The 144,179-nt window shown below is 43.3% G+C and overlaps 1 protein-coding gene across 1 annotated transcript; it reads left to right on the top strand.

Moving 5' to 3' along the window:
* Positions 1-23,204: 23,204 nt before the first annotated feature.
* Positions 23,205-132,123, top strand: CREB3L2 (cAMP responsive element binding protein 3 like 2). Its single transcript, XM_035021184.1, has 12 exons — positions 23,205-23,707; positions 87,778-87,994; positions 100,913-101,088; positions 102,171-102,258; positions 106,135-106,319; positions 108,334-108,480; positions 109,475-109,533; positions 110,802-110,870; positions 123,230-123,329; positions 123,594-123,720; positions 125,100-125,316; positions 126,825-132,123. The coding sequence occupies exons 1-12, from the start codon at positions 23,606-23,608 to the stop codon at positions 126,898-126,900; spliced, it is 1,563 nt and encodes a 520-aa protein (XP_034877075.1). The 5' UTR covers positions 23,205-23,605; the 3' UTR covers positions 126,901-132,123.
* Positions 132,124-144,179: the final 12,056 nt, after the last annotated feature.

The raw sequence follows: 144,179 nt of genomic DNA, 5'->3' as shown, positions 1-144,179 counted from the left end.
TATTGAAGAGACTGTCTTTTTTCCATTGGATATTCTTTCCTTTGTCAAAGATTAGTTGACCATAGAGTTGAGGGTCCATTTCTGGGCTCTCTATTCTGTTCCATTGATCTATTTGTCTCTTTTTGTGCCAATACCATTCTGTCTTGATGATCACAGCTTTAAAATATAGCTTGAAGTCAACCAAGCCATGGCACCAACCATGCCACCAACTTTGATTTTCTTTTTCAACATTTCCCCAGCGATTCAGGGTCTTTTCTGGTTCCAAATAAATTTTAGGATTGTTTGTTCCAGCTCTGTGAAAAATGTCCTGGTATTTTGGTAGGGATTGTATTGAATGTGTAGATTGCTCTGGGTAGCATAGACATTTTAACAATGTTTATTCTTCCAATCCATGAGCATGGAATGTTTTTCCAGCTCTTTGTGTCTTCCTCAATTTCTTTCATAAGTGTTCTGTAGTTTCTAGAGTATAGGTCCTTTACCTCTTTGGTTAGGTTTATTCCTAGGTATCTTATGATTTTTGGTGCTATTGTAAAAAGAATCAATTCCTTAATTTCTCTTTCTTCAGTCACATTGTTAGTGTACAGAAATGCAACTGATTTCTGTGCATTGATTTTTGTATCCTGCCACATTGCTGAATTGTTGTATGACTTCTAGTAATTTGGGGGTGGAGTCTTTTGGATTTTCTGTATCAAGTATCATGTCATCTGTGAAGAGAGAGAGTTTGACTACTTCTTTGCCAATTTGAATGTCTTTTATTTATTTTATTGTCTGATTGCTAAGTCTAGGACTTCTAGTAATATGTTGAACAACAGTGGTGAGAGTGGGCATCCCTGTGGTGTTCCTAACCTTAAAGGAAAAGCTTTCAGTTTTTCCCCATTGAGAATGATATTCACTGTGGGCTTTTCATACATGGCTTTTATGATTTTGAGTTATGTTCCCTCTATCCCTATACTTTGAAGAGTTTTAATCAAGAAAGGATGCTGTATTTTGTCAAATGCTTTTTCTGCATCAATTGAGAGGATCATATGGTTCTTGTCTTTTCTTTTATTAATGCATTCTATCACATTGATTGATCTGCAAATGTTGAACCACCCTTACAGCCCAGGAATAAATCCCACCTGGTCGTGGTGAATAATCCTTTTAATGTATTGTTGGATCCTATCGGCTAGGATCTTGTTGAGTATTTTGGCATCCATGATCCACAGGGATATTGGTCTGTAATTCTCCTTTTGGATGGGGTCTTTGTCTGGTTTGGGGATCAGGGTAATGTTGACCTCAAAGAATGAACTTGGAAGTTTTCCTTCTGTTTCTATTTTTTGAAACAGCTTCAGTAGAATAGGTATAATTTCTTCTTTAAATGTTTGGTAGAATTCCCCTGGGAAGCCATCTGGCCCTGGACTCTTATTTTTGGGGAGGTTTTTGATTAATGCTTCAATTTCATTACTGGTTATTGGTCTATTCAGATTGTCTATTTCTTCCTGTTTTAGTCTTGGTAGTTTATAAGTTTCCAGAAATACATCCATTTCTTCCAGGCTGCCTAATTTGTTGGCATATAGCTGCTGATAATAAGTTCTAACAGTTGTCTCTATTTCCTTGGTATTAGTCATGATCTTTCCCCTTTCATTAATGATTTTATTAATTTGAGTCCTTTCTCTTTTCTTTTGGTTAAGTCTGGCCAGAGGTTTATCGATCTTATTAATTCTTTCAAAGAACCAGCTTCTAGTTTTGTTGATCCATTCTACTGTTCTAGTTTCTATTTCATTTATTTCTGCTCTAATCTTTATTATTTCTCTTCTCCTGCTTGGTTTAGGCTTTATTTTTTGTTCTTTCTCCAGGTCCTTTAGGTGTAAGTTTAGCTTGTGCATTTGAGATTTTTCTAATTTTTTGAGAGAGGCTTGGATGGCTATGTATTTCCGTCTTAGGACTGCCTTTGCAGTGTCCCATAGGTTTTGAACCGATGTGTTTTCATTTTCATTGGTTTTAATGAATTGTTTAAGTTCTTTAATTTCCTGGATGACCCATTCATTCTTTAGCAGGATGCTCTTTAACCTCCAGGTGTTTGAGTTCCTTCCAAATTTCTTCTTGTGACTGAATTCCAGTTTCAAAGCATTGTGGTCTGAAAATATGCAGGGAATAATCTCAATCTTTTGGTATTGATTGAGACCTGATTTATGATCCAGTATGTGATCTATTCTCAAGAAAGTTCCATGTGCACTCAAGAAGAATGAGTATTCTGTTGATTTAGGATGGAATGTTCTGTATCTACTAAGTCCATTTGGTCCAATGTGTCATTCACAGCTCTTGTTGATTTGTTGATCTTCTGCTTAGATGATTTGTCCATTGCTGTGAGTGGAGTGTTGAAGTCTCCTACTATTATTGTATTATTATCAATATGTTTCTTTATTTTGGTTATTAATTGGTTTATATAATTGGCTGCTCCCATGTTGGGGCATAGATATTTACAATTGTTAGATCTTCTTGTTGGATAGACCCTTTAAGTATGATATAATATCCCTCTACATCTCTTACTACAGTCTTTGGTTTAAAATCTAATTTGTCTGCTATGAGAATTGCTACCCTAGCTTTCTTTTGAGGTCCATTTGTGTGGTAAATTATTCTCCATCCCCTCACTTTCAATCTGGAGGTGTCTTTAGGTTCAAAATGAGTCTCTTATAGACAGCATATGGATGGGTCCTGCTTTTTTATCCAATCTGTTACCCTATGTCTTTTGATTGGAGCATTTAGCCCATTTAAATTCAGAGTAACTACTGAAAGATGAATTTAGTGCCATTGTATTGTCTGTAAAGCCCCTGTTTCTGTAGATTGTCTCTGTTACTTTCTAGTCTATATTACTCTTGGGGTCTCTCTTCACTTACAGAATCCTCCTTAATATTTCTTGCAGGGCTGGCTTGGGAGTCACATATTTTTTCAGTTTCTGCCTTTCCTGGAAGCTCTTTATCTCTCCATCCATTCTGAATGACAGCTTTGTTGAATAAAGTATTCTTGGCTGCATGTTCTTCTCATTTAGTACCCTAATATGTCTTGCCAGCACTTTTTGGCTTGGCAGTTTTCTGTGGATAGGTCTGATGTTACTCTGATGTTCCTCCCTTTATATGTAAGGAACCTCCTCTCCCTAGCTGCTCTCAGGATAGTTTCTTTGTCTTCATGATTTGCAAGCTTCACTATTATATGTCAGGGTCTATTTTTATTGATCTTGGGAGGCGTCCTCTCTGCCTCTTGGACATGAATGCTTATTTCCTTCCCCATATTAGGGAAGTTCTCAGCTATGATTTGCTCAAATATCCTTTCTAGCCCTCTCACTCTTTCCACCCCCTCAGGGATCCCAATAATTCTGACATTGGAACGTTTCATGGCATCATTAATCTCTCCAGGCCTTTTTTCATGGGCTATTAGTTGTCTAACTCTGTTTTCCTCAACTTCCTTTCTATCAGCTTATCCTCTAGATCACTTATTCTCTCTTCTGCCTCATTGACCCTAGCTGTTAGAGTATCCAGTTTAGACTGCATCTCATTCATAGCATTTTTAAGATTGGCCTGATTAGATCTCATTTACACCCTTAGAGATTCTATATTGTCACTTACGCTTTTTTCAAGCCTAGCTATTAACTTTATGATTATTATCCTGAATTCTATCTTCGACATCTTATACTCATATCAATTAGCTCTGTGGCAGAGAACACTGCCTCTGGTTCTTTTTTTTGTGTGAGTTCCTTCTTCTAGTCATTCTGCCCAGAGAACATGGGTGGGTGAATGAACAGAGTCCAAAATATCAACCATGACCCAAGCAAGATGCACCCTAGAAAAATCCAGAGTGGTTGGAAGTCACCACAGAAAAACAAACAAAGCCAAAATGAAACACAGGAATAGAATTTTAAAAAGTGCAGGAGGAGGGGAAGAGAAAATATAATTTTTTTTTTAAAGATTTTATTTATTTATTTGAGAGAGAGAGAATGAGAGACAGAGAGCATGAGAGGGAGGAGGGTCAGAGGGAGAAGCAGACTCCCTGCCGAGCAGGGAGCCCGATGCGGGACTCAATCCCAGGACTCCAGGATCATGACCTGAGCCGAAGGCAGTCGCTTAACCAACTGAGCCACCCAGGCGCCCGAGAAAATATAATCTTGCAGTGTGGACAAAGTAGGGTGATCCACTTGTTCCTGGGTAAATTTTGGTCTGTATGTTAGAAGACACTACATCCCAAAATTGCAAGGAAAGTAAAAACTTATATATATATATGTATATGCATGTATATATAAAATTGAATAGAGTGAAAAAAGGATTAAAATGAAGCATATATCTATAAAATGTAGATGTGAAAAAATACAAGTTAAAAAGCGACTATGAAATATAAGTTGGTATAATAAGCACGTAGTTGAAATTGGAAAAAAATAAAAAGGAAAGAAAGAGAAAAAGCATAAGAAAAAGAAAAAAGGGAGAATTTTATCTGAAAATAAATGATTCATGGGGCAACACCTGGAGCTCAATATATTATTTTCCCCTGGCATTGGCGAAGTTGTCCCACCCCCTGTCAGGGAGATGGGCTCAGTGCAAACTGGTCCTCTGTGTGGCTTTTGTTCCCTGGAGGCTTTCCAAACCTCTTCAGAGGATCAGAGCAAAAATGGCCATGCTCAAACCTCTGGCCCAGAGCAGAAAGACTGCAGTCTGTCCTCTTTGATAAACCCTCCGGGACAAACAGTCTCCACTTCTGTATGCATGGAAAACCATAGCCTCCCATGGTGCATGCTCACTACAACTCTCTCAGAGGTAGTCACAGGGGCCCAGGAGTGCCACTGCCATTTGTGACTCTAAAGTTGCAAGCAGCCGCGGGCTCACACATGCACCCGAAGCTCCTGGATCGTGTCTGGGTGCCCCCCTAATGTTCTTTCTGGGCTCTTACCACCCTGTGAGCTTTTGCCCAGTTGTGGGCACAGCTGTCTCACCCCTCCCAGGGGATGCCAAATGGCCCCCAGGTTCCAGTCCTTTTCAGGCTGCTCAGGACAAGAGAGATTACCAACTTGCTCAGCTCTCAGTTTATAGCCACTTGAGCTGAGAGTCCCCTCCTGGACTTGTTGACCATAACCTGCTTCCCAGCTCCACTGCTCAGGCACTCTACCACTTCAGGCACCCCCATTCACTCTCTGACTCCTTGGATCCTGAGACCACAGTGACCCATCTGGAATTCTGCCTTTTCATTTCCAGAGCCTCTTTCAGAGAGCGATGTCCCTCACTAGAGCACATTTCCAAGCGTTCTTATTTTGCACTTGGTTATTATATCACTTTCCAGGAGCCAGCTTATGGAGGCTCCCTCCCCCTTCCACTTATCTTTTGATATTTCCCCACAGATTCACGACTCCGCATGTCTTACCTTGCAAAAAGCAGTCGCTTTTCTGCTTGTAGAGATCCAGATATATATTCTTACATCTCAGGCTGATTTCATGGGTGTTCAAAATGGTTTGATAGATATCCAACTAAATTCAGGGGACCAGTTGAAATGGGGTCCCCCACTCCTCTGCCATCTTGCCTTCTCTTATTTTTTTTAGTGTAATCTCCACCGCCCCAACGTGGGACTCAAACCCATGGCCCCAAGATCAAGAGTTGCACCCCAAGATCAAGAGTTGCACCCTCCCCCAACTGAGCCAGCCAGGTGCCCCGAATCTAATTTGCTGTTATTCTCTAGTTTCCTAAGGTGGAGGCTTAAATTATTGATTTTAGATCTTTCTTCTTTTCTAACATATGTGTTCAATGCTATAAATTTCCCTTGAAATACTGCTCTTGCTACATCTCACAAATTTTGATAAGCTGTACTTTTATTTTCATTTATTTCAAAATATCTAAAAATTTCTCTTGAGATTTCTTTGATCCATGTGCTACTTAGAAATGTATTATTTAATCTCCAAGTATTTGAGAAGTTTTCCAGCTATCTTTCTGTTATTAGTTTCTAGTTTAATTCCATTATAGTCTGAGAGCATACTTTGTGTAATTTCTATTCATTTAAGAATGGGCATTAAGGAAGGCATGTGATGAGCACTGGGTGTTATATGCAAGTGATGAATTGTTGAACACTACATCTGAAACTGATGATGTACTATGTGTTGGCTAGTTGAATTTAAAAAAAGATTGTTATGGTGTGTTTTATGGCCCAGAATGTGATTTCTCTCTCTCTTTTTTTAAAGATTTTATTTATTTATTTAATAGAGAATAGAGAGAGAGAGCATGGGGAGAGGAAGGGGCAGAGGGAGAGGGAGAAGCAGACTCCCCACTGAGCAGGGAGCCCGACATGGGGCTTGATCTGGGGACCCTGGGATCACGACCTGAGCCAAAGGCAGATGCTTAACCAACTGAGCCACCCAGGCACCCCTAGAATGTGATTTCTCTTGGTGAATATTCTGTGTGAGTTTGAAAAGTATGTGCACTCTCCTATTTTTGGATGACATAGTCTATAGACATTAATTAGATCCAGGTGTTTGATGGTGCTGTTCAGCTCAATTATATCCTTACTGATTTTCTACTTTCTTGATCTGTTCATTTCTGATAGAGGGGTGTTGAAGTCTCCAAATACAATAGTGGGTTAGTCTATTTCTCCTCTTAGCTCTATCAGCTTTTGTATCGTGTATTTTGTGGCTTCTTCGTTAAAAACTTTAGTCTAACTGTTGTTAGGTACACACACATCAGGAATTAAATTTTCTTGGAGAATTGACACTTCTACCATTATGAAATGCCTCTCTTTGCTCTGCAGTCCACTTTGTCTGAAATAGAATATTTGTGAGAGTATATACATAATAGGAAAAAAACTCCAGAAACAACCAAATGCTATTGACAGAAGGATAAATGACTTGTGGTGTATTCATACAATGGAACAGTATACCTCAATGAAAATGAGTGAACAACAGCTACAGAGAACAACATGCACAAATCTCAATAGAATACTGAGTGACCAAAAGAGTCCTAGAAGACAACAAATAGTAAGATATCTTTTCTATGAAGTTCAGAAGCCCTCAGAACTAAAATGTATGTTGCTTGGCACAGATATTCTACATTTCATTGATTAGAAGATGCAAGCTGAGGAAAAAGTTTTGAAAGAGAAACACTGGAATGACAAACTAGAAATGAATAAAAATAGTTCCCTCTAGTGGAGATGGCGGTAGTTTGGAGTCCTGGTGAAAGGCTTTGGAATAAAAGCAAATTCATGAGTACATTTTTTCTACATAATTTCCACCTTAAAGATATGTATTTTTCATGTTAAAAAATTAGATCATAAAAGTAAAAAAGGAGGTCTTAAAAATAGAAAAAAATGTAACAAATGAACCTAACTGTACGTCCACTTGATAACATAATTTCAGAGAAAAAAGAATTATTCCAAGTGACCTTTGAACACAGAACTTTGTACATCTTTAGTGAGATATACATTAAGGATAAAAGAAAAAAAAGAATGAATCTGAGAGTGAGGGAACTGCAAATAAACCTTATTCCTCTGTCAATAGTTTTATTTTTAGTAGTAATACTGGTATTATAATTTTGAAAGTATTTTATGTTTAAGATAAAGCAAATAAGTAAATATCTTAAAATTATTAGGAATCAAGATTTTCAGTGTTGGAGAGCTATAAATATAAAATCATGCCATGTCATGTTAAATCTGAGTTAGATATACCAAGATAAATTCACGTAAAAATATATACGTATATTCTGCATACTGAAAGGTCTAAAAGCAATGACATTCTAGCAGTGAGCCTTGCTGGAGCTCAGATTTAGATATTTACATACTTTTCTCCACTCTAGGAAATTAGGGCTCTTCAGAGACCTGGTTGAATATGGACTGGGGCTGGGAAAGGATAAGGTGGGCTTGTCACTTCTGGGTGTGCCAAAGAGAAGGAAGCATCAAAGACTATTGTGGTGACATAAAAAAGACAGAAGTCAGTTTGTTCAAGCTGCCACTGGTAAAATTTGGGGCAATTTGATTGTCAAAAATATTAGTGATTATAAAAACATTAAACAAATACAACTTCACAAGTCCAAAGTTATTAGGAAAGGAAGAAGAGCAGAAAAGATTTACAGATGACCATTGCAGACAATTATTATATAAGATACAATAGAAATTCGTAGTTAAAGAAAAATAAACTTTCATTCTGCCTTTGGCAAGGAACAACAGTTCATCTCCACTTGATGAGAGATGACTCTTCTTGACTGAAGGATGCAGGTGATTCATGTAAGAATTACAATATCACCATGTTGCAACGCCCATTAAATACCAATTTAAGTGAATATCACAGTGATTGGCTCTACTTCCAAGTATACTGGGCAACAAGATAATTGGCACTGTGCCAAAATATCACCCCAGGGAGAAAAACACCTTTATATCAGTGTGCTCTAGGAACTACCATCTTTAAAAAATATATATATTTTTTATTTATTTATTTTAGAGAGATAGGAGAGAGAGAGCACAAGGGGGTGAAGGCTAGAGGGGGAGGGAGAGAGACACATACATGTGTACATGGAACATTCACCAAAATAAACCAAGTATCAAAAAATCTCAAAAGACTGAAAAAGTACACAATATGTTCTCTGACCACAATGGAATTAAACTAAAAATCAACAACTAAGAGATATTCAGAAAATTCCAACATATTTGGAAATGAAGAAATACTTCTAAGTAACCTGTGGGTAAAAGGAAACTTTACAAGGATCTTGGATGGTATTTGAACTAAACAGTGAATACAAAGCATATCAAAATATATAGGATGCAGTTAAAGCAGTATTAAGAGGGGAATGTGTAGCTGTAATACATTTATTAAAATGAAGAAAGATCTCAAATTAATGATGCAAGTTTCTTCTCAAGAAGGAGGGTTTTTCAGTACTAGAGCAATTGGATGTCTGTATGGGAAAAAAATCAACCTTGATCTCTACCTCACATCATACAGAAAATCTATTTTGAGATGGATTATAGACCTAAATGTAGAAGGTAGAATTATAAAGCTTTTAGGAATAATAAGAGAACGACTTCATTACCTAAGAGTAAGCAAACATTTCTTAGGACATGAAAAGCATTAACCCTAAATAAAAAATTTACAAAATGGACTTAATTGAAATGTAAAACTTCCACTCATCACAAGTCATCATTAAGTACATGAAAAGGGAAACCACACACTGGGAGAAAATAGTCACATTACCTGTTAAAATACATGTATTTTTAATATATATATATTTTTTTATTTAAATTAAATTAATTAACATATAGTGTATCATTAGTTTCAGAGGTAGAGTTCAATGATTCACCAATCTTACACACAGTGCCCTCCTTAATGTCCATCACCCAGTTACCCCATTCCCCCACCCCCTTATAATACATGTATTTGACAAAGGATTTATATGCAGAATATAAGAAGGATTCCTATATATCAGTTATAGGAAAGATAAACATCCCAATTAAAAATGGACAAAACCTTGAGAAGGAACTTCATAAAGAAATATATCCAGATGGTTAATAAATGTATAAAAAGGTGAGCAACATTACTAATCATTGGGGAAATACAAATGAAAACCACAGTGCACATCCATCAGAACAAATACAGTTAAAAAGACCATCAATGGTAGGTGTGAAGATGTGGAACATGTGAAACTCTCATATTGCTGATGAGAGTATAAAATGGTAAATCACTTTGGAAAACTGTTTGAAAGTTTCTAATAAAGCTGAACATGCACAGTAATTTCACACCTCCAAGAGAAATGTGTGCATTTTCACAAAATAACTTTTACAAGAATGTTTCTAGAACCTTACTTCATAGTAGCCCTGCATAAGAAACAACCCAAAATTCCATCTATGTGAATGGATAAAATCAATATGGCACTCATGGTCATTCATGGACATGCACAGAGTAGTGAAAACTATGAATTGCTTGGTGTGCAGGTTTCCAGTGAGGATGAATAAAGCTATGCTCTGTCTTTCTGTTTCAGCCCTCATACTGTAAACATGCATTATTTTTGTGGTCTATTTAGTTCTATGTTTTTCATATTTTTATGCTTTTCGATGGTGATTTCACTGTTCAAAATGGCCCAATTGTAGTGCTGAAGTGCTAAGTGCTTCTCAGTGCAAGAAGGCTGTGACATGCTTTACAGAGAAAATGTATGTGTTGGATAAGCTTCTTTCAGGCACATAGCTCATATAATGCTGTTGGCAGTGAGTTCAAAGCTAATGAATCAACAATATATATTACGGCATCTTTAAACAGAAACACACATAAAGTATTTGTTTTGATTTTGCTTGTTTACATGTATTAATCAGTTGACATACATTTATATATATTGGTATGTTTGTTTATATGTATTAATGAAGTGAGTTAAGACTGAGACTCACAGGAACTTACTGCTGTATTTCCCCTAGAAGCAATTTCCCCTAGAAGCAATGACCCAGTATTTACTAATTCAATGTTTGTGGAGAATTTATTCCATTACTGGGAATAACCAAGAATTGACTACATGCAACCACATGGGTGAAACCTAAAGACACTGTGAGCCACACACAAAAGGGTATGTACTATAGGATTCCATTTATATAATACTCAAGAACAGCAAATCTAATGGCAGTTGGAAAAATGATGATGGGGAAGTACTGATTGGAAATAACGTAACGACACTCTTTGGGTTGATGGAAATATTTATACCTTGACCTGGGAGGTACAGATTAAGATAGAACATGAGAACTGATTCTATTTAATAACTAAGCTCTTCCAACCCAAACTTCAGGTTTGCTAGCTGCAATGTTCTACAGCCACATGGTGGCAGTGTTGTAGAAATGACCAAATTTCTCACTGAGCCTTAAGTCCCTGTTCTCTCTAGTTCAGATCTTTAGTTTCAGGTTGTCTTCCATCCTCCTTTAAGTAATTTATGGCCTCTCTTGTGATGCAGTGTGAACAGTATCCTAAAGTGAGGACCCTACATTGGTCAGAGGCAAAATTGTGGAATGGCAAAGAATATCCTTGTAGTCTGTGTCCCTTCCTTGGCCCTTCATGCCACTTCAGCTCCCTACTCCTTCCTAAGTTCCACTCCTGGAACCCCATCTCCACTCCTTGGGCACTTGGGGCTCATAGGCTGTCAAATTCAACAACCTGAGCCTGATCTTCCATTACTGGGAGAAGGTCACTTACAGGGAAATTCAAGAGATAAAAGCATATTATCCCATGTCATCTAATTGATGTTTCCAGAAGTAAAATTTGGAAATGGAGTAAATGCTTGTCAACTGGGGAATAAAAAGTGCTTTATTTTGTTAAAAACAGGAAACAGGCACAAAATGGAGTTGCTTATGCTAAGCCCCACATCACCAAACCAAGTTTTAACTTAATTACAGTTTCAGTGCTCCCAGAAATGGAATCAGTCAATCAAGAGCCTCCTGACCAGCACTTCTTAGTAATTTGTCTGATAGACCCCTGCCATCTCCCAAAGGATAGTAACCTTGAGTAACTAACCTGCTTTTTTGCTTTGTGCAACTTCCTTGCTTCTGCTCCCTTCTGCCTATGAAAGTTTTCATTTTGTACAGCTCCTTGGAGTTCCTTTGTATTTGCTAGACTGGATGCTGACTGATTCAATCAGTTTTTGCTCAAATAAACTCTTAAAATGTTTAATATGTCTCAGTTTATCTTTCAATAGTCCTTTTTCAGTTAGTCATTAACAAGAATGCACTAGATCTATATCAGAGGACTAGGGGGGTTTTTCAAGCCCTATTGTTAAGTGAGAAAAGCAAAATGCAGGGAAGTGTGCATAATACAACAATGATTAAGCTCCTCTGTCTGTATATTAATATAGAATGACACAGACACAAAGAAATGTGTGGAAAGGTACATACTAGGCTATTAACACCGTTTACTTGGGATGAGATGGGAATACCAGGAAAAAGAAGTAAAAAAGAGCTTCTCTTAAAAAGACTCAGGTTATAGGGTGCCTGGGTGGCTCAGTTGGTTAAGCGACTGCCTTCGGCTCAGGTCATGATCCTGGAGTCCCAGGATCGAGTCCCGCATCGGGCTCCCTGCTTGGCAGGGAGTCTGCTTCTCCCTCTGACCCTCCCCGCTCTCATGTGCTCTCTCTCAAATAAATAAATAAAATCTTTAAAAAAAAAAAAGACTCAGGTTAACAAGAGCATGGATACTATTTTAATTACATATTCTGTGTGGAGATACACACACACACACACACATACGTATAACACATCAATCTATGTATAAATAAATCTAGTTTTTCCTATATGTTTTCTGCCTTTTATATTATGTCTAGTCCTTTCTTACACTAAAATTATAAAAGTATTTTATCGCTATTTCCCCTAGTTTTATTTTATATTTTTGTCCTTAGTCCATCTGAAATTTATTTCCATATAAGTTGTAAGGTAAGGATTGAATAAAATTTTATTTTCAAACAGCCAGTTGATTCAGAAAATATTCTCTAACATTCTAAAAGGAGCTGTAGTGTATTGGCAGGCTCAGTCTCAGCAGCAAAACAGCATGAATATGGATTAAGAACGTGATTGTGAAGCTGCCTTGTGGCACTGGGAGGGCGGGGATCAAGACCTCTGGGGACAGCAATGGTAGAGCAGGGCCAAGGACATGTGGCTGTAGCTGCTCACACCTGTGCAACCCCTATTGTTCACGGTGGCTCCTGCCATCTCTGATCTTGCTAAGATGGGGAGAGGTTACAGATTTATTAGATTTTCTTTTTTAAAAAAGATTTTATTTATTTATTTGACAGAGAGAGACATATTGAGAGAGGGAACACAAGCAGGGGGAGAGGGAGAGGGAGAGGCAGGCTCCCGTTGAGCAGAGAGCCCAATGTGGGGCTCGATCCCAGGACTCTGAGATCATGCCCTGAGCCAAAGGCAGACGCTTAACCAACTGAGCCCTTTCATAGTCCCCTTTCTCAGAAATTGAGGGACAGAGACATGTTTCCTTGGCTTCAGGCAGAGTGGCCCCATCTAGGACCCACCTCAGTGGCTATTCTCTATCAGCAAGCAATCCTATCTGTAGCCAAGGCCCCTGTGACTTCTAGCCCCTTCCAGATCACTGTCTGCCCACGGCATACTTCTCGGAGGTTGGAAGCAGTAACCCTCACCTAATCCTTTTGTTTGGTTCTTCATCTCAGTGCTCAGAGTTCTCATTACCACTTATTTCAGATCCCTCAGCGTTAACAGGACTCCCAAGCCTACCTTATAACCCTGGATCTCCTAGGGAGTGACTGTAGCTTCTCCCAGTATCTTCTCTCCTCCCTGCTCTACATGCAAGAAAGAAAAACCACTGTGAGGGGCACCTGGGTGGCTCGGTCGTTAAGCATCTGCCTTCAGCTTGGGTCATGATCCCAGGGTCCTGGGATCGAGCCCCTCATTGGCTCCCTGCTCAGTGGGAAGCCTGCGTCTCCCTCTCCCACTCCCCCTGCTTGTGTTCTGTCTCTCTCTATGTCAAATAAATAATGTTGCTGTCTCTCTCTATGTCAAATAAATATTGAAATCTTAAAAAAAAAAAAAAAAAGAAAAACCATTGTGAAATAGAAAGACACCATTACTGGTTAAGTAATGGTAATTGAAAGAAATTCCTTAAAGCTGGGAATTTTCTTTGTTCTACAGAAGGCAGAACTAAAAGAATTAAAGGAGGGAATGTCAAATGATAGTAAAGGTATGATTCCATTCCAAATTAGAACCAAAGGATAGAACATGTTAAAATAGAAGGAAAACTCTCAAAGGATGGTAGAAAGCCAAGGGTGTTATAGAACAAAATAGACAGGTGCATCTTCAGAATCCATTAAAACAATGTTGATACAAGATAGATGGGATCACATGGTTGGTTGTAATAAAAGAGAAAACTGCTCAAGAGGAATGAGAAGTTCTAAAAAATGCAAATCTGATCACATAATCACAAATGGTTCAATACAGAAGGCAAGGGGGCTGTACTTGGAGAACTTGGTGTTTGTTGGGGGAGTATTAGGGTGAGCTCTTTAATGACATGTATGAAAAGAAGGCAGAAGAGGAGTATAAGGGCATAGCATATACCTTGCAGAGTAACAATAGGGATGCTAAATTCTAAATGTAATGAAGTCTGCTTTTTTTTTTTTTTTTTTTTTTAAGGCTATGATGGTTTTACCAAAGAATCAAAGACATGTTTAGGGGCATTAAAATGATCAAGAAAGGGCTGTGCTTGCACTAGGAACTCATGAGGTAATGTTGATGATGGCTTGATAGGTGTTATGGGTTGAAATGTGTTCCCCCAAAATATATGTTGAAGTTGCCAATAATTTAGAATGAGACCCTATTTGGAAATACCATCATTACAGATCCAATTAGTTAAAATAAGGTCATACCACAGTAGTGTGGGCCCTTAATTCAATCTGATTGGTATTCTTTAAAGAAGAGGAGGGAGAGAGAGATATAGGTAGGAAAATTCAACGTGAAGACACAGACAGATGAGGGAGGATGCCATGTGACGATGGAAGCAAGGATTGTAATGACACAGCTGCAAGCCAAGGAATACCAAGGTTGGACAGCCACCACCTGAGGCTAAGAGGAGGCAAAGAAGAATTCTATTTAGAGTCTCAGAAGTATCATGGCCCTACTGACACCTTGATTTAAGACCTTTAGTCTCTAGAACTGTGAGACAATTTCTGTTGCTTTAAGCTACCTGGTTTGTGGTACTTTATTATGTCAACCCGAGTTGACTAACAGAGTTAGGCACCTTTTTGTGATGGCATCCTTTCTTGCCTGCCCCTCCTCTTCACATAGTTCTCACCATTGATGAGGGAGACCTTTGTAAGCCAACTGCTGTCCAGTCTCACACATATTCTCTGGCATACAATTTCACTTGGGAGGACCAACTCTTCAAGGCTTGTGTCATGTATCAGTATCAGGATATGGCTCTAGGGATGTTTTTGTTTATTATTCTGCATAGCTTTCTCATGTGGGCTTAGGCAGATTTTTCCTCTCAGCAAGAAAGGCAACAGGCTTGCCATTGAACTCTTTCTCTGATTCATGGAAATGGAGGGAAGATCACAGTTTAGGACAGAGAACCAAAACAACCATATCTTTCTGTCACCAACTTAAATTTCCTTAGGTGCTGTGATATTCATCTACTGGCTAAGCCTTGAGGTCAAAGTTAATCTCCAACTCCAGAAAAGGTTGAGAAACACCAGACTGGAACACATCTGCCACTGGGTCACATCTTCATACTTGACTGAACATGGCCTTTTCTTCCCCTAACCATTAGTCTAGGAAAAGGGTAAGTGGTGAGATTCCATTTCTTTCTTTGAGAAAGTTTTATACCTGGGAAATATGGACATATTATGTCTGGAATTCAAAAGGTACTTAGCAAATTCTTGTGGATCAACTGAAAAAAGAGAAAAAATCAATAGACTAATATTTATTGAATACTCAGATTGAAAGCATGTGGATGCACTGGGACATGCGTTCCTCCAAGGAGGGTTTTATTTTCATGATGGGGCAATCTGTCAAGTGCCCAGTTCTGGACACAATTTGTCTTAATAATTAGGATGAAGGCATAGATAACATGTAGAGCAAATTTGTAAATAGATTGATACATGGAAATATAGTAAATAATATCACAAAAAATCAGGAAAATATCTTGTTGGCTTTGTACTTGATTTTGGTTTTGGGAAAATATGACTTCCAATCATTCAGGTGCCATTTATCAAGAATAGACAGGAGGCTCTGATTCAAGATAGCAGTGTAAGAGAACCCTGAACTCACGTTCTACCATGGACCCACTGAAGCTACATACAGAACAATTTCTTCTGAAAGAAATCCCCAAACTAGCTGAGTGACTCCTATACATTGGGCAAATGAGAAAAAAAAACCAACAACACAAACATCAAAATGGGTAGAAGAGCAGTAAATGGCTACATTAAGAAACAAGGAAAATCTCAACTAAACAGCCTAACTTTATACCTCAAGGAATTAGAAAAAGAAGAACAAATGAAGCTCAAAGTTAGTAGAAGAAAGGAAATAACAAAGATCACAGTGGAAATAAATGACACAGAGACTTAAAAGGCAATGCAAAAAAAATGAAACTAAGTTTTTTTTTAAGAAAAAAAAATTGACAAGCCTTTACTTAGACTCCCCAAGAAAAAGAGAGAAGACTCAAATAAATACAATCAGAAATGAAAGAGGAAATGTTACAACTGATACCACAGGAATACAAGGGATCATGAGACTGCTATGAACAATTATATGCCAAAAAATTGGACAACCTAGAAGAAATGGATAAATTCTTAGAAACATACAACCTACCAAGACTGAATCATGAAGAAAGAAAAAATTTGAACAAATTACTAGTAAAGAAATTTAATTGGTTATAAAAAACCTCCCAACAAACAAAATCCAGGACCAGATGGCTTCATTGTTGAATTCTACCAAACATTTAAAGAAAAATTAATACCAATCCTTCTCAAACTTTTCCAAAAAATAGAAGAGGAGGGAACACTTCCAAAGTCATTTTATGAAGCCAGCATTACCCTGATTCCAGAACCAGACAAGGACACCACAAAAGACAAAGAAAATGACAGGCCAATATCCCTGATAAATGTAGATGCAAAAATCTTCAACAAAATATTAGCAAACCAAATCCAACAATACATTAAAAGGATGATACGCCATAACCAGGTGGGATTTATTCCAAGGATACAAGGATGGTTCAACATTCATAAATTAATGTGATAAGGCACATTAACAAAATGAAGGATAAAAATCATATGATCATCTCAATAGATGCAGAAAAAGCATCTGACAAAATTCAACATCCATTTATAATAAAAACTCTCCATAAAGTAGCTATGAAGGGAATATATCTCAACCTAATAAAGTCCATATATGACAAGCCCACAGCCAGCATCATACTCAGTGGGGAAAAGCTCTAAGATCAGGAACAAGACAAGGATGCCCACTCTCACCATTTTTATTCAAAATAGTACTGGAAGTTCTAGCCTGAGCAACTAGGCAAGAAAAGGAAATAAAAGGCATCCAGATAAGAAAGGAAGAAGTAAAACTATCACCATTTGTAGATGACACAATATTTTATATAGAAAATCCTAAAGACTTTTGCAGGATACAAAAATCCACATAAAAAATCTGTTGCATTTTTATACACCAATAATGAACTATCATAAAGAGAAATTAAGAAAACAATTCCATTTACAATTGCATCAAACAGAATGAAATACCTACGAATAAACTTAATCAAGGAGGTAAAAGACCTGTAACTGAAAACTAAGACATTGATGAAAGAAATTAAAGAAAATTCAAATAAATAGGAAGATATTTCTTGCTTTATGAATTGGAAGAATTAATAATGTTAAAATGTCCACATTACTCAAAGTGGTCTACAGATTCAATGTAATCCCTATCAAAATTCTAATGACATTTTTCACAAACATAGAACAAACAATCCCAAAACAGGCAAAGCAATTTTGAGAAAGTAAAGCAAAGCTGGAGGCATCATGCTTCCTGATTTCAAACTATATTACAAAGCTATAGTATTGGCATAAGAACAGACAGATAGATCAGTGGAACAGAATAGGGAGCCCAGAAAGAAACCCATGCATATAAGGTCAATTAATTTATAACAAAGGAGCTAAAAATATACAATGGGGAAAGGACAGTCTCTTTAATAAATGGTAATGTGAAAACTGGACAGCCACATGCAAAAGAATGAAACAAAACCACTATCTTAAACCATACACAAAAATTAACTCAAAAGGGAATAAAAACTTGAATGTAAGACCTGAAACCCAAAAAAATCCTAGAAGAAAATATAGGTGGTAAGCTCCTCGACATTGGTATTGGCAGTGATTTTTTGGATTTGGCACCAAAACCAAAGGCGATAAAAGCAACAATAAACAAATGGGGCTACATCAAACCAAAAAGCTTTTGTGCAGCAAAGGAAACCATCCTCAAAATGAAAAGACAATCTACTAAATGGCATTAAATATTTGCAAATCACATATCTGATATGGGGTTAATATCCAAAATATATCAAGAACTGGGGTGCCTGGGTGGTTTAGTCGGTTAAACCTCCGACTCTTGACTTTGGCTCAGGTCATGATCTCAGGGTTGTGAGATCGAAACTTGCATCAGGCTCTGTGCTGTGTGGAGCCTGCTTAAGATTCTCTCTCTCGCTCTCCCTCTGACTCCCGCACTCACGCTTTCTCTCTATATTTTATATATATATAACACATACACACACACACAGACACACACACACATACATAAAAAGGTGTTCAACATCACTAACCATCAGGGAAGGGCAAATGCAAACCACAATGAGTTATCATCTCACACCTGTTAGAATGGCTATTATCGGGCGGGAGGAGCGGTAGCGGCCAGGCAGCCCAGCTTCGCGAAGGCTCTCGGCGCACCGCGGCCCGCAGGCACCGGGCACGCGCTCGCCCCGCCGCCACGATGCCCAAGAGGAAGCCCAAGAGGAGGTCAGCGAGGTTGTCCTCTAAACCCGCTCCTGCAAAAGTGGAAACGAAGCCAAAAAAGGCGGCAGGAAAGGATAAATCTTCAGACAAAAAAGTGCAAACAAAGGAGAAAAGGGGAGCAAATGGAAAACAGGCTGAAGGGGATAACCAAGAAACGAGAGAAGACTTACCTGCAGAAAACAGAGAAACTAAAAATGAGGAGCGTCCAGCCTCCGATGAAGCAGGAGAGAAAGAAGCCAAGTCTGGTTAGTACCATAAACCATGTCTTATCAGTGGTCCCTGTCGCCCTTCTTGTACAATCCAGAGGAATATTTTTATCAACTATTTTGTAAATGCAAGTTTTTTAGTAGCTCTAGAAACATTTTTAAGAAGGAGGGAATCCCACCTCATCCCATTTTTTAAGTGTAAATGCTTTTTTTTAAGAGGTGAAATCATTTGCTGGTTGTTTATTTTTTGGTACAACCAGGAAATAGTGGGATATTGAATGTGGGAGGCTTTGACTGTCTTGGGTGTCAGCTCAACATTCCATAGATGGGGTAGTTTTTATATCCTATAATACCAAGCATACTAAATGGCAATTTGGAGTCAGTCGTGCATTTACCATGTCTTGAATATTTTAAATTACTTCTATTCCCATGTTGTTTTTGGTAGAATTGTTTCCTAAAGAAAACCATTCCTAGATCTTGGCTCTCCCAGTCAGAATTCTTGTGCACTCTGTAACATCTTGGTCGTGGTAGTCCAGTTTTCCTAGTAACTCTGTTAATGTGCTGTGCAAGATTGAGAATTTGAGTATGTAGTGTATATGATATTAAATTGTGAATTAATGGGACTTAACAATGTAACAGTGTATCAGCATTTGAAGATCTTGGTACTTGATATACTGTTAAGGAAAATTTGCCTCCAAATTTTAAGCTGGAAGGTCACTGGAATAACTTTTAGAAAAGAATCACAACTACATGGTTTTTTTAGATTTTCGGTACGTACGTTAAGAATTGTGTACAAACTGAAATGTCTGTACTGATCCTCAAAACAACCAATAAAAAATTAAGAAAGAAAGAAAAAAAGAATGGCTATTATCAAAAAAGACAAGAAATAGGAAATGTTGGCAAGGATGTGCAGAAAAGGAAACCCTTGTGTACCACTGGTGGGAATGTAAATTGGTGCAACCACTGTGGAAAATAGTATGGACATTCCTCAAAAAATTAAAAATAGAACTATCATATAGCCCAGCAATTCCACCTCTGGGTATTCAACTGAAGGAAACAAAACCACTACCTGGAAAAGATATCTGCAGCCCCATGTTCATTGCAGCATTATTTATGAGCCAAGACATGGAAGCAAACTAAGTGTCCATCAGTGGATGAATGGATAAAGAAAATGTGGTATATATACACAATGGAATATTATTTATCCATAAAAAGAAGGAAATCTTGCCATTTGCAACAACATGGATGGACTCTGAGGGCGTTATGTTAAGTGAAATAAGTCAGACAGAAAGACAAATACTGTAAAATCTCATTTATATGTGGGATAGAAAAACAAAAACAAAAAACCCTGAATGTATAGATACAGAGTATTCAGACTGGTGACTACCACAGGCAGGAGTGGGTAGGCAGAATGGGTGAAGTGGGTCAAAAGGTATAAACTCCTCAGTTATAAAATAAATAAGTCCTGGGAATGTAACATACATCATGTTGATTATAGCCGGAATTGTGGTGATCTTTTTGCAATATATACAAATATTGAGTCGTTATGTTGTACACCTGAAACTAATGTAATGTTATATGTCAATTATATCTCAAAAAAAAAAAAAAAGGAGAAAAGAAAAAAGACAGGGGAGTAAGTGCTGCTGCTTTTTAAGGATGACAGAGAAGCTGGAAAAAAAAAAGCCAACGCACTTGCTAAGTCCTAAGAATGAGAGGGAAAGGGACAAGACTCAAGTGTAGACTTGCTAGACTCAAGTGTAGAACAAGAAATGAGCCAGTGCGAAGTCTTGTGTACGCTGAATGGAAGAAGGAAACATGAAACAAAGGAGGATGAAAAAACTCACCATTAGGGATTGTGACTGTTTTTGGAGTACAGGTAAATTTCATCAAACATTTTAGGGTTCCAACTATTATATGACTTATTTTATGAAGAAAAGATTTAGTGGCTTAAAACAACTTACATGTATTACCTTTAGTCTGTGGGTTGGGAATCTGGATGCAGCTTAGCTGAGTCCTCTGGTTCAGGGTCTCTGATAACGTTATAGTTATCTTCAGGTTCAGCCTGGGGTTGGGGGGAGGAATCTGCTCCCAGAGTCACTCACATGGTTATTAGCAGGATGTGGTTGCTCAAGGGTTGTTGGACTGAGGGATTCAGTTCCTTGCTGGTTATTGGCTGGACATCTTCCTCAGTTCCTTGCTATGTGGGCTTCTCAATAGGGCAGCTCACAACCTGGTGGCTGGTTTTCCTTGGAGTAAGCAAGCAGGAGAGGAAGAGAGGTCAAGCAAGTGAGGAGCCGGAATCTTTCTTGAAAGCTCATTACTTTTGACATATTCTATGTGTTTGAAGGAAGTCCAGCCCACACTGAAGGTTAGGGAGTTACACAAGGGTATAAATACCAAGAAGCAGAATAGTTAGAGCCATCTTCGAAGCTGCCTACCACATGGGGCATAACTACGGGCTGACTTTGTCAAAAGCAGAAATGTTTGATAGATAAAGGTTTGTATCCCAACATTAAGGGGGATGTACATGTTTCTAACTTACGTGAGGGTTATGCTAAAAAGATGTGGTGAAGGAGGTAGCAGATTGAAAAATGAAAATCAAGGACCAAGAGAAAAATGACAAACCTATTACACAAAGAAGGTACATGCCCATAAACTGGAATTTCTACTCAAATATTAAAATATTCTCAAAAGTCCCAGGAGATAGGACCAGACAAATGGAATAGTTCACATGACAATCTGCTGCTTAAAGACAACACAGAGTCCCAAGACCTTTGACTGACCCCACTCACCAAGAAATACTTGCAAAGGAGAGGAAGTAATACTTAATATCTGAATGTGCCATTGAAAGAAACTTTTAGAGACAATTGGCAGACTCCTTTATATTTAAAATGACCGAAGTAATTAAAAAGGCCAAAAACAAAATGAGCAAATTATATTTTCAATAACTTTGTTTCCCTTAAAGGAGGAGTCTAAAAAGGGAGAAAAATCACAGTATTGGGGAAAATACTTTAGAATAGGCTCTCTCTTCCCTAATCTACGCAGGCTGGTGATCTGGTCCCCCTGCCCATCTCTCAGGCCTCCTCTCCCATCACTCACTGCCTGGCAAGTCTTGCTGCAGCCAAATGGGCCTCCCTGTCAGTCAGCAAAACACCAGCTCTTCCCCAAACCTCATTTCATTCAGGTCCCTGCTCAAATGTCACTTTCCCAGAAAGAGCTTCCCTGACTGCTGTCTAAAATAGCATGGAACTGCCCCATAGTCTTACCTTGCTTTTATTTTTCTTTATACCAGTTACCACTTTCTGAAATTACATCATGCCTTTATTTATCGACTTGATTTCAGCTCAGGTCATGATCTCGGGGTCATGGGATGGAGTCTCTTGTGGGGCTCTGGGCTCAGTATGGAGTCTGCTTGTCCTTCTCCCTCTGCTCCTCCCCCACTGCGTGCTCTCTTTCTCAAATAAATAAAATCTTTAAAAAAAAGGTTTGCATTATGCCTTTATTTCTTTATCTGTTTATTGCCTGACTCCTCCATGGAGATACAAGTTCTGTGAGTTCAAGGTCTTTTTTTTTTTTATTCCCCTAACGATTTTATTTATCAGAGAGAGAGAGAGAGAACGAGGGGAAAGGGGCAGAGGGAGAAGCAGATTTCCCACTGAGCAGCGAGTCTGATGCAGGACTCCATCTCAGGACCCTGGAATCGTGACCTGAGCCGAAGGCAGACGCTTAACTGACTGAGCCACCTGGTGTCCCTGAATTCAAGGTCTTAACTCACAGCTCTTTAGGACCTGGAAAAGCCAGCCATTGGCTTTTATCAAGTGTCTGTAGAGTGAACTGAAAGAAAAAAAAAAGTGATAAAAAAAAAAACATGTCAGGAGAGGAGCATAGCCAAACTAGGGCGAAAAATGTGAGGAACAAACTGACAATTTGCCAGAACTGTGCTAATACAAATTCACACACAATGGGGAATATTTATATTTGTGAATATGTAACTCATTTTTTAAAAAATCTCGAAACTCAAATGAGCTAATCTACATTAAGAAAATATTAAGACCATATATAAATATATAATATTTAATACAGTATATAAATCCGCCCACAAAGCGGCTCCCCTCCCTTCCAGAAGCTCGCGCTAACTTTTGCGGATTCTAAGCGAAGGGACCGAGTTCACCCTCCCTTCTTTATGAAATGTATTCTTGTCGCTATTTGATTGGCTGTTCCTCCCAGGCGCCCTTTTATCATTGGTCATGCTTCCAGTCCATCACTCCCAGACTCAAGCACTCCATTGGTCCGCTGCCTCAGAGAGCGGTGGCTGGTTGCGCTCTGGCAGAAGGAGTTCCCCGGTGACGACAAAGGCGCTCCCCGCCCACATTCCAAAGGCTGGGCGGAGACTTCCCGCTGCCCAGCCTTTCCGGGCGGGACGGGGCGGAAAGCCAGACTTTTGATTGGATAGGGAGGGCGAAGTGAGTATCCGATTGGTCACTGCCCTAGAGGGAGGTGGAGTCATAGGTGGGTCCTGGAGCAGAACTGAGGAGCCCTGGGAAGTCACAAAGTTTGTGTCTGGAGCGGTAGTGGAAAGTGGGCTTACTGCGAAGGGATTTTCTTGGGATGAGAGCAGATCTCCTGCCTTCATTTTGGATGCGCGCCCTGCTTTAACCGCCCCCCCGCCCCCAGCCTTCAGCCAGATCCCTGGACAGCCTGTCTCTCCCGGCAGTTCTCAGACTTCCGAGGACACCGGACGGGAGTTGGCAGTTCTCCCTCGGGCAGAGCAGAGAACGTTTTTCCTTTCTAAGTGCATAAGCTTCAGCACACGCGCACACACGCACACACGCGCACACACCCCGCGGAGCCGGACCTTAACCTCCGAGGCGGCTCTGCCCGCTCCCCTCCTGCCCTCAGCATCCTCGGCCCAGCGTCCCTCGGACCAGCATGGAGGTGCTGGAGAGCGGGGAGCAGAGCGTCCTGCAGTGGGACCGCAAGCTGAGCGAGCTGTCAGAGCCCGGGGAAACCGAGGCTCTTATGTACCACACGGTGAGGACTCGGCGGGGCGGGAAAGGGGCGGCTTGCAAGGGGGGAGTATTGTCATTAAAGGAACCGCTAGGGACAGGGACCTGGGAAGGAAGATTTGGGAAGAGGCAGGCATGCCCGGAGTGAGGATCTAGGGAGAGGTGTGGTTTTTCGATCCGAACAGATAAATGTGGGCCACTGGCCCTTTTGAAGTTTCGGTAACAGTAATGACAGTTTCTATTTCTTTGGCAATTTATACTCTTTTCCCGAGTCGTTTTCACACCTGCAATATCATTTGCTCTTGCTGTCAGTACTGTAAAGCAGAAGTGGGAGATGGTGGGGAATAAGGGGAGATGGTGGGGAAAAATATGCCACTGTTGAGTTTGCTACTGATTTTGTGGGAAGGTTTTAAAAAACTAAACAAAGTGGCATTTTCTTTCCTTCGTTGTCATATTCTCTCTCTCTTTTGTTTATATTTCAGGAAGTACACGTGTGTGTGGGTGCGCACGCGTGCGTGTGTGTGTGTGTTTTGGAAAAGCCCCTTTGATATTAGGAGAGAGACTACGTTATTTGGTTTCTTTAACTGTACAGCCAAGAAACCTGCTTCCTCTCTCTTCAGAGGAAAGATCAGCAGAGTATGGAAAATCTGAGGCAGTTCCATATTTCAGAAAAGCTTCGGAGAAGGTGGGACGGCTCACCAGTTCTTTGTTCAGTCTTATGCCTCCGGGACCTCGTTGGGGATTGAACTGTAACAGGAATACTGCACATTTCTTTTAAAAGTTTCAATTTCAAATTTTGGGTATTAAATTTGCAAAATGAAATTCTGTTTACAACAGCCAGCAATGTTAATATGATTTTATGTGAGATCTGTTTTTTTGTTTCTTATAAATGCAGGAGTTTGTAATGAGAGAGAGAGTGTGTGTGTGAGAGAGAGAACACTAATGAGAAAACGAGAAGCTTGCCTGTTTGCCTTTCATGATTTTTTTAAGGGGGTCAGTGCCAGGATATTTGAAACTTTTGCAAAATGGCCTGCAGGCTCCACCTCCTTGGCCTTTGCCTCTGGTTGACGTTATTTTGGGAAAAGGGATGAGGGCCTCCCTGTGATTCCCACCAAGGCACTTGTGATGGCTGAGAATGGCTTGTTGAAAAAATGCAGAGTGCCCGGTGGAGAGGGAGTGGTAGTTCATGCTGGGGCAAAAGCCAGATGTGTAGTGCGATCTGGGTTTTGCTTACTGAGGCTTTCCCTGAGGAGACCACGTGGGCTGCATTTGGACTGAGGGCCCAGATGTGCTTCCTGTTGTCAGTACAGAACTTAGAGCACATTGGTCCTCAAATATCTTCTGGTAATTGGGTGCTCCAGGTGTTTCTACTGACATTGGCTGCATTTTAACCATTTGTGTGTATGGGTGGGGGGCAGTTCTTCTCTTTTGTTCTTAAACATACTGTGAAAATGGCTCACCCAGCCGCTGTAATGCCACAGCTTTGGGGTTGTCTTTCAGCTGGTGGCATGAATTATGCACAGGCATACACATTCCCTTTCTTGCATTTGTGACTTGCATTTGTGAGATCATGGACTAGGATTTGAGATGCTACCTGTGACTATGACATTAAGTGCAGACAGAACAGTTTGGGCTGGCTCTAGTGAAGATCTTTATGCACAGTTTCAGGGGTAGAGACCTTCCATTCCTTTTGGTATTAACGGCTCAGTTTTTCTGTTATTGTGATGAAGCAGTGATGTGTGATTATTTTTCTTCTAACTTTATTTTTTTTTTAACGACTTTTATGTCTACCACTTAGGGGTGTGTCTCTCCTCTGGGAAGCTCACTCATATAAAATGCCACCTCATCATTGCTACAAGTAGTTGCCAACACACTGTGTATATAAATTAGTGTTGAAAGAGGTATTGGATTTAGTAGCACAGACGACTGGATTATATTCCTTCTAAACTAAGGGGAGTTTGGCAGAGATTTGAAAATAGATAACTTTCCCATCTGTTTCTTGAACTCTGTTGGGTATCCAGTTGCAGAGCTGGTTATTATTGCTATTCGTCCAAAATGTGGAATAGCCTGACCTCCGGGTCTAAATAGGGATTTAGTTACCACATGCATGATTGCTAATGCCCTGTTTTAGCAAAACCTGTCACCTGCCTGGTTTTAAAAACATAGAAGTTTCAGATTGCCTGAGGCTGGGATTGTACCGTCTCTCGTGACTTCTGTGAACCATCAGGAGCAATGTTTTTCTCATTTGGTTAGTTGTGAAGAAGACTTCTTGGTTCAGAAGGACAAAGGCTTAGAGGGGACAGGATAGAAGTCTACAAAATAATGAAGTATGTGGATAGAATGAATATGCATTTGCTCATTAGGTCCTGACTTATGAGACCTTTGGGCTTCCTCTTGAAGCTTAAAAAATAGTTTCTATACAGATGACAATATATGATTTTAAATCAGTGAGTAGTACTTTTATGAACGCTGTTGTTTCTGGAGTATGTACAGGCTAAAAGTGGGTTTAGAAAAGGTGGTGGATCTAAAAATGCGGAGTATGTCTCTTTTCTGGTTTGAAATCATTGTGAGAAACCTTGTTCCTTACCCCAAACCTGCCTGGATGTTGGGCATTTCTAAGACATATGTTGTGTTCCTCTAAGATTCTATGCAAATTACATTTCTGGGAATTCATTGTGGGATTTTGTAATTTAAAGAGCAAAACAGGCTATGCATTTTATCTACTTATATATACACAATTCATATTCAGAAGGATGCTCAAGAAATGGATCATTGTTTCTGGCAAGGGAACCTGGGGATTGGAGGTCATGAGAGGGAGCAGGGGTGAGGGAGTTATTTATATACTATCCCTTTTGTACTGTTCTAATTTTTACCTCTTGAATGTATTTAGAAAATGTAAAATTAAAGTTTAAAGGCACCATGTAACACTGGACTAGAAGTAATTTTAGCCTGAGTCTGTCTAGGGGAAGGGGGGATCTAGTGTTCCATTAAAGCTCAACACTTCCTAAGTCAGTTGAGGCCTTGGGTGAAGAGAGGAGGAAGCAGGAGTGCTTGGTGGAAAGGGGCTCTAAGGATGGAGGATTAACCGTGAGTTTGGGTCTGATAAACTTTATGATCGTGGTAACTTTCTTATATCTCAGTTTAACGATCTGGAAAATAGGAATTTTTTTTCAATTTTTGCAATGATTTATTTTTTTAAAGATTTTATTTATTTGACAGAGAGAGAGATAGCGAGAGAGGGAACACAAGCAGGGGGAGTGGGAGAGGGAGAAGCAGGCTCCCCACTGAGCAGGGAGCCCAATGTGGGGCTCGATCCCAGGATCCCGGGATCACGACCCGAGCCGAAGGCAGACGCTTAACGACTGAGCCATTCGGGCGCCCCACAATGATTTTATTCTCTGTAAAAAAAAAACTCTACAGTAGGAACTGCGAAGTCTTCACAAAGATAATGACAGACGTTCTGCTTTTTTTCAATGCTATTCATATGAATCCAATACTTTGTAAGGTTATTTAGTGGTTATGCACTAAAATTTTATATCTAGTTGGTGCTTAAAGTGAAATGACCAATTCCAGACAGTGGAAGGTAGAGAGTTAAGGGGATGTTCAACCTGCCTAGTATCCGGATGCAAAGGTCATCTGGCTTCCACATCTATCCCTGATGCTGGGGTGAAGTTGGCTAATTTCACAGGCTGGTGAGATTCCTGGCTTCCTCCTTCCTCCTGGCTGGCCCAGCGACTCGTGTGTCTCCAACGGGATACTGAAGCCTTTGGGTCGATATTCCACCTTGGAGACAGCTCCTGTTGTTGGCCCTGGCCAGGTTCTCAGGGGGAACCTGGGCCCCTCCTGGCTTGAGAAGATCATTACTTGTCACCTGATCTCTACAAACTGAAGGATGAGTAATGAGTTCTAGTAGGAGAATTGAAAAGCAAATACACTTTGTCTTCAAGGCCCTCACTTCACCTTTCTTGACCTTTGTTTTCATGTTTTCCTCCCTTCTTGGGCCCCAAGTACTCACTGTAATAGTATTCCCTTTCTAACTCCCCATCCTAAATTTTGCTCTCATGAAAGATTTGGTGAGCTTACACTGAATATTTAAATGTTAGTAAGGCTAAACCTGTGACCCCTAAATGGGCATTTATATTTAACAGTAATTACTTCAGCTCAAAAGGGTGAATCTCTAGATGGAGAACTTAAGGCAATACCTATTGGTTGTAGGGGAGTGGAGGGAGTGCTCACTATTCTATTCCATATATGTGGCCCTTATTCATAAGGCAGCCAGGTACCTGTGTTGCTAATTTATGTGTGATCTAAAGGATTTTCAATGGCTTGGTGAAATTTCTTTGACCTATTATATTTTTGTCTCTGAAATTGTTCTCATGGTGATAACACAGGTTGGGGGAAGGTAGACTCAGGCACAGCTCTGAAAGATGAGAGGGCAGTACTGAGTTTTGTACTTGCCCTCTTTCTTGAAAAACCCCCAAATAATAATGTTCTATGGAAGCAGGGTGGTTTGATGAGAAGTTGCTCTTGCAAGAAATGAGGCATTGCCTCTAGATTAATAATTGAATTAAATTATAATGTTTGCAGCTGTAAGTGAAACTGATTCAGACTTTTTATACAATAAGTGAACTATTATGTCATGTCGTAAGAGGCCTAGAAGTATAGCTCCTTGTTTGACTGATTTGGCAACTCCTCTATCATCTATCTATCTATCTATCTATCTATCTATCTATCTATCTATCTATCTATTTTTTTAAACGTTTTATTTACTGGGGCGCCTGGGTGGCTCAGTCGGTTAAGGTCTACCTTCAGCTCAGGTCATGATTCCAGGGTCCTGGGATCAAGCCCCGCATGGGGCTCCCTGCTTAGCGGGGAGCCTACTTCTCCCTCTCCCTTCTCCTCTCCTGCCACTCCCCCTGCTTGTGCTCTCTCTGTCAAATAAATAAATAAATAAATAAAATCTTTTAAAAATTTACTTTTGACAGAGAAAGAGAGAGAGAGAGAAAGCAAGCAGGGGGAGTAGGAGAGGGAGAAGCAGGCTCTCCACAGAGCAGGCCCTGACTGAGCCACCCAGGTACCCTCAGCAACTCCTCTAAATGCCATCCATCTATGTGCAGGTTTCATCTTTGGGTTGGATGCAACCGGAAGACAGCTCATTCCCAGATGAGTTTCGGGTGTTGGATTCAAAATGACAATATCCAGAGGAAAGGGGGGCGCCTGGGTGGCTTGGTCGTTAAGCGTCTGCCTTCGGCTCAGGTCATGATCTCAGGGTCCTGGGATCGAGCCCCGCATCGGGCTCCCTGCTCAGCGGGAAGCCTGCTTCTCCCTCTCCCACTCCCTCTGCTTGTGTTCCCTCTCTCTCTGTCTCTGCTGTCTCTCTCTCTGTCAAATAAATAAATAAAATCTTTGAAAAAAAATATCCAGAAGAAAAAGAGAGGTTGAATCTTCCTGTGTCTCTTTTTAGGATGGAAGAAACTTTTTTCAGAAGCCCACCAGCTCATTTCTCTTTGAGCTTCCTCCGCAAGGATTGGGTCAGTTGACCATTTTAAAACCAATGGCTGGAAAGGGATTTACATGATTGGCTCAGATTAATCATTTGGGGATTGAGCTATTGGTGGCTCAATCAGCATGATTGTAATGATCATCAGAAAAATAGTCCAAGTTGGCAGTCCTTTCTGTAGTGTGTTTGTTTGACCAGTGGCTGTTTTCCTCACAGAGATGGGCTAGCAAATGGAAAATGTTTTAAAATCCACAATAATTAGCCTTGGAAGCAAAAGATCAACCCAAGTCCTGTGCCACTTGCAAAACTCTAAGAGTGTTACTTAGCTGTTCTAATAGCGCCCAGTGAAGGAAGACTCTAGAGACAGAACTGGCCTCGGAAATGCACACAAAGGCTATCAGGGAGGGTGTGGTGCGGTGTCCCAACCCACTGACTAGGAAATGTAGAATTAACTATATTATCTGACCTGTCTGTATCAGGGTCAGATATTGGGGCCGGAGGTAACTCACTAAGCCTGTAATCGTGCTTATCATGCGAGAAAAGAATGACTTGTTTCGTTCGAGGTCCACACAATCTCAGATCAGCAGGTGGAAAGCTGAATGTCAGTTTTCAAAGAAGCTGTGTTTTTCAGTTGCCTATGGCCATTCACATATGGATAAGCCCGTGTGTGCCTGCTGGCATCTTGAGCTGCCTGCCTCAGCCTGGCATGGCTCTGACCTGTTTGCTGTCTTGGGGCAAATGGCCTTAGGCCTTGGTGGGGCATTTAGTAGGGTTTTGAGCCCACAGCTGTCAGATGTCTGAATTGTCCAAGTGAGTAATTTTATGGAAGAGGGGAGTGTTCATGTTCCCTGTCGGTGCAGAGTCAGGATTGAAAGAAAATGATGAGACCCACGATCTTTGGGTCAACTTTGAACCTGTTCCTCTCCCTTCCTGCTCATCATATGCTCTCTGTCTCTTTCAACTGAAGTTCTAAGTGACCTCGATTTTCCCTGTAATCGAATCCTATAGGTCATCTGCGAGGCACATAGGACGCATTAGCCTGTTTTATCTACCGATTTTATCTACCGAGAATCTGGGGCCTAGATCAGTACAGCATTTGCTCAGCTGAAACACAAGCTCCTTGAGGACAGGGGACATGACTTTGGCTTTCTGTATTCCCATGATGCTTAGCCAAGTGCAGGATGCTCAGAGATACAAAATAATTGCTTGATGCCTAATTAAGTGGAGTGAGGCAGTCTTGGAGAATGGATAAGCTTGCTGGCCTCGACCTCTTTTGTTAATATATTTTTTAAACTCTGAATTCTTGTAAATGCTTCTGGAAATCTGAAAATTTAGTGTGAAAGCGACCAGCATAATTCAGTGTCAATATCTTTTCTTGTTTAGTTTATAGAGAACAAGGTGGGAGTGTGGGTGAATTTTGAACAGTCGAACCCCGGTCTCCACCAGTGTGGAGTGGAGGGCAGCATGGTGGAAAGGGTGGGCTTTGGAGTCAGGCAGATTCGGCGTCAGGGACCCCTGGTTCTCTAGTGACCTTGGGCAAGTTCCCTTACATGTCACTGCTTGGCCCATCATAGACACGCTTTTCCACCTTCTCTCCTGAGTTAACTGTCTTTTCTCTGGGGAAAAGATGCACAACTTCGGGAGTCTGACATCACTCAGGAAGCGCGGGGGCCTGTTATTAGTCTCTCTCACACATCCTCGTTTCCTGCCCTCCCCAGCTTCTACCTTCGGCTGTAAACACAGGTCTCTGCCTTGAACACATGTTTGCCAGATGCTGTTGCCCCCTCTTGCTCATTTTTTTTTTCTCTCCTGTTTACTGCCAGGTTTTCTCAAACAAGTAGTCAATACCTACTGCCTGCATTTCCTTCCTTTCCACGTACTTCTGCACCCTGTCAGTTCTGGTTCCCACTGTTGCTAGAAGGTCCTCCAACTTCTCTCTAACTGCTGCATCCAGTCTTTTCTCTGTCCTCACCTGCTAGGCCTCATGGAAGTAAGTCGGCAGCATTGAACACAAGGTCATCTCATACTCATTCTTGCTTTGGCTTCCATGACGGTCTGGTGGGCTCAGCTTTTCCTTCTTCATTGGCTTCCTTGCTACCTATTAAATGTGAGCATTGGGTACTTGGCCTTGTGTCCTTTCTGTACGCTCCCCCGGGCTCCTGTGTCACCTTCAATACAGCTGGTTCTCAGATCTTTGTATCTATTATTTGTCTCTTGACGGAAAGTGGGAGCTCTTTGGTATGACCGAAGCTTCTTTTGGGCCCTCATTCGCTCTGGAAAAGCTCTGACTGGATAATCCTTGAGTCTTCATGCTGCATCACTCTAAAAGGAGTAAGGGAAACTTTGAACCCCCTTTATCACTGCATCTCATTTATCTCAGGGAATGTTTACTGACTCAGCTCTCCTACAGTATAGACCCACGAGCGGCTCCCAGGTCATCACTGGGACACTTGTGAGTCAGTGTCACCCATCAGATGCAAGCTGTGTTTTGGCTGGGCTTGTGCTTATTCTTTGGGTTTGGGAAACACTTTGTGGTGTTCCGGAGTGGTGTGTCTAAACTTTTCTAGGACTGCGTGGAAGGTCAATGCAAAAATCAGACATAACTTCTTAGAATCATGCGCCATATATTCTTCCGTTGTGTAGGGCTACTGTCAAGCTCAGTTGCAATTGCCTCACGTTGAACTGCCTGCCTCTGAATTGCTCTGTTCTGGAGTAATTTATTTACCTAAACTGTGCTGACATTACTGAAGAGCTTTGAAGTTTTTTAAAGACTCGAGATGGGTCGCTCTGAGCCACCCACATTCCTCTGCCTGCCTCTTGTTCGAAGTTTCAATGGCGGCTCTTGGAAGAGAGTTTTTCTTTGGAGTGTAAGTCATTTTGTTGTGTGAACTCGTTGTGTTGCAAGTTACTTGACATTCTGGGTCTCCCTTTATCTGGCTGTAAAATACTGCATTTGTATCACATGGCCCCAGAATTTCTTTTAACCCCATAGTTCTGTTCTGGGTATCAGGCTCCTCCCTTTGAAAGGCTCTCAGCTTTGAAAAATGATTTAAAATACCAACAAGAAGATTTAGTTGGTTGCTTATATCATTGAGGCAACTCAGTTGGCCGATGTGTTGCACTCTGTGGCCTCTCTTTCCTGACTTAAGACCTTGCTTCAGTAAAACCCAGACAAAATAAAGAATGGAAAAACAGAGAGGCACAGAGGTAGGAAACACTTTTTTAACATCAGAAACAAAAAAAAAAAATCCACTTCAGACTTCTTGGCAAATAAGAGGAGTCTGGGGAAAAAAAATCCACAAACAGTTTCCTAGTTGTCTGAGTGGAAAATCCTGGTTTTTAACATTTCATATCTTGGAAATGTCTGAATAGTTTTTGTTTAAAGGGAAATTCCTTTTGGCTGAGAAAGAGCCTGCAGGATTCAAACTGATAGGGTGATGTTTTTAGAAAACTTGGAGGAAATAAGGATTTGTGATGAAGCTGCTTTCTCACTGGCCAATTGTGTTAAACAGAAATTCAAATCCAAGGTTACCAATCATAGCATTGTAAAGGTTGAAATATTAACTCCTTCCTTCCCATGGCTTCCTGTCCATGCATCCTGGGGAAACATCTCTCATAGCTGGTTCTTCCTCCAATTTGAGCAACTTAATGAACTGCTTTTCTAAACCTGTGCATGTTCTAGGCAGGAGGATATACATTCTTGACCTTGTAGCTCTCCTAGTTGAGTGGGAAGGAAGCTATATAAACAAGTCATTAAATACCTGGTGTCCATTTTGCATTAGAGCTGTATTCAAAGTATCTCTGGAGTACAGAGGATGGATCACAATTCCAAAGGAGATGAAGAGTTTGGGAACACATCACAGAGCAGGTGATATTTACAGCAGGTCCTGACGTATAAATAGGAGTTCTCTAGGCAGTGGGAATAGCAAGTAGAGAGTTGGAATGTGTACAATGTCATGATTGATTCTAGAAATCCCAAATAGTTTTATGTACTTTGAGAGTACTCTGTGGGGGTGTTGGGAGATATAAGATCCTAAAAGGTCTGCATGCCTTTTAACTATTTGGATGTTCTTTTGTGGGCAGTGGAGTGGGAGGCTGTTAGGGCTTTTAAGAAGAGAGGGACAGGAACAAAAATGTGTTTTAGAAAGGAAACCCTAGTGGTTATGAAGGACGGCTTGGAGGGTAAAATTAATGGTGGCAAGATGATCTGTGGCTGGCTTTTTCATCCATGAGGTTGAACAAGACACCGTGAGGGCCTTGAACCTGCCAGAGAGGAGCACATGAATCAAGCAGGGGCTAAGAGCTAGACTGGGAGACTTGGTGATCTTGGGGGATGGGAGGGGGAATGGGAGGCCTCCCGTTTTCTGAAGTGGCAGACTGAGTTGGCCATGCTTCAAGTGATCTGAAAGGGGAAATTGAGAGGAGGAATGAGTTTGGTGGGGAAAATAATGAGTTCATTTTCACACATAGTGAGTCTGATGTGTTCATGGAACATCCAGGAGCTCTACTTCAAAGGCATTTGAGAACTTGGGTTTGGAGTTTGGAGAAAGGTCTGGTCTGGAGGTGTAGACTGGGGATGCTGCAAGTCTAGTGGGGATCAGTGAAGCCCACAGCCTGCAGAAGCTGGTCCAGGGAGGATAGGTGAGAGTGAAGAGTGAGGGGAAGGCCAAGGATGGAGCCCTGGGGGCCCTAGAAGTGTTGGCCGGGGACCAGGAATCTGCAGATGGGACTCAGAAAGAACCGACAGGAAAATGTGCAGAAAATCCAGGAAAATCCCATCACAGGATCCAAGAGAAGAGAGCATTGCTAGAGAGTGGTTAATATAAATAAAGGCTGAGTGTGCACTTCACCTGGCTTCAAGCACTACATGCATGTCGGCTCAAGAGAGTACCCATGTCTTGGGGTTACAGTGGCCTCCCCATGGTCTGAGCCCATGGCACACTCCGCAGCCTTGTGCTTCGGGAGCCGAGGCCTGGCTTCCCGGCAGGAGCCGAAGGCAGACGGACAGGAACTAGGAGTAAAGAGGCATGGTGGGTAATCCAGACAACGCGGCCTCTTTCTTTCCTTTGTTTTTGTACAAACCTGAAAGCAATCCTTAATATTGGCCTTGGAGACTGTCACGGTGCCCATGCCCTTTTCTGAGGGTACTTCCTTCATTCTCCTCTCCAGGCTGAGTCCATCTGTCCCTGGATGTCCTTCTGGTTGGCGACCAGGAGTTTGTGCATGTGTCCCTTTACGCACGTGCCACTTCTGGCTTTGGAGCATGCAAAAGACTGGCCTCTGGACTCTGACACCTGTATGAGTGTTGGGGTTTGCCACATGCCTGTGAGGTTTGAGCCTTCCTTTCTGTATTTCTTCTGACTCTCCCCACGAAGAAACTATTGGGTAGACCCACTGATGGCCAAATACGGGTTTGATCACAGATACATCAACAATATGCAATAGGGGAAAAAAAAAAAAAAGCTAATTGCCTCCATTTTTGTAGGATATAATAATAGGGGCAGGTGAGGACCAATGGTTTTGTTATAAGAATAGGAGCCTGAGGGTTTTCCAGTGGAAGGAATATTCAAATAAAGGATGCAGCTTCAAAGAAAATGTGCAGCTACACGCAGTGCCTGGGTGTTGGGACCTACAAAGGGGACTCTGGCGGGACATCCTGCAGCCCTCCCCCGGCCCCCTACGTGTCCCCTGCATGCTGAGGCCGGCTCCAACCTTTGTTCTCTGCTGTGCTGCCAGCTCCCTCAGCCCCGAGGAACAGGCATGGGAGGGGGCGCTCTGCAGCCAGGACTGAGGGCCGGCACCGTAGGGCCAAAGGAGGAGGGGGTGGGGAGGAAGGAGAATTCCACTTCCCCTGCTGCCCAGGGAGGAAGCTGGCGGTCCTTCTCAGCCACCTGGGGGAGACACCAAGTTTGGGAACCACCCCCGAAGTTCAGCTGCAGTGTAGGTTGAGTGGTCTCTTGGCTGACCGGGATGTAGATGATTTTTTTCATCCCATGATTTCAGGAACGAAATGTCTTATGCGCTGGAAGCACCTACGTGTACAAACTTAAAAAAAAAAATAGATTTAATTTTTTAGAATAGCTTTAGGTTCACAGCAAAATGGACTAGAATGTACAGTGAAGTCCTATACACCCCTGCCCTCCCTGCGCACACACAACCTACCCCACTGTCGACATCCCGCTGCTATGAACTTTGGAATATGGATTCATAGGCTGGGGTTACCTGTGGCAGCTTTTGATTTTAACTTTTTTTTTTTTTTAATATGTTGGCTATTGGAATTTAAATAAAAATAAATAAATAAAATTAGTCACAGACAAGGTTCCTTTTGTAGTCCAACAAGAGGCCAAATTGGCCCACAAGGGCCTTAAATGTGTGTGTATATGTGTGTATAGGCAGTTTTTTGTTTAGTTTTAATAAAAACTACTCCAAACAATTTAGGAGCAGACCTATAGATTTCAGTAGAATACAATTAAAAAGTTAAAATGTGGTATTTCTCCCACCCCCAGTTTTCCATTTGCAAATGGTGTAGGCACTGGACGCTGTCCTTTGGAAAGGAGGGTGGGATTGATGGGGGGAAATACCGTATTTTTTGTAACCAGAGTGCCCAAAGCCCATCTTTGTAGCTGTGACTTTTAACTTCCTAGCCTGAGATGGTATTCATTTATGAGGCCCGGCCAGGAGTTGCTTTTCCGGTTTTGCTCCGGATTTGCAAGTTTTCCTTCCAGGGCTCTTGGCAGTCATGGAAGCCGCTGGACAAGGCCTGGCTCTCCGGCTGAGGATGACCGAGCCCAGGTGGACACAAACCTGCTCCCTGCCCTGGCCTCCAGGGCATTGCGTTTTAACTGAAGGTGCCCACCAACCCCAGCAATCTTGAACGTGGGTATTTTTGTGTGTGATGAGAACGAGAAGCAGAAAAATAGCAGCCAGGAAGCCATTTGGTGTTTCAGCTGTGTTTACATATTCGGAACATGAGGTGGGTCGAAAACCAGTGTTTCCTTCTGATTTAAATACACACTTATAGGAGGAAACTGAAATTAAGCCTGGCCCAGCTGAGAGGTGGGATGGTTGAGTAACTGAGCATGATGAATGTTCTGTTCAGCTTTCGTATTCCCACCCTTCCTCACTCTCGTGTGGGATCCTGAAGGCCCTGATGTCTGCTGATGGCTCAACCACTGGGGGCAGGGGTTCGGTAGAAAAGGCAGGGGTTTGGAGTCAGCACGCACTTCGTAGCCCTTATCGCCAGCAAGCAATTATTTATTCAGTGCTTCCAAGCCTTGTTGGCCCGGCACTCACGGACAATGATGTTATCCGCGGGGTGCACGGAAGCAGTGGGCGAGGCTGCTCACAGCCCAGGGGCTCTGTGAGCTCCATCCTCTGCTTGGGGCACTCCTTATAGGCACACTGGTTGGGAAGCTACCAGAACAGTGCTGAGCACAGCACAAGTGTTCAATAAAATATTTGCTGCTTGAGTTGAATCCGTGGCTCTGGGCTTAGTCTGGTGCTAGCATTCCCTACTTCGGACACCCTTCTGAGGCTAGTTCACAAGGCCATGAGCAACGATGAGTGACATGATATGAATAATGTGTCTTTCTCTGTGCCTGGTGTGTGGCCACTGCGTAGGAGATACTAGTTCTCTGTTCTCCATTTTTTTTTTTTTTTAACTTCAGTAATTTCAGGGATGTGGAGGAAGAAAACCCTTGCTGAGTTCTAAACGTCAGGGAAAAAAAAACAGAATAAAGCCTCTAGTGTGACCTCATTATATGTATGTATGTATGTATTTACTTTCTCCAGTTTTATTGAGATATAATTGACATCTAATGTTGTATTGTGTAAGTTTAAGGCGTGCAACATAATGATGTGATACGTGTATATATTCAAAACGACCACCACAGTAAGTTTAATTAACACCTGTCACCTCACATAGTTACAAATTCTTTTTCTTGTGATGAGAGCTTTTAAGATCTACTCTCTTAGCCACTTTCAAATATATCATACAGTGCTGTTAACTGTAGTCGTCATCTTGTACATCACACCGCCAGAACCTATTTGTCTTATCACTGGAAGTTTGTACCTTCGACCCCCTTCACCCTAATATGGCCTGATTGTGACTAGACATTTGGGGGTGGTGGATAACTTTTTTTTAGTTCCTATCTGAATCTTTTTAGGCTGAAGGCCTGGTATTGATTTGCATGACTAAATTCACACTTGGATTTTTCAGGCACCTGCTTCTGCAGAACTGAAATTGTTTGGAGGTTTTGGGGGGTGGGTTGGTGGCAGGTGTTAACATTTCTCAAGTTGCAACAGGGAAGGCAAGGGGGTCTGGCCCATTCCCTGTCCCTGCCATCCCCTGAAGCAACTATTTATGAGAGGATATTAAGATCATTTGCAGTGTTTTTCTAACATGAATAAGGTTTCTGGGGCTAATTGTGAGATGCTGAGGAATCCATTAGCGTGAGAGTGGGAAGGGGGAGCCCTGTGGGGCCCAGCTGTAGCACCAGGGAGAAACCTGAAGGGCTCTCTGTCCCCTTCCTGGGCAGAGCAATTTAAATGCTGTTGATAAGTCACAGCAGCTGGCATATAAGCCACAGGCTCTCTTTCTGACCCATGGCCTGACTGCATACGGCCTCTGACCTCCCAGAATAGTTGATGTAGGGACAACTGAGCGAGAGAACCTGCCCTGAGCCTGCGTTCTTGGGAAGCAGGTTCTAAGTCGGTCTTCTCTGCCTGCCTTTTATCTGGACTAGCCAGCATCTTATCTGATAGAAGTTCCAGAGATTCCGGCATGTGAATGGACCCCCTCCCATAAGGTCTTGTTATTATTTTGGCAATGGGAGAAAATCCTCGGCTGGAGAGGCTAACAAATTTGGATGAGTTACCCGATGGTTCTTCTCTGTGGAGCTGCATTACTGCAAAGCACCTCGTCCACTGGGGGGCTGGTTAGCCCTTTGCTGGTTTTTCATGAGATGCAGACGACTATCATGACAAGTTTGTTCTTTGGTATTTGCCAACCAAAAGAAAAATATCCTGGTAGGTAGCTTTAGTTTTCTTCCTTGCCCTTTTGAGAAACTATTACCTGTGCCAAATTTGCTTCTCAAAAAAACCCCAAAAAACAAAAAAACAAAAAAAGAACAAGAACCAAAGTTTCAGGATTGGAACTGTATATGTCCCTTAGCTTCAAAATACACTGTTAAACATTAGTTTAGTTTTATGAACTTAGCTTTATGAACCAAGAAGTCCTGAGCTCGGCTTTCCAGGACCAGTGTAGTGGCTGAACAGTGACAGTGGGTCCCAGGATTGTCTCACGTTTTCATTCTGCCATCTTTAGCAGGTAGACCTTTGTCCTCCTGGGCATTGCCTCATGACTGCAAGATGACTGCATCACCTCCAGCATTACATCAGCTTCCCTGGCAGGAAGAAAATGGGAGGGCAGAGGAGAAGGAGGTAGTACCTGTATTAGAAAAGCTAAGGCTTGCTCTGCGGTCCCAGCAGGGTTTCGCTGGCTATCCCTCACTGTCACAGAGCGTCCAGGAAGCTGAGTGGTTTAGCCAGACACCTTGCTACTCTGAACAAGATGGGCATGCCTGGTGGTGAGGAGGGAGGACAGGATGGATATTAAGTGGCCAAGCAGTAGTCTGCCTCACTACAAAATAACACTTTTCCAAACTTAGAGGATTCATAGATCTCATAGGGACCTTTGATATGGCTGAGCACAACCCCTTCATGTCACAGATAAGGGACCTGCTATATTTCCTTTCTACTTCTCTGCTCAGTGTGCCAGAAACCCCCAATTGTGCTTTTTGGCACTCCTGGGCTGAGCGGCTCGTCCCAGATGTATAAACTGTGCCCAGAATGTGAGTGGGCTGTCAAGTCCCTTTCACCAGGGAGGAGAGTGGCAGGGACACAGGTGGTTTGTATATGGGAATCAAAAGGTCTGATTATGCTTTCTCAGGAAAAGCAGCTGGCCAACAGAAATTACTGGGTGCCTCTGAGTACAGAACCTGGAATCTGGCCTCCTGGAATGATCACAAAAAAATAGAAGCTCAGCCCTGCCCTTGAGGAGCCAAGCCTAGCAAGGCCTCCAGAGCAATCACAAGTGTAAGACCAAGCAGAGACTCAGGCTAACAACGAAGAAAATCCGGGGCAGACAGAGTAGCCAGGCCAAGAAGGTGGTTTGGAGGACCTGGCCGTGAGTAGGGATGTGTAAAGGCCTATTTGGTGGAGAGCAGTGGTGTCTAAAAACAGTGGTTTGAGAGTAAGCAACATTTGCCTGGTTGCAGCCATTTGCTAACGGCTTCCTGAAGCCTGGCGTGTTTTCTTTAGAAGAGCGGCCTGAAGGCGACCCTGTTTATGGATTCCTCACAGAGCTAGTATGAAGTTAGCCAGATTTACTGGAATGTATCTGAAAGGCCACTAGCTCTGTAGCAGCTTTCCCTTTGATTTTTCAGTTTCAGCCTTCTTCTTCCCTTCCCCCATCTCCTAGGACCGCCCAGGAGCCCTGACATTTCATTTCTGCCCTGACTTCTGTGCCCGGAATGTGAGTGGGCTGTGAAGAAGCCCACTTCTCTGGGGGCCCAGCCAGTCTCCTCAGCGCGGGATCTGTGTGCCTGCTAGTACTCTGGAGGGCATTCTCCACCCTTGCCTTGGGGCCATGTGGTAGAGGAGGCCACAATGAGGAGAGGAGACCGGTGTCTCGGACTCTCCCCCACAGTAGAGCAAGCGGACAGTATTTGGCATTGAGGAGTCTCTAGGTGTCTTGGCTCAGGCTGTTATCACAAAATACCATAGACTGGGTGGCTAAAACAGCGGAGGCGGGGAAGGCCAAGATCAAGGGATTAGCAAATTCTTCCTCTAGCCTTCTTCTTGGCTTTCTTTACACTGTGTCCTCACCTGGTGGAGAGAGAGAGCTCTGGCGTTTCTTTCTCAAAGAACATTAATCCTGTCATGGGGGTTCCACCCTTATGACCAACCACCTCCAGATACCATAACATTGGGGGTTAGGACATCATAGGAATGTTGGGGTGACACAGTCAGTCCATAGCAATGAGGGTTCGCTAGAGTTTCATGAGGCTCCCAGGTGACAAGTGGTGGTGACCAGAGCAATGTGCTCTCTGCTGGAAGAAACCTACGAGAAGTAAGCACCTGGCTGTTCCGAAGCTGGGTCCATGACCCAGGTGGGTCTGGGAACCTCCTGAAACGCTATCCAGGTTATTGAGGTGGAGTGCAAATGTGTGTTTTTCATCACATTTTCAAAAGTTATTCATGACCCCCAAAATGTTAAAGAGCTAGTGTCCTGGAGATTGTGGAGGCTGAAAGGGCTCAGGTCTGTGCACGGCGGTGCCCACTGCCAGCATCCTGTGTGCATGGCCAAGAACCATTGTGCTGCTGTCTGTCCCCCAGAATGTTCCAGGGAAGCCCCGCTCCCTCTTGCTCCTGGGTACTCATTAGACTCGCTGACAGGTAAGCAGCACTGTTTGTCCCTTAAACCTAACCCTTTGTCTTTGTCTTCTGGGGGACAAACTCCTCCCTCCACCGCCTGACGCTTTTTTGGAGAAAGCATAAAAAATTTTGAGTGGTTTACATCATAAGCCAAAGAGAAAAAAAAATATTACTTACGAAAGACATTTCATAGTATTCTCAAGATACTGACTCAAAGCAGGCAAAAGTTGAAGCTGTCTTTTCTGACCATACATGGAGGACTCCAGCCCACATATTCATTCATGACACCCAGTCCTAAAGCTAGCTCACCCTTACTTTGTTCTCCTCCACTCCCTGGTCCTCCCACATCACAAATTCTTCTCTACATCCATTTTGAATTTTATTTGCGCTAATATTGTAGGTTTCCTTTAAGCCATTGAAATCATTTTTGAAACATGGTCAACATGAAGAAATTTTAGAAGCACAGAACTTTCTAGAATCTGGGCTTAGCCAAGGGCTGGCTCACTCCTGACCTGGGCACCATCCCTGAGGGCCATCTCCTTTTCCCCATCCGGGCTCTTCTTCCTGTCGCCTTCCTGTCTCGTTCCATTCTTGTGTCCTCTGCTCTCCTCCTTTCTTTCTCTCATCTAGGCCCTTCCCTTCTTCTCTGACTGCGCTCTGACTCTGCCACTGTTTCTAGAGCTTTCCTCAGTCCTGACAACAAGCGGACCTGAACTCAGGGTTTAGAATCCCTTCTTAGATTCTCCTGCCTCATTGCAAGGACTGGTGAGCTCTGGCCGATGATGGCCTTCTGGAGGTGGTCACAATAGTGCTGTGCATTGTGAAGGGTCTTCTGGGGGAGACTGGGAACTACAGAGTTGACTTTCCAAATGTATGGGGTAGTTTGGGACCCAGGAGCGGTTACATTGTGGAGTAACTGGGCCAACGTAGAAATAAAGAGCAGGAGTAGCCAAGAGAAGAGCTAGTCACTCTTACATGCCACTGAAGAATTGTTTTGGTGAACAGTGGAAAACATCTGCCCTATTTTGTCTTTCTTGTCTCCTGCCCCTGCAGTTGAAATACTGAGAACTTCCAGCCTACGGCTCTATCAGTTCTGGAGCAAACATGAGCGAGCCAGTTATGTATTTTAGGACCCTGCTCCCTTGTTTGGGAAATCTGGATCTAGGTTTTCTATTTATAGGTGTCTGTAATGCTTGGGGGGAAGCCCAGGGCCCTCCAGCCCCTTTCTCCAGTTATGTTTATCCAGGCCTCGGGGTGCGGCCCTCTAGGCTGAGACCTTAACTAGGCCACAGTCACTTCTGTTCCTGACCCCACCCCTGAGTAGCTTCAGGCCAGATGAACACGTGGAACTATGAGCCTCCAGCTATAACCATCCCACTGCCTAGAGCGATGGTTTTGATCTTGGCTACATGTCATAATTACCTGACAGCTTAAAAAAATATTGTTGCATGGGTCCCAGTCCAAGAAATTCTGATCTGATTGGTTCTGGGATGAGGTTTGGGCAGCAGGAAATTTTAATAGCTTCCCTAGTGATTCCAAAATGAAATGAAGGTTGAGAACTGCTGGCTTGGAGCTTTGCTACTCAAAGTGTGGTCCATGGACCAGTCATATCCACATCCCCTGGGACTCTGTCACTGACCCATTATCTCAGCCCCTACTCTAGACTTTCTGGATGATAAGCTGAAGATCTACAGCTCCTCAGGGGACTCCCATGCACCTTGCAGTTTGAGAACCACTGGCAAGGTGTCCCGCTGCCCTTCCTGTGAGGCTGATTGGTCCCCAACCCTGCCATACCACACCAAGTGCTGATGCCAGGTCAAGCCAGACAGAGCCCAAGAAACTGACTTGGCCCCCTCCTCACCATGAGCTCCTTGGGGGTCAGTTCTACATCTGGGTACAAGGGTTTAGGCAGCAGTCCTATTCTGAAATTAAGGTCCAGTGGGACTGGCTGCAGCCTGTGCTTTGGGATCTCTTGGCCTGATGCCTTGACCTTGTGGCACTTTGCCTAGTCTCCCTGGCAGAGTTTGCCCTGCCCTAACCCTGGGGTGGAACTAGGAGAATAAAACTAAAAACTAAAGTTTCAAGATAATGAATAAAACACTCTAGAGCTGGGATGGCTGGACCAGAGGTGATGGGTACACAGCACCCATGGTGTTCTTCCCCCTGCTCACCTGCAGCAGACACCTGCTTTTGAACCCTGCTGTTCTCCCTTTGCCACTCACGCTTGACCCTAGTCCTCCTCAAAAGGGCATTCCAGGCAGACATTGCCAGTTCCTCAGATTGTGCGCCTAAGATGCAACTATTCTGCATTTCCTTTTTCCCAGAGTAGCATCAGTTACCACTCGTATTGTGACTCTTCAATTTCATTTTACAACCTTTGAGTTCTCAATAACCTCTGAGACAACACCAACACCTCTCTCCTCATTTTGCCTCTCTTTCTAGGCCCTCTCAGACAACTGGTCAACTGAATGTTCCTGTCTCTTGAGATTGTCATCCACATCTCCATTCCACATGTCTTTCTCGAGCAGCACTCCATGCCCAGTACTGTAATAGGCCAGGACTTGGGGAAGCACAGACTAGTAGGGACCCAGCCCCCACCTCAGCTGTAATACCCCTGCTGCCCTCCTCAAACAGCCTCATTTCCTGTCATTCCTCATCATTTGGTGGGAATAGCAGTGGATTGGGTCATTCGGCTTCCTGCTTCCCAGTGTCAAGGCCTGACCAGTGTCCTGCATTCATTGCCTATTCCCTGCTATTGGAAAATAATGTCACGACTTACTAACCTTCATATAGCATCAGGGCTGACCATTCCCACCTTCCTGGACCATCAGCCTTCATGTTGACTTGAGCTCAGGGATCAGGCAGGTGGAGAGTGAAGCTGTCAGGGAGTAAAGCTAGTGTGGGGGGTCATAGGGAGCAGGAGGGACTAGAGAGACTGGGAGAACTCTGGACCTGTTCCCAGGAAGCAGCAGTCACTCAGCCCCAATAGCTGACAGACAGGAATTTAGACCCAGAGTTGGCAGGTACCTGAGTTTAAAAGAAGCTAGGAATATAGACTTCTGTGTGAATCCCTTGCTTTTTAAAAATTACTCCCCTATGTTCTGCCAATAAATTAAAGGAAAAACCATAAAGTAGGTATCTTTTTTTTTTTTTTTTTAAAGATCTGATTGGCTTTATTAAGTGATTCATGAATCAGGCAGCATTCCATCTAGCAAATAGAGAGATACTCCCAAAGTAGATGTCTTTATAGGCCATTCAGAGATAAATCGTGGACTCTCCCCAAATCCATAGAAATCTAACAAATGCTCCAACACACATCAACTGTGCTGAGATTTTCCAGATCAAGGCGTAGCTCTCTGGCGTTCTGGTTTATCTGCATTTCATAAAAAGAGTACTGTTTCTGCACCCATCTGAAATGTTGCTGGAATTAGAATCAGAAATGGCATCAGGACATTTTATTTGCTGTGTCCTCACTGCTTTTCAAGCTCATCTTTTCCATTGCTCAGTCTGTTTTAAGAGAGATTATTCTATCTGATCTTGATTTCAGTTTTTCTGTAAAGTGCTTTCAGATTACAAAAATGTGTCTAGAAGTCAGGTAATTACATTCTGGGTTCATGGAGCTCAATAGTCTGATTTAATTTTATTTATCTTGGCCTCATTTGCTTCATTTGTAAAGTGGAGTGATAATACCCATTGACTTCACGGGGCTGGTATGAGGATTAAATGAGATTTTTTTTTTTTTAATGTGGAATCACTTTAGAAAATGTTAAGAGTGCTCCCTGATTCTAAAGTATTAAGTTCAAATTAAAAGGCACTGCAGGATACTGCTTCTACATTTCTTAAACAAAACACAAGGTTTATTGGTGTTGCTGCATATGATTGATCTATCTATTTGTTGTCTTCAACATTAAATTAATATCCAGAGTTTTCTGATATTGCTACTAATTATTTGATTAGATGCCCAGTGGGTTATTCCAAGGTTCTTCTCATAATCACTAGTTGTCATTCCTTTTTCTGAACTCCTATAGGTATTATTTGTCCCTACTGTTTTATCTTGAAATTGTTACATCACCACCTCATGTATGTGCTCTGGGTCTCTGAGCAAAAAAGGATATGCTGCTACTACAGCAGCTGCTGCCACCAAAGCATTCTCCTTCTGGGTTGTCTGGACTGAGAAACCTAGGCAGAGTTTATTGCTAATCCTCTTCTTCTTTTTGCTAGATTTTGAGAAGACCTGCAGCCCCTTTCCATGCAGCCTTCTGCTGTAGATAGGAGGCAGTGTAGGGAGGAGAGGGAAACTGGCAAAGATGGAGGGAGGCAGCTGGGCAGGAGTGATGTACCAGTGTGTAAGCAAGTTCAGGGAGTGTCTTTAGACCCAAATTCTCCCCCCACACTCCCACTCCCCCTGCTATGGCCTTCGTTCTAAGAGAATAAAAGCAAATCTTTCCAACCCCCACCTCCGCATCTTTTGCCCTTTGTGTTTGTTGTGTGTGTTGGTGTGCGCATACAGGAAGGCTGAGCACTGCAAGCTGCATAGCCTGTGGAATTCTTTTGTCTCCACCCTCTGGCTTGTCCCACTCCCACTGGTCAGGGCTCATGGGAAGCAGATGCATTCTTGCCTATCCCTTGCCTACATATTTTAATTACCTGAGGAGATTTTCAAGAAATACCGATGCCTGAGCCCCACTTCAAGACTAACTGAGTGAAATATTTTAAAGATAGGGTGTTGGAGTTTTTAAAATAGTTCCCAGATCAGATTTGTATTTAAACTGAGGTCTGCAGTTTATTATGTAACACATAAAAAATAAAATGGGGTGATGGATGAATAAATTGGTGGATAGATAAGGCAGAACAATAAAATGTTAATGGTAGAATCTAAGAAGTAGGCATATAGTGTTCATTATAGAATTCTTTCAACTTTGCTCTGATTGACATTTTTCAAATTAGAATATTGAAGGAAAAAAAACCTCCCACACTTCTCCTGATGATTAATTTCGGGTCGATGCCACCCAAGGCCTGATATTTGAGATGGGTGGAGAGAGACTGCATCCGTTCTGTGCAAAGGAGTGTTGGGTCACCAGATCTGAGCACAGGCCTGGTGGCTGGGTGGCCACTGTATTTTTAGGTAAGGGACCCCAAGAAAGCCCCAGAGAGAAAGTAGGTGAGATCAAACTCCTGGCTGATAAAATATCCATGTTGAACCCAAGCTTGATTAATTGAAATTCTGAGTGCCATTAACTCACATATTAGTAGAGAAAAAAAGAAAGTAGACGTTTTTGAAAGATGCTGATTCTTTTGTAGGAACATCTGGTTCTTCCATGTGGGAGCCAAATCATCTTGGAGCTGAGGAGCCATTGAGGGTCATCTGGTCCGGCCTCCCACTCTGTGTCTTTCTCAATGGCCTAAGCTGAATTGCGTTTGATTTGTGCAGCTGGGCTGAGTGATTCTAAGGTCGCTCTTTTGAGGGTGAAATCACTTTTAATTCTAGCAAATGGATATAGTTTAAAACAGCTTTCCTAAGAGAAAAATAAAAGCTGTTTTGTGCAAGGCTTGACTGCCTCTCTCTTTTCCTGCTATATTACAATCGAGTGTTCTGGCAACAGAACAGTGCCTCAAGGAGAGGGTGCTGCATGCTGCCCGGGTTTTATGTCCCACTGAGTCGTGGGTCCTGGTCCTCCCTGAAATGTGCAGAATGAAGTCTCTTTCTCACTTCCCTGCTCCCCAAACTTCGTGCTGCTTTTAAGGAGTAACAGAGGCAAAGGCCTTTCTGTCCGGCCTGTTGGGGAACAAACAACAAAGGCCCTTTAAGGGAGCGAGATGGGGCAAGAGTCCTGCAGATGTGAGGTTACAGTGTGTCGGCCAGTCCCCTGGGAGCTGCAGCCAGCGTGTTGCAGAGGCCCAAGGGTGGGACTCGTTTGTGGGTTCCCGAAAAGAAATACCCTGCTGATGATGAGTCACTCTCAGCCCCCTTCCCAGAGCCTCTGAGGCTCACAGAGAACTCAGACAGTGTGTTCTCCTGGACTTTTTGAAGCTTTGATATGGATTAAACTCCTGCCCAGTCTGTCTGCACAACTAATGGCCTTGTCGAGCCTGATCTGTAACTTCTCTTTCAGTTTCTACACCTATAAAATACAGAGAAATATTGGTCTCCCAGCCCTTGAAAGGGCTTTTATAGCAACTACTTTTTATAATGCTTCGCAGTTTATAAAATACATTATTCTACCTTATCTCCTTGGGGTCAGACAATCTTCTAAAAGAGTTTGAGTATCTCAGGGTGTGATGCCTAAATGTCTCTTCTCACTCTGTAACCTTTCCTCGAGCAACTTCTGTTGCTTCAATTACCATCTACATTATGATAGGCCTATAATTTATATCTTGAGCCTGGATCTCTCTCTAAGACCTGATTGTCCAGTTGCCAGCTTGCCTCTCCACTGGGCTATCTCAGAGATTTCTCACTGAAATATGTCAAACACCGAACTTGTGATGCTTCTCTCCCCCAGGCTCTGCCTAAAACCTGTTCCCTATCTTAGGGACGGGTGCAGGCGCTCATCACTCGGGCAGACCAGGTACCTCCAGGCCATCCTCGACATCCTTTCCCGAAACCCTCATGTTCAGTCACTTAGTCTCCTGCGGACCTTTCTTCCTAAATGTCTTGACTCCATCCACTTCTTCCCATCTCCTTGGTTGCCTCATTAGGACAAAGCTACCCCCATCTTTTACCAGGACCTACTGCATAACCTATCAACCACTCTCCTCGCATCTATTTTGTCTTCTCCTTCCCATTATCTCCAGGTCTAGGAGAAATGTTTTCAAAATGCAAATCTGCCTGGGTCACTGTCATTCCTTAAGCCCCTCAATGGTTTTATATTGTTGTTATGATTAAAAAAAAAAAAAAATCCTAACAAGGCCTGCATCTCCCTTGTGGCTTGACCTCTGTATAGCCTTTCCCTGGCAATCTGTGCTCCAGCCCTTAGAATTCCATTCCCTTTTTAAAGTATTTAAAATCTATTTCTTCCTGCCACAGGGCCTTTACACATACTATTCTCTCTGTCTGGAGCACTCTTCCCCTCTCCCTTTGCCCGGTTAACTGCTGCTTATCTGTTAGATTGAGCTTGAGCCTTATGGAAACTTTCCCTGCTCTTGGAGATCTGGTTGCTTTTATTTCAGGGGGATTATAACATTTTTATATTTTCTGTTTATTATTTTGATTGATGGACATCTTCTCACCTGTTAGTGTAAGTTCCAGTAGAGCAAGGATCTGTTTGCTTCTTTCATCACCATTATACCCCAGCACCCAGCATGCAGAAATATTTGTTCGGTGGATGACCCCAATGGGGTAGATAGGACAGGTCTTTTTATTCACTTTTTCTTTTTTTAACACAAGAAGATTTCTTTTTAAGGCCTATACTTGGCATTTTACTTTTCTTTCTAATTATTTCTATTTCTATTTCTTCACTTTTATTCCTAATTTTATAATATGGGTATTTCTGCCTCTCATCAGTTTCTTCCTCTGTGATTTCTCATTCCTAGCTGATTCTAGCTTTGCCGCAGGAGAGTCAATGAGGAGCAATCATTGGTCTGGAAATGCCTTTCAGAACATAAAATGCCAACTCATAAAATGTTTTTAGATCGCTAGTAATCTTGTGAAAACTTGCTTGATTAACTACTGGAGAATTAAACTGTGAGTATGGATAGGAGAGTCATTAATTAGAAGCTCTCTGTGGATCATTAAACAATGAAAGTGGGCTTCTAAGGGGAGGATTTTGAGACTGAATTGTAAAGCCATGGCTGACTGAGACCCCTCTTGCCATTTTTCCTTTTCACCTGCATGGCATTAAGAAAAATAACCTGTCTCTGATGGTGTCCCCGATATACCATATTGAGTCTCTTGGCATAATAGTGTATCTGGTGCTGATGGGCCCTGTGCTCCTACTTTCTTGGCCATAAGAGTCTTCTGTTACCTTTGGCTGCTTACTCCCTCTGAGGAACACAGTAGACTAACTTGCCCTCGCTGTGCATTCTTCTGGCTTCCAAGGGACACGTGGATCTCCATTGTGTTCACAGAGAACGGGCACCTGTGGGTCACTGTCTAGAAAACTGTGTTGTGTGTTCCTTGGTGTAGTACTAAGCTGATTTAGTAAAAGCTTATCAACTTTGGGGCGCCTGGGTGGCTCAGTCGGTTAAGCGACTGCCTTCGGCTCAGGTCATGATCCTGGAGTCCCGGGATCGAGTCCCGCATCGGGCTCCCTGCTCGGCGGGGAGTCTGCTTCTCCCTCTGACCCTCCCGCCTCTCATGCTCTCTCTATCTCATTCTCTCTCTCAAATAAATAAATAAAATCTTAAAAAAAAAAAGCTTATCAACTTTGAGTGCACACTCACTGTGAGGATCTCTACCCCTGAGGACCCAAGTCTTCTACCCAAAGCAAAAAATGGGAATAGGGCTCCCTGTGATGAAGTCCACTGTTAGCTGAGGAATTTCAAATCATTTTAGTCTTTCACATAGGTTATTTCTTTAACGTTCTGGTGTGTGTATGTGTGTGTGTGTGTGTGTGTGTGTGTGTGGGGCCGTGTAGTCTCATACATAAATACTTTTGCAGAGGCACTGAAGCCTCTATCCCTGTGTTGGCAACTGGGGACACTCCCCAAAGCAAATAGGAGAACTTTGTTGCCAGGGTGTGAATGTGGGAACTTGCTAGCGTGAAAATACTCCCTGTGTTGGTTGATGCACAATGTATTTATTGAATGTATTAAATGTTACGGTATTTAATTCCCTTAGATAACTATAGGTTCATAATTAGAAATCTGCCCTTATTCATTGTTTTCCTTTTTAAAGTCAAGAATAACTATTATTATTATTACAAAAAGAATACTACCCCATTACAGAAACGGAAAAAAAAGACATCTCTCAAAAACTCATTATATCCCCCTAAAACGGCTGTAAATTTCTGTTGCATTAGCATTCAGACATTCTTCTATGAATATTTCTTTTATATAGCTATAATTAATATTCTTCATATAACTTATGTCATACTCTTTTACATCCAGTGATAGACATTTTTCTTATTTTAATATTTACCTATTATGTTTTTTAAAATTCCAGTATAGGGGCGCCTGGGTGGCTCAGTCGTTGAGCGTCTGCCTTCGGCTCAGGTCATGATCCTAGGGTCCTGGGATCGAGCCCCGCATCGGGCTCTCTGCTCGGCGGGAAGCCTGCTTTTCCCTCTCCCACTCCCCCTGCTTGTGTTCCCTCTCTTGCTGTGTCTCTCTCTGTCAAATAAATAAATAAAATCTTAAAAAAAAATAAAATAAAATAAAATAAAATTCCAGTATAATTAACATACAGTATCATATTAATTTCAGGTGTACAATATAGCGATTCAGCAATTCTATCCACTACTCAGCGCTCATCATGATAAATGTAATCTTTTTTTTTTAAGATTTTATTTATTTATTTGACAGAGAGATAGAGCCAGAGAGCACAAGTGGAGAGAATGGCAGAGGGAGAGGGAGAAGCAGGCTCCCCACTTGAGCAGGGAGCCCGATGCGGGGCTCAATCCCAGGACCCTGGGATCATGACCTGAGCTGAAGGCAGAGGCCGAAGGCAGACGCTTAACCATCTGAGCCACCCAGGCGCCCCGTGATAAATGTAATCTTAACGCCCTTCACCTATTTCACCCATCCCCCCACCCCCTCCCTTCTGGAGACCACCTGTTTGTTCTCTTGATTTCTTACCTATCACTTTTTAATGCCTGTGCGGTATTCATTGTATGTTTTGTATTTCTTTTTTTTTTTTTTTTACGTTTTGTATTTCTTAACTAATATTCAAATGTTAGAATTTTGGTGTCTCCCCCCCCTTTTTTTCTCTTTTAAATAGGTTTGCTTAATTTTTAATTAATAGTATGAGAAAGGTGAGAAGAGCCAGACTACACATTATAAACATTCCGTGGGTTTTGTGACTATCCCGAGAAGTCCATGATTAAGGTCGAAGAACACAGGGTCAGGTGGTTTGCGATGGGGGGTAGGGGGGAGGCCCCGGGTATTCTGAACGCACAGTGTAAGGCTTTATGTTCTGTGCGCTCCCACACGTCAGAGCATTGCCCCTCGAGGGAGCGGGTTCAGGTTCTGCAGTGTCTGCAGTTCCCCACTGTGTCCCGTGTAACAACCTATATGTCTTCTAAAACGTCTTTTTTATATATAACTCAAATTCCAGGAATACATGGGCACCTGGGGGCCTCTGTGTAGACTTCATTGTTTTCTTTTAAATTTGTGTGTTTCGGTATTCCTGCTAACTGAATTCGGGGACTCCGTTCCTACTGATGTTGGAAGCATGTCTTAGTCTAGGCTTGTACAAAATACGGATATTCCGAAGTACTCGCACTGAGGCACACAGTTTTAAAATAAGCGCAGTATAGGTGGATGGATGCTGTATAACAGTTCTTCTGTACACTGGAGAAATAGCTCGAGGAGAAATCTGTTCTTAGAACAAGGCACATGCTGTTGGTTCCAGACATTCTTGCTGGAGGATACAAAAGTGGTGTTTAACGGCTGCTGGCCCCATGCCCACTCTCCAGCCCCAAGGAATGCGCTCTGTCTGGGCGGCACTCCCAGTCATCAAGGGCAGTTACTGTGGGGAGGGGAGAAACCAGCCCTCCAGGTCCCCGGCCTGAGCTTTTCTCGCCAAAAGAAGGAATCTGTTCTGACTTTGGGCTTCCCACCTAGCCCCTGCCCTTGCTCCATGAACGGCCCTGCTTACAGAAGGAGTCTCAGTTTTCTTTCTTACAGTTGCTGTTTCTTCACTGCAAGTGCTTTACCCTGAAGGTCAAGTTAAACACAGCATTTATATAGGAAGCTTTGTTTGGTAGAGAGGCGTCACCCTGTTCTCCCATTACAGAGGTGATATATGGATCCATTCCAATATCTGTGGTTTTTGGCACATGCCATCTTTCTGCAGTTGCTTCTCTGTGTTTTACATAGGAGGAAGACAGAAAAAAAATTCTAAACCCAAATAGTTGGTCTATTCTTCAGGATTCTATTTGGGCAGTTTAAGTGGGGATAGTGTTATTTTGTCCTTTCTCATATCAATAATAATATTATTATTAATTATCTTTCATAATTATTGTGAATTATCTCATTTAACTCTTTAACCCCTTGAGTTAGGTATTATTTTTGGCCCCATTTTACAGATGAGGAGACTGAGGTTTGAGGAGGTTAAGAAACTTGTTCTGCTCATCCACGGTATGCAGGCAGCCTGCATCCAGAGCTCCATGGTCCCTCAATCCCCACATAATAATACCTTCAGCATCGGTGGGAGGAACTTATTGGGTCAGTGGAAATGTCCTGAGGCTAATGGAAGTTTTGTTTCTCAGGTTGGGGGCTAATTTGTATTTTCTTCCCCTAGACTTTTTATTTTGAAGAATTTTAGATCTGCGAAAGGTTGTAAAAATAGTACAATGAAGACATATATATCCTCCAACTAAATTCACCAATTGTTAACATTTTACCGTATTAGCTTATCTCTGTGTGTGTGTGTGTATGCGTGTGTGTTGTTTTGTTGCTCACCCTTGAAAAGTTAGTTGACGTTATGACATTTCATCTCTAAGAACTTTAGCAGATGTTCTTTGAAGAACAAAGACCTGCTCCTGAACAACCTTCTATCACTCAAAACAATTGAACATCGATGCCCTGTTGTCTTCTAATATGTCCATGTTCATATTGCCCCAGTTGTCCCCTAAATGTCTTTTACAGCTGGATTCTTTTCTCATCCAGAGTCTGATGAAAGATCAGACATTGCTTTTACGATTTGTAATTCTTGATATCAGGCACATTCTCTTCTCAGACTAGGAACAGTTTGCTTTGGCTGAACTGGGAAGACCAGGGATTGTGCTACAGGTCCAGACTTTCCTGTCCCTCCTGACTAAGCAGCCTCACAAATGTCCTTATTTGACATTTGTTGTTTTACTGGGCAGCATGTGGTTGGCTTTCTTCTTTCTTCCTTCTCTTTCTTCAGCGCTAATTTTTTTTATTCTCTCTTCTCTTTCCTTTCTCTTTTCCCTTCCTCTCCTTTGTCCTTACTTTCTCCCCACCCCATATAATATATAGAAGACTTGTTCTGATTTTGTGCTTCAACTTGAAAGTTTGTGGTGTGGTGGGTGGGAGCTGCCAAACTGGATTCACTTATAGGTTGGGACAGAGATCAGGTGATGAGATTAAGGGGGTATATGGAGATGGGGGTGGGGGGCTGACCTAGCTGTGGACCTTATTGGAGGAGGCTGGGATGGCAGTGCATGAAGCTAAGAGGATGGATATAATGGTGGCCAGCTCTGGTCCAGGGAAGCCTCAGCCATGGAGGACAAGGAAAGGATGGGGTGTACCAAGATGGGGTGGAAATGGCACTATGGCATAGTAGGAAGACGAGGACTTTGAAATCAAGCAGGCAGGTTAAAATAGCAAGTCTTTACTGACTGGCTGTATGATTTTGGTAAGATTATTTAACTTTGGTTTGTTTGGTTTTTGTTTTATGTATTTATTTATTTTTATTTGGGTATAGTTAAATTATTTAACTTTTTAAGTCTCATATTCTTCACCTACAAATGGGAAGAGTAATATCCACCTGCAGCATTGTGTTGAGGATTAGGCATATTGTATGTTAAAGCAAAAATCCTTGTTTCAACACAGTTGGTGATCAATCAACAGTAGCCATTAGGGAATCGTAGGTAGGTGATGGCTGTAAGTTCATGCAGGTGGCCAGTGTGAGGGTGATCTGTCAGTGGAAGAAGGTCCTTTGGAATGGAGTTCAGGCTGGCCTCCTGTTACTGGGAACTTGTAGGCAGGTAACAGTGATCAGAAGCTAAACTCCAGTTAGAAGGCATGGCGTTTGGGATCTGGAAGAGAATCCAAGTGCCAGAACCAAACTATCCCATCAGGTTCAAGTGAATAGCAAGGGTGACTTGCTGCTGAGCCAAGTAGAGAGCATCTCTTGTTTGAGGTTAGCATTAGGGAGGAACTAGGGGTAGGGAGTGGAGCCACTCTGGGAGGGGAGCTGGGACTCAAACCAAGTTTGGCATTTATTCTGTCTTAGATCTGCTATCAGTGTGATGACATTATTATATTAAAAAGGCTCTTTCCTTCCTGGGTACCTTGCCTGAAGTTAGATAAATTGTCACTAGGTAGGTGATGATACCTTGATTTTGAGTTCAGAGCCCCAAACTGCTGGGCTGACCTACATTCACTCCCCTTCTGACTTAGCTTGAGTTGCTGTAACAAAATACATAGACTGGATGGCTTAAACAACAGAAACTCATTTCTCCCAATTGGATGTGGGGAGATGGGGGTGGGCAGGGAGATGAAGAGAGAGGGAGAGAGAGAAGGAGGGAGAGGGATTGGGAAGGGGAAAGGAGGGAGAGTGAGGAGGGAGAGAGGGAGGGAGAGAGAAAGAGATCAAGGGGGAGGAAGAGACAGGGAGTGCATGCAAGCAAGCACCAATGAGCGAGCTCCCTGGTCTCTTTTTATCAGGGCACTAATCTTGTCAGGAGAACCACACCCTCATGACCTCATCTTAACCTAATCACTTCCCAAAGGCCCCACCTCCAGATACCATCACATTGGGGGTTAGGGCTTCCACGTATGAATTTTAGGGGGATACAGACATTCAGTCCATGGCAACCTCTTTCCATGCTCCCATTCCCAGACATTTCAGAGTCTGTATGTAAGGAGAGGTGTCACCTCGAGGAGAGTGCTGCTCACATGTAGCATCTGGAAGCAGGAAAATGATCTCTTGCAGCTTGTCAATAAAAAGCTTTTTCAGGGGAGCTCTAATTAACTCTCAGATTACATAGTTGCTTCCCCTTGCCTCCAATTTTTTTTTATAATTTGCTAATTTTTATTATTTTATTCTCTAGAGGCATGAAACTGAAGCACAATATGTTATTGCTGATTCTTTGTGAAATCTCCACACTGAACTTCCGGTAGTTAGAAGCGAGACATTCTCCCTCTTCTCTCCAAAAGATTAGCTTGTTCCAAGCTTTCTCTTTATCTGAGCCAGAACTAGAATCAACATACACCTCTTAAATATTCACATTCAACACCAAGGTCACAGCCCCTCCTTTCTCCTGAGCACTGAGCATCAGTGAATTTCCAGTTTTGTTTGTTGACTAAATTTGCTTTTGTTTTTACCTGCTTTCTGAAAGAGCATCAAATTACAACCTAAGATTATTAGGACATGATTTTGTTTTTTTAAGTATTGAAACAAGATATATGATGAAAATAACATATATTTTACAAATTATAAGAAAATATACATTAGGATAAAAAGAAGATGCAACTAGCCCTGTTTTCACTTTCTGGAAGAATTTCATGGCTGTCCCTTTCACTGGTCTGTGTCCTCTTTGGCTCCTTTGCCTTGGTTGGCTGGTACTCCCTCCTAACCTCAGCTCCCAAAGTCCCCGATCCATCCCATCAGTGAATGTCATGTGCCTTCCCTGGAGTCCAGTGGTTCTCAACATCTGCTCCATGGACAGCAACAGCATCTGACAGCTGGTTAGAAATGCATATTTCTTGGCCCCACCCCAGACCTACTGAATTAGAAACTCCAGGGGTGAGCCCCAGGCATTTGGGTCTTATTAAACCCTCCAGTGATACATGCTTGCAATGGACTGAATATTTATGTCTGCCCAAAATTCATAAGTGAAAATCCTAACCCCCAGTGTAATGGTATTTGGAGGTAGAGCCTTCCAGAGGTGAATTAAGATTTAGCACCCATGTAGGGGCTTCTGGGTGGCGCTGTTGGTTGAGCATCTGACTCTTGGTTTCCACTAGGGTCATGAGGTCAACCAGGCGTCCAGCTCCATGCTCTGTGTGGAGTCTGCTTGAGATTCTCTCTCCCTCTCCTTCTGCCCCTTCTGCTTCATGCTCTCTCTAAAATGGATAAATAAATCTTAAAAAAAAAAAAAAAGATATAGCACCTGTATAAAAGAGACTCCAGAGTGATCCCTAGCCCCTTCTGCCATGTAAGGATGAAGTGAGAAGTTGTAGTCTGTGAGGAAGGAGGCTCTCACCACTCACTGAATCTGGTGGCACCTTGATCTTGGACTTCTCAGCCTCTGGAAAATAAATTTCTGTCATTGGTAAGCCAGCCAGTCAGCCGTATTTTGTTACAGTGACCTGAATGGACTAAGTGCAGAATTTCTGCCCTAGGCCAGGTGACTAGATTCAGTGGACTTATCTTCCAGTTACAACATTGGCATAAATAACAGCATTTTATTTTGTTCCTCCTTAGATGTAGAACTGGACAGGGTTAGGTGGAGTGAGACTTCAGAGGTCATCCTGGTAGCTTCACTTTCCCGTAGGAGAGAGCTTGTGGGCCAAAGCTCTGCAAAGAGTGTCATTCGGATGGGAACCTAGGGCTTCCTGTTCTGGGCTCCTTGCTCCTGACATGGGCCGTGTTCCTTCTCTAACGACCGTTTAATCAATGCTTTCTGAGAACATGATTCTTTGTAAGGTGGCCCAAGGAAATATTCCAGAAGAACCACTCGAATTGGCCTAAACTCTTGTGGGTTCTCTTAATATTTCAATATTAATAATAATCTAATATTTCATGTGTGGACTCCAAAACCTCAGGATCAAGTAGCTTTTGTCATTGATTTCATTTAATTATTCTAGAGGAAAAAACCCAGTTGCTTACACTAGCACAATTCCACATTTTTCTGTCTTTTATGGCTTTTGTTCTCCTATAATGAATATAAATGTATTTGCATGCTGTGTGTGTGTGTATGATGTGTGTTGGGAGAGAGGGAGGAGACTGGAGCTTCTTTTTTTTTTTAAAGATTTTTTATTTATTAGAGCAAGTGAGAGCACGGCAGGGGAGAGGGTCAGAGGAAGAGGGAGAGGGAGAAGCAGCTCCCCGCTGAGCAGGGATCCCGACACGGGGCTCTATCCCAGGACCCTGGAATCACCACCAAAGCCAAAGGCAGATGCTTAACCAACTAAGCCACCCAGGTGCTCCTCAAAGCTCCTATTTATAGGGCAACTGTGAGTTATCTGAAGAGGGTGTGATTGGTGGAGTCAGCAACAATCTGAGCTGTTGTGGGGCACTGTGCACTGCAGTGTCCCCTGACCCGCCTCTGGTTTTGGAGACCATTGCTTTTCCAGTGTCTTCACAAAGACCATTTCCCTATCGATCTCTTTTCCCCTATTGGATAATCTCTGTGGTGGAACTGGATTTTGTTCTCTACTGGTTTGTGAATCTCTGTAATTGGAAAGAAAGGGTAGCCTTGGAAGAATTTGGAAGCAGGTTGTCTAGATAATTCAGTGTCCCGACTACCTTGCATATCAGGGCTGTCCCCCTCCTCCCCTCTACTGCAATGATCTGGTTTTTCTGGATGGCTTAGAATTCTTGTATTTGTTGAGTCCATAGCCCCAGGTGCTCCAGTGTTTGTGCAGAGTGGTGGGAAGAATAAACACCTGAAGAAAACATTCCCCTGTCGACAAATAATGATGGATTTGGTTGTGACAAATGCTTTGGGAGCCTGGGAAGACAGACTTGCTGGTAGGTTAAGTGAGGGTTTCTTTAACGTGGTAAATTTAAAGGGGATAAGGAGACATTTAGACTTTCTAGGGATCTGTTTCTGCTGAAAGCATATTGTGGTAAATTCTTACTTAGGTGTTGCCATCATTCCTTCATATTTGTTTTTTCTTTCTTCAACAGATACGGCACACACAGCAAAATAGGCTTAAAACAAAAACCCTACCAAAACTAAGAGGGGAATGACCATTTCTATTTTAAGGTTATCAAAACAAACCTAGTAACACCTGAACATCATTATCCCTGGATCAGAAATTTAGGGAGGAGGATTTCAAAGGATCCAGGGGAAAAAATTAGATAAGCTCTCTGACTAAGGAATCTACTATAAATATAGTTGATGAAGTTAGAAGAAAATTTAAATCCAACCAAAAAAAAAAAAAAGAACAATAAAGCAAAAGAATATATCCAGAATATAGAAGGATTGGTGTCTATGGGAGGACAGATATAAAAGTTGCAAGGACTGTTAAAAACCAGTGTAAGGGGACGCCTGGGTGGCTCAGTTGGTTGAGCATCCGACTCTTGGTTTCAGCTCAGGTTATGAGCTCAGGATCGTGAGATAGAGCCCCACGTCAGGCTCTGCGCTCCGTGTGGCGTCTGCTTGTCCCTCTCCCTCTGCTCCTCTCTCTCTCAAATAAATAAATAAAATATTAAAAAAACACAAAACAGTATAAGGATTTCCAGAATGAAGCATGTATTACAAGAAAACTAGAGAGAAGTGAGTATAGTATAGATTTTTGAAAAGTGAAAAGCTTGACATTAATACTGGAAAGCATCTACAGCTGATTATGGAATAGATCCTTTGTGAATAGGAAGAGAGCAGTGCTGGCCTAGTGGTAGCACGGGTTGGCTAAGAGGTAGTCAAGAGAATGTAGATTCTAGGGCGCCTGGTTGGCTCAGTTGGTTAAGCGACTGCCTTCTGCTCAGGTCATGATCCTGGAGTCCCGGGATCAAGTCCCGCATCGGGCTCCCTGCTCTGCGGGGAGCCTGCTTCTCCCTCTGCCTCTGTCTCTCTCTCTGTCTCTCATGAATAAATGAATAAAATCTTTAAAAAAAAAAAAAAAGAGAATGTAGATTCTAGCTTAAAACCGAAGAAGAGAGGAGTCTTTGGTTGTCTCTGTTCATCTTTCTTATCAGCAATCTAGAAGATGACATAGGCCATGTGCTTATCCAGGCTTTTGTTGGGGTAGAAGGTTCTGGAGTGGGAAGGGGAGGAAAAGAGATGGCTGTCATCAAGGAGGGAAGTGAGGAAGGGGAGATGGAGGGCTGAAGACCCGAGGGACTCAAAGCAGGAAGGGACTGCTCATCTATCAGAGTCCATATTCTTTTTTTTTTAAAGATATATATATATATATATTTTTTTTTTAAGATTTTATTTATTTATTTGACAGAGAGAGACAGCGAGAGAGGGAACACAAGCAGGGGGAGCGGGAGAGGGAGAAGCAGGCTTCCCGCCGAGCAGGGAGCCCGATGCGGGGCTCGATCCCAGGACCCTGGGATCATGACCTGAGCCGAAGGCAGACGCTTAACGACTGAGCCACCCAGGTGCCCCTATCAGAGTCCATATTCAAAATCACCCCGGGAGTAGGGCGTGCAGGCCAGTGTGAGAGCAAGCAAGCATGTAAGCAATGGCGATGGTGAGCATGGGAAGGGGTGGGAGTTCATTTATTGGATAAATATTTATGGAACACTTACCAGGTGCCAGCTACTATATTCTGGGCGCTGGGGTTGCAGCAGGAAATCAAGCAGACAAGGGTCCAGCCTTCCTGGAGCTGCCGTGCTCGTGAGGGAGGTAGAAAGCAAACACATCCATACTTTCTCAGGAGGTGATAGAGTTATGGGAAACAGAACAGGTGGGGTGGCTCATTTACCTGGGGTGGTCAGGGAAGGCTTCTCTGATACTGTGGCCGTTGAGGCTGAAGGCAGCACTCAACCCAGGGAAGGTGGGGAAGGTGGTTCCCAAAGGTGTGTGCTGGGCCTGGGGCAACCCTGCGGAGGCCCGGTGTGCCCGGAGCAGAGTAAGTCAGAGGAAGAGGGGAGATGATGCTGGAGAAGACAGATGGTGGAAGGCCCACCCAGGAGAGCCTGGGAGCCAGCTGTTCATCCAAGTGTGTGACAAGATCTGAGAGTAAAAACTCAGAGTCCGTGCTGACAGTCTTCAAAGAAGTTCTAAAGTCCAACCCACACCCACCCAGCGAAAGTGATAAGGAGGCAGCTTTTCGTTCAGCCCGTGATCACTTAACAGTTCTGGCTGCTCAGCGGTGGTCTGTGTGGTCTTGATCTTCAGAAGTTGCTGTATGCAGTGTCCTTGCATTGAGACGGGTTTAAATTTGAAAACCGCCAGCATCGGGCGCCTGGGTGGCTCAGTTGGTTAGGCGACTGCCTTTGGCTCAGGTCATGATCCTGGAGTCCCGGGATCGAGTCCCGCATCGGGCTCCCTGCTCAGCGGGGAGTCTGCTTCTCCCTCTCCCACTCCCCGTTTGTGTTCCCTCTCTTGCTGTGTCTTTCTCTGTCAAATAAAAAAAAAAAAAAGAAAAGAAAACCGCCAGCATCCCATGAACATTCTGCTTCTTCCCCCTTGGGGAGCAAGAGTCTCCTGACTTTAGCCTGGATTTTCGGTGGGATGGCACATGGGGAAGTGGGACAGAGGCGTGGTGGTGAGTGGGGGTAACGGGAAGGAGGAAGGAAGGCTGGAGACCAGTTCATGGAAACATGAGAAGCCGTCTGAGTCCAGAAAAGTGAGGGAGTCTGGCCTCGGGGGGACCGGCGGCTGGCAGTGGGGAGCCTGAGGAAGGTGTCATCCTAAGATCAAGCGACAGTGGCCTGGACAGTGTGTTGGCTGGTAGGCATTGTGGGGAAACAGTGAAGGATGAGCCTGAGAATTTCCAGGGACGGAGCATAGAGACTGCAGTCAAGGTGGCACTCCAGAGGCTCGTGAGGTGTGCACCTGGGCAAGATAAGGAAAAGCATCAGTGCTCCAGGGACCACCTCACCAGAGAGAAAGGCGGGACCCCTGGTGTAGAAATGGGGTGGAGGGGTGGCGTGACAGAGGAGTGACTCTAGAATAACACAGCCAGAGGTGAGGCCTAGCAGCTGGGTCCACAGAAGCATCTGGACGTTCTGTTACAGCAAAGGTGGGAAGAAAGGACCTCCTCCAGAGAGGGCGAAGTAGGAAAAGGCTGAGAGGCCACCCCAGCTCCAGGGCCCTTGGGTGGAGGGAGTGACAGCTGACCCAACCAGAGAGTATCAGACTCTGCTTTGCTTTGGCAAAAAATGGTGGTGGTCTTTCCCCAGTTTTGATTCAGGGGACTGAGTGCGCTTTCCCCCAAACGGCCCCCTAATTATATGCTTGCCAGATCTCAGGGACACTGGAGGAATTAATTTAAATCAAAACAGTTAAGGGCAGTTGAAATTTTAAAATTCTTATCTCTCTCCTCTGGCTTATAAATAATTTGGAAGAAGGAAATGAATTTCATGAAGTGCATAAAGATTTAATTTGAAAATGTAAGTTTTTTACAAAAACAGGTGTACTTTTTAAGGCTACAGTTCTTTTTTAAATAAAAGTCAAATAACAGTTTACTTTTAAGTTTAAAATAATTGATAAATAAGATTATATTTATTTGTTCGTTTAAATAAAACCCATGTTTGACTTTAGTAGTGGTTGTACGATAGGAAGCTGTTCACAAATATGCGCAATTAGCCGGTTGCATTTCTGTGAATTTCAGGTAGTTCCCCTCCTGATGCCTTCACAAGTGTCTCCTTTGGGTTCAGAGACCACTGATGACCAGTGATGTCTTTTATTAGATAATTAGATAACTAGATAATCCTAACCATCTTATATTTTTGCTGCTTTCTCTCTCTCTCTCTCTCTCTCTCTCTACGTCTTGGAAAGGCTTTGGCCAAAGTCAATAAGGTTCCAACTTTTGGGGCAGAATTGCAGTTGGCATAGCTGCATCTTTTTCTCTCTCTACCCTATGTGTGTGTGTGTATTTATTTTTGCATTTATTTATAGTCACTGTATTTTAAGCCTGCACTCTCATGAGAAGTCTATGTTATGAGCTCAGTACTTACTATTCCGTAGAGGCTGCGTTACATAATGGAAAATTCGTGAGCTGTGAAATCACACAGATGGTGGTTTAAATTCTGTCTCCAGCACATTCAGACCATGTGACTGTGGCAAGTTACCTAACCTCTCTGAGCCTTGGTTTACTGCTCTATAAAATGGGTCTAATTGTACTCAATGGGATGGTTGTGACAATTCGCAGTATAATGTGTATAAAGCACCCAGTAAAGGGTCTCCATCAGTGGAAGTTACTGCTGTTCTGTTCTTTTGTTAGAGGACTACAATGGGGATACAAAGTAATGGGAATTATAAAAATTAGGACCCTGTAACGTGGACAAGTAGACTTCTGAGAAAGGCAAGGGAGTGGAAGTGAAAGTTATTGGGGTGAGGATTTTATCATTCTATTTTCTGTTGCACTGGTAAGCTCAGAAATAAAATTATTTTAAAATTTCTAAATATTATACCCAATTCCCTCACCCAGTGGTGAAGGATGAAATTTTCCAAATGATAATTTCATTTGGTCTTTAGGACTTTGATTTTTCATCATGATTTCATTTGCCCTACTTTGTAGAATATTTGGGAAATTATTGGTCTGGTTTCCTGTCTCCAAGGAATTGAATGTCATTTGGACATATGATTATTTCTTCTCTTTCAGAAAGTTTTGGGGAATGGTGTATGATTTTTTGCTGCATAACAAATTAGTGACTCAAAACATACAACCATTTATTTAGCCCTCAGTTCTGTGGACCAACAATTTGGACTTGGCTCACATGGGTAGTTCTTCTGCTGATGTCAGCTGAGCTCACTCATGAGTCTGTGGTTAGCTGCTGGTCAGCTAGTTGCTTCTGAGGGTGACTGGCAATCAGCAGGAGCAGAAGAGGAAGGGAATGGTGGGGGTGTAGGACCTGGGGTCTCTCATCCTCCAACAGGCTAGCCCTGGCTTAGTCATATGGCAGCTCATTTCCATGAGGGAGATTGGGAGTGTCAAAGACTCAGGTCAGATTCTGCCCAGCTTCAGAACTTGGACAATGTCACTTCCCCTACAATCTGTTGGCCAAAACGACTCAAAAGGCTATTCCAGAATCAACAAGTAGAGAAATAGAGACCACCTGTTAATTAAAGGGACTACACAGTATGGAGACCATTTTTGCAACCCTCCCCAGATGAGGACTCTATGCTCTTCATCTTCACTGATAAGTCAATTGTAGTTCCTTGGAGTCAACAGATTCTTTCTCTTTAATTTTCATCCTTTTTTTTTTTTTTCATGAATTGATATTTTCAAGACTGAAAAGAGATGCTTAAGTTATTACTTCTCTTATATTTCAGCCAGAGCTCAAGTTTGTAAAGTGCTGGCACCAGAGATTGACCCTGACCCTCTAGGACCTTCCTTGGGTTTCATCCATGACCAGATCCACTCACCCAAATCTAGGCAGTGGGCTGGCAGAGTAGGGACAGTCAGCTGGATGACCTGGCTGGAGGCTGCTCAAGGGGCCCTGGCTCAAGAGCAGCTTATTCGTTGTCCTTTCATGCAGAAGGTATGACATTCGGAAAAAGAGCCTCTCCACTTAATTAACTGGATCTCTTGGAACGTTTAGACATTGCATTGCAGCAAATGCTAGGCAGATAAGGCAGTTCCTTGAATAAAGTTGTTTTGAACTCTTTTTCATCCATCCGATGATCTCAAGTGTTTGGGTTTAAGTAGCTAAGGATTTATTTTCTGATTATTTTGAGGGAATAGAAATTCCAGTTATCTTCGGCGGACACCAGAGATCTTTGTGGTTTGTCTACACGTCCTAAACTTAATAGGATCCTTTTTTTAAATATGAATCCTCTTCTAACCTGTGTTAGATCATAAAGTCTGTTAGCTGTAGCCTTGGCCCGTATGCCTTGGGTAACAGGAACTTTGGGAATTGTCTTCTGGCCTATGAGTATTAAACTCAGCTATATTCCCTCTGACCCCAGGGAACTGCATGATCAAGGAAGAAAGAAGAAAGATCTGGGAGCTGCCTGCTTTTCAGTGACCATGGAAGTTAGGCATAGTGATGGCCTGGATTTAGGAGAAAACTGACAAGTGATTGGTTTGGTTTACAGCTCCTTAAGACGTCAGTGGGTCAGGCCTACTACAGAGGATGTCAGACATGATGCTTTCACTTTCTGGGAGGAGATGCTGTATTATGATCATTATTCCACCCTATGTTACAGCAAAAATTAGTAAGAGCTCATCTGAAATGTTTTGACTTACGGATCAGTTATTACCTTGGCAGAGGAAAGAGGTAAAAGTCATTGCATTTACCATTCTTTTTTTATACCCAGGCATCTTTCTCCAGGCATGTTCTTTATTATTATTTTTTTAAGATTTTATTTATTTACCTGAGAGAGAGAGAGCACAGAGGGAGAGGGAGCAGGAAATAGATAAAAAGTGCACAAAGTAAGTGATAAATGCAGTAGGAGGAGTACATGTTAGGGCTCTGGGTGCATGTTGGGTGCATAGCAGCTGGACTCCTGGGGTGAGTAGGAAGAGGCTGGATTATGAAGTGGGGAGGGAGGGAGGGAATCCCAGATGCCGGACCTTGTGTCCAAAGGCCAGGACGAGTAATGAGTGCTGCGTGTTTGAGAAAATCCATGTCGTTATGTCTGGCTAGACCAGAGCTGGGGCCGAGTGAGTGCACAGGCAGGAAGAAAGGAAGACAAACATTCTGAGAATTTGAATGTACACCAGAGGGAAACTAGATTAAATTCACACACGCTGGTTTCGAAAGGCCTCCATTTTATAAAATGAAACCTGTTCTCTAAAAGCAGCTTTTCAACAACCGGGTTCATTGAATTTTGCCACTTTGCTGCAAGTGACAGATCCCTTTTCCTAGAAAAAAGATGACTCGGGTTCAGCTAGCCCTGGGAAAATGTTCTTTCACTTTTTGAGTGGTTTGACTTTTCAGGCGAAGCATTGTGCTGTCCATACTGATCATAACACTTAGAACCTGGATTGTGAAATACAAATTAAAATAATTGTCACTGTGATTTTGTGCTGTTTCAATATGGCATTTCTGGCCTTTGGCTTCTCTAGAGCTGCTCAGCATGGCATGTGGATAGATTGTCAAGGCCCCAAAGATGGAAACTATAGAAGGAAACTATAGAAGAAACTGAGAGGGGCTGAGGCAGGCTTGAGAGCTTATGTGAACAGGAAGGAGCTCCGTTTGATCTGATGTTTTGTAATTGAAAATGTTCAATTACATTGAAATTGTATGCTTCTAGTTATATCTTATGCACTTCATACAGTTGCTGCTTTTTGATTTCATTTCCACTTCTAAGCAGGGAACAACGGGTTTACCATTGCCATCCATCATTCACCTCCGAATGTAGGGTAAAAAGGGGGAGGACTGGTGTCCCTGTCAGCGGCTGTCAAAGGAATCCTGCCTTTTAGAGTTTATATGGTGTCAAAGAAGAACCCAGGTGCGGGGATCAGGGTGGGGAAACTCCAGCATCCCAGACGCTGGCTCACTGCTGTTTTAGAGCAGGGACCTGGACCAGCAGAGCAGGGTTTCCTGAGTCTGGATTCCTCGTGACTCAGGGTGTTGAATGACTAAGTACGCCTGTGTTTAGGCAATGTCTGCACTTTTCTACTTCTTTGTAGGTTGAGCAATGGTCCCAGTTTGCCTGGGACTGAGGAGTTGTCCAAGATGCAGGACTTGGAATGCTAAAACCAGGGATGTTTGGGGCAAACTGGGGCAGCTGGTCACCCTCCCTCTGGGCCCCTGCCCGTCTCTCTCTCTGCTGTCTCCTCTCACTTCCACACAGAACAGTGAGCTCCCAAACACTTTTGTGCAGCATTCCAGGTGAGCTCCACACATGATAGAGCTGGGGAGCTGGGCAAAACAGGACAATCTGTGTTTTAAAACAGAGGTGCTGCTGAAGTAGTTCAGACTGAAGTTTGACCGACTGTCTTCATAGAGGGTGACACCACCCACAATGTCCTGATTATTTCTTTGCATTGCTTTTTCCTTTTGCTGAACATATATGAAAATTGCAGGCGGGGGCCGTTGCAGGCCCCATGAGAGGGGAGCATACAGGCACCCCCGAGATGACCCCTCCCACCCAGCTCCACACCTGTTTCTCCTGGGTGCTATCAGCTGTCTCTACCTGGAGAGCAGCTATAGTTGTAAGCTGTGAATTGTGTCCCTGGGATTGGCTTGCTCCTCTTTTATTTATTTATTTTTTTCAGGAAAATAATATACAATTGGAGCAAATTAAGTAGACACTGAAATCCTCTACTTTTGTCCCCAGAAGTTGTTCAATGCTACAGGTCATTTCATAATTTTAGTTGTCATTTTAGCTGTCCCTCATGCATCAGGAGAACACATACAACTTCTATCTCAAGATCAAAGGACTGAATTCTCATTATGCTCCTGGAACTTCAGAATCCCAGATAGAAGCCCATATAGGGGGCCTCTCAAGATTTTGATCTTCTTTCCATTTAGAGTGACTGGATTTTTTGCTCCTTATGATTCATCAAGAAAGTTCCATTTATCCTTCCATGTTTGCTGCTCACAAACTCCTGCTTCTTTTTACTCCTGGTGAAGTTACATGACTGTGTGATGTGACTGGGCTGTATGAAAACCCGGGATCATACTGAGCATCAGGCAGTTGCCTAGAAACCATCACGAAAACAGGATTAGGTAAAGCATTTTTTCTGTATTACAGCTGCTTTCTGATTTAAGATGCGACGTTACCAATAGCTCAGGATATATACCCCCTTCACGGCCTTAAAACACAGATAAGTGAAAAAAGAATTTCTCAACAGAGATAAAATGATTTTTCCATAGGCACATTTCCAGGTGCTCACCACCAGCCCAAATCTCCCCTCCTCCACAACTCCGCGAGTAACTCCCTTTCAGGGGTGTCATGTGTTGGGGATTGTTGGCACTGGTAGAAGAACATTAACATAAACCAACAGCAGGTCTCACACACTCTTATTCTTCCATCAGCCCCTCAACCTGAGCCAGACTGGAGTGTGTGCAGAGAAGTTAGGAGGCTTTTGCAGTAATTTAGTCATGAAGAAGGAATGTGTGATGTGGAGTAGCAATTAATCAGCTAAGTGATAAGCAGGTCTTCAACAAAACACCACCAGTGGCCAATCCCACTTGGTATTGACTGCACTGAGTTCGAACTAAATCTCTAACTCTGAACCCTGCTGTCTCCCAGGAAATTAGTCAGGGTGGAGTCAAGGGACACAGAGGAGTATACATGGAAAGGACTTATGAAATGACTGACATATTCCTAGACTCCTGGAATAAGATAATGGGTAGATAAATGATGAACACTGGTTTGGGGTCAAAGGAGAAAAGGGAATCAGGAAAACCCGAGAGTCAGTAAGTCAGCAAGTATTTATTGAGCTCCTTCTATCTGGCCCTTCCAGATGTGGTGGGGGGTGGGTGGGGTGAGGTGACTGCAGACAATGAGCTACACAGACTCAATATTCTAGGGAGGGGGCAGGGGTCAGGCAATACAAGGTGGACCAGAGGCACTGCCTTTCTGAGCTGACATTTGAGGTGAGGGGCTGAGAATCTGAGGCCTTGGGGCAGTGTCCTATCAGCCCCGGGGAAGTAGGGCAGGAGGCTGAGTATACGGTAGGGATTGAAATCAGAACACAGAACCTTCGGTGTTGCTGGACCGTAAGTCCCATCCATCTTAGGAAGATCATTTTCAAGTTTCTCAGGAAAGTGAATCAAACCTCACCAGTCCCCGAGATGGTTTTAATTACGTTTGGAAGTGTTGCCTCATATTGGATTAGTCATAGAATTGACAAGAAGGACTTTTGTATTTTTCTCATTGATATTAATGGGGGGGGGGAATTATTTTGCACTTAGAATTTTATTTTGAAGCCGTGAAAATAATATTAGTGAAGTTGGAGAAGGAAAAACAAATCTTCTGTAATTCTGCTAACCTAGAGGCACTATTACCTACTTTGTATATTCCCTCTCAGTCTTCATTATGTAATATATGACTTTAGATAGTTCATACGTGGCTCTTTAAATGCATAGCAGGCAGTTTCCCCCACCTCCTCAAATTTATATTCTGTGCTTACAAATTTTAATGACTAAACATAGTCCATTCTCATTTTGGGGGAAGTTATGTTCTATAAAGTCGCTGTGAACACTGAGTCAATGAGTACTAAATCATTGCTCATAGGGGAAATGTAGGGTTAGGTTCCTATGAGCCTCTGGTCCCAATATTTTCATTAACCGATTAATACATACCTTGTTTTATGTGTGTTTCTGTATAAAGACACCTTATTTAATATATTTTAAAAATTCAGTAGCTTTGAACTCATTTTTCTGCCAACAGCACTGTAACTCATGCCTGAATGAAGCTTACCTAACACATATTTTTTCCATAGGGTACATCATGGCATTCTTGTGCTTAGAAACACTAGCCAGCACTCCAGCACTGCCTTTGGGGGCCATTTTCAACAGCAAAATCACCAAAAAAGAGCACAAAAATGTGAAAAATGTGGCAGTAAATAGTCCATGAAAAGGACACTTGCTTATAGTCTGAGAACTGGAGCAAAAGGGCAGAGCTTCAGGGCGCCTCGGTGGCTCAGATGGTTAAGCGTCTGCCTTCGGCTCAGGTCATGATCCTGGGGTCCTGGGATCGAGCCCCGCATTGGGCTCCTGGCTCAGTGGGGAGCCTGCTTCTCCCTCTCCTTCTGCCTCTCCCCCTGTATCTCTGTGTCTCAAATGAATAAATACAATCTTAAAAAAAAAAAAAAAAAAAGGCAGAGCTTCAAGCTCAGCTGAGAATGTGCACTTCAGTAAACCCAGAATGTTGCCACTCTGTGCATATTTGCGAATGATGACTTCACGTGAAAGTGCCGCAAGTATTGATTTGGGGGTCACAAATAAATGTTGGCAAGAAGGCAGATCTGCAAATAGGGAATCTGCCTATAATGAGGATTGGCTGTGTATGCTATTGTACTGACTGGGTTTGCCATGATTAACTGAACCATAAATGACTCATTTTGGAAAGGTACCAACAGGCTTCTCTGGTGTTTGTGGAGCCTTCATAATCCTTCCTCACTCCCCACCCCAAACAAACAAAACTGAAAAAAGCACTACTAGGGAGTAGCTCAGAAGCATGCGGTAGGAAATAGCCCTCTGAGTCTCAGTGGGGGATAAGGGAAATAATTCCACCTTCCATTTATCAGGGCTTTCACATTTGAGAAGTTCTTTGATGTGGTCTATGTAATTTGATCTTTACAATGCCCCACTGAGGGAGATGGCATTGTTACCTTCATTTTCCCAGAAAAAAATGAATATGAATTGATGGTAAGCATACCTGATGTTACCTGTCTTTCTGAAATGACTGTCTGGTGTTTTGCCTTCAGCAGAGGCCCAGAGAATGAGTCTTGTTCCTTTTGTGAAAGCTGCCTGCTTGTGAGAATAGCTATCCCCATTGGAAAACACAGTGGCAGTCATATGGCCCACAAATGCATGACACCATCCACCCACATTTTTACCATGGAGGATCAAGGGGCGTGTTGGAAAGAATGTAGTTTTCACAGTCAGAGGAACTGATTTTGATTTCCCGACTCTGCCCCTTCCTCAGCTGTGCAACTTGGCCAAGTTACAGAACCCCTCTGAGCTGGCATGTTTTCATTGGTGAAATGGGAATAATGATATCACGTAACCCACATGTTTGTTGTGAAGCTTTAGCAAAATAATATATGTAGCCACTCTCCTCATTATGCCTCTGATGATGAGAACTATGTTGACAAGGAGACAGATCCTTAGAGAAAATCAATAAGTAATCTTGACAGTGACCTTTGCTTCTTGGCAACTCTGCCTGGAGATCACCACCCTCACCAGCACCATTATCAAATAAACAGTGTACATTGGCTTCTGCATCAGTAAGTGTCTAAGCTCACGTCACTATTTAATCTTCTGTAACACATGACTTTCCCCTAGTATAAGAAATGTAAATGTTTCAAAATAAACATTAATGAAGTCTTCCTTCGATTTTTTTCCTAATCTTGACTGGGATGTTGACCAGCTCTATGTATGTGTCAGTTGTTGAATGAAGTGGTAGAAGAGGCTTGCTGATATCACAGACCCAGCTAAAGCAAGTGGTGTGGGAAGAGGTTAGTGCGACACAGGCACCCATTCTGTTGTTGGGAAAAGTGAAATATAAAGAGGTGACTTGCACAATAAGATCCCCAAACTAGATAAGGTGTTCCCAAGCAGCCAACCTTTGAGCCTGCTTCAGGGAAGTCTAAAAGGATTCCCTTTATTCTGATAATTTTGCAATGACGTCAGAATATATAGGTCCTTCATAAAATGTTTTGAGATCTAGTTTACAGCTGTACAGTGTAGGTGTATGTTTCTGGCATTATTTTTTTAACTTCTGTGTGACATTAGCACAAGATGGAACCCAACTGCTAGAGTACTCTCATAAGGTCACCAGGAAGCTTATAATGTTTGGGGTGATGGGGTCAGCAATCTGGACGTTAAATTACCGGTCTAAGTGGCTATTTTTTCCTGAACTTTGATAGTAGGTATCTCCCTGAGGGACATTTGTTTTTGCTGGCTTGGCCTTTGAGATTACCCTGAGACCAGTGATCTTTGGACACTGATGTGAGCTATTGACTCATTTCTCAACTAGATAGAGGGGTACCTTCATGTATAACTTGTTTGGGATATTTTTCCCATTCTTGTGTGAATGTCCCTTTATATTTCTGATGACTCATACACAGCCATGCTTAAGCCTGGGACAGAGTTAACAAAGCTGACATGGGCAATTTCCAGGGATCGTACTGGTTTTCATTGTCATCACCAGAACTCACGTGAATGGCCAGTTCCTCATCATGTTGTGCAGGTCAGACAACATAGACAACAAAATGCATTTCGTATACCTTCTAGGAGCTGACAGTCTAAGATAGATACGTGGTTGGTAAATGGTCAGCTTGTTTTCATGAAGTTATTTTTCAGTAATACGCTAATACTCATGTTTGTGGATTCCATAGGAGAATTCAAACTCAGGAATTCTTGTGTTGAGCCCAGCACACATTTGAATAGTCAAGAGAACCCTCTTAGAGGTAATATTTACTTCTACTGATTCATGTTGCCCCAAGGCGAGTCAGTATTCTATTTCCTTCTGTTACTGGCAATGGGCACCTACAAGTAGACAGTCTAATAGTGAGAAGTCTACTAGGGAACTTAGACACTGAAATCCTATTATATTTGTTTCCCCCCCCAACTCTATAGTGCATATTTATAGGAGATAGAGAAGCTGCAGGTAAGTTTTGGTCGCCACTATGCTGCTTTTCTGGCTACTAGCAAGATGTAGTTTAGGCACTAGCCGAGAAAAGTAGTTTGACCATGAATCAAGTTTTGGCATAATATAGTACCAGCCTCAATCATGGACTACTGAGCATGTTTTAGGCAGTCCTAGTAGGCCTTGAGCTGCATGACAGCATTTCTCTATCTCCAGAATTCAGCACAGTTGCCTGACACAGTGAATTTTGAATATATCTTAGCTGAGTTAAAGCTGAAGAGGTCAGGGATGCCTGGGTGGCTCAGTCAGTTAAGTGACTGCCTTTGGCTCAGGTTGTGATCCCAGGGTCCTGGGATCGAGTCCCGTGTCGGGCTCCTGGCTCAGTGGCGAGTCTGCTTCTCCCTCTGCCTGCTTGTGCTCTCTCTCTCTCTGACAAATAAATAAATAAATAATCAATCTTAAAAAAAAAAAAAGCTGATGAGGTCAGAGAAAAGGGTAAGACATAGGAGCAAAGAGACCTAAAGACAGCGAGTGACACAAAAGTGTTATCTTGTGAGGTCCCCAGTGTGAAGCCTAGGAGAGGAATTGTTGGAGTCAGATGGGTGGTACCTGGTTATCCATGGAGCCAGAAACCAGAAGAGGAGGGCCTGGGAGGGAAGCTGCAGAGTGGAAAGGCCCCAGAGCTAGTTAAGGTGCCAACTCAAATGCAAGTCAGGCCAGAGGGAAGCTGGCACAGTTGTAAACCTCCTGTAAAGACAGGGCCGGGGAGGGAAGCGGATGTGGAGATGAATATTCCAAAGCGACACCAGCCAACCCAGGCTGTGACTAGCCTTTAGTTAACGTAGAGCAAGAAATAGGTCCTAAGTAAATGTGTCTATTTTTTTTTATTTAAAAAAATCTTTCTCCTTCCTCCTCTTGGTTTTCTTGTAAAAGTTTCTGTAAAAGAAAAAAGTCAACTTCATCTTGGCCAGGAAAAAGAGACTTATCCAAACCTAGATCTGTGGTCTGGGAGGCCAGGTGTGAAGTCATAGCTGCCATCTTGGCCTCACTTCCCAGAAGGAGTGAACAGAGGGAGGTGAGCAAAGCGTCAGGTTCAAGAAACAGGGGTGGAGTGCCTTGGACAAGTCAGGGGCAGGGCCACCGTCTTCAGTTTGAGGCTGCCTACAAGGCTCACAGAGGCACCAGCCCCCACATTTTTCCTCAGGATTGACTTTTCCTCCACAAAAACATCTTCAGAGATGTGGACAAGAAGAGTGTGGGCAAGTGAGTGGACAGACACATAGCCAGTGAGTGGGTGTAGTAGTTTTCTATTGCTACATAACAAATTACCACAAACTCACTGGCTTAGAACAACACCATGTATTTTTCATGGTTTCCCTTGGTCAGGAGTCTGGGCACGATTTCGCTGGGTCCCCTGTTGGCCTTAATTCAGTTTCTTGCATCTGTAGGACTCTTGGTGGCCTGCTTCTTCCAGGCCAGCAGGAAAATCTCTTTTGGACTTCTAGAACTTCTTTGAAAAGGCTTTCCTGAATTGGGACCTTAATTCTATCTGCGAGATTGCCTTCTTTGAAGTGCCATCATATTCTCATGTCATACAAGCCACACTCAGGGGAAGGGGATCTTATAGGGTGTGTACACCAGGGAGCAGGAATCTTGGGGTCGTCTAAGAATTCAGCCTCCCACGGTGGCTGAGAGAGAGTGAGTGGCCAGTGCTGGTCTGTTCTCTCCATATAGCAGACCAAATTTTGGAAGGGGACGTGGAGCTGGAGAGCAAGGACTGAAGATATTATTTTAGAGATTTATGGCTGGTGGCCCTAATTCACGAGAGAACAGAAACCACTGCTAAATACAATCTAAGGATAAAAGCTCCCATAGTTGGGAGATGTTCTAGGCCCACCCTAGTGAAGGGATGGTGAATAAAAGGGAACTCATTTTCAGTGTTTGAAATTCTGTGGCATACAGAGCTCCCCATTGAAACTGTTTTTGAAAACAAACCCTTCATGTTCACTTGTAGGTAGCCGTGCTTGTTGGAGAAAGGCCCAGTTGTGGGGCCTGATTGTCCTCAACATGGAAGGCAAAATTAAAGAGATTTCTGTGTGTTTAACATTTAAAGTGCTGGTGTGTGTGTGGGGGGGGGGAACCCAACTCTTTGAGTTGGGGTATTACTGCCCTTATTACTGTTCTTGCAGAATGGTCTTGTAAGCCTGGGTCTACCAATGGGTTATTAATATTATTTTTTTATCAGGAACGAAATATGGGAAATCTGCCTTCTGGGCAGACCATGCTGTCTCTAGTCAGCTCTCCTCACTGTTCTTTGTTCCCTGAGGACTATTTAATCCAGGTCTCACTTAATTTGATTAAATGGAGTCTGTTTTTAAAAACAAATGCTTTCCCCCCATTATAAACTCATAGGTTTTCAGCGTAGAAAATATAAATAGGAATAAACAACCCACATCTGTTGTGCTATATTACTAGTTACACATCTGTTACTAAGCAGAAACTTGTCAACGTTTTGTCAGATATCTCCCCAGACGTTACAGCATTTGTAGATCATTCTCTACAACTGAAAAATAAAGGGCATTCAGTTCTTGTAATATGTGTCCTCTTTGAGGTATATATTTTTTAACATTTTAGTGTATTCACAAACAGCTTTCTACAATTACGTTTTACATACCTACTTACTTAGATTCCCTACTCACCTTCCTTTATGGAAACAATCTCATAGGGGCTATTTTACATTTCAGATAGATGATAAATATCAAGTCAGGGTTATCCGCCTTTGAGCAGGACATCTTTCCTGGTGGTTGTGATCCTTTGGTTTCACCCAGTACTGTGTGTGTTAGGGGCTCCCCTGGCTTGCAAAGGCAAAACTTGGGCTCTATGTTTACTTTTCCCTAGTCCATCCCCAAGTTTTGCCTTGGTAAAATTTTTAAATACCTCTTTTGTGAGCAAGAAGCCCTAATAAACAAACCACTTTGTTGAGACAGGAGTATTAGCCCTGGCACGATTTACTAATTTTACTGCACAGTTGCAGTCAGCGAGGTACCCCAGCGGCCCCTCCGTTCCACACACAGACTCTCTGTGCAGCTTTGTGAGCTGCTGTTTTTCTTTCCCTTGCCCTTCCCGAGGGGCTACTGGTGGCCCAAATCTGTTTAAAAAAGGTGAGCCAAGGATTGGGACTTTAAAAGTTAGTTAGAGATTTCACCTATTAGAAAACCGAGCTTTGCGAATGTTGAGAGTATGAGGATTCGTGGGGAGAGGGGCCCTTAGATGTTGGCGGGTGGTTGAGCAGTGGAGGGAAAATAATTCAATGACCCAGACATCCATCAAGAGAACTTTTTGACCTACTGCCACATTTCCTGTGAATAATGAAAACAGACCCACGGAAGAACCCAGATGAACATAAACATCCTCCATGATCCGCCTGAGTCTATATATCACAAGTTCTTTTCTTTGGCTTTTCGAAATCCATGGGTTGTTGTCATGATGGGGAGTGAGAAGCTCCTAGCATTTAGTGTTCGGGGGCCCTGGGTTATGCAGGACAATTCCAATCAATGGAGAATCTTTTTACCTAAAATAACAACATAGTCTGGTTGAGAAATTCTCACCAGTTCAGTGTTTGGTTTCTTCTAAGGAATGGAGCAGAAAACATGAAACCAGAGCCATGAATTCTTCTGGCGCTTCCTAGAAATTGTCTAGTCCTTTCTCTGTCCCCCCTTTTTTGGAGTGGTTCTGCATAGCCAAGGCTGGAAGGATATTGGTCCATGGGAGGGAGTGTGGGCCAGGGAAAAGCAGTACAGCACTTTTTAGGTTAGATAGTTCTCTCCGTCTATAGTTGGCCTGCAAAAGTTGAGTCATTTTTTCTGATAAAATCCTGTCTGGTTGTTTGTCTCCTAGGCCAGCTATTCAAAGGCAGGAATTAGCCAAGTACCGTCCAGCTGTTAGCTCAGTCATCCTCAGGGGTACGAATTCTTTGCCAAAAGAGCCTCAGAAAAGGCCAGAGAGAAGGAGTTGCAGGCAACACTGACTCAGGCTTAAGATTTGTTTTCAGGCTGTTTTATTCCCCTTGGTGAGGGGAAACAGAGGCCGCCTACGTCATAACTGATCTCAGAATGTCAGAGCTGCAGGAGGCCTGGGAGACCAGCTGGTTTTAGTCTTTTATTTTGTATTCTAAGAAAAGAGACCCGGAGAGGTTAAATGACTTGTCTGAAGTTACAGAGCCAGGTTGTGACAGAGCTAGGTCTAAACCCAGACCTTTTGATTCCAAATAGAGCATTCCTTCTACTACCCCAGCAGCTGCCCTTTGGACTTCTTATTTTATTTATTAATGAAACTTTGCTGGCTTTCTTTCCAAAACATTCCCTGCCCCCACAAAAGCATTGCATCGTCATTACTTTCAAACCTTCTGTAATTTCTGAGACCGTTGTCTTCAGGCATAAGGGAAAAGCACCTTTTATGACTGGAGAGCACATGCTCCCTGTTTGTGACTCAGGAAGCAAGTATGCACTCCTGTTAAATAATGAAAAAACTGTAGAAGTGTTGCCCTACATTGTCTTTTGGGAGAAAAATACACAATTAAGCTGTTTAAGTTTTCACATGTGGGGTTCGTACGTTGTTTCCCAGAGGGACTGCAAAATATCTTCAGTTTGCTTATTCTCATAACAACCCTGAGATCGCTACATTCCATTCATGGTCTTTCTTAGAAAGAGAATGCAGGCTTTCTTTTTTTCACCTTCATTAGACATTCTCCAAGCCTTCTGAGGTCAAATGAAGAGGAAAGGTGTGGTGGTAGCTATGTGACGGAATATCAGCCCGTTGGCCAAAGCCCATAGACGGATACCTTTTGGGGCACCTGGAGTCCATTTCCAGAGCAAGACTTGAGAACCAGAAATATCCATCTTGGGGAAGCTTTGGCTTTTGCTATTGGCAGTCAGGGCAAGGTGTCTTTGAACATGTCCCGGACATTTTTTCACAACCACCTTGCCCTATTTTTCTTGCCTTCTGCTGGCTCTGTCATGGCTTCTCAGTAGCCCCCTGGGTGATGATCTCTTTCTTCTCGTAGGCTTACTTTGGGTTTTCTGGGCCTTTCTTGTCGGTGCCCCACCAAGTGAACACTTGATAATCCAGTTTGGCTCTGACCAGTTCTCTCATAAAAGTTTGAGTGAGGAGTTTCCATGAAAATTTGCTGGATAAAATGAAAAAGCACTAAAGAAACATGGATGTAATCATGATTCTCCATAATCATGATCTATGGAGAATTATGGAAGGAACATGGATGTAATCATGATTCTTCATAATAGTGATCTATGGAGGAATATCAGGGTTTAAGACTGGAGATGTGGGCCTGGTTTTCAAAAGGGGAAGAAGGAGATTTATCAATTAAGAATTGATGCACTGAACACCAAGCCCCTTAGTAAGTGAATGAACAAACTAGAATCTAGTATGAGATCACCAGGAATAAATGAGCCTCACAGTCTTTTATAGTGTTAATAGCCTGATAGGTCAGAGAAATGCTTAATAATTTGTCCCAATTTCAGCAAAGTCTGTAGCAATGATAACAATGAAACAGGATTTATTGAGTTCTTATTAGTGAAAGAAACTGTTCCAAGTGAATAAACATCAAGTTTTGCTTCTAAGGATGTGACTTGGCATCTCTTAGCTTTAGCTTCTTCATTTAAAATAATGGAGCTTGAGGCACCTGGGTGACTCAGTCAGCTAAACCTCTGACTCTTGATTTCAGCACAGGTCATGATCTCAGGGTCGTGGGATCGAACTCTGCATTGGGCTCTGCGCTCAGCTCGGAGTCTGCTTCTCCCTCTCCCTCTGCTCCTCCCCTGCTCATGCTCTCTCTTTTTCTCTCTCTCAAGTAAATAAATAGATCTTTTAAAAAAAATAATGGAGCTTACCTTTCCAATCTCTCTCCAATCTCACAATTAACAGAGAGCTAACTAACTGGTGGTTCTTTACTTCTCACGTCCCAAGATTTCTGTCCTGACCAAGCTGTTGAGCTCTTTGATTCTAATAGCATTTGGAGATAGAAGGGGGTTCATTACCTCAGCTGGTTGGGTTTCATAAGAGGAAAGAACATGCAGGAGCAGACATCCAACAGGTGCCACGCTCCCAATATTTGCAGTTGTTAAACGGCTGGTCAAGAGGAGGTAAGAAATAACTATGTGGGTGGCTGTGGCTTTCATGGTCATAGCCCATTCATGGTTCTCAGCCAATGTTTATTTGCCATAACACCGTATTATATCTGGATCAGACCATCTACAAATTTTTTTTTTATCTTTGTGACAGTTTTGAAAGGCAGGTTGTATTTTTCCTAATTTCAGATGGAGTAGAAAGCATGAGTGATTTGCTCAAGGTTACTGCTAAAAACTATAGATCTGATCTAGAATATATGTGTTCTGACTCATGACTCCAGTGGATGGAACACTCCTTCGCATGGTTAAGAGCCTCTGGTGTATTTCAGCAGGCCGGCATTCCAGGGAGGTGGAGCATGCATGTGAGATCTGAGAGAGCAGAAGTCTAAGTGGCTTTAAGCCAGATCTTGCCTGGGTTTCCTAGTTTGGCAACCTGTGGGATTCCCGTTGCTCTTATCTGGGGGTGAAGTGGTGCCTCCTTGCAGTGAGTCACTCTGTGTGCATTTGAACGAGAAGACAGATAGTATCTTGCACTCTTGAAGCACTTGCCCTTTTTCCTAGCATGGCATTCTAGGGATGAGATGATCTTGGTAATCTGATGACATATCTGGCTCATAAATAAATAGGGTTGTTTGTTTTTTTCATGAAAACTTTATGGCTTCTTTGATTTTTCACACCTGACATCCTTGGCATTGGATCTTAACTCGAGACAGAATTGTCCCATTGCAAAATGTATGTCTTGGTCAAAGAATTCCATGAAGGAAGTCTGTGGGATTCTTCAGTCAGTTGTTTGGTGATCCCTATGATAGTTACCATCTTTCCGTTTCACCACCCGTTACAGAATCAAGAGTGTAAAGATTTCACATAATCCCCCAAACCTCAGTTTTCTCAAATTAAAATGACCAGATAGGTCCAGAGGATTTCCAATATTTCTTCAAGCTTCATCAGTCTCTGATCTGGAGCCTGTTGTCATAATCAGAAGTTTTTCTGGAATGGCAAAATACCAGATTTTAGTTTTAAGGTAAGACCCAAGAGAATAGAAACAATGACTGTCTTATGCCTTCTTTAAAGTTGAAGGCCCTGAGGGAATGCCCTGGCTGTTTCCTGGTGAAGAGTGGAAGGTGAGTGATGGGGTAGAGAGATGGAGTTGTTCTCTGTTTAGAGTAGAAGGCACCTAAGAGGAGGAGGAGTTATGTCTGTGGAGGAGGCAGGAGACACAGTCAGAAGAGACTGGCCAAAATAAGCCAGCTGGGAGGCTTATTACATAATGAGAACATAAGAGGGTAAAAACTGCAAATTGAAGGTAGGGCACAGAAGGAGGATTATCCACAAGGGAAAAAACATCAATTGGGAAGAAACAAGAGAATTTGGGAGATGGTGCATGAGAAGTTTAAATCTATTTTAACTCTGTGGGGAGTTTGGACTTAGACTGCATTATGTTGGGGATTTTAAGTGTGGGAGGGTTAAAAGTAAACCTGTTGGCTTTGGCATGTGGTATAGATCAGGCAGAAAGCTCTGCTGGGTCACCAGTGCTCCCACTGGCAATGCGGAGGCAGAGTCTGGACTTAGGGACTGAGTGATGGAAGAAATGGCTGTCAAGATGGCTGCCGCCAACATCCCCGGTCTCTGTGGCTCCACCACGGATGGAGAGAACAAAGCGGCTGATTCTGTACTGCCTCCACCTTGGGTGGTTGGCTTGATCATGATTTTTGAATTTGTTGTTGGGGAGATTCAGCTGTCTGTTGTGGCAGAAGGAAGAGGCAAGAGAAGGACTCCAGGGGATGGTTTGAGTTTCTTAAAACAAATCAAAGAGGACTCGTCCATCTGATATGGATTATATGTTATTTCTGGAACAGCTCTGCCTGCTCTAAAAGGATCCTAAGAATTTCCTCCCATAATTTGAGGGGATGTCCTGGTCTCAGGCCCAAATTACAATTCAAAAAGTATTTGAGAATCAGGAATCTGGTTACTGAGTTCTCTGTGTTAGTGTTCAGGAGGCAGCAGGCGATGCTGAAAGTAAATGGGAACAGAACTGGAAACCAGGAATCCTGACCTAGTCCCCTCTTCTCCACAGCCCCCATCCCCACCTTCTAGATAATTCTTGATCTTGTCGAGATCAGATACAATAATGATGTGGAAGTGTTTTGTCCTGTGTAAAGCACTGTGTGTTCAACATGGCATATTATTATTATCAATTATTATATTTTCTTATAATTTTTATTCTGTAGGGACTGGTTAGATACTGTTAAGCCATAAAGGGAGAAGCCTTCTATCAGGCTAAGGCTGGTTTGGGTTCCAGAAGAACTAAGAAGCACATTTTGGGGCATTTGCAGCTATATATATATATATATATAAATGAACTAAGAAGTAGGCAGATTTAATTTCTTTGTGCTCGTTAACTCTGAATCTCTGTGCTCTCCTTTGTCAGCAGGAGCCACCCATATGGTGTTTCTCCCTTACTCTCATTAGCTGATTTGTTTGTATAAAATGAAATAATGAATTTTTTCACCCCAATCATTAAGCAAGAAGACCTGCTATAGACCGTCAAGATTGGATTGCATTTGGAGAAAATGCATCATTACTTGTCTTAATGATGAAAAATTATGTCATTTAAAAGGAGTTAGTATTGGTGTGTTTCCCTGGAAACAAATATCACATAAAAATTCATATTTACATAATAAATAAATTAGGGGTGACTCTTTTTACAAAAAATAGAATACACCTTACCAATGGATTTATAATAGGGTTCCTTTTCATAGACATTCCCCCAATGCCTGGTCTAGCCTATTTCACGTACCTTTTATTTTTTACAAAGAAAGGCACATCTGGATACTATAAACCAACGGTTGGATGTTTGGGCTCTTTAAGAAACAATTTCTCCTACTGCTTATGAAATTTCAGTAAAGCATATATATATCACTTTACTGAAAATACTACCCCCCCAAAAAAACCCCCTTCAAACTGCCTGTGTAATAAGGAATTCTAAAGCTCAACCCCACATTTCTTTATTTAGAGACATATGTATTATACCTTAATATTGGTACCAGCAAAAAATGGAGTGCCCTTGAAGTTTTACTCTAGTAGGGTTTGAGTTGTGAGCCATTTTTTTTTTTTCTTGTGATTTTTGACAGAATAGCTAGTTTTCTTTCCTACTAGGCATCTGGCTGTATCCTGTTTGCAGGGCAAGATCCACTCAGGTCTAAGGAGTACTCTCCATGAAGGTGGCCTCCCTCCCCACCTTCCTCTTCCCTCCTTCCCCTACCCTCCCTCTTCCTTTTTCCTCCCTCCTCCCTCTCTCCCACCTCCTTTCCTCCCTCCTCCCTCTATCCCTCCTGTCTAATACTGGCCAACTGTGTGTTTGCTGGAGGGAAACCTTGGTTTCTAAAGTGAATTTGAGGTATGCCTTCAAAATTATTTCTCTGCATTTCTTTGAGGCTTTGGGAGTTGTCAGCTTGCCTCGACCACGTCCCCTATGTCTGTCGGTGGCGGCAAGTCTCTGAAGCACTCTGTGCTCTGGGCAAGGCTCCTAGCTGCAATTTTTCACTAAAAATCCTTCTTCCCCTGCCTGAGAGTGAGCCTTGAGCCAGATGCGGGCAGCCAAGCCAGCCCCATTCCAGGCAGGAGGCCTGGAGAATAGAACCTTTGTTGGGCACATTCACTGGAGCCCGGGGCAGGCCTCGGGCCCCCCGCCTCTTGAGGGAGCTGCTGGGTGCTGCTTTCCAGTGGGTGCCTCTCTGTGCCTCCTCAGCTACAATGCCCAAGGCAGGGTAACACGGGGCAGACAAACCCAAGAAGCAGAGAGAGGACATTCCCCTCTTTTCCTAAGTTTTGAAAAGCTTTTGCATTTTGTGTGCCTGCAACATTTTAGAAAATTATAGGTTTTCTAGAGCTAATAGGTTGATAGCAATGACCTAGAACTATATGTGTGTTGTTACTGTTAACGCCGCTGGAGGTTTTATAACTGCAGATCCATGGAATCCTCCTCTCCTATGCTTGGACAGGCTTGAGGAGGTGGGGAGCCACTGGGAATCTGCGTTTGTGGGCCTGTTTCTGTAGGAAGCTTTCATTCGAGTCCCAAAAGGGTCCAGAGATCAGAAGAGGTGAGAAACCACTGAAATCAAGTCCAAAGTCCGGTCGTTAACTCTCCCTACCCCCTAAACACACACACACACAGAGTTTACCAACAAGGAAACTGAATCCGGAAGAGATGATTGTGACACAGAGAAGCCCAGGGCTGGGACTGGTTGCTCGTGTTAGCTTAAGCACAGAAGATGCCATCCGGCCCACCTCGGGAGGGCAAAACTGCTTTGAACACACTCTCTGAGCACCTTGCTCCATAGGGACACAGGACATTCATTTCAGGTAACTCGCATGGCATCTCATGTCAGTGATCTCTTTATAAGATGACCCTTATTCATCTTATAAATAAGGCACCTGGCTCAAAGTAGCCGCTCAATGTATTTGGTGAAAGAGCAAAACTCAGTGGTGCGCAGAAGTACAAGGAAGACCGCTCAGTAGCTCTATGCGTCCTTTTATTTGAGCTCAAGAATTATGAATGCTTTGTGTTTCTCCTCCTCCCTTTTCCTCACGCCCATGACCTCAGTTCTTGGGGTGATTGTTAGCCCCAGGAGGCTGCCCAGATTGTAAACCACTCTTTCCTTTCGTGCTCCTTTGACGGCTGGTTAATAACCTACAAACACAACGTCAGTGCTTCAGCCTTTTTTTTTTATAAAGGAAGTAATTTATGTAAAGTTAAGCATTTCTCTTAATTTATCTGATCTGTACACATGGACATATATTTTAAACATTTGATAGCACTTCTTTCTAATTGTAAGGAGGTCTAGGTTTTAATTGAGATTTGTTTACTGTTTGGCTGGAATAGAATGATAATAAATTGAGACAAGAGACAGTTGTTGAATGCATATGATCTGTGGTCTGTACTGGGCTCAGAGGGGGCTGGCTAAAAATGTTTACATCTTGGTTATGGAGTTTATAAGGCCCAAGGGCAAAGGATTTAAGTAACTTGGCAATGAGAGGGACATCAAAGAAGAGTAAAAACATGTCAAATTCAGAGATACTTACACCCAAGAGCTGAAGTTGGTCAGGGAAGTAAAAGATCTATTGCAACTATGTCTGTCTAGGATGACTGTAAAAGAAATATATATATATATTTTTAAATAGTTTCCTAATGGATAGGAAAATGAAAGGATCTTCTAGCAAGAACACTGTGAAAAGCCAGTGAGCAAATACAAATGCCAACGTTTTACTGATTTCATTTTTATAGGTTTTTTTTCCTTTTTCCCTAAAGAGCTTTTTAAAAAATTGATTGGTGTATCACATGCATTATTTAACTGAATCCTCACAACAGGAAGCTGGTGTTGTTGTTCTAGTCATGTTACAGGGGGAGCAAACTGAAATTTAGAGACCTCAGGTTCTCTTGTACAGGCCTATTCAGCTAGCAGCCAGGATTCAAACTCAGAGCTGTCTGGTTCTAGAGCTGTAGCACCCAATGTCATATGGAAATGATTAGGGTTGGAATGAAAGTGTCACGGGTTAGAATCAAGGGGGACACGACTTTACAGGACAGCTGGGGCCAGGCTGGAGGATATTAAATGTCTGATGTTAAATAAGGAGGAGATGAGACCTTGACATTGGTTCTTTAAGCAAGTTGCCTTCCTCACTGAGGTGGGCCAGGAACACTTCTGTCATGAAGCAGGGGTTCAGCCCTGTCAGGAGGTTTCTTCCAACCCGGAGATTCTATGATGGGACTGTGAACCCTTTGGCAGCACGACGCACTAAGGGCAAATGCATGTCTCTATCATCATTACTGCTAGTGTGATGCTAGGAGCCTTCCCGTGTAACAACTCTGTCACCTCCCTCCCTCCCTCCCTCTCTCTCTCTCCCTCTTTCTTTCTTTCTTCTTTCAAGATTTTACTTATTTATTTGAGAGAGAGAGCATGAGAGGTGGAAGGGTCCAAGGGAGAAGCAGACTCCCCGCTGAGCAGGGAGCCCGATGAGGGGCTCAATCCCGGGACTCTGGGATCATGACCTGAGCTGAAGGCAGCTGCTTAACCACTGAGCCACCCAGGTCCCCCCATCCCTGGCACGTTTCTACACTGAATGTGGAAGACTCTGTTTTGTGTGGAGGAGTGGACGGGCTGTCGGTGAAATCTATATGAATATTTTTGAAATTCCAGCCCCCACTACGTGTCAGCTTTGGAGATAGACTTCAGTGAGACAGCGTTCTGTAGTAGAGAGTGCATGGACTTCAGAACCTGTGGCCCCAACCCTGGGTAGCGCACCTGACTGCCCCGAACCCCCATTTTCTCACTGGCGAATGGGCACATGCCTGCCTTATAGGACAGCACCTCGCTTGCATTCTGAGAGTCTAATAGGTGAAGCACTTCTCCACCAGATGACCTAGCACTTGGTCCTATCTACATCATCATCGATGATCAGCAGCAGCTTTATGGTGTTATACTGAAAAGAACTTCTCTCCATGAAGTTGGACCATGGAGCTCAAACACCTCTTTCCTAGGAGGAATACTGTGGGGAAAGTTCGGTCAGTTTGAAATTGGTTCAAGGCCCAGCTCAAGCAGTAGGCTACTGAGGCCTTGTGAGCATTGATTGAGGGGAGAGCTGTGAAAATACCTTGTAAATCCAGAGAGCTTGACTAGACTCTTAGGCAGAATGGTAAAATGCTATTATGCCGTGTCAACTAAAATTTCATAAATTGGATTCCCATGCGTAGTCCTTTGCAGGATCCAGGAAGGCTCCCTGTTTGAGGAGGTTCACTTTGCCTCTTTGTCTGGTTTTTGGTCTCCAAGGCCGTATGACCCCCTCTCACTGGCTGCCAGTGGTGATGGGCCAGTTCTGGCCTCATCCCTGCACCAGCAGTGGGATATTAACCTGTCTGTTGAGCGCCTGAGCCCACAGCTGCCAAGGAGACCCAGCTGGAGCTGATCTGCTGGGCTGAGTCACAGCATCTGGCTGGGACAAGTTGGGACAATCTCTTTTTAATCACAAGTATCCCCCTGGGACCTACTCAGTGCTCACCACCTTGCAAAGTTCCGAGGTATGGGTGGAGGTCAGGTACAGTTGGTCCCTTCTCCTGAGGAGGTTCTTTTTCCAGAGAGGAGGTTAGCATAATGCATTCAGTAACACTGCGAGTTCTTCAGGACTGCCTATCGTTTAGGGCTACTTTGTTTGGCAACGTGATAATTACTACAAAACCCAAAGTAGGGAGAGTTCAGGGATGGTTAGCAGAGTAGTTAGCAGAGAAGGTTTATTACTGGTTATTCGCGGGATGTTCACGAAAACATTCATTACTGCTGCCCAGGAGAAAGAAAATGGTGTCAGCTGAGTAGCCCAACCTGGCGGCTTCCATGGGAAAGCAGGGCAGTCAAAGAGAGCCTTGCCTCAGGGTAGAACAGGATTCCAGAGGTTTAGCAGGGTCAGCACAGCTGGCCAGAGCTGACATTGCCGCTCAGGGGACAGAATTGTGGCTGGGAAATACAGGGATTGTGAGTTCAGCTCTTGAGTTTGTATTTTAATTTGTTTTGGGGACCTGCTGAGGGAGTTGGACCTTGACTTCAGGTTATCTTATATTCTGGAAACCTGGATCTTAACCTTAGCCTTGCAGGTATTCTGCTCCTTGCTCTGCAAAGTGTAGTCTGTGGACCAGCAGCATTATCTGGGAGCTGGTTTGAAATGCAGACCCCCAGGTCCACCTGGACTTGAGAGTCACCATCTGTGTCTTAAGGTGATTCACATGGACATCAAAGTGTGAGAAGCACTGGCCTAAATGGCAAGCTCAGGAAAGGCATGGCTTTTCTCTTGTCGTCTTTATTATTTTGTCTCCCCAATACCTATTTCAGGTTTAACGCATGGCGGCTGCAATAGCCGTGAGTCTTCCTCTGACTTGGGCATATCTTGGTCTCTAGGGACATTGTAAGCTTCTAGGGAACTAATTGTAAAGTGGGGTGTGCAGGGGTGGGGGAGGTGAGTGGGGTTGGGGTCGACCTTCAGTGGTTGAAAAACTGAAGTGAGCATTAGAAGCACAGGTGGTGGGGGTGGTTTTGAACAACTCAAAGCCTCTGAAGGTGGGTCACAGGATTTGTATTTTTTTAAAAAATTTACCATTATGTTCAAGAATGTTTATTATAGGGGTGCCTGGGTGGCTCAGTTGGTTAAGCGACTGCCTTCGGCTCAGGTCATGATCCTGGAGTCCCTGGATCGAGTCCCGCATCGGGCTCCCTGCTCAGCGGGGAGTCTGCTTCTCCCTCTGACCCCCCTCCCTCTCATGCTCTCTGTCTTTCATTCTCTCTCTCTCAAATAAATAAATAAAATCTTTAAAAAAAAAATTTAAAAAAAAGAATGTTTATTATATTATCACATATAATAATAAGATATTTAAATATCTCTCAAGAAGAAATAGATAAAGGGACACCTGGGTGGCTCAGTCGGTTGTCTGCCTTCTGCTCAGGTCATGATCCCAGTGTCCTGGGCTTGAGTCCCACATTGGGCTCCATGCTCAGCTGGGAACCTGCTTCTCCCTCTGCTTGTGCTGTCTCTCTTTCTCTGTCAAATAAATAAATAAAATCTTTTAAAAAAGGAAGAAATAGATAAATACAGTGGGATACAAATCAGAAGTTCAAATAAATGAAATAGAGCTGCATGTATAAACATGAATAAATCTAAACAAAGTTCTTGGAGAGAATAAATTTGCAGAAGGATGTGTGAGGGATGGTACTATTTATTTAAAGTTTAAAATGTTCATATGTATTTAATGGAAATATGCATATGTAGTAAGAATGTAAAGAGGAATGGGGATGATAACCAAGTTCAGCGTATTGTTTAACTTTGGGAGGGAGGAAGGGAAATGGGTGGGAGCTTTAATAGTCCCTTCATGTTTTCTTTCTTTCTTTTTTAAAAAGATTTTATTTATTTATTTGAGAGAGCGTGAGAGAGCGAGAGAGAGAGAGAGAGTGAGAGAGAGAGAGAGCACAAGAGTGGGGTGAGGGATAGAGGGAGAAGCAGATTTCCCACTGAGCAGGAAGCCCGATGTGGGACTCAGTCCCAGGACTCCAGGATCATGACCTGAGCCGAAGGCAGACACTTAACTGACTAGGCCACCCAGGCGCCCCATGTTTTATTTCTTAAAAAAGGAAGAGTAAAGAAAAAAACATTGCAGCAGCAAACATGGAAAAACAAGATTTTCCCCAAAGGAATGAATACATAATTATTCATGATACTGTTTTCTACAATTGTTCCGGATGTTTTAAATATTTCATTATAAAATGATTAAAACAAAAGTCTCCTGGTGATTGTGATGCAGGCAGTTGACCTTTGGGAATTCTTGCCGTTGATGCTTCTAGGGGCTTTTCAGTTCTAAGTGTGTTTGTGTGCCGAGAACTCTCCCCCAAGCACCTCTCTTATTCTTGTAGATGGCGGATGCCTATCAGGCTGTGCCCAAGGCCTGTAGCTTCCTTGTGTTCTGTCCTGATGAGATGCAGCCACTTCTCATGTTGGTGACGTTGGCAAAACCCACCAATCTAACTCTACTTTGAGGACCTAGCCTACAAGGGTCTCTTCCCTGTTGTCTCCTTCTCTCCTTTATTAAAGGAGAAGTTCTGTCCTACAACTGCCATAATCTTAGAGCTCTAACCTCCTGCCTCCCCATCCCCAAGGTGCATTTATTTTCAGAACACCTTCATTGACATTTCAGTGGAAGGACTTAGTATCCGTGTGGATCCCAAGAGTTTTCTTTGCCTACCCCAAGAATCACCATTTGAAATCAGTTCTCTTGTTGCTGTATCTGCTTTTGTAACTTCTTTCTATACCAGAAGTGTCCCTAAAATTTAATCACTAAGGATGACACCTATTAGTCTGTGACTCAGGGAGGTTAAGAAGGACGAAATGGCTCTAGCAGCTGGTGCCAAAATGGACTTTCAAATTTAACTTAATTTTGTTGTTATTATTTTTTAATGTAGTCTGTAGTGGTAGTTCTAAACTAAGGATGATTCCCTCCTCCCTCCCCCCAACCCAGGGGACATTTGGCAGTGTCTAGAGACATTTCCGGTTTCCAAACTGGGGGAGTGCTGCTAGCATTGGGTAGGTGCTAAACATCCTATAATGCACAGAAAAACCCTACCCTCCCCCCGCATAGCAAAGAATTAGCCGGTCCAAAATGTCAATAGTGCCGAGATTGAAAAACCTGGTTCTACGCATCCTCATAACATGACTCTCCCCCTGTCAGTGAGGGACAGTGATTAGGCTGTACTTCTGTTAGTGTGGGACCGTGAAACAAGGGATACAGGAGTCCCTGTGAATATGTGTATAGACCATTCCTGTATCATCTTCACTGCATGGTGTGGGCTAAGGAGTCAATGGTATTGGAGATGGAGGATGAGAAGAGATTAAGGAAAAACTGGAGAGGAACAGAGTCCAGATGGTGGGGAGAGCAGAGAGAAGCTGCCTCTGATGCCTTTGAACTTGGCACCTTGCTATTAATAGTACCCTCATGCTATAGAAATACAGGATAGGGTATTTAAAAATATTCCCAATGAAAAACGTGGTAGGTAGTTACAGTGATGGCCTCTGGTGAGTTGTGCTGTCCTCCGCCCACACTTGTCTGCGTTGTGATTTTGCCATTCCTCTCGTCAAGAGGTGGAGTCTCTTTTTCCACCCCATGCGTCTGGGCTAGCCTTGTCACTTGCCTTGACCAAAAGAGTGTTGATGGGTGACTTTTGGGGCCATTCAGCTTTGTTTTCCTCCCTGTTAGAGCCTTTCTGCCATCATGTGAGCAATCTCAGCCTGACAGTCAGGCATTCGGCTGGCCCGGCCCCACATAGCTCCCAGCCAACCTCCCAGCTCAGTGAGCTCACGTGAATTGAGCTTGTGTGCCCAGCCAGTCCACAGAGGAGTGTGGAATAATAAATTGTAGTTATTAGAAGCCACTAAACTTTGGGGTAGTTTGCTACACAGCAATAGATAACTGGACATTGTATGTAAGTGACTTCATCTGAAGCAGTAGACGATGTATTTGCCTTAGGATGTTGTGTAACTCTCAGATCATGGTTAAGAGTTCTTCCTCCTTTGTTTCTCGTAGCACTTCTCGGAACTCCTGGATGAGTTTTCCCAGAACGTGTTGGGTCAGCTCCTGAATGACCCTTTCCTCTCGGAGAAGAGCGTGTCGATGGAGGTGGAGCCATCCCCGACGTCCCCGGCGCCTCTCATCCAGGCCGAGCACAGCTACTCCCTGTGTGAGGAGCCTCGGGCCCAGTCACCATTCACCCACGTTACCACCGGTGACAGCATCAATGACGGTAAACCCAGAGCAGGGGCAGCACCTGGGACCACAGCACCTTTGCCTCTGAGCTCCTCGGGGGCGTGCAGTGTGTGTTACGCTTTTGTTGGCACCCACTTTAGCCACATACCTGCTCCGTGTAAAGCCTAGGGCTTGGGCTGTGGGGAAGTACAAAGGGGCGTGGGGCGCATTTCTTTACCCCTGGCTGAGTCCTCTGGGAACTTGCTGTCTCTGAATGGTAGTCGTTGCTTTCTTTGACCCTGTGGATTGGGCAGCAGAGCATCCTTTTGCAAATCAGGTTGGCCTATCTGGTTGATAATTCCAGGAAGTCCATTGTTTTAAGAGGTCATGTCATTTTTTTCTGAGGAAGAATTTTTCTGACCACTCTTCTCCACAGAAGCTTCTTGGGCATCCTCTTAACCCATATTCACTATGTTCCCTTGACCACATGTATATGAGATCTTGGTGAGCATTCCTAGTATTCTTGGTGACCCTTTCTTACCCATCATCAATGCCGTCAGGAAGGTATTTGTTGAAGACCTAGTTTTCTTGGCTTTAGAGTATTAAGCTGTTTGGCCATTTGTCTGTAGAGTGACTGTCTTCCATGTCTGAGCTCCTTTATCACATATTATCAGTGCCTTAAAGTATAGCCATTCATTCACCTTGTGGTTCTTGAGTTCACAGGCGAGACATTGAAGGAAATATAAAAAAAAAATGTGCACGTTGCTCTTCTAGAACTTATCATGTGGGGAACATGAGAAATGTACACAATTGACAGTAACAGTGTTGAAATATGCTGAGGGTGGTGGTGAAGGTGATGTGATCTGCAGTCAGACCTCAGTTTAAGATCTATGTCAGTAACTAGTTAGGGGCAAACTACTTAATATCATCAAACCTCAGTTTCCTCATATGTAAAAGTAGGATAAAAACAGCATCGACTTCATGTCCTGTTGTGAAGATTAAACATGAGAATCTATGCCAGCGCCTAGCCCAGGACCTGACTCATAGTAAGGATATTGTTCTTAGCTGCTGTTGCAATCACTATTATTCCAAACCAGGAACTATAAGAGGATGGCAGGACCTTAGGTGGTCAGGAAGTTTTTGTGGAGGATTTCTCAATTTCCCAGGCTATGTGCTCCAGTGAAATATGATAGTGGGTTCCTTCCTGTCAAACTTACTGTGGGATTATTTTCTTTTTGTTAGTTTAGTCTTCATATGTCTGTTAGATTCAGCGAATTTGCTTTAGGTTATAATCTTTAAGAGGGCAGGGACAAACTACAAATCTGATGGAGCTGGTTTCTTAGGACTAATGAATGGAAATATTTCTCTGGATAGTAGTTAGGATACTCATAAAGTCAGGACTCCAAGGAGTTATATGGGATGAAGATACAAAAAAAATTGAAGAAGAATATTCACTTTTGTTCATATTCATTCCCTATTGCAAAATCTCAAACAGTTCTCCATTGTTCTATAGAATGAAGCCAACCTCACGACATGGCTTTTGAGGCCCTTTGTGGGCTGATCCTACCTCCCTTCCCCACCTTGTCCCATTGCTCCCTGTCTGCGTGGCTCTGGCATTGAATTCTCCACTCCATGCCTTACACTGCTTTCTCTACTCTGAATTTCCATTACCTTCTCTCACCCTCTTGTCAGCCCCACTAGTCAAATTCCCACCAATCCCTCAAGACTCAACTCAGTGTCATCCAGTGTCTGACTCTCCCATCTGGAAGTTGTCAGTCTTAATGTTTTCATAGCACTATTATTGTTTGTATGTTTATTTGTTTCATTTTTGCCATTTTTGTGAAGACTATTACACTCGTCCTTATATTTCAGCTATTATTTATTTTTCTGTTCTCTGTTTTGAGCTGGCTGTGAGCAAGTGTGATTATGTGTTCCTTGTACTTGCTTGGCACTTTGAAGGTATCTGATGAAGAGTTATTTCATTGAATTAATTGTGCAGTAAGTTGTTAAGGGAGAAGATATGGAAGACTGAAGCACGTTCCTCATCTCTGGTGATGGCGTCAGGGAAGACACCTGTTCTGTTCTTCCGTGCATTGCTAGCTCTCTAATGATGCAGATACACTGGGCTGTGAGCATTTGATCAGGTGGTATTTCTTGGCTTTTAGCAGCTCTCTTGTGTAGAAGGAAACACAGTGCCATGGAGAAGCAGATATTTTATAAATGCTTTATGATTCACTCTTAAAATTCACTTCATAGTGATCTATTGGGTAACTACTTTGTACTTCACCTGCCAGGGACTGTCCTAAGCATTGAGGGTAAAGAGCTAACACAGTGAACAAAGATCTCTGCCCTTGTGGAGTTTACATTCTAGGAGATAGGGGTGGAGTAGAAAATAAGAAAAGGAAAGAAGTAAAATATATGGTTTATTAGATGGTGATGAGCGATACACAGAAAAATAAATCAGAAAAAAGGGCAGGGAGTTGCTGGGGGAGGTGGGCTGGTGTCTTAGTCTATTCAGTTTGCTTTAACAAAAATCCCAAAGACTAGATAGCTTATAAACAACAGGAATTTCTTCCTTACAGTTCTAGAGCCTGGAAGTCTCAGATTAGGGTGCCAGCAGGGTTGGGTGAGAGCCCTCTCCAGTCGCTGACTTCCTGTGCTATCCTTACTTGGTGGAAGGGGTGAGGGAGCTCACTGGGGTCTCTTTAATAAGGGCACAGTTTCCATTTGTGTGGGCTCCATCCTCATGACTTAAGCACCTTCCAAAGGCCCTCCACCTGATATACCACATGGGGCATTAGGATTTCAACGTAAGAATTTGCGGGGAGCACAAACATTCACACCAAAACAGGGGAGGAGGAATTGAAATCTTAAATAGGATAGATAGAGCCAAGGCCCTTCTTGGAAGGTAGTGTCTGAGCAAAGATCAGCAGGAGATGAGCTAAAGAACTAGATGTCTCAGGAAGAGGCTCTAGGCAGAGGAAACAACAAGAGCAGAGGACAGAGGTGGTGTGGCTGGAGTCCTAACCACAGAGCCACACTTACAGTGAGACATTAGCATCTGTGGAGTCGGCAGCCATTCTGCAGACTTGCTGGTCTAGAATATGCAGACTAGAGAAGTCCTCAGTGATCTAGGCAGATTGGCCTTCCCCTTCAGTTCCACGTATGTTTGTTGAACACCTGCTGTGTGTCAGGCGCCATCCTACTACTTAAAGGACACAATAGTGAAACTTAGATCCTACCTCTAAGTAACTCAGAGTCTAGTGAAAATGCCACGTACCTCCGTACTTTACCAGATGGAGTATAAGCAATGTCCCAAGGGGAATGAAACTGTAGAAGTTCAGAGCGGAGGGAGCACGCCCAAGGAAGATCATAGGAAAGGTTGCATGAATGAGGCAGAGCTTCCTGGGGCCTTGAAGCATTGAGTAGAGTTGGAGCAGTGGCTGTGGCCACTCCCAACAGAGGGAGGCTGGAGGGCGAGGACATTGATTCTTCTAAAGCAAGATCTCTAGTGAAATGACTGCAAATAAGCAGGTTTCCGAAAGTTCAGGGTCTTGTCCTCTTCCATGATGAAATGATTTCTTCGTATTTTAATTGTAATCGATAGAAATGTAACATAGGGGAACTCATGAGTGCCACCTATGCCAATGGTATTGGGGAAAAAGAATCAGTGGGTCTTTTCCAGGAAGGCTTTCTTATCATTAGGCCAAAGCGCACACCTTTCAGTGCCCTCACCTCGTGCCTTGTTCTATTTGTAGATCCCATGCTGCAACAGGCCTCTGCTAGTAACTTGCTGAGAACAGTTAATAGTGGGTCAAATATATTTTGCAAAGGGTTTCCGATCCACAGTTGATGTTCAAATATTGGTATTTCTCTGAGTTAAAGACACCTTTCTCAGCCAGCAAAAGCACTTGTATCAGTAGGGAATAATGAACAAGGAGAGTAATCATTTGGACTGTGGGAAAACCAAAGTTAGACAGTGTACATGAGTAGATGGGGAACTTTCCTGGGAAAGCTTTGTCCAGGTCTCAGCTTCCAGTGTTTTTCTGAGTTTTGGGTGAAGGGGCAGATGTTTGGGAACAGAATTACTGTATTCATTTGAACCCCAATTTGCATCTGCCTTGAGGGAGGACCAATCCCAAGGATCCCTCTTGTGCCACGTCCTCTGTCAAGCAGATTCCCTCCCTGTTGGAGAAGGGGGATAGCTCTTTAGGCAGTGCGTCAGGAGGCAGCCTTTAAAAATTGCTGTTCACATTAAATTTAATATTCTTTTTCTCTTGCATTGGGAAACAGCTTAAGCAGAACTAGGAGTCCTTGTTTCTAGGGACGGATAGTGAGTCAATTATTTCATTATACCTGAGAAAGCTAGTGATTCATATCTCCTTGTCCAATTTTCCTTAGATTAAGTGGAATTCTTCTATAGTTGCCTCTAAGCTAAAAGAAAGTAATAACAGTTTGAGTAGACCCTCTCCTAGTTTATTAGGATTTTTCTCCCTCTTTCTCCCCTTTACCCTCTCTTCTTCCATCTGCCACGTCTTCCTTCTTCTTTGTCCTTCCTTGTTCTTTCCCTGCTAACTCTCTCTTCTCCCCCTACCTCCCTCCTTGAGCCCCAGGCCAGTTACATAGGGCATATGTAGTGCTCTTATCCTATTAACTTGTCATGGACCCAGATGGACTGTAGATCCCTAAAATTATATACAACATTTGGGCTCTATCTACATTTGTCAGTTTTCCTGCTGAGAGCATCTATACCTTTTTTTTAGATCCTCAAAAGAGTCTGTGACGCACCCCCCTCCCCAAAAGAGGTTGAGAAACACTGGTCTAAGATTACATAGGAGTCATCTATCTTCAGGACTGAATTTGACTATAGACTTCTCTGAGACACTAGAGCTAAAGAACTTCATGTGGGCTCAGCAACCACAAGTACCAGCCCTTAGAATGTGGGCTTGGCCTTCAAAACCACCAGAAAGACATCCTGCATCCAGCTCATTCATTTCTCTACATGATTAAGGCTGTTAACCATATGCCAGGCAGGGTTTTCTGTTCTACAAAAACAGAGAGAGAGGAAGAGAGAGAGAGAGAGAGAGAAGGTTATAAAGAGATAAGCAGAAACATCCAAGTAAAATGTCTGTGGATATTTTTATACTCTGATTGAAGGAAAAAAGCTTATATTTGAATGACCAAGTCTTGCGCCTTACCACATGGAAGGTATCTTCATGAGTTACTCTATTTTAGTCATCTTCCTTTATAATTAAATTGGGATGCTAGGTATTCATTTGTTTTGTTCTTCAATTTCAGTCTTCTTCCTAAAGAAGAAACTTAGTAGTGCTGAAGTAAGTCTGTTCAGAGAGAACTAGACATGGCCACTATCCTCCCAGATGATATAGGAACAAAATTAGAACATACATAAAATATCAACAGACTCGGCAAAAAATATACGAGTACTGAAGTGATCTAATACAGTATTTCTACCACACATGAGCCAAGGTAACTTTATTTCAGATGGAATAAGGAATTGTACCCATGGCTGTTCTAGGTTCTAGAGAGGGTGGGACCAAGGACATAAATAATAATTATCCTCCTTCTGATTAAGCCAGTTGGGCTTCTAGTGCTAACAAGGGCGAGGGTTGGCTGGGTAGGGTGGCTTAGTATGGAGACCCTAAATTTGTGGAGCTGTTTTCACAGGCGGGATTGAATACTATAGTCTGTGAGCTAATGATGAACAGTGCTGCAGGTAAATGTGAAGCCTGGTGGAAGCCAAGACTTGGGGTTTGGGGCGAAACAGATTTTTAGGAAAGCCAGCTGGTGTTTTGGGGAAGAGCAGAAGAAAATAATGTCGCGTGGCTGATGATGCCAGAGCACAGAAGGTGGGCCTGGAAATGGGTCAGTAATACAGGGAGGAAAGGGAAGGTGTGTAACATGCATGGCAAAGAAATAATGGGTTTTGAAATAATTGGATGAAGCTCATGGCAGGATTAGCACAGGATCTGGTATGCAGAGGAAAGGATAGAGATGAGTCCTAGGTGATTTGGGTTTGCAGTGTGCGGTGTTGAAGACATCTGGATGCTGAGATGTTCCAAGGAGGTGAGACCTTGAAGAAAGTCACAGAAAGACAACAAACAGCTGTATCTTTGTCACATTTCATTTGGTCTACGGACAAGAGCATCAGTCAGGGCCAGTGTAGAGGGTGTGGATTCAGGGGTCAGAAAGGAAGTTGTGTTGCTCATCTACCCACAGAGAGGAACTGGGTCCTCCGATGTGGATGGGCTGCAGACTCAGAGGTGGGGTTGGACAAGCAGAGGAGTGGTTGTCCTCTCTGAGTCTGGCGCCTGGGCTTATGATAGAAGCTCTTTCGCTATTCATCACCGTTCTTGGTATTGCCTTTACTTTCTTTTTCTAACAGGCAAAAAGGATAATGAGGCTTCCCCTTTAAAAAAAAAAAAAAAGAAAGAAAGAATGAGTGACTTCTTTGTCTGCCTAACCCCTGCGATGCTAGAATGGCAAAAGAAAACAATGTGCACATCATCTAGCAATTGAAATTACTTTGGATATTCACGTGTGAGAGTCATAACTTTGCTTAAGGAAGAGAAGTGTACAGGAGACGTTGTTTTGTGTGTATTAAATGAATCTTTTGAAGTCAACCATGTGTTCCACAGATATTTATTTAATTCATACTCTAAACATGGTATCCTACAGGAGGACCAGAGCTGCTCAATGCAGAACACCTGCTAATCTCTTGAGTCAAATTGCCTAGATTTGAACCTGGACCCTGCCTCTTACTAATGGGGTGAACTTAGGCAAGTTGCTCAGCTCTTGTGTCTCACTTTCTTGATCTTTAAAATGAAAATCATGATAATAGTACATACCTCATACTGCTGTGGTGGGGATTACATGAATTAATGTGTATTAAATATTTACAACAGGGTCTGGCAATTAGTGAGCACTAAGTAAATATTGTTGCCTTTAAGCAGATTACTGCATAATTAAATATATACTGCACCAGCTGGCTGCTGTAGGAATGACTGGAGTAAGGGAAAGAGGTTCTCCGTACGCAGACACAGAAAGGACACAGAGTTGGGGAGTTGTCCAAGAGAAAGCATGCTGCTCTCCGAGGTCCGTCTGATATGTGAAAACCTTGAGAACAGTGCCTGGCACATCGCAAACAGTCAAAACATTTCAGCTATTATTCATTGGTCTTAACCTGGCAATCTTTACCGCAGGAACACTAGATTCGAATTCTATACAAATACAGCGAGAGCCAACATTGCACTTTTTGTAGTGGCTAATTATGGGCTCAAAACACATTAAATGACTACAGTCACTTTTGGCTAGAGACCTATTTAATCATGGATCTGTCGAAAAGCAATATACGAGGGTGGCAAAGAGAACAGGCTGTGAATCCCAGGTCTGCCCCACACCAGCTGGGCAACTTGGGGTGAGCTATTTAATCTCTTCGTTTCCCTGTCTAGCAACTGTGGGGAATAGAAGTGCCTGCTGTACCTGGCTGCTCTTAGGATTAAATTAATGTATGTAAAGCTCTTAGAACAATACTTAGCACACAGTAAACACTCACAGTGGAGTGTTTGCTATTTTTACTGTTTTTACCACTTCATCACATCACTCATGACTGAAGGTTATTTCAGGGTCAAGGCTCTCAGGGAGGGGACCATGGACAGACAGGCCTCTAACTTTCATTCCCGCATGTGGTGGGCTGTAGTTTAATAGGATTCTGACACATTCAACTCAGTTCTTGCCCTTCTCCCAGCCTCCAGAACCCAGCCTTAGCATTTCTTCCTTTAAGAGCTTCTTGCATCAAAAATCAGTCAAGATTTGCCAACTCCTTTGAACAATTTCAAAGAGCAAATGCGGTTATCAAACGCTGAGGGATTTATATGAGGCATACTTTACAAAAATTTCCTTTTCACGTTAGCCCTGTTATATAAATAGCAAATGGATATCTAGGTGTATATATCCTATAAGTGGTATTTGCCCCATACGATTTCACTTTTTAAGAATATATATGCACACACTATATATACGTATGTGTGTATACGTATGTAAATATATATATATATATACCATATTTGTAAAGATACTGCCTAATCCTAATACAGAGTTTAACCTTTTTCTTTCCCCTCTTCCGGAGGAATCAGGATCCGTTCAATGCAGTTACTGATGCAGTACATATGGGAATGATTGAGGATGTTCATTGTGCTGTTGCCTCCACGTTGTTTCAATTCTGTGTCTTTTCTAGCCCCCTGGGCATCCTGTTGTGTGAGTAGTCTGAGTCTAGCCTCATTTCTCACAGCAGCTCCATTTTGTCCTTGGATGGGAAGGACTTGCTCACCACCAGGAGACAGGGGCTTGTTTTTATTTCCTTGCTGATAGCTAAGTGGTGATGCTGAGGAAATGTGCCAGTTGAGTTTGACAGGAAGCTGTTTATAAATAAAATCAGATGATATGGGGGTTGTTCTTCTTCCCCGTGGTATGCACTACTGACCTTATTGGGTGATGTTTTCCTTCCGAAGTGAAACTTAAAAGGCAGGTAAACACAATTTAGGAAAAAAAACACCTTTTTTTTCACTCAATATCTGAGCTTCGGGTTTTAGAAACTGGAGGGGGTAGAGTGTATTGACTCTTGTTTTTGTAGTTTAGCCAATAACTCAGACATCTAAGGATAATTCCAGTTCTAAGCCATGGTGGCTCTACTGATGTTTTTGCCCAAATAATAAAACTACACAAATAAGGTCACGTGGAAAATCGTAATACGTGTTCTGCTCACTCCCTTTCACTCTACCCTTTGTTAACCCCCTGCCTCAGAGGTTACATTTGTCATTTGGTTTTCTCTGATTTGATGTTTATTTCCAGTGAGGAACAGAGGACAAGCCAACACTTAGTAGTTTAGGATGAAAACTCTTCTCTGATGTCAACTGCCAATGGAATGCTGTTCTCACCGAACGTCGTACTGGCTGACTCTGTTCATGTGCAGTCAATTATTTTATGATGTAATTGGTAGATCTAATCAGCCGATCTATAAATTTATTGATGTGGTTCACAAATGATGGTTTAGAGGAATTATTATGGCAAGTAGGTGCAGCTCTTTTGTCGCAATGGGTTCTGATGTAATGGATTTAATTTCTTGTTTACACATTCAGCTAGATTGTGTAAGTCAGCTATATTGCTGTGTATTAAACCACCTCAAGACTCTAGCTTTAACCACAATCATTTGTTATTATAGCTCATATGTCTGTGCCTTGGCTGGAGGTTGGCTGCTTTAGGTGGGGGACAGTTGAGTAATTTTCCTAGATTCAGCCAGATTCACTCACATATTTAAGGCTGGGAGTTGACTGATCTTGGTCAGGCTCATTTGGGGGGCAAACTCTGTTTTACATGTCTGCCCTCCTTCTCCCGGGGTCAGTAGATTGTCCTGGCACATCCTTTTCATTAGGATGTCGAAAGTACAAGTTGTGCAAGTGCATTTTAAGACTTTACTTGTGTTAGGAAGCTAACATCCCTAAGGCCAAAGCAAGTCATGTGGCCAATCCGAGGTGGGGATTAGTCCACAGTGGGAGGGCACTGCAAAATTGCATGGCAGTGGACATGGATAGAGGGGTGACTATAGACCTGAAGCCAATTATGCAATTTATAACAAATATGAAAGTAGTCACTGACTCTTGTTGAGTCAAGGGACTCTGAATGGACCCCCCTTGAGCCACTGGGGCTTCTATCTAATAATAATTACCATCATAAAGCATCGTAAAATAGAGCAGGTAGAAGCAGGCCATGTCCATGTGCGATTATCCAGGGACAGTATATCCCAGTACAGGAAATTTAGAAATCGTATAAAATCTAAAGAAAAAAAAAGTCATTCATGTTCTGAATTCTTTTCCAGAAATATTTTTACTATTTTGATATACTTCCTTTCAGCCTTTTTTCTATCACTTTCTTCATTAATAGTATATAAATTAATATCCCGATTTTTTTCTTAATAGTCTATAATAAATCTTTCTTTGCCTTGTTATTAAAAAGACTTTGTATGTGTAATATTACTGTCTGCATAAATGTTCCACATATGGATGCATCATAATTTGTTCACCTTGCCCTTGTTCTCTACTATTTTGGTTATTTTCAGTGTTTTGTGATTATAAATATGCAACAGTAAGCAATTCTGTGCACAAATCCTTATTTACATTTTTAGTTGTTTCTTTTACAGAAAGGCTACTGGTTGGAAGTGCAGAGATCTGGGTCTGCCACAATTTTGCTGTGTGATCTGGATCTATGTGTCAATTGCCTCATTATAAAATGATGTATTTGAGCTTGATGGCCTTAAGCTTCTTTCCGATTCAAAAACCATCTTCAAGTTAGAGTAATAAATTACTTTATCGGAGTGGAAGCATAAAGGCAACACCAGTGTTTTGTCCTCAACAAAACTCACGGGAAAAGAGGCAACTTCCTTGGGCTTCTCACTTGGAAGAGTTCAGTGTCTTTGAGAGAGGAGGTTTTGCTTCGTAGTTTAAGTATCATTGTTCATCCTTCAGTCTCCATTCCTGATATAGCAATGATTATATATATAATTTTAAAATAGGCTTGTAGGACACTGAGCATTAAGAATATCAACTCTCCTGTGCTATGTTTGAGGATTGCTTAGCTACACTGGAAGAACTGACTGCATTACCTGTCTTCATTTTGTCTTATAGTTTTGCATTGCTTTTTGTTTTTATTTTTGCCTCTATTTTCCCCCTGTGAATTAAGCTTCATTACAGTAGTCATATAAGTGCACTGCCTGGGGATCTGGCCTTATCTCACAATTTCCTGGTGTGACCTTTTCTCAATGATGCCTCCTTACTGTTAATTTTAATATATACTGAGGCTGTATTGCATCTTACTATCTCTCTTCCAGTCTCTGGCAGGGATAAATACTGCTCAGTGTGGACAGGCTGTAAGTGTTGACTTCACAAAGCAAAGGCATCCATATGTCATTGCTGAATAGAGAAAGTGTAATCTGTGCACTCCATCTCTCTAGCTCTTCCCAGATCTGTCCTGAGTGTGTCTTCCTTGCTGGTGACAGAATTTTCTTGTTCTTACGCTCATTTTGGGAGAGGCATTAGAATCTTCACTTGGCTCTTCATCCAGTTGCTTCTCTAAGTTGAGCGGGGTGCCCATCTGGCCAGCAGAATTCTGTGTCAAGTACAGTATGGTCTCTCTCCTCTGGCCGCCATCAAAAGGCCCTTTGTTTCCTACCCCTCCCCCTCAGCCAGGATGTGGTGTGCACCCTGCAAATGATGGAAATTCTCCCATCACACCATAGCACTCAGCAGCTTTATAGAACAAGTTCCAAAAGCAAAACATCTTCAACCAACCGAAATCTTGCCCATCTTTACTTTGCCTCAGGAAATAAATCGGGGCTGGGATAATTAATCAAGTCAATTATAAACTGGATTTGGAGGGGCAAATCATTTTCCTTTGTACATGTGAATCTAACGTTTTCTTGGGTTTCAAGGAAGTTGCTTAGGAAACACAATTTTAATAATTGTGAACTTTCATTTTTAGCTTCTATGCCCACTCTTTCCCCATCTCTAGCAGTTCTAAATGATCTTCATGTACCTTTCCTGAAGAAAGCTTGAGTCCAATTCTTGAGTGTAAAATCACTGCCTAATGGGAACGACTTTGCTCTTCTGTACAGTAATGGTTCACTAACCGTGTCTGTCTGTGTGTGTGTGTGTTTAAACATTTTCATAAAGCAAGGAACGTATTTTTGCTTTATTTTAGCCTCATTTTAGTAAACATGGTTTCAGATAAGGAATGCTGACTTGGGGAATTTCTGACTTGTTTTTTCTTGTTCTATATCTGTTTGCAATCTCCTTGTCTTTTCTTTTCCTGCCCATCTCCCTCCTTTTGGGCTGTGCTTGGCTAATAGCTCTGAAGTAATTTGGTAAGAAACAGGTGGATGTAAGCTCCTAGAAGAATGTGCATTAAGTGTAGAGGTGCTTCTGTCTGTTCTTATTCCTTTGTCCCGATCCCCAGCCCTGTGATCATCATGAAAGCCAGTAGCGAGCCAAGATCTACACTTGACAAAATCCAGCTCTTTTCTCTAGATATTTGGTTCATTTCAGTAAAGGCAGGTGTTTGTTACAAACTCTGAAGTTTCGCAGAGGGCTAAGTAAAGTTCTGGAAGTCTAGGTCAGGCTTAAGGCATAAGTGAGGTCATAGGGAAACGAGGACAAAAACAGGGAGTGAGAAGAAACTAAAAAAAAGAAAACCAACTAACTGTCCACTGGGAGAAGAATAGAGCCCACCTCACCATGGTCTCCAGTCCTCTTCCCTGAGACTCTGGTTACACACCATTTGTTTCTTAATTTTAAATGTACTTATTGGGGCGCCTGGATGGCTCAGCTGGTTAAGCATCCGACTCTTGATTTCAGCTCAGGTCATGATCTCAGGGTCATGAGAGGGAGCCCCATGTTGGGCTCTGTGCTCAGCGGGGAGTCTGCTTGGGATTCTCTCTCCTTCTCCCTCTGCCCCTCTCCTAGCCATGCTCTCTCTCTTTCTCAAATAAATAAATACATCTTTAAAAAGTGTACTTATTTTTAAATAGATAACACAGTCACTTGGTTTGAAAACCAAAAAGTGTAAAGCATCACACATTGAGATTCTCCCTCCTGTCCTGTTCCCTGTCTACCCAGTCTCCTTCCTGCTCTGACCAGGAAGGCAGGTTTCTTTCTTTTACATGGATCCTTGAGGTTCCTTTAGGCATACATGCACTCAAAGTGAATACAAGTATAGATTCTTACTTGGCCATTCATTTCTTTATCCATTGATCTCCTCTCTCACATCCTCACTTTATTTCTTCTTATTCTATGCTCAGTAACTCCTGGTTGGAGCTCTTTTTTTGAGGAGCAAGATCAGTGGTCATTTGTTTTACTTATGTCTGATACCCCTGACCAGATTCATACGTGTGCTTGTCTTCTTCCCATAGATGAAGTGGAAAGTGAGAAATGGTACCTGTCTACAGACTTTCCATCAACAACCATCAAGACAGAGCCAATTACAGAGGAGCCGCCCCCAGGACTTGTTCCCTCTGTCACTCTGACCATCACTGCCATCTCCACCCCTTTTGAGAAGGAGGAACCCCCCCTGGAAATGAATACTGGGGTATACTCACTTTTCTTCCCTACACATACATTGGATCAAAAGACATGGATCCTCATTCTCCAATAAGGCATTTAACCTTTTTTGGAACTAGTGGCTCTAGATGTTTCCAAATATGTAATTGCATATGTATGTATGTATATATCAAGGATATGTTGATTTGGGATCAGCATTGATTATACCACTTCCTTTAAAGGCATTGTTCAGAAAACTAGTAGCCAAGTCCGATTTCATTTTTCCAATGATTGCTGTTACAAAATTAAGATAAATAGATGGATATCCATGGTTAAAAAAAACCCCAAACTACCCATGGGATTGATTTTTAGGCCAGTGGAAAGAGAGGAGTTAAATGATAATTTGATCCTTGGCTTGTATGCCGGGGCTGATGGAAGTGTCTGTCCTGTGTAATGTTTTCCCTTTCTCGTGCAGAGTGGAGTTGCCCTGACCCAATTCGGGGATCTCCCACTTACCAACTTTTATTGTATTATGCATGGAAAACATACAAAATTGGGCATTTCTTCCTTATTCGATTCCATGCCTACGTGCCTACCCCACCTTCCCTCTGGGTGTTTCTAGTGTCCAGTGATGGACCAGATATCATACGTGGACATTTTCTTCCAGATGTTGGAAGCCAGTCCTGAGTTTCCTAAAGTTCAGAGCCAAAGGTTTATAAGCAGTGACTCCACTGATGTTAAGTCAGATCTCCTCTGAGCAAGGTGTCCTATCTACCTGTACCTGTTTAGGAAGAGGTCGCACGGAAGCAGCAGAGCTGCCAAAGCTTCGGTGCACACTTGTTCTTAGCACTCTTTACAATCCATTTTGGAAAAGATGGGGGACTGTGGACAGAGCCCCTCTGCAGCTGCGCTCTAGAATGCCTTTCTCGTTCACTGCCTGGATCTGTTCATTGCACTGGGCTCCTAGTGTGTCTTAGTCTCCTTGCCCCACAAGATGTTAGTTCAGTAGATTTTTTAGTATGTAAGTAAGAAAGGTCAGCGTCTTGGGTCCACTCGGAGCAAGGCCAAGACCCTGACCTTTCTTACTGATTTTTATTTTTTTAAATGCTGTGTTTGAAATTCTCCCTCTAGGTTGATTCCTTGTGCCAGACTGTTATTCCTAAAATTAAGCTGGAGCCTCATGAAGTGGATCAGTTCCTCAACTTCTCTCCTAAAGAAGGTCTGTCTACTCTCCCTGCCTTCCTTCGGGTTCCCAGATGTCCATGCACAAAGGGAATGTGGGAGAAAGTGCTGGGATTAATTTGTACCATAGGCATCGCCTGCTTTCTGAAATAGCTCTGCTCTTTAAAACCTTGATTCTAAGTACAGATGTTGAAAGCTAAATTTTAATTTCCCATCTATGTTATATGCTTAAATCTTTTATCTAAATAGGTGTATGTGCTTAAGGCTTTTATGCTAAATCTTATATTTTACTTTTACTCCCAGCAGGGGTGGTTTTTTTTTTTCCCCCCAAACCTTTCCAAACCTTTATAGTCAGCTATGACTTCGGTGCTGGTGAACAAGGCAAGTGTTCTTTCTGGGTGTGAACGTGTGAATCAAGCCCCATTCTCTGTGCCACTGTGGTGAGCAGTAGAGGCCAAGATGCAAACATCCACAAAGGCACCTTGCCCTTTGTAAAGTGAATTCACAATTTGTCTGATCATTCAGTGTGTTTAAATGTTGATTTTAGGTGACAATAGTTACAAGGAGCCTCTTCCCTATTTATAAATTAGTTCATGAATCTCATTGGGCGTCCTGCCATCCATTTAGAACAAAATAATGTCATATTCAAAGTTGTCATACTTTTCGCCTTTTCTTTCTCTGTGTCAGTTTCTTTCTGATTTCTCCCTCTGGTTCTCAGATGAAGCCCATAAGTAGGAATCCTGAACACCGACCCCCCAAGTGTCATAGAGTCAAAGGAAGCTTTCTTTGCCTTTTCTTAAATTGAGATACCCCTGCGTGGCCCCTGTGCTTTAAATTTTGTGCCTTCAGGGCTGCTGTCATCTTCGTTTTTACTTATGTCTTCAGGATGAGGTTAGAAGGACAGTTCATTAGCGTGGTCAACAAATAAGAAATTCGTATGTGCGTTTGTCATAGAAAAGGCCTCTGTGTTACGGTGTATGCTTAATGTATGGGTGTTACAAATGAGCAGTTCTCATGAAAGCATAACCTCCTTCATTCCACTAGAAACGAACTCAGGATGTTATCTGTGACAATTTAATCAGGGTTGGTATTTGCCTTTATTGTCAGTAAGAAACGATTACATTTTTGAAATTAACAATACCCACTAGAATCCATATAGAGACAATATTTCTTTCCACCGAGTGTTATCCATTAGTGCCTTTACTGAGTGTTATCCATTAGTGCCTTTCAGCTTACATACTAAAGTAATTCCTTTCATTTTCATGAACACTATCAAATACATCTTGCTCTTTTAGTTTATGTTGCAGTATGCTTCAGAAAGTGTCCTAACTGGGGCGCCTGGGTGGCTCAGTTGGTTAAGCGACTGCCTTCGGCTCGGGTCATGATCCTGGAGTCCCGGGATCGAGTCCCGCATCTGGCTCCCTGCTCGGCGGGGAGTCTGCTTCTCCCTCTGACCCTCCTCCCTCTCATGCTCTCTGTCTCTCATTCTCTCTCTCTCAAATAAATAAATAAAATCTTTAAAAAAAAAAAAGAAAGTGTCCTAACTGTAACAATGAATGGCTCACTGGAGGAGAAACATTTCAAGGGTAAAGTAAGTGGCAGGCAGTCCTTCTTCATTATCCTAGATAAACAGAGAGGAGGAAATTCAATATCCTTGTATGCAGTGGAGCTTCTAGGCAAAGTAGCTTATTGTCCCCAGACCTTTCAAGTAATCTGAGACTGGCATTTCAAGTGATATTTAGAAATCTGATACCGAGGCACCTAGAGCCAGCTCAGTAGCTCTTAATAAGCAGGAAAGAGGGGATTCGAGTTTCCCTCACTTCTCCCGTCATGCCGTGTCTGGCTTTTTTTGTGGAGCACCTTCTGCTTGGAAAGGAGAAAAGTATTAGAATAATTTGGATGGTGCTAAGTGAAAGGGACAAGTAAGCTCTGGGTACACTTGGCTAGTTCTCCAGAATATAACAGCACAGTGTGGCAGACAACGGGAGCCCCTAATAGGTTTTGCTCTTGGGTTTGGTTGTTTTTCTGTTTTTTTTGGTTTTTTTCCCACCACTGTTAAAAGGTAAACTGAGGCATATTAAAATCTTGAGGAGCTTATCTGAGCACAAGTGTATTCAAATTGGCAGTGCCAAACCAGAAGGGGTTAGGAACATTCCACCAAAGGGAGCTCAGGGAGAGACTTTGCTACTTTGCTGCTTGGTTAACACTCTCAGGACTCCATTCTGGGGGGGCACGTATTTGAGGCCCCCGGAACCGTTGGCAGGAATGTTGGCACTAGAGATACAAGGATTATTTTAGAATATTTGTTAGCTTGCGGAGTACCCACAGACTCTAAAAAACCCAGGGAGCTCTTTGGCAAGACTTTGTCAGAGAAAAAGGGAAGCATCTAGTGAAAGGTACTATGTTAGAAAAAGAGGAAGAGAATAAGAAGAAAGAGCTGTGTGCTGTGAATAGCCGGTGTGTGTGTGTGTGTGTCTGGAAGACATGTTACTCATTACCTCGGATATTCAGGGATTTCAAGAGAGAGCCACCTGGTCGTTGCTTGTCACCTGCAAAGGCAGCTCTGGGTGGGATCTGGTAGGTCACTTGTGCCTCAGAAGACCCTTCCCTCCTCGGGCAGTCTCTGGTTACAGGAGAGAAGAAGAGGTCGAAGCCTTTCTGTGGCCCCAAGCACTCCTCCGGCCGAGCTGCAGCTTCCATGCTAAAGGGCTCGGTTGTCTTGGGGGCCCCTTGGGGGTGTGGGGGTGAAAGGCTTACCCAAGGTTATGCCCCTGGGCTCAGTAGCAGTGGCTGGCGCTCAAGGCATTTCGGTTTAGCGGGGATAGAAAGGAGACCAGAAAAAGGAGAGCTCTTTTGTCAAAAAGGTTGAGCTCAGAGTGGATTCTCCCTACTGGAGCCCATCCCTGCTGCCCTGGGGATGTGTGATGGATAACACCGACTGGGGCTTCCAGCAGACACGGTGTGTCTGTGACTCCCTGAGGGGAGGCCAGGGGACCGGGGAGCAGCAAGGCCCCCAGCATGCGCACACGCACACATACACACACACACACACACACACTTACTTCTTTTCCAGTGTCTGCCTACCTATCTACAGATGGATTTAGAATTTTCTGAAGGAAGAATGTCTGGTGTCTTGCCTGCGGGCCCTACCATGCACCTTCCTTCAGAAACAAATGAGCTTTTCTCAAAGTAACCATTGGAAATGCTCTTGGGCCCCAAGTTTTGCTAATTTTTTTTAAGTACCTAATCCATTAACATGGTTTACAAGTCAAACAATATCAATGATATGAAGTGAATACAATGAGAAGTTATGCAGGCACTACCACAGTCTACCCTAATTTCCCCTGCCCCCAAGACATCATGATTTTATTAATTTGTTTTTTCTTTTTCTTTTTTTTTAAAAGATTTTATTTATTTATTTATTTATTTATTTATTTGACAGACAGAGACACAGCGAGAGAGGGAACACAAGCAGGGGGAGTGGGAGAGGGAGAAGCAGACTTCTCGCTGAGCAGGGAGCCCGATGCGGGGCTCGATCCCAGGACTCTGAGATCATGACCTGAGCCAAAGGCAGATGCTTAACCAACTGAGCCACCCAGGCACCCCAATTTTATTAATTTCTTATATATTTCCCAGTATTTCTTTATGCAGAGACAAGCAAATATGAGTCTATATTTGCCTCCGCTCCTCTTTCCTACAAAAAGAGGGCTACTTTATACACGGTTCTGCACCTTGATGCCCCCCCCCCCCCCCACAATATCTATTGGAGATCTTTCCATATCAGCACATGCAGAATCTTCATCCCTTTGTTCGGCTGACCTGAGTTCGGCCGTGTGGACGTCCAGCTGTTTAACCGCCCCTGAGTCCTGCTTCGCTGCTGTCTGATGGATGAAATCCACTCTCTTTCCCTCAGCCTCCGTGGAACACTTGCACTTACCTCCCACCCCTCCCAGCAGCCACAGCAGTGACTCGGAGGGCAGCCTGAGCCCCAACCCGCGCCTGCACCCCTTCAGCCTGCCTCAGACCCACAGCCCCGCCAGAGCCGTGGCGCGGGCCCCCTCGGCCCTGTCCAGCTCTCCTCTCCTCACGGCGCCTCACGTGAGTATTCCGCGGGCAGCTCGGGGCTCAAACGCTTTCCCTTTGGTCACTTGGAACTTCACTAGGAGTGGGTGCCCTTAAGGCCACTTGACTTTTGTTCTTGTAAAGAGGTCTTAGGTTTAATTGCTAAAACAGGGTGCTAGCCATCTTAAAGAACATTATTTTAAGACCTGCCTATAATCTCACCATGCTTAACACAGTCCTCTTCCTTTTCCTGTGCACATTCCAATTATTACTTGTATGTTTTATTTCACACAGCCAGAAACATGAGGGGTAAAAATGTTGTGTGGCCTTCCTCCTCAAAATCACGTCCCAAATACTTACCATCAATTTAGATGATCCGATGGCCTACAATAGGAAATAACTTTTCAAATAAACAATCTTTGATGAACTCAAAACTTTGAGATTAAATGTTTTGTTGTTGAAAGTTCAGAAATACAGTTTAACCCTTTTTTCCTGTGGTACGACTCCCAATCCAGAGACTCAAGTTAGAAAGCATGAGTCATCCGTAAGGGCACCTTTTTCCAAATAAAAATAGGGACAGATAATTAACATTTTACTGTTCTGAAGAGTTCCTTGATCTCTGTGAAATTTGAAAAATCATAAAATTATTATCAACCTTATTGAATTTATATCACATAGAGAAAATTTGAATATTTAAAAATTCTGTAAGAACCATCTATCAATTAATATAATTTTGATGATTTAAAGTCAGTGTGTCCCAGAGTTCTGGATCTGTGGCCATGTTAAGAAATCCTCCCAATGTCACACCCCCATAGGGTGTTCTTTGTATTTCTCAGTTAGCTCTTGGTATCAAATCTGAATACCTCTACTCAGTACTAGGTGCCTTGACCCTTCCCTATTTCAAGAACTTATCCATTCTAGACAGAGTAGCATCTTCAAGTGCTTTTCAGAATACGGCCTTTGGCTTGGAATGCCCTCCTCTCTCTATGTAAATCATCCCCTTCCTTTCAAAAGGCCCAATGCAAGTGTCCTCGCCTACCTAAAGAGACACTCATGTGTCTCTTTCCCCAGACTCAAGGTGAATGCACCTTGAGTTGATATTACAGTGTAGCATTTAATTGTCCTCAGCCTTTCATGTGTATTAATTCAGTCTCAATCTTGATTACAAGCTATGACTTGAGAAATGCAGTTTGTTTTGTGTTCCATGACATTTAATGTGGGGCTCAAATGTAGTCAGCACTCAGCTTCTTTGACTATGTATAAACACATTATTCTATTATGGCCTGGATGAGATGAGCTACAGTCCTCTTCTTCACTGATGATGGACAATCTGGGACTGTCCCAAGCCAGAGACTTCCATCGGATGTGCCTGTAGGTGTATTTCTGGGAGCCCTGGCCCCTTAGCTCTCAGTGGGGGACAAGAAGTGACCCCTGGTGTGTGGAGAGCATCTTGGAAAATTGTGTTTTTGGGAGAACAAGGAAACTCTTTCATCATCAGAGCTCCAAGTGAATCCTCCATCACTCCAAGGCCATGAAATCTCAAGAGATGTGGGAAATGAATCCTGTAATGTTACTTTTGATGTTTTAGCCAGTGGGGTACCTTCTGGGAACGGATGGGTGGAGGTTTCTTCACCCTTTCCCTTGAATGATAATCCTTGGGTTGTAACCTTCACATGAGAGTGTGTTCTCCGTCTTTGCTTCCCCTTCAAACTACTCATCTCTCACCAGAAGCAGACGAGCATCCTTTTCTCTCAGACGTTTGCAAGTTTCTTTTTTTTTTTTTTTTTAGATTTTTTAAAATTTATTTATTTGACAGAGAGAGAGACAGCGAGAGAGGGAGCACAAGCAGGGGGAGTGGGAGAGGGAAAAGCAGGCTTCTCGCGGAGCAGGGAGTCCGATGCAGGGCTTGATCCCAGGACCCTGGGATCATGACCTGAGCTGAAGGCAGACGCTTAACGACTGAGCCACCCAGGCGCCCCACATTTGCAAGTTTCTTGAGTATGCCCAGTTGTTCTGCTTTGACCCTTTTTCTGCCCCTTGATCTGCACAGAAACTGCAAGGATCAGGCCCACTGGTCCTGACAGAAGAGGAGAAAAGGACCCTGATCGCCGAGGGCTATCCCATCCCCACCAAATTGCCTCTAACAAAATCAGAGGAGAAGGCTCTAAAGAAAATTCGGAGGAAAATCAAGAACAAGGTGAGCCCTTCAAATCTAGGTGCTTCTATGAGCAGATACCATGACCAGAATTAAGCCTGCATGCCCCCATTCCCCCTCTTCCCGGTGGCCAACACTGGCCAATCTCATGGGGGTGGGGGTAGGGGGACAAGGCTCAGCCTTGCCCTTCCCCTCAGTGGTGACTGTTCCTCCAGTCCCTCTGCCCATCCTCTGGGTCAGTGGATCCCAAACTGGGTGTGCATACTCCTTGGTGCCCAAGGGGATCCATTCAGGGCTGACAGGAAAACATTAGAACTCCCATTAATTTTTTTTATCTCAGCCTTTTAAGTTTCTGTTTTATGATGTACACAATATTTCCTTCTAGTGGGCATGTACATAATTTATAAAGAGATATAAATGCATTATGGGTGTTTAATTTTTTTCTTTACTAGGTTTTTGATTAAAAAAAAAATTCTGTAGTCTATTGTTGTATACCTGGATTCAGGAGTCTCCTAGCCCTAGGTCCCTACACTGCAAATCAGGACTGGTGAGGCCGAGGGGCATGGCTAGGGCACAGACAGGCCAGAAGGCAGGAGGCAGAGAAAGAAAGAAAAAGAGTCCAGTTACCACTTTTGGTCCATGTGCAGAACCAGTAGGGGGCTTATGTCTGACCAAGCCCAGCCGTCTCTGTGTATAAGTTATAGTTGAGCCAACTGAGGCCACAGAGTTGAAATCATTTATCTAAGACCACACAGATGGTTCGTGACCCACGTGTTCTGTTCTGACTCAGGCCTGCCATGCTTCCCACGCAGGGCCCAGTTTGGTGAACTAGTGACCACACAGGCTGGTTGGAACCAAGGAGGTCAGAAGAGGTGACTCACAGATGAGCCAGCAGGTTATCTAAATGAAGAGTGGCCACAGAAATGAGCAGGACCCTGGTGATTTGTGTGCTAACAGACTCCTCTCTTCCACGTACACATAACTGACTTATGGAGATGGCAGGAAGTTAATCCTTTTTTCTCCCCTTCTTTCTCAGATTTCTGCCCAGGAAAGTAGGAGAAAGAAGAAAGAATACATGGACAGCTTGGAGAAAAAGTAAGGCTCCTGCGAAACTGGGTGTGTTTATTGGGTAGTCTGCATAGGGAAACGGGAGTGCGCGAAGCTTCTGTTTTCCAGAAGTAGATGAAGTTCATTCTGGCCACCATTAAAGCTCGTTGGTTCATCAGCTATGTTTTGCCTGCCACCTAGTGGTTTTTAGAGGGGGAGGCCTTATAAGTATGGCCTTAAGTAAAAAATACACTCTCTCTTAGCAGGCATAGGTACCACACCATTTCTAACCAGAGTAAGTCCTCGAAGGCTTCCTTTCAAACAAGTGCAAATAGTAACATTCGTTCCTGTTCCTGGAACTCTGCTCAGAGGAGAGGCACTGTTTCAGCCGAAGGGAGCAGTGCTAATTAATTCCTCACACCCTAGAGAAGGAGTGTAGGCAGTACAGTGAGTCGGGCTGGTGTTCTATACATTCCGTCCACTATAATTCATGCTGCAGGCCAGCGACTTCCCACAAAACACTTGAAGGCAGCTTTTGTTCTTCTGAATAGTCCAAAACATCAAGAGGGCTATTAGAAAAACATGAATGAAATGCAGTTTGTATTAGCCTTAGAATATAGTTCTCTGGCTGGCCAACAAATATCATTTAAGATGGAAATGAGGCCCCCAACCCAGAAAGGAATCTTCCCATGTGGGGAGAGGAGTGGATCCTTGCTGGTTGTTGACATTCCTACTGAAAGTTCGTGTCTCTACATCCTAGTTTAGGTATTGGTAATTGAGCATGAAGTAGTCCCATTCTGTTCCATTATCTTCTGTAGGCTTCAGGGTCAAGATGGTCTTGGGGGCTTGCATGCTCCTGCAGCTGGATTCCTTGGCTTGAGGTGCTGGGTTTTTGTCCTCCCCTCTTGTCTGTCCCAAGCCCCTTGGCTTCCTATCAGTCCTTCTGGCCAAGACTACAGCCAGCAGCATCCAGGCCCCTGTAGTATGGGGGAGATGAATGATGGGCATTGAGAGCAATAGGGATGAGGTGAAAGAAATTGAGGTTGGAACACCCTGGAAGGACTTTACATTTTGTACCATCCCTATTTATTTTCTGGTCCTGAGGCACGTGTTACTCATCTCTCTCTCTCTCTCTTTTTCTTTTGTCTTCTTACCTTTCTCCCCAACTCAGGCTGGCCAGGCTCTGTCCCTCATTTCCCTAGAGTAGCTGATGCCCAGTCCTCCTTCTCCAAACCCCACCTGCCTCCACCCTAGCTCCTGGCTTTGCATTTGCTCAAGTGATACAACTAATTTTCTTCTCTCTTGCTCCTCTGTAGGGTGGAGTCTTGTTCAACTGAGAACTTGGAGCTTCGGAAGAAGGTAGAGGTTCTGGAGAACACCAACAGGTGAGTGTCGCTGGAGTAAGGAGCTGTTCAAACTGCCTAATGGAAGGTGGGGGAAAAGGGGGTGCAGATCCAGGACCAGAGCGGGAGGAAAGTGGAGGAGATCACACTGAAAGCATAGTTGTGGGAAGGTGCTCGGGACGACCATACTCCACCCACCTGTTCCTGCCACACATGTGCACTTGCACATGCACGCACTCACACGCACACGCACACGCACACGCACATGCATGTTCTTTACTTTTCCTAAAATACATGGCAGGAAGCTTGGAGGAGAGTAAGGATGGTAAGTCTGATTCTCCTGAAAATGTCATTCAACTTTAGAGGTGGACAGGGAGGAACTGGCCTCTTCATTGTCACCCAATTTTAGTAACAAATGGTGTTTATTCATGAAAAGAACAGAGACTAGGTTTGCTTTTTAAATTACTGCTTATAAAAATTAATGACATTTCAAACCCATTTTAAAAAGTAATTATAGGACAGAGTGAGTTAACGGGCTCTTCTAGCACTTTCTTGCCTGGTATTGTTTTTAGTACATCACAGATATTAACTCCTTTAACCTTCCAACAGCCCTGTGAGGTGGTCCTGTTAATATCCCCATTATATAGAGGAAATCACTGAGGCTCAGAATGTTTAGGTGAGTTGCCCAAGGTCACACAGTAAATGCTAGAGCTGCATTTGAATGCAGGTAGTCTGGCTCTGGAGCCTCAATATAGGAGAAACATATTGAGCATTATCCTGGGTAACACACAAGTTATGGGGTTGAAGTATACGGTTAAGAAAAAGGGGGTAAGGTATAGGGTTAAGAGTTGGGGAGTTTAATCCAGAATTTGTGTGTGTGTGTGTGTGTGTACACAGTGCCTACTTATGCTTTAAAAATTAAAATGTTCATTAGTCAGGGGATCCTGTTGCCCTTAGTTGTTATAGATCCAACAATGCAAGCCCAGAAAAATAGACTTTTAGGTAAGAAAAATATTACTTAATCATTTTAAGGCTTAGCATTAATGCCTAATAATGATTTTGCAGTTGTTAAGGGATCAGGTTAAATATATTTGGCTGTCATTTGATAATAACATTAAGTTTGGCTTCCATCTTCATGGTTTGATGCTCAGGCAGCAGGCTTTTCTTCTCATAAGTTAAAACTACCATCAGTGGGAACATTGGACATATTAACCCCACTGGGCTTCCCTCTGCATTTCTGGGAATGTATATGCTCAAATAGCAGGTCAGGTGCTCTGCTGACAGATGGCAGAAGAAGTAAATGCCACCAGCCCGAGGCGCTCTCACCTTAATCCCCTGCAGTAAAGGACGCGGTTTCCAGTACCGCTTTAGGATTCTGGTTTCATGGTTCCCTGTAGTCAGTAGTCTCCCGAGGCTTTGACCCTTCTTACCTCCAACTTCACTCCTGCCCTAGTGGATCTCTGGGTTCTGAAGCCCTACCAGAGTCTGTGTCCATCTTATTAGCATCCTGAATGCCCGTCCTAGCACTTGCTGTTGCAGAAGCCCCGTGCCCCATGTTCACGAGTGGGACAAATCTACACCACGAATTGGTGAAAAGGGAAAGAGGAATTTATTCAAGATAACCTTGGAGTTTGGTCCTGGTTCCTCCTTGTCTCGGGGCTCCGGGTGCCAGGTCTTCTCTCAATCACACGGGGGCAGCAGAGGCGCAGTATGAGCTGTGCTTGGGGGAGCCGGCGCTTGTGATTAGAAGTGTTCTGCTTCCCCGCTTCTCCTGGGAAAGGCCTCTCCTCCCCTCTCCAGGCTGACCATGCTGTATCATATTTTTTAAAAAAGAGGGAGAGGGAGAAGCAGACTCACCCTGAGCAGGGGCTCGATCCCAGGACCCTGAGATCACCACTTGAGCCAAAGGCAGACGCTTAACCAACTGAGCAACCCAGGCGCCCCCATATTTTTTAAACTTAAAAAAAAGAAACCCCACACGTGTAATATATTCCTCATTGCAGAAAAAATCAGAAACTACAGTTAAAAAAGAAAAAAAAATTGCAGTCTTTTCACCCAGAGATGTTCATATTTTGTAATATTTCATACATACGTATTCATACATATACACATCCTCTTTTGTTAAGAACTTTTTCCGTTTAAAAGAATGCAGTGGACATATTTTCATATCAGTGTATTTCTATAGAATCCTTATTTCTTTTTTTTTTTTTTTTAAGATTTATTTATTCATTTGAGAGAGCGAGAATGAGAGAGAGTACATGAGAGGGGGGAGGGTCAGAGGGAGAAGCAGGCTCCTCGCTGAGCAGGGAGCCCGATGCGGGACTCGATCCCGGGACTCCAGAATCATGACCTGAGCCGAAGGCAGTTGCTTAACCAACTGAGCCACCCAGGCGCCCTATAGAATCCTTATTTCTATCAGAATCTGATAAAGAGCTATCACGTGAGGAACACTGACATAAGGTACATCTGATCCTGTGTAACAACAATGTTTTGCCAATTATTTTTATCTTTTTTTTTTTTTAAAGATTTTTTGTTTATTTATTTGACAGAGAGAGACACAGTGAGAGAGGGAACACAAGCAGGGGGAGTAGAAGAGGGAGAAGCAGGCTTCCCGCAGAGCAGGGAGCCCGATGCGGGGCTCGATCCCAGGACCCTGGGACCATGACCTGAGCTGAAGGCAGACGCTTAACCGGCTGAGCCACCCAGGCGCCCCTATTTTTATCTTTTTAAATAATGGCCATAGTGATTTCAGTGATATTGGTTATTATAGAATATGTGTTATGGGAACATATGGTATATTCGAGCTTGGGGTCAGCATATCTCCTGTTCTTCCCTGGGAGTCAATGATGATTTTCTTCTTTTCTTCTTCACGGACTGTGTGGAAATTTTTTCCAGCATTTAGCCTTTTGGAACCTCCACTGAAGCAACAACCTACCTCATGCTGTTGGCATCCTGCTCTGTCCCCTGCCTGGCCTGTGTGTGCTCTCCTCCTTCACAACTCACCTCTCCGGGCAGACAGCCCTTCTTCTGTGGTGGCTAACAGGCAACTGATCTGTAGTCTTCCCACAGATAACCTTATCAGGGGACTCCTGGGGTTATAACTTCTAAGTAATTTTTAATGTGTTTTAGCCGGAGAGGTCAAGAAATGCAAACAGTGCTGTTCTTGTTGGGACAGGGAAGGTGGGTCTGCATTCCCTCCGGCGTCTTCCCCTCCTCGAGGGCCTCCCCCTGCTCAGAGGACACGGCACCCATCGCCGGGACTGCAGTGTAACCTTGGCAGTCTCCCGCCCTACACCTGTCATGAGGAGTTGGTGGTTTGGGCATGTGGCAGGGGAGACTTTGGGTCCCTCTGCTCACATAACACTGCGTCAGTGATGCCGTGTTTGAAGTCAGTACAGGGCTGGGCCTAATGAACACACACCTGTGTTTGTGTTCCTGGCCATGCTTCTTGGATTATTGTCCTTCGGCGGTAGCTGGACAGACACAGAACAGCTGGTCATGAACAGGATCCTGTGTCACTAGGGTGGGGTGGGAGACCTTGGGCACCATTATGTCATATGACATGACATGGTGGGAAAAGTGAGGGGATATTTCCTCGCTGACCAAATTAAAGGAAGACTATTTTTACTATTTTACCACTTCTGTGTTACACCCCACGAAGGACTTTTCTGTCTCTCTAGATGAAAATGAGCACTCTAATTCTGAGTCAGTCCTGACTTAGCAGCCACTGCCTAGCATAGCGTATTGTTGGTTTCTGGGTGTAAAGAGCCCCTTTTTTTTTTGCACTCAGGAAGCTGGAAGGGGATGAGGACAGGAAAGAAAATGAAGAAATGCTCTTAACACTTCTGCAGCCTTACCCGGGAGCCTCTCGGAGCAGAGCCAAGCAGTGTGAAAGCACCTTCACACTCGCTCTGCTAAGGTGATCCCCTAATTGCGTGCCATCAGGAAATGTGCGGGATGAGAGAGAGGCAGTTTCCCAGGGGGCCTGTCTTCCTGGGCTCAATCAGGAAATACATTTTCACTTACAAAGTCTGGGCGAGGCCCGTATGCGTGTGTGTGTGTGTGCGCGCACACGCACGAGGCTGCTGGACGATCGCGCTTTCCCACGCTCAGCACTCACCCCTCTAAGCTGCAGGCTCTCTGGACAGCCCTACCCTCGTCCCATTCCAGAGAAATCCTGCGCAGGTGACACACACTGCTCAGCCCAGCAGTTTTAGGTGTTGGTGGTTCAGGTGGCTCCTCTCGTTTTCGTATTTTGCTCTGTTGCCTCTGTTGGGCTGTGAGCCGCAGGTCCTCTCCCCCACCCTGATGTGTGGAGCCGTGTGTGGGAGCTTAGACCTGAATTGTGTGTTAGCAGAGACCGCCTGATTTGACTTCTACTCACTTCATTTTATAGAAGAGGAAACTGAGGTGCAGTGAGGTTCAGGTCATCCAAACATCTAGACGTAGAACAGGGACTAGACCTCAGCCACTTTAAGTTTTAAATTGGTGCATACCTTGATTTTTCTTCTGCTGTGCCCCTTTCTCTTTCAAGGACCACTGCCTTTCGTCAGCACAGGGCTAACTTCAACATGAATAGGAGGGCCTTGCGTTTTCGAGGACCCCACTCTGGCTCACCTCTAGCCACACGTCTCTCCATGGAAAGAGTAGTCAGCAGGTCCAAGGCGAAGTTTGCATGTGGAGCTCTCACTCTACCCCTTCAGACCCTACCCTGGTACCTGGGATTCTGGAATTCCCTGCCCCAAGGGCCTTGGCCCATCTCCAGGGCCTGTGTGGGTCTCTACCCCAAGTCTCTTCTCAGAAGGATAGACCAAGCCACCACGGGGGCACCCCCAAAGCTGATGGGGTGTGTCAGGAGTTTGAACCTTGGCTGCCATGTGCCTGAAATCCTGCATGGCGTATCAGGGCCTCTCAGCTATAATCCTCTCTGTCTAACTCCACTTGTCTTGTTCTTGGAACCTACACACAGTTCCTGTGACAGGTCTTTCCAGCTAAGTGCGCTGGGCTTTCACTGTGTCCCGCCTCTCCTCATGTGTTTACTTGGCCCCTACGGCTGTGCCCGTTTGCACTACACACTATTACCCTCTTCCTTGGGTTCCCCTGTTCTCTGTAGATTGACCGTCACTGCTGATCCCACCTACTGCTGTACCTGGAGAGGCCACTGGAGTACCAGTGAATGACGCAACTTAGCCCTCTGCAGACCTTGATCTTGCTTCAGTTTGCTTTCATTTCTCCATTATCTGTTACTTCTGGTTGTGTGAGGAGTGTAAGCTTTCTTTTCAGGTGAAAATATTTCAAACTCCAGTGGATCTTTGGGGACCAGACAGAGTTCCCCAGAGAGCCTGGAAGGGCATTGCAGTATAATTTTGTGGTCAAGTCAGCCATTCCACAGCCCCAGAAAACATTCTAGAGCTCTCTTGTTCCTGGTCCTGGTAATAGAATATTTCAGAAGTCTCCTCTGGTCCCTGCAAAACAAACCCTTTGTGATACAGCAATTACACAGGAAGAGGAAGGAGAAAATGCATCCTTGTTTGTTTTTACCCCTGCACTTAGGCCAAAGCCCCATGAACAGCCCTCAAAGCTTAAGTAAAAGATCATAAATAAATATTATTCAAAGTTTAGGGTTTTAGCACCCTGTGACTATCATTTATTTGCATATGTCACGCTTCAGTATTTAAAAGTCTTGGGAGATGGTTCGCGAGTCTCCTTACATCTTGTTATGCAGCCTGTGGAACTTTATTTATTTATTTATTTTTAAAAGATTTTATTTATTTATTTGACAGAGAGAATGAGAGAGAGAGCACATGAGAGGGAGGAGGGTCAGAGGGAGAAGCAGACCCCCTGCCGAGCAGGGAGCCCAATGCGGGACTCGATCCAGGGACTCCAGGATCATGACCTGAGCCGAAGGCAGTCGCTTAACCAACTGAGCCACCCAGGCGCCCCAGCCTGTGGAACTTTAAATTGTGTTCCACTGTATCCTAGCACCTCTCCAAATCCACCCCAGGACTTTGAGGTCGATGGTTTAGCTTTTGGACACCCTCCTCCTAACCCTCAGAAATTTAGAGACAATATCTCTAAAAGACCGGGCTGGGCGTGGGGTTGGGGAGGGATTCGTGAGGGATTTTTTCTTCAGAAGGACACGGATGCTCGGCTCTTCCATCATGAAGCCACCTGATATGCACCTATATATAATTATTTTGCATGTGTGCACTAGGTAAGCTTTTTGATTGTAATCATTTTGCATTTTATGTAGTGACCCAGATATCCCACGGGAACGAATACACCACATGCGTAACTAGTATGAGTGCTTCACAACTGAATGCATATTTACCATGAATGATATCCTCTGATAACTGTGTGTTCCAGTTGATTGTTTCATTAAAAAATTCACCCCTGACAACCCAAGTGTTTGTACAACCCACTAATGGTTCATGATTGGGAAGTTGGAAAATACTACTCTGATAGTTCCATAAGAAGGTGAGAAAAGGTCCTGCATCTCTGTAGGAGGCTGACTTATCCAGAGAGTGGTTTCTATACACACACTCGTGTGCACACACACACACAGCATAGCCCAGCTACTTCCATTTCTCAATAAGGTGTGTGACAAGATTTGATGGAAAGTGCATCTATCAAGAGGTCCTGGTTTGGAGCTTCTGGTACAGCAAGTAATTGGGAAACCCCAGTTTATTCTTTTTCCTGGGTTCTGATTTGTCACTCCAATGGGAAATCAGGTACCTAATGTTCCATGTATAACATGCGGTAACTATATGACCATTTCCTCTCTCTCTCTCTCCCTCTCCCTCTCTGTCTCTCATAAATAAAGGAAACAGGGGCACCTGGGTGGCTCAGTCAGTTAAGCGTCTGCCTTCGGCTCAGGTCATGATCCCAGGGTCCTGGATCGAGCCCCGCATCGGGCTCCCTGCTCTGCGGGAAGCCTGCTTCTCCCTCTCCCACTCCCCCTGCTTGTGTTCCCTTTCTCTCTGTGTCTCTCTGTCAAAAAATAAATAAAATCTTTAAAAATAAATACATAAATAAAGGAAACAGTAGAATACAAAGTTAAATGAAAGACAAAGAAAACCATGAGGCTGGTGATATATTTCCTAGTTGTTTTAAGAGTAGGTCTCGCCCTCCTGGCTGCTTTTGAATGTTTTGCCTCATTTCCCTTGATCCGCCTCCCGCGATACAGGGTGATGCTTTTTGCTGGGCGAGGCCAGCCGCCGCCTTTGGCTGCTCTTTTGCTAGGACCTGCATGAGGACAGCCACTAAGTTTATTTGTACATCTCACCACAGGACAAAATCCACATTTCCAGTCAAGAGTTGAATACTCCAGTTTAACACGTTGTGAAAAATCTTTTGGCCCAGATAAATGTTTGCTATGAGTACTCCTTTCTCTAAATTGAGACCTTGCTCCCGGAAGCCCAAGAATTCATTAAGCCGTAATTAGCCACGGTCACTGATGATTTAAAATGCAGTAATAAAGGAAAAGTTTATCCTGGGCTTTGAATGCACTGTTGGGTCTGTCCTATGGTTGGCTTTTTATAGCTTTGGCTTTAAAATGATTCTTCCATTTCATCTGATGGCTGCCTTTCCTTCAGCCAGCCCTTCGTGCAAGCAGGGTAAGAGCTGTTATCCACGCTCCCAGTGCTGCGGGCCGTGGCATCTGTCCCAGGGGCATCGGGGAGAATCCCACACCATCTCAGACCACTGTTTCAGTTAGGAGGCCCCAGGCTTCCCTGTAAAGGGCTGGCTTCATCAGTCATCAGTGGGAAGGGACAGCAAGCACTCTTGAAAGGTGTCTTTGCTTTAAGAAACCCAGAGTACTCCAGAAGGGGGGATTCTCTCATTCTTTTGTTAGCTGATGAGGTCACAGGAATTCACTTTGATTAGCCACCTAAACTTAGGACCCAGATAACTTTATCAAAGGTATGCAGCAGTGGTACCAAGATCTAAACTCAGCCAATCCCCTGTTCCGATGCAGACGCACCAATCCTAACACCATCTCATCTACTCTTCCAGTGTCTCACAGAGGGACAGGTCTTGTAGTTTCCATTTTACTGAACAAAGCCCAGGTTTGACTTCCAGACACCTGACATAGGGCAGGGAGCACCCTTGATTCTTTTACCTCTCACTTGGCATTGTATCTTTGGTATGGCCGGAGATGTGCCAGGAGATGTTCATGTGCCCTTGTTTTATTTGTATCATTGTCACGGAGACTTTGTTAGTATGTATCTCATTGCCATTGGACTGATTTTTATTGTGGCTCTGCCATCTGTGGCTTGGCCCCTGTTGATAGTAACCTTTTCTTTTTTTTTCTTTTAGAGAGAGCTCCAGAGTGAGTGTATGGGGGGAGGGGCAGAGAGAGAGAATCTTTAGCAGGCTTCATGCCCAGCATGGAGCCCGATGTGGGGCTCGATCTCACGACCCTGAGATCATGACCTGAGCTGAAATCAAGAATCAGACTCTTAACCAACTGAGCCACCCAGGCACCCCCATAGTAACCTTGTCTTATCTAATGGTGGACGTATCTCTTCATTGGGCTGTTGTTGATATGATGTCAATGTCCCTGGGTTTAAGAAAAATCTACCTAACTAAGGTATTTAGGTTATTGATTTTATTAGGTTATCAACGAGGGTACCATGTTGTCATGCACTGGAAAGTCCATGAACTACAGAATCAGGTTTTAGTTTACAGGTGAGGTCTTCAACTTATGACAGTTGTTTGGTATCTCAATATATGGAGTTCCTAGAACTCAATCAGTGGGTGCTCAGTCACTGTTAATTTCCTTTCCTTATGACAAAAATGAGTGTTTCTGTTGCATGAATGAATATATATGAACTTCCCAGACTTGATTGGATCATAGAAATCTGTTTAGATTTGGGCTGGACGAGCTCAATCACTTCCCTTGGGTGAAATCACTCGGAGTTGCTGATGGATGGGCTTCAGAGTGTCATCATTTGCACCATCAGCTCAGTTCACCTTCACTGATCCGAGGAGGAGAAGCAGCAAATAGCATATGATCAATCACTGTTGCTTTCAACCAACATTTCAAGCTAAAAAAAAAATCTATTTTAAAACTACATGTTTGCTCATCTCAAAGAGTGGGATTATAAACTGTTAGAAATCAGGGACCATTAAACAACTATTTACATTTGCAGTGGATTCAGAATGTAATTATCTTGAGTTTGGAGATGTGCTGCTGAATGCCAAGTAAACTGCCATGCAACTGGAAAACGTCAAGCCTTCCCTGCTCACCCAGCCAGACTTCAATGGCCCTTCTTCCAAACTTGTAGCACTTTACCTCCATAGTTAGGGGTCCCAACTTGAGGCTAAGACATCCTGCCGCTGGTGTTTAGGTGTGTCTGGTCTATTAGAGGTCCGCTTTCGGGGGGCACAATGGAGCCTCCTGGGAGACTCTTCAGCCTAGGGAAGGGGGTACCAGGGCTAGTTTTCTCAACGATAAATTTGAAGGGAGGCGTGATTCCAAGTAATTTGTGGATTTGGTTTTCTTGGTGTTTCACACTCTAAAGATGGAGCAGGGAGCAGGGAACAGGCAGGAAGGATGTGTAGGATGGGCGTGGGTGAATAAGGTTGGTTGGTAAAATAGGGAATTTGGTTTCACTTTAAAATCACCTTAGGACTTGGGAGCAAAGGGAAGTGGCTTCGGTAACATCTGGAAAGCTGCACAGAGCACAGCTGAGCTTGAGCACCTCAGGCTGCCAGCTTTAAGACATGGTTCCTCAGCAGCAAGCGAGGAAACTGGGAGGCCCCTTCCCACAGTCTAGCAGGCAACAAAAACGTGAATCAGTACCACAGAGGGAGGCCAGAATACGAGAGAAAAGGGTTTGTGCCCTATGGTCAAGTACAGGTCTTATCTGTGGGCGCACCTGTATCTGTTCTAGGAATCCCAAAATACAGCAGAGAGAACCCAGTGAAGGCTTCGGGGCCAGCACCACAGATGGTGGTCAATAAAATGTAAGCTACTGCCAGCCACATAGCAGCACCGTGAGAATGAATGCTCACCCAGGAAGTGGGTGTGCATTAGGTCGCTTAGCGCCCAGTTTTGGAAAGACAGCTATGCTAGCAGCTGAGAATGGAGTGCTCTTCAAAAGAGCTGGGGGAAAAAGCTTGCTGAATTATATGATCTCTTTTTTCCCCTTTTTTCTCAGCTTTATTGAGGTATAATTGACAAAATTGTTAGGTATTTAAAGCATACATGATGATTTGATATACGCGTACATTGTGAAAGTAATCCTCATAGTAATTAATGCATCCATCACCTCACGTTTACCTTTTTTTGTTTTTAATTTTCTAGTGAGTGCATTTTAGTTCAACTCTCTTAGCAAATTTCAGTCATCCCATACAGCGTGACAGAGTAGCGTTACTATGTTGTACATTAGATCCTGCGACCTTATTTATCTTATGGCTAAAAGTTTGTATTCTTTTACTGGCCTCTCCCTATTTCTCCCAACCCCCAGCCCTGGGCAACTACTTTTCTACTCTTGAGTTCAACTTAAAAAAAAAAATTTTTTTTTTTTTTTAAGGTTCCATATATAAGTGATACCATATGGTGTTTTTCTTTCTCTATTTGGCTTATTTCACTTAGTGTAATGCCCTCCAGGTTCATCATCCATATTGTCACAGATGACAGGCTCTCTGCAAGAGGAATTTAAAATAATCATGCTATCAGTATTTCTCAGCCTTGAGTAACGTACAGAACCTTTTAAAGAACATGTTGCCTGAATATACAGAAACCAGGTCCAAACAACTGTGATTATACTTCTAGATAACAATGAACAAAAAAATGTACAAGGTACTAAAAAGACCTCCATATTATAGAATTTAAATTAATGATATTGATTAATGGGATGAATGATTTTGTTTTGCTGAAGTTTACCAGGACCACACAGTATTGGTTTTGTTGTTGTTGTTGTTGTTTTGGTTTTTTGGGGTTTTTTTGTTTTGTTTTGTTTTTTGAGTTCAGAAGGCTTCTGCCCCAAGTGCTGTGGGCTGCCCCAATTCCGTCCCCACTCTTAGCCAGCTAGCTGCTGACAGCAGTGTCATCCTATGGCCAACCTGTCCCTGCTTGGCTTAACCCCCAGGAGAACTCGTGTCATTGGCGCTTGTCAGGGTGGAAGCTGTAAACTCTGGAAAGACTAGCTAGTCCTTCTAGTACTTGAAAGCTCTTCAGGAGGTAGATTGTGTCTAGAGGCAGGTTCTCTGGGAGAGCCCAGAATTCTGCAAATGAGTGATGTGCTGATGTTTCCCAATGAGCTTGTCTGGCTTTCTGATGTGACATCACAGCATGAATTTTTTGAAAATTTCTAAGACTCAAGAAAAAGCATCTGCTTATAAAATCGTTCCACTTTGCCATGTGCATGGGGCTTGGGGAAAGGAGTGAGACGAAGAGGAGCTTCAGCTCTAGGCTGCTCACACGGATTTATCCCAGAGGCTCTGATTCAGGAGGCTGTGTTGTAAGATCCTTTTCTGCGGCTTGCAGTGTTCAGAATTTGCAAAGAATGTCACCATCTGCTCTCTCTGTGACCTGATGTCACACAGACCAGAATATAGGATTCTCATCCCAAACCCTTCCCTTTTAAGGGTATGCACAGTTGTCCAATTTTAGGGAGAGAACAACTCTTTTTTGCTCCTGCTCCCTGCCTCTTCCTGGAGAAAGATCGGAGTCTGTAAGGGAGGATGGTTTCCGAGATCCCTGGCTCTGAGCATGCGTCCAGTTGAGCAGACTTCTTTGCTCTGTCATATTTTGGCTTCATTTCTGATTGTAGAGATGCCATGAGCCTACAAAGACCACGGGTATGAGGTGCCCCTGGCTGTTTGCCTCCCCTGCCATTCTTGTTCTTGCTCTCTTTCTCCTCAAGTTTGCCATCTGAGTGACTGTGGCTCACGGATACTTCCACCATGTCCAATGACAGCCACCACCTCTGGCCATTCCTTCAGTTCTCTGCTTTTCTTCTTTGTTACGTCTTCTTCAGCGTTTCCCTTCTCGTACATAGGTAAATGAGTTCTCCTGGTACCACCATCACCCACCCATCGAATTGTTCTTTTTGTTTTTTGTTTTGTTTTGTCTCAGTGGCTGACAGATAAGTCCCAGCATGTCAGGGATAATTTGGGGCATTCGCCTCTTACTCAGAACAGCACAAGAACTGGACAGGCTATTAAAGTGGGGGGGGCTCATTCCAAACTCTGGGGAGCTCTGCATCACTGGTGCTCGAAGGCATTGGCGTCCGTATCTCCCTCCAAACAAGACTTTCCCTCGGCTCTGTGTGTTCAAATTCAGACACGAAGCTACAGCAGCTTCCCCGGGACACGGGGGCAGATGTCACCTGAAAGCACTCTCTTCTGATTCAGACTCTCCTCATGGCTTTTATTTGCTGTGTTTGCAGAACTCTCCTGCAGCAACTACAGAAGCTTCAGACTTTGGTGATGGGCAAGGTTTCGCGCACCTGCAAGTTGGCGGGCACGCAGACTGGCACGTGCCTCATGGTGAGTTTCCCAAAGGGACAGTGCCGCAAGTGCCCTGCCCTCCCCCTCCCAAGTCTCCAGGCTCTCCCCAATTTGCCATGTCCAAATGGGGTTGGAGGAGCGATGAAGCTCACTCTAAGGCAGTTCCTTTGCTCTGATGTTACAGGGGTTGACCTGTTGGTGCAGTCTGGCCTGATGAAGGGGAGTCTGGGTGTTGTAGGGCTAGAGGTTTGCTCTGTGGATCGTGGAACTGACAGCTCCCTCTGCTCTCTCCTCCCCCTGCAGGTGGTTGTGCTATGCTTTGCTGTTGCATTTGGCAGCTTCTTTCAGGGCTACGGGCCCTATCCTTCTGCCACCAAGATGGCTCTGCCCAGCCAGCATTCTGTGCAGGAGCCGTATACAGCCTCTGTCGGTAAGACAGCACTCGGCAACTTGTAAAGCATCTTGTTTCAGTTCTCTGGAGCTTTTTGAAAGCTCAACTTTCTGAAGGAAGCCTTCTGAGAAAGTCTTATCTTTAAAAAGTGGTAAAAGTGTAGCTTCTCTATTGAAGGGAGGGAAGAAGGACACGGGGGTGGGGTCTGGTTCCTAGGCGTCTGGGCCCCTTCTTGTACCCCTCACCCACTGGCCTGAGGCACCACTGGGAATTCTCTAGAGAAGAGTACAGTTTCCAAACTCTTGCTCTAGACTATGTTCCCTGGCAAATTCTGAGGTCTCCTTTTGAGCTCTGATAAGGGAGAGGGATGTGGATTTGGTCGGGGAGGGGAGTAGATGGAGGGGAGCATTAAGCTTTCCGTGACATTTTCTACTTGCACTCAGTGGAATTATATGTTACCGTAGTAAGAATTCGTGAAATGAATCTGTCTTACAAAACATTATGACCAAGATCTAGAGAATTTAGAGACTCAAGTGTTAGAGGTGTGATAACCTCACCTAGATCAATGGTCCCTCTTAAGTATGTAGGAAATAATGAAGTGGCTTGTGGGGATCATAATATATACATGAATACACATATACACTAATAAGAACAAGTGTGAAGTTGGGGGTACCAGATTCGGGGTAGGCACAGTTTTGTAGTTCTGAAAGGTCTCTGGTCTTCACCAGGTGGTTATATCTCTGCCAGGTTTATGACAGAAATCCTAGCATTTCAACCACATAATTTCAGTGATCTCTTGGGAAATTCTTTTTTTTCCATAAGGGAATGGATCTGTAAATTTAAATGGAAGCCAATGAGAGTAGAGTTTCTATGTTGTAGAAAATTGCTGCAGAGCCATCTAGCTCTGCAACTATCCTATAAAACAAAGAAACTGTCTCTCTCATTTGATTTATGGCTTTGGCTTTGTGGCTTCTCTCCGGTTTCTAAATGAAAATGCCATTTTCTGCCCTTGTACCTTCTCTCCATGCAAGACCAACTCATTGGAAATGTTTCTTATTTTAGCTGGTCTGGACATCTCCAAGCATTTGACTTCCATTCTTCATGAATTGTTTCCCCCAGATGGTTTTGGGTGGGCAAGGAGGGGAGTTTTATTTTCAAAGCACTGGGGGTGGCAGTTTGCTTCATGTTTATTTGCTTTTCTATTGTTCTTCCAGCACTGTATAATTGGTATAATTTTTCAATGCACACAACTCTGAAACCCTGAAGCCTTTATGGAAAGCCAACTCCAGCTGGCACCCTCAGTTCTGGGCAAAAGAACCCACACATTCTCATCTGCTCCCGGCCCTGGGCGTTGAGTGAGGGGATGGGATAAACCCTATGGTCTTTCCCTAACACCTGTTACTTTGCTCTGTCCTCAGTGAAATCCAGGAATCTGCTGATCTACGAGGAACATTCTCCCCTGGAGGAGCCGTCCAGCCCAGCCTCAGCTGGGGAGCTTGGGCATTGGGACAGAGGGTCCTCTCTGCTCAGAGCATCAGGGTTGGAGACCAGGCCTGATGTGGATCTCCCCCATTTCATTATCTCCAATGAGACCAGCCTGGAGAAATCAGTGCTGTTGGAGCTACAGCAGCACTTGTGAGTCAAGTACACACAGATGCAACTCCCCTAATGCGCTGATGATGGGTTGTGAGTCAGCAACCTGGAATGTGGGGTGTAGACTTTCCCATAGGCCCAGTCCAGCCCCTGGGCTCTTTCAGGACCTATTTCTGGGACCCCGGGACTCTGGAGAGTCTGCTACTTGCTAACAGCTGCCCTTAGCAGAGACGGGGGGTGGGGGAGACCTAGGATGAGCTGCCCCCATGTCTGCTTTGTCCCTGGAGAGGTGGCGGCTCCAGGAAGTGGGCAAAGGGCTTGACTCCCTCCTTCCTCCCCTCAAAGCCTCGTAGGTAAACATGCAGCACGGCCTTAGCAGTGCGCTTGCCATGCAGATGCAGCCTTAGGACACCTGCCCTACCTTCCTTCCAACTAGAGATACATATATGTTATGCTGTTTGCCAATATAGAGTTTTATGATTTTATGTAAATAAACATGTATTAATTATAATTACATATTGACATTGAGGGACATCATTCGAGAGGCACTGTGCGTAGACATGTTTCTATATTGAAAGTAACACTGGGTTCCAATTCTCCGTGAGTTGTTTCTTTTAGATCGTTAGTGGGGAAAGTCTTTTGGGAAACATAAAGGCTTATAGGATGGCCAGATACTGTTATTGTGCTGGGGCGGGGGGGGTGGTTCCTGAAAATGCCAGACAGCACAGGAAGGAGGGTCTGCGTGCACACTCCTGGCAATGCATTGGCGTGGGTGGGGATCTCGCTGAACTCACCCCTGTGCTTCCCAGAAATGATGCTATTCCAATGCAGGTGCGCCCACTTGAAGATTCTACTTCAAATTCTGCAGCTTTTTTCCCCTAAAGCTGTGGGGAAGGTTCATAATTACATGTACTTTTATATGTTTACATAATACACGCATATTGGACTTTTACTGGCAGCTATGCAAATGTGATATATAAATCCTTTTAAGTACTTCAAGAGGCTAGGCATTATTATTTCCATTGTAGAGAAATTTGTAGAAGTGCCACTGGGAGCTATGGAAGACTCAGCTGCTTGGTTACGTGGCTCATGCCACAAGTCCTCTCCCCTCTTGGCTCAACTGTTCAGGGACCCATTGAAACCCTCACTTGTTTTGGGATGTCTCCCTGACACCAAAGCCCTCAGCCCTCTGAGTGCCTAGAGACTTTCTAGGCTGTTACACAATTTAATAACATGTTTATTTTCTGTTATATGTTTAGTGTTATTTCAACTTAGCTTTTTTTTTTTTTTTTTTAATTTATCTGAATGATTAGTATTCTAGACCAGGGATCAGGCTTTATCCTTTTATTCTCTTCTTTCCAGAGTCTAGCATAAGGCTAACCATCCTCTGTAGATACATTCAGTTAAAGCAATTAGAACAAGAACCCGCTTGGGCCCACCCACAAAGTTGACAAGGTTGCAGTCATGGAATGATGGTATTGTACTCCCAGGCGTGAGAATCGTAGTTGTCAATTGGTGGCTAAGACTCTTTCCTTTTGGTATCTTTCCAGGGTCAGCGCCAAACTGGAGGGGAACGAGACACTAAAAGTTGTAGAACTCGACAGAAGAGTGAACGCCACCTTCTAAAGAGGCTGTCTCCACCTCCCTCTTTCTCTTCACTCTGCTTTCCCATCCCCAAACCACCTCTGTCATAAGCTTTTCCTTTTTGCCTTTGATCTGGATAAAGACATGGGCGAGCGGTCGTGGCTTTGGATGCGAGGACAGCCTGGGATTTCCACCTGCGGTGAGAGAGCACCTTCCCCTCCATTCCATGCCCCCCTGAAGAGGGGAGCCCGGCATCCCTCCCTCCCTCCTGTTTACCGCCATAGGAAATTATTTTAGGATCGTGGCTGGGACAAGCAGGCTCGTTTCTACCAATAGTGCCAAAGAGATACTGCCTGATTTTCATTGTGGGGTGCGACCACCTCTTTGAAGAAGAGATGACTCTTGTTCGTGTGAGACCCCAGACTCCAGCCACAAAAATACCAGAATGCCTGCTGGGATCTGGCAAAGCACTGACTGACGCCCTGCCTTCCTCAGCCTTGCGCTCCCGTGTGTCTGCCCCCGACAACCCGGAGGTGCCAGTGCCTTCAGTGAGCACCCCTGACACTCTGCCCCATCAGAGCCCTCGCAGATCGTCCTCCCCGCACTGGAGCGAGGGCTCCCCCTTCCCCATTCTCAGGCCGCAAGTGCAATGCCTGAAAGAATCAGGCTTTTCTACTCCAGGCGAACCTGCCCCATCTTGTTGCTTGTAGGGCATCCCCACAACCTGCGTCCCCACGTACCCATAGGTCTGCCTCCCTGGCTTCTCCTCCCCATTTGTAAATAGTATTTATTAGCTCGCTGAGGCTTCCCCACTAGCAATCACACTGAAAAGATCCGATGCCTCCCTCCAAAGTGGCCTTTGGAGCTAGAAGGGCACCCTAAGCTCTGGGATCCCCAATCCTCCAGATGGTGTTTTTTTTTTTTTTTTTACATTTTCTTCTTCTTTTTCTTCCTCTTCCTCTTCCTCCTCCTTCTTCACCTGGAGGCCTATCATTGTAATTGGGAAGTCCCCTTAAGAGCTTGTGTCCTCCTACAGAATGAAGTCAGAGGGAAATGCCTTAATCAGGTCTGCGGCTCTGTGGTCAGAGGCTTTTTCTGTCCTGTTCCCATAAGAGAAGGGAATCCTTGTCCCTGACAACAGGCATTTCGGACAGCCTTGCTGGCTTGCCTCTCCACACCTGCTCCTAGCCCCCTCCTCCCCACCCCCACACCCCACTTCTGCTTTACCCTCCTCTTCTGCCTCAACACAGGGGGCCTGAGGCCTGGGGTTGGAGTAGGTGACATTTGTGTATCCACAGTCTTACCTTTTATATTATAGTCAGGTTTGGCTACTTTGCAGCTTACCCAAAGAGATACAACCTAACCCCCCAACCTACATTTTTTTGTTTGTTTGTTTAATGATTAAAAGTAACTTTTGTAGTTTAAAAAATTCTTTCTTCTTTCATACAAATAAGAAATGGAAATTGCCTTTTCATTGTATAATGTAGAAGATTCACTTTAAGTGTTTTTCCCTAGCTTGTGAAAGATTTTGTGTAAGAAATTTGCTTACATTTTGTATTTTATATTTAGTAGTAGCTGAAGGACCTTTAGCTTTAACTCCTCTCTCTCTCTCTCTCTCTTTGGTCTACACTGTCATTGAAACCTGTACTTACAAGTGATTAAGCCCATACCTGGGCCTTCCATTCCATAGTAGATGCAGGATTTGGTGTCATTAGTATTTTTCCATCATACCTCATAAGCAGATCCCTGCTTTGTCGGCCTAGGTACATCTGGGGCTCGCCATGAGTGATTCCCCTCTCTCTCTCTCTGCTGTGATGGAGAGAGTTGCAGACTAGGAGATGCCAAGTGTGTCTTCTCATCCATGTGTAAAGCTGGATTGGGGCTGCCGCTGTCTGCAGTTTCAGGGCCCCTTACATTGGCCAGGGAGAGCAGAGGCCGTGTGAGCTGTGTAGGAAGAGGGCTTACTAATGTGCCCCTTGCCCCTGCTTCTCTCCTCTCCATTCCCTCCTTCTCTTCAGCTCTAGATTTTCCTGGGCCTGGCTGGTGTCAGGTAGCCACGGGCCACTGCTGACCCATCCTTCTCTTTAAAATGCCATGTAAGTATCAAGCACAGGTACCTGTGGGGGCCTACAGAGGTAAAAAAGAATGAGCTCAAGTAGTGTTTGGTCAATGAGAAAGGAAAGTTTTATATTTAAGGGCAGAAGTGTGAGCATGGGTCAGCCCACCCACCTGCTGCAGTGGAACCAGATCAGGTTTTGAAGGCTGCTGGATTAGCCAGGGGTGGGAAACCTGCTCTTCTGAATGAGGCGGGAGAAGGGACTGGCCAGCAAAAGTCCAGTACCTGTCCTTAGTACCTTGAGGATTTTATTTTCTCCCCTACCTGCCTTTGCTTGTCATCTCCATCTCTGGATCTCCAAACAGCAGGCTGTTTTCTCTGGGAAGCTCTTCTTCCAGAACTGAAGCTCTATCTGGAGACAGGAGACATCAGCCTGGGAGCTCAAATGGCCATGTTAAGGGGGTTCCAAGAACCAACCTTGCTGCTATTTTGCAAAAAAAACCTCTGCCCTCCACTCCCTGTTTGGGCAAGTCAAGGGAATAAACACATATCCCTTTAGGAGGATGCCATGGGGTCAAGAGGACACAGAAAAGTCGGATAATGCCAAGTAATTAAGGGATGTGTGCTCGTTTGCTGGATTTGCTTTCCCCCATAGAGCAGTCCCATAGACCAGTCAGTAATGCCTGGTTAACCCTGAAGATTTCAAATAGAGGCAGACATTGGCTTCTGAACTTCAGTTTTGAATACTATGAGACTATTAGCATCACCGTAAACCATAAATAATAAATAGGCTACTCATAAAGACATTAATTCTATTTTTCATCAGGTAAACAGTGTTTCATCTCCCCTGTCTTTGATTACTCTGGTGAAGGAGATGTCTTGCAAACATTCCGAGAACAAGCACTTTTTCACTGGCTGAGCCCCGAGTAACCCAGCCCCCCCCCCCCCCCCCCCCCCCCCCCCCCCCCCCCCACCAGCTTGGCCCTTTCCACAGCTCTTAACTCTGTGCTTAGAAATGGATGCTGGAGATGAAAGGCCTCGGTGCCAGTTTAAGAAAGAATTTCTGTGAAGTGTTAGGACTCTGGAGCCTCGGTCACATAAAGAGAGTGTTATGTAAATATCTGACAGCTGAACTAGGTTGCTCCTTTTGTGTGTGGGGGGGGGGCTGAGGTTTGACACCAGCGTAGGCAAAATTAGATAACCTTTTTGCTAATTAAAATGATTTTGATTTGGAGAACTAATTTGTAGGTTGTGAGAGCAGCTTTTAGCTCAACTTATTTACAAACCAACTATAATTACCATTTTTTTTTTTCTTCCTAAATCTCTCAGTTTAGCCTGAATGCCAAAAGGGGGTGGTGAATCTCCTGTGCCCATAGAGCGGGAGTGTTGAAGTGATTCATCTTTATTCTAGCCTTGAGGCGGTGTCCAGAATTTTGGTCACATGTGTTTCATTAAAATTTTTCAACACTTATGGCTCCTTTCCTCCATGGCCTCAGACCAAGCAAAACCACAAAGAGAGCATCAGAGGCATCTTGGAGCCTGCTCTTGAGCACACATGTCCTATGGGGCGTGTACTTGAGCACGACGCATAAATGGAGACCTCCTGCTCTTTGTGGAGGAAATGGACCATCCGTGCTGGTCTTGCTCACGTCGGGGAGATTGGAGACCGAGGAGAAGGGCTTTTGGCCTCCCCCTTGTCTGCATGAGTCACTGCTTTGGTTCTATCGAATCCAGGCTGATGGGACCTGTGAAACCATTAGCAGGTAGTGCTCTAGTGAGAGCCATTTCATTTGAATGCTTTTCCGCTGAGACAATTAGGAGAAATGTGATAGCATGAGCCCCTCTGGGAGGCCAGTTACAGGAGCGAGTGGGAGGCTGTGAAGGAGCCAGAGACGGATTTCACATTTCCCATTCAGTCAGTCCGTCAGTCCGTCAGTCAGTCCTAGGACTTTTCAGTTTTACTGAGGCAGAGTTCTGCATGGAGCCCTAGGGATTGTTGGGGAGTCAGGGGTCTGAGGAGATTTCGTCAATCAATAGCTATTCAAAAGACAAAAGAGCTAGGTCTCTCTCTCTGTCTCTCTCTCTCTCTCCCTCCCTCTTTCTGACACACACACAAATTTCCCCCTTGTTTCAAACACTCGTCTGCCTTAAATGTGCCTTTTATATATCCTCCAGGATAACTGAAGATTCTGTTGTCCCTGGGAGATGTTACAGATAGCCTTGTAGTATTAGACTGAAGTGGGTGTGGGGAAAGAACATTTTCCGGAGGCCCGAAAACGGTTTCCTAAATGTGAGCCACGATCAGATTTGCACATCGGGAGAAAAGAAATGAGGTTTTGTCCATTAGGAAAATCCCGTTTTGTAGAGCTGCAGTCAACATCTAAAACTGGCCAGCCTGGATTAAAGTTATTATAAATCCTCACAGCAGAACATGTTCTCAGGGCCAAGGAATCTGGCCCATTCGGGGATTGATGCTCCTTCTCTCTGTGGCCAAAGAGCCTGCACTTAGCACAGGACAAATCTAGGTGTTGTTTCATTTTGTTCTTTTGGGGCATCATAATTCAGGAACACTTTAGTTTTGTCTTGGTTTTGAGAAGGAAGGGAGATAATATTTCTTGAGCCCTTATTAAGTGCTGCGTACTGTGCTTAATACATTTTGGCTTTTAATTTTATCGAGAAAACAGGGCAACTAGCTACTAGGAGATAGATAAACCACTAAGTGATATGGGAAGTGCAGTTTGTGGGTTTGGTTAGGCAGAACTTTCCGGGAACTTGTAAGGTTGTCCAGGCAGGAAACACAGTGTCCATTCCCTCTGCTGGGCCCACTGTGCAATGTTAGTTCTTTGCTTCCTGTTGGAGGTATCCACCCGACGCTCATGTCCTGTCTTGTTCATCTAGTCTTCTGTGAATTCCAGCTAGCAGGCTTTGCATCCTGGAAAAGAAAAAACAGGGATTTTAGCTCTGTTCCTCCTCTCCTGTCTTTGCTCACCAGCTAAGTGAGAACGTGAACTTTTTGCACCACGGACCCATGGCCTGCACTGCTTAGAGCCTCTCCCTTGCAGATAAAATGCTTTGTGAGTCTATGGAAAACACCTGCACACCTTGACGAATCGTGAGGGACCCTATTGAAACAATGCTGAGCAGACCCTAGACTATAATCAACCGTGAGCTTTAATGTCTGTGCTGACAGGCTGGACCTCTCCTCTCTTTTGTAATAGTTCTATAGACTAGCAGTGTTTAAGTCTAAATGGATTGTGAGTCTATTACCTGTCATATTGTGCTGGGGTTTTTTTTTTTATGGCTTTTTATTCTTTATCATAGCTAAGTAAATGCCTAAAATTAAAAAAAAAAAAAAAGCTTTGTAGGGTACTTGTACTTAGTTTGGAAAAAAAGATGAACTGAAATTGTTATGCTTTTGTATTTCCATTTCTTGCGAATAAAAATATTTTTTCTTAATTAGTAAAATGTTGTCCAGTCTTTAAAATTCTGGTAATCTGGTTTTAAAAGCATTTTGCTTTTCTGAGGAGCGTGGCTTTTGTATATGTGCGCCTAACCATTCTTTTCTGATTATCTAGTTGAACTGACAGAAGAGCCTCCGACCGGCAATTTGTCTGATAGCTAGGACTGAAATCCAAGCCTCCGTTGGAGGAATATTGAGAAATGTAATTTTTTCTCAGTCAGTCACAGGAAGAAAAACAGCGTTCTCTAGAGACTTTTGCCGCCTGACTGCTGTGTTCGTTGTCTACTACAACTATGCGCTAACTAGATTACAGAATTCTTCCGATTTGAGACTGCTTTCCCCATCTCAGGATGCTGGGGAATATGGTCTGGGCTGGAGCCAGGAGAGAAGGCTTTTTCTTCAGATGGACAGTTGCAGGGAAAGCCTAGCCCAGCATTGTGCTCCAGAAATCCTAATGAAATGGTTGATAAAGGTCAATGCACTCAAGCAGAATCATCATCATTCCATTGCAATTTCAGCGTTCAAATTTAATTTTCTCCACTCAGAGAGAGTGGGGCTTCATTTAGCCTCAAAAAGAGTACCCAGGATATTCAGAGATGAAGGCCATGGACTGCGCTTATCTGCAAAACTACCTTTTTTTTCTTTTTTTTTTTAAAGCAGCATGACTATCCCTGCTTTGGGTTCAAGGGTGCATTAATCTCCTGCTGCCTTTCCCCTCTGAGCACCTTGACCTTCTCTTCTATTCAAACACAAGGGGGCCTCTCCCTGTAAAAACTTTTAGTAACACATTTTCCCTCTTTTTTCTTTATATTGGGAGCCTATTATGGAAGCCCTCTTTTCGACATGCTGGTATCTGTCCAGCGATGAGTGGAGGACGCAAATACTCACTGATTTGAGAACGTTCTGTATTAATCGTGCCTTTATATTTTCTGTATTCCTAATGCTTTGGCATCTGGGGCTTTGCAGACCCAGGAGGGACTGCCCCTCCCAGGGCTAGCCAATTCCTAGACAGTAAAGGACTTGCCTACAAGCCCAACTTTCATATGCAAAGCAACCAATCCAGAGCCCATAGCCCAACCAGCCTGAGGGGCCAATTGCCCCTCGCCATCAGTCACCCCAGGGCCCAGTACCAGACAGCCAGAGACCGTCTCTATACATATATGTGTGTGTATATATATATACACACACATATATATCTTATGTATCTATCTATCTGAGTTAAAACTCAATCCTGAGAATTCCAGGGAAAAGAATATGGCAGTAACACCTTGAAAAGCAATCCCATTGGAGGGGTCATGGACCACTTAGACAGCTAGCATGTCACCTGCTCAGATGAGGGATAGCCCAGCTGCCTCCCTACTCAGGCCTTTCAATTCCTGTCCCTTGGGGTGAAACTGACTGCCCTCCCTCCTCCTAGTCCCGTCATCAATACAGCATCTTATTCTTGATTCCCTTTCCTGTCAATTCAGATGACAGAAGGACCGGGGAAGCGACATAAATGAGTGAACCAGCCTAGGCGTAGAGACATGTGGCCACCCACAGACAACCCATTCTATTGAATGCTCGCATTACTCAACATCCAAAGTTAGTGGGTCCTCCGGTCTTTTTTTTTTTTTTTTAAGATTTTATTTATTTATTTATTTATTTGACAGAGAGAGACACAGCGAGAGAGGGAACACAAGCAGGGGGAGGGGGAGAGGGAGAAGCAGGCTTCCCGCTGAGCAGGGAGCCCAACGGGGGGCTCGATCCCAGAACCCCGGGATCATGACCTGAGCCGAAGGCAGACGCGTAACGACTGAGCCACCCAGGCGCCCCGGGGTCCTCCAGTCTTTTAAGAGAAAATGGAAATCTGGTGTTATAAGAAATCGTTGAATGTTGAAAGGTTAACCGATAATTTTTAAATGTTTGAAACATCATGGGACCAAACCAGAAATATTAATGCACAAGCTGAAGGTCTGCAATCTCTGATGTAGGCTAACTCCTGTGTTTTGTCAAGTAAAAATCCCCAAGCCCTAAAAACAGCACAGTGTAGTTTGAAGACTGTACTCCGAGTCAGAGAAGATCAGGGCTCACATCTCTCATCTGCAGAGAGTTTACTGTATGATTTTGCGTAAGTTTCTTAGCCTTTTTACATCCCAGCTTTCTCAGCTATGAAAGGGGGAAATTATATATCCTTCATAAAGTTTTAAAGGAAATAAATAAGATCATAGATAATACATAGAAATCACCTGGTGCATAATAAGTGCTCAGTAGCAGCTAGCAAGTTGATAAAACTATGCAAGAATCCATAAACGTTTATCTCCTGAATCCAGCCGGGTTCTTTCCCCCACTGTATTCCCCCCTGTTTCCTTACCTCTATGGCTCCCATTTTCAGTTTGTTACTCAAAGGTCCCAAGAGGGAGCATACCATGCCATAGCGGCCACATAGGGAAATGCCATGGTCAGTCAAGAGGCAGAGGGAGTGAGGAAACATCAGCAAGAACCTTCATCGTAGTTTCCACAGGAAGGAACAAGCGAGACAAGGTAAGCAGGTTTAGGATTGGCTAGTTTGAATAATCTCAGTGGGCTATCTGGGTATAGGGACTGTCCCTGGCTGTCTGGTACTGGGCCCTGGGGTGACTGATGGCGAGGGGCAAGTGGCCCCTCAGGGTGGTTGGGCTATGGGCTCTGGATTGGTTGGTTTGCATTGAAAGCTGGGCAAGTCCTTTACTGTCTCTAGGAATTGGCTAGCCCTGGGAGGGGCAGTCCCTTTACTGTCTGGGTTTTAACTCAGATAGATAGATATATCTATCTCCCCCTAAAGACCTCTGTCTCTATAGAGAAGGGAAGAAAGGGAAGATGGCTCATCTCAGTCATTTCCTAAAAAGTAATCCAAGTCACCGTTTGAGAGGCTGGTTACATTTGACCCCTTGTTATTTGGGGGGGCTGGGCAGGTGACACAAGTTGATGTTGTCTTCCAATGGGCACAGCTGCTGCTAGATCTTTTGGCAACTTGAAAGAAGTGTTCTGGCTCCATGAGGAGCCCATGTGTTCTCCTCCTCCCTCTGTGCTGTTGTTTTTAGACGGAGGAACAAAAATAACCATTGAGGAATACCATGAAAGCTGCCAGAGAGGCTGTTGTGCTCTTCTCCAAGAGTCTGTTTCAAAATGTTTAATGTTTCTTAAGTGAAAAGTATTTGGGAATTGGGGCTGCCAGGGTGTTCATCAGTAATGTCCTCCCCAGTATTACTGCAAAACAGATGGCAAGTTGAGTTTCCTGATGGGTGCATGAGACGTTCCAGGTGCTTGGGCTAGTTCGAAGAAAAACCCTCCCTGAGACAAAAATGTGAAAATACAACCACCTACATATTTAGAGACCACCAGGACAGAAAAGGTGTCCTCAATCCCCAAAATGTTTCCTTTCTCAACTTAGTTATTTAAATACTTTCAATTGTTGATACAGCTTTTTATCCTGGCTTGAGATAGTGTAAATGGTAAGTGAATGCAGAAAAGAAAATATAGTTGACATGGTATGTACAGTATTGGACACATAATTCCATGCAATCCCACCCCAGGGGCAGAACTTGACAGGGGATATAAGTGGAACTAGGAGGGGTGCTATAGGAAAGTCAGAGTTAGGGACTACATGTACGACATAACAGGGGTAAGAAAGAGGTAGAGAGAATGCTATTGGAACCAATGGCAAAATTTTCCTACAATACAATTAAATTTAAAAATATTGCAGCCATATTGTACATAGCTAAAAAGTTAGGATACTAAAAAGCTTTTATTGAAAAGTAGTCCATTTTTCTATATCTTTTCTATCCACCAGTCTTACTTCTTAGAAGTAACCAATTTCAATTTTTTCTCACATTTATCTCTATATTTCTTCTTCTAAAAAATACTTTATTTGTTTATTTTAGAGAGAGCATGCATAAGTGAGGGGAAGGGCAGAAGGAGAGGGAAAGAGAGAATCCCAACCAGACTCTGCACTAAGTGAGGAGCCCCACGTGGGGCCCAATCTCAGGACCCTGAGATCATGACCTAAGCTGAAATCAAGAGTTGGATGCTTGACTGACTGAGCCACTCAGGTGCCCCTCTCTGTATTTCCAAATAATGGGTTTATGCTGTTAATACTTGATATATCAATTTTAGACATTCACTATTAGTTATTCTTATGGTTATAAGAATTTTACCACCTCCAGAACACACACACACACACACACACATGCACACACACTTCTTTCCCCATTTTCTTCCCATTTGGTCTCTTTCTTCCATACTATCAGCCTTCCTCAAAGATCTGAATGGCTATTGTCCGTTCACATGCATTATGATGTACAATGATTAGTTGTTCTAAATTTGGGAGTCAGGGTAAGGGGAGAGTCATTTTCCTTTAGCCTAGTGTTCTTCAGACTGAGTGGGGAGGGGTTGGGAAATCGATTTAGTGTGTTCTGACCAACAATTTAAGAAAGAGAAACAGAATGGAATGGAATAGAATGGGATGGGATGGAATGGAATTGCAGAGTAAAATAGAAAATAGAATGTATCTAGTAGAGGTTAACACTGTTCCATGTAACTTTAATTTCAGGTGTGTGTGTGTGTGTGTGTATTGTGTTGGGTTATAACTTAACAGATATCTTTCTGAGGGTCACAATAAAGTTTTAAATTCTCAAAAAAAAGCATTAATATCCTCATTGAATTCTCTCTCTGTAAGGAGATAAATGACAAGGTAGCTTTTTTTTGGTTACAATTCCCAAAGAGTAGCATATGAATATCTGGGACCATTCAAGCCTCCCAAGAGCAGGAAGTTTCAGTCCTGCCTGGGAGATGTGACTGTATGCAGGTGTTTGCGGATCAGCATGGAGACAGTACCAGGGAGAGTCTGAGTTTACTTAATCCTCCTGTTTGGGCCCCCTGCCTCACTTCTGCTTTCTTCTGTCTTTGGTGGCTTGAGCTGTATTTTATTTGGATCATCTCAAAGAACCTCCAAGAATTTTCTAGATGACTTAGCACTTGCTCTCACCCCACCATTGCCCAATTGATGTAGTAAAAGACTAGCTAGCACCAAGGACTAGCAGTGAGTGAGTCTTTCTCTCCCTTGCCCCAACTCCATCTCCCTCTGTCATTGCTAAGCCCTTAGTGGTCTCTCATGCTGTGTTCATTGCACTAGAGGTGTCTGAATTTTTGCACAAAGGCAAAATAGCTCTGCATGTCTAAAAGTAAATGCTATTTATACTTAAGAGTTAGAACTTCTGGCACAAATTTTAAAACAATTTTCAAGCCAGGATAAAAAATATATTAGAAGCTGAACATATCCTGGGTTAAAAGGGGGAGAAGATAATATGGGAAAGAGGGACGTCCCACCAGGACTGCATTGCATGTCACCCATCCTTGTAAGCTTTACTCCTTTTGCCTTTCTTGGATACCTGATTGCCCCAGCTCTGCAGGCAGAACTGAGGTAAAGTGGGTGGCAGCAGGTAGAGGCAGATTACTTGGTGTATGGAATACTTATTTTTTGGTCCAAAACTTTACCTTTCTAGTAACAGGTTCAGGGAGCCCTGGCTTTGCAATGTGTCTCAAAGTTTCTCTTCATACATGAGGATGTGACCGTCATGAAGTGAGTGCAGAAAGAACCTGCCTCAAGTCATAGGAAGCAAGTGTGCATCTACCCTGAGTTAATTCACATGTCTAGTATTCCATTCAGTTCTAGCTACCACATTTTAAAAACGTGTATCATAAACCTTCTTAGGTACTGCCAAACTTTTATCAAAATGGTTGTATCAGTTTATTCTTCCACCACCAATATATGTGTTCCTGCTTCCCAATACTCACACCACTGCTTGATTTTTTTATTTTAATTTTTGCCAGTCTGATGGGTATAAAATGACATCTTGTGGTTGTTATTGTTTGAAGTAGAATACACTGCTTCTGTTTTTTCTGAAGACACTATTTTAATTCTTTTCCTGCACATTAACTTGAACATTTGAAATTAGTATGTTTACTCTCCTCTTGAACAACCTACAGACCTTCGCATGCCTTAATTCTGAGCAGCTCTTCTGTTTTCATTCAATTTCTGTGCAATATTTTAGTTGTAAAGTGGAGCCTCACTATTCACAGATACCTTGTTTATGAATTTGCTTATTCATTAAAATTTATCTGTAACCCCGAAATTGATACTCACAGCACTTTCATGATAATTCATGGACTTGCACAGGACAGCAAAAAGTCTGAGTTGCCTGACGCATGTTCCCAGTGAAGGTCAAAGTAATACTCTGCCTTTTTGTGTCAACTCTTGTACCATCAACAACTGCCCTTTTGGTGATCTATTTGGTGTCATTTTTTCCTCCATTTTTGTGTTTCTGTTGGTGATCTTGCTGTTTAAATGGCCCCCAAACATGATGCTGAAGTTCTGTCTAGTGTTCACAAGTGCCTTGTGGGGAAAGTATGTAGTAGATAAGCTTCATTCAGGCATGAGTTATAGTACTGTTGGCTATAAGTTCAATACTAATAAATCAACAATATAGTATATCCAGAAAAAGGAAGAAGAAATCCTGATCTGTATGTGAGGTTGCTCTGGAAAGTGCTTAAGTAATATCTGTAATGAATAACGATGCTATTGAAAAGATGGAAAAGCAGCTCAGTTTCTAGATTTATGAGATGAGGGTTGATTTAAAAAAAAAAAAACAACACAGCATAGTGGACAGCATTGTTATGAAGTTGAAAGGCAAAGAAATTTATGGTCACATTACCTAGGGTCAGGATAATGTTAAACCCCTCTCAGCTAGTGCTGTTGGCTCACACATTTCAAAAAGCTGCAAGGTGTGAAAATGTTAAACTTGCAGGAGAGGCAGGTGCTGTAGATCAGGAGGCTACAGAAGATTTTAAAAAATACCTCCTAAATGTTGCACAGGAAGAGGGTTATGTGAGGGTCTTGTCTTGAATTTGTCTATAATTGTCTTTTATTCTTCCTTATTCTTAAAAGATAGTTTTGCTGGGTATACTATTTTATTTTATTTTATTTTATTTTTGTTGCGGTATAATTGGCATATAACATTGTATAAGTTTAACATGTACAATGTACTGTTTTGATACAGTTATATATATTGCAGTATCATCATCACAATAGCTAACACCTCTGTCATGTCACGTAATTACCATTACTTTTGACAATTTTAGATTGTCAGTTATCCTCTCTCAATATTTTGATTCCACCATCTTTAGGGTTCTAATTTGCTATTGAGAAATCAGCTTTTCTAGTTCTTGATTATCTGAAAGTAATCTGGCTTTTTCTTCTGGCTGATTTATGATCTTTATCTAACAATAAACTTGATGTATTTATTGATCCTGCTTGAGATTCATTGTGTTCCCTTAATCTGAGGATTGGTGTGTTTCATCACTATTGGAAATTCTCTGCCATTAACTTTTCAAGTATTGCCTCTTCCCCTTTGCCTCTCTTACCTCCTTATGGAATTCTGACTATTCTTAGTCCAGAGTTCTATCTGCAGTATATCTTAACTTGCAAATTTTCTTTCTGTGGGCTATCATTTCAGATCTATTTTCCAAGTTAGCAGATCTCTTTATAATTGTGTCTAATCTGCTGTGTCACAGGTTGGATTCTCTTGAAAGCAGATGCTGGAACTGAGTTTGGGGTATAGGCTGTCTATTAGGGATCAAAACCTATGAAAGGAGAGAACAAAGCAGGGCTGGATGGAGGAATAAGGCAAATAGCAATGGCATCCTATCAAAGCCTAGGCTAATCTACTGAAGAGCTCTGAAGTAAATATGTCCCATCAGAACTGTCCTGCATTGGGATGAAACAGTCAGGGTCTTTGTATAACCTCATCACTCTGTCACTGGATGCAGGCTACTCCAGTGACCTTGGGAAAGGCAGCTTTCGGCACCTGAGGCAAACTCTGAAGGAGCTGACCCCTAGAGGCTATCTGATGACCACACTTCTTGCAGTTGGATAAGTCCTTCCTTGAAGAGGAATCTTGAGCAGACATCTTCGAGTTTACCACATGTTGTTTAATCTGTCCATTGCATTTCTAATTTCAATTATTATTTTTTCCTGGACCTCCATTTGTGTTTTGTTTTGTTTTTCTGGAAAATACCTACTTGTTTCGTCATTTGTTCTTACATCACACTTTGAATATCTTCTTTTATTTTTAAACATATTAAACACAATTATTTTATATTCTGTTTTTATATTTCCCAGATCTGAATTGTTTTGCAGGATGATTCTGCTGTATGTTTTTCTGTACCTTGCCTCTTTATGACTTTTGTGATATTTGATCATGAACTCATCTTTTTTGAAACTCCATTGGTGAAAATTCTTTGAGGGCTAGATTTAAACTATGTGCCTCTAAAGGAGATCTGCTTTTATTTCACAGGTTCTAAGACTCTACCTACCTGGCACTACTTTAAACTGAGTGTTTGTGTTCAGATAATTAGCTGTGTTCATATAATTAGTATAAATTCTCACCCCAAATTGACACAAATGTAATGAGAAATTTCCTGAGGACACTTTTTTCTTGTTTCACCCTTTCCTCTCCTACCATCTTCTTCTCCTTCGTCTCTCTCCTTCACTGGCACTGCCACTGGTACTGCTTCTCCTTTGCCTCCTCCTCCTCCTCTCCCTTGTCTTTCACCTACTTTATTGTATTTTGTTGCTCACCAAGCATCCACATTGCAATCCATCCTACCCATCTCCTGTGGTGTGGGTTGTTTTTTGGTTTTTTTTTTCCTAGATCTTCCACTGTGAATGCAATGCTTCGGGTTCTTAGGTATGTGTGGGTCTTCAGTCCAACTTATCACCCTATTTAGGCTTCATCTCCTATCCTCCAACTCCACAGTCCATTAAACAACCACTCCTAGTTAACAAGGAATCAGCTTAATGAGTGAATCAGACATTTATTTTAAAAATGTTTTCTATATTTTAACCAGGTTCGTAGGTGGTCTGTACCAAGGGAAATGTCTTTGGACAGCTAGTCTACCATATGGCCAGGAATGAAGGCGATTAGCTGTGTACCTTGGAAACCTGTCAAACATTTTAGCCCTCAGTTTTGCCATCTTTAAAATGCAAGAGCAGCACTGGTTGATATACGAGGCCTTTCCAGCCCTACCATCCTATAATCCTAGATATATGAGTTCTTCATTATATGAAACAGATTTGTCCTCAAAAGGCAAAATTAGAATCCATAAACAAAGATGAAAAAGAAGTGTTTAGCTTGGCTTAAGGAATCACACATGAATTAACTGGTTCTATAATGGCATTCTGCCTCAGAGATATACCTACAATCTTACAGTTACCTAAGGCATAGATCCTGGAGCCAGGCATCCAGGGTTCAAAGTACTTACTCTGCAATACACTACCTATATTGTCCTGGGAAAGTCTCTTAAACTCTCTGCTTCAGTGCCTTCATGTATAAAATGGTTAATTAAAATAGTACCTATCTTTTGGGTTATTGTGAATACAGAGTGAGTTAATATAAATGATATTTTAGTGATTGTTACATAGTATTTACTCCAGGTGTTTGCTTTACCTATTATTATTGTGTATGTAAGATTTCTAGATACAGATTCCTCACAGTGTAGAAGAGTTATATCTATAATTTTACACCTTCTATGAATTATCACAGATGCCACAAAACTTTCCTTAATGACTCCATTATCACCAGATACAGCAGAAATCTCTCCCCTCTGGAAACAGCTATAACAACCATTGGTTCTCCTGCAAGGGCCTTGGAAAACCAAGTGCCCATAAGATTGTTGAGCTCAGGAGAAAGCAACAAGCTTCCAGATCAATGGTTCTCAAACCTGGCTATACATAAGAAATTACCTGGGAAGTTTTCCTCAAAATACTGATGGCTGGGCTCCATTCCAATTGAGTCTGAATAATTTGGTCTGGGGTGAAGTCAGTGATCAGTATTTATTACATGCTTCCATTGAGACACACTTTAAAACATGTAAACATTCTTGTCCAGCTTAATGGTTATACATATACAAAAGAATGGGCAGGTAAGGAAAAGAATTTGTTTGTTGGTTTGGTTGGTTTTTTTTTTTTTTTTTTTGCCCCTCATGAAAAAATGAGTGTTGAATAGACAAGTAAGTGGCACAAGTCAAGCACCAGGAAATGAAAATAGGTGTGTGAAATTGTGGGTAGAACAGAGAATGAGAGAAATCAGTAAATGAACTAGAGGTTTGAAGAATTACTCAAAACCACTGTAGCATTTCCCCAGCATTTTCTCAAGCTTTAGGTTAAATTAATGCCCCAGGAGGTTTGAGGGCTATGATAACTTGAATGCAGATTTCAGACTCCCTGATCTTCCTGCTTTTTGCATGGGCAACTCAACCACTGAAATAACTGTGGCCAAACATTAGAGCTTGGTGGACAGTCCATATAGGATGATTCCTCAAATCGGGAACCTGATGGACAGTCCAGACAGCTATACCAGGTGGGATTATGCCCAGACCAGAAAGCTTCAAAGGAGGCCTGTAATCCTCTGAGGTGCCTCGAGCAACCAACTGGCTGAGCGAATGGACCATTTTGGAGCAGAGGCTGAATAAGTTTGCTGGCTAGGAAGGAAGCTGCCTTTTCCTGCTTACTCTGGCAAGAACTCTCAGCATCAGAGGGGCCTTTAGAATTTTCCCTTCTTGACCAGCCTTTTTGCTACAAACCCACTGGAAGGAGAAACGATACTATCCTTACTTTTTACTTCTTGACTATCCACTTCTATCTGAGAAGCCCAACAGCCTGACTGCACTATTGTTGAGGATTACTACGGGCTGGCTGGCGCCAAGCAGGCAAAGAAGCATCACTAGCCATTTAAGGAGACACAGATATTTGAAAAAGGGAACTCAGACTAAATAATGACATTAGGTATGGAAGAGCTGAAGACAATGTTAATAAAAATGTAATGACAACTCTGCAGGATATTTGCTTAAAGAACAAATTAGAGCTCCTGGAATCAAAAGAAATTTTGAATTTAAAGAGAAATAAAGAATGTTTATTTTCTTTTGCTTTGTCCCCTGACAATTCTATGGACATTCCCACGAAGTAGTAATTGTGGGCCAATAACTTTAACCTTTTCAAACTCAAAAACTATTTTCAGTTCATTTCCTATTTTTATGTTTTTGGGAGTCTTTATTACTTGCACTGAACTCTTTCAATCTCTCCATATCTTCTCCTGAAGAGTGATGACAATTTAACCAGCCCCATGGAGCTACTGTGTTCAATGTGATTACATATCCCTATAGGAAGGCAGAAGCTTCCACCTCATCAGCTGTTGTGGTAACACTCTAAAAACCATCAGCATTCACAGATTCAAAGCAAATGACCAAGTCCATTTGGCAACTCCAGGGCTGTGAGGAACAAACACATCCTTTTTTGTGTGAGTTACAACTTTCTTCATAACACGTTCTCCCCTCTTCTATTTCCTCCCGTCTCAAACAATTTATCCAGAGTGGTTTTAATAGTATAATTTTTGTTATTCTTATTTAATGTTTATTGAGTAATGGAGCAGGAAACACATCCGTGAGCTCCTGACTACCAGACTTCATTTATCCATTAGCTTTGATGAAGTGATCTTTTGGAAAGAGTTCAATGTGCAGATTGGCAAACATGCTCAAGAAGTTACTTTCTGAGACAGAAAAACATCAAAAGGATCCATATCTCTTCCTTAGACAAAGGGAACACACTGGTATCTTTGAAAAGTTCTGCAGTTATACCCTTTGAAAAGTGTTCTTGATGCCATTCCCCGTTCTTCCCTGATGATGATCAACAAGGGAGGAATAAGAGAGGGAAGGAGAAATAGCGTGCGAGAG

The sequence above is a fragment of the Mirounga leonina genome, unplaced genomic scaffold, assembly GCF_011800145.1.
Source record: "Mirounga leonina isolate KUSES-001 unplaced genomic scaffold, KU_Mleo_1.0 Mir_174, whole genome shotgun sequence".
NCBI lineage: Eukaryota > Metazoa > Chordata > Mammalia > Carnivora > Phocidae > Mirounga > Mirounga leonina.
The sequence above is the reverse complement of the archived record's forward strand: the minus strand, read 5'-3'. Positions and strand labels throughout refer to the sequence as shown.

What these genes read in the sequence shown, in the direction of transcription:
- CREB3L2 (XM_035021184.1), top strand. Translation starts at nt 23,606, where the DNA reads ATGGAGGTGCTGGAGAGCGGGGAGCAGAGCGTCCTGCAGTGGGACCGC. An exon ending in CCCTGGAAATGAATACTGGG is followed by an intron (nt 101,089 to 102,170) that starts GTATACTCACTT and finishes TTCTCCCTCTAG; the next exon opens with GTTGATTCCTTGTGCCAGAC. An exon ending in CAACTTCTCTCCTAAAGAAG is followed by an intron (nt 102,259 to 106,134) that starts GTCTGTCTACTC and finishes TCTTTCCCTCAG; the next exon opens with CCTCCGTGGAACACTTGCAC.